Consider the following 121,896-nt stretch of genomic DNA (forward strand, 5'->3'; position numbering starts at 1 on the left):
GGTCTTAGTCTTCTCATTTATGAAATGAGGATAATAACATGAAAATCAAAGGTTTAAATAAGAAATAATATATACAATCAACAGGTATCCACATAGAGCTCACACATAAGACCAGTGGCCAAGATTGAACTGATCCTGTGACTAAGACCACACTTTCTAGGCTTTCTACTCCCACCATCAAAAAGAAAGCTCCTCCTCTTCACCAACAAACATGCTCCTTCACCACCATTATCTGTCTTGATAATTGCCTCATGTTTTTATGTATCCATATTTATGTCAGACACCACAAAACCCCCTGACTTTCTCTTTCCTCACACACTCTGTCCCCTTAAAGCTCTATACATACTCTGTTCTGTCAGCTCCACCCTCCTGCCACTGGTTCTGAAGCCTACCCATTGGGCCTTCTGAAATCCATAACCATTATTTGCAAAGCCCCCTTGTATCATCAATAGATTTGCTGCATAGAAATTTACTCCAAAGATTAGTGACCTAAAACAAAACCAATCATGTATTATATAACATAGTTTTCACAATTGAAAATTAGGTAAAGCTTCTCTAGACAATTTGGGCATGGAGTCCCTCACAAAACAGCAGTCAGATGTCTGAAGGGGCTGGAGTCATCTGAGGGCCTGACTGGGAATGAAGGATCCACATCCAACATAGTTCACTCCCATGCTGGCAATTGGTGCTGATTGCTTTGGGGGAGTCATCTCTCCCTCTCCACTGGGACCTCTCTACAGGGCTGAGGGAGTGTCTTCATGACCTGCTAGCTGGATTCCCCAAGAGCCTGTGATCTAAGAGAGTAAGATGGAACCTATAGAGTTTATTACGACCTTGTCTCAGAAATCACATGCTATCACTTCTGTAGTATTCTATTGGTCACACAGGTCAGCTCTGATTCCATAAGGAAGGGAAATAAAAAAGGCTTAAATACCAGGAGATGAGGGTCATTGGGTATCATCTCGGCGACTGGCTATCACACCTCTATTTTCATGCTCTGAACATTCCCTTCACCTTTTTGCTCTCATCAAAACTTGACTTTTCCCTGAGAACACATTATCAGCCTCCCAAACTGGAGAGTGCCTTTTCTTTTGTAGCCCTCAGATCTTTGAGCCTGAAGATAGTTAGGTGTCATTCTTGCTTCTCATTGCTTCCCTTCCTTCTCCCTTATCCCCCAAAATACCAGCTTTGAATCTCACATCATCAGATTATATCATGAACCAGTGATGCCTCTGCCTTTCTCCTCTTTTCTCTAGATCCTGGCTTCTGGTTCAGTCATATTCACCAACACTATTCTGTCTCAATTCCTAGGGCTATGGGCACACAGGTAAACCATCATGCCCAGAGCCAGGCCTCTCAAATCCATGAATTTCTGTTCTCCATTGATCATGTCAACCATTCTACCGCAGCCTCAAATCCCATGGTCATAGCCCCAGCAATAAATGCAAAAATGCATTAGCAATAAGGGCAACATTTACTAATGTTAATTTCATGCATTGTACCCTCTGGCCACCATTTCCAGTCTTTTCTTTCTACTCTCTCTGCTATCCTATCCCCAGTTATCTTTCAAAGCCCCTGGGACCCCCAATCCATTGATCTACCATCATTCCACTGTCCCTCACTTCTTGATGTTATTATTCCCCTACTTATCAAGCTTAACTTCCGTGGTCAGTCTTATGATTAATCCCATACATATACTTTTGCCTCATTTGTCTTCTTTGGATTTATTGTACTTACTTGGAAAACTGAAATTCTAGTTAAAATCCAACTCTGTGCCTATGTCAAACCTCCACTAAACAACTGAATATTACCAGAGAAAAATATGCAATTATGCTTAATGAGCTCACTTCCAATTTATGAACAGATCCTAAAATGTGCTCTTAATGCTACCAGGATATCATACTTAATTTCCCAAGACCATTAACTTTCCACTCTCCTGGACAACTTTTTTACACTTTCAATCTTCTAGAATACCCTAAACTTTTTTCTTGTCTTCATATTCCTACTTTACTGAAAAACTTAAGGCAATCAGAAGAGAACTTCCATAGACTTCCACCATCATATTTATTCACCTACCAGCATCTTCATCCACATACTCTGCCTCCATATTTGTTACTATTCATGATGCTAACCAAAGCCAACTCCTCCTCTTATACATTAAATCACACTAAATCCCTTCCCCTATAGTCTACTCAAGGATGTCACCTATTTCAACATTTTTAACCTCTTTCTCTGGTGCCAATTTTCCCTATTGGATCATTTTCATTCAAATGCAAACAACATGTTGATATTACTCCCATCTGTAAAAACAATGAAAGATAAAAAATAATTTCTACATGTTCCACTTGCCCCACTAGCTAGTGTTTCATTTCTCCCCTCCTGTTTGCACAAAAACTTCTCCAGAAAACTATCTATAGCTGCTTTTTGTGTTTTCTTTTCTGCCATTCCCCACTAAAACCAGTTCAATCAGATTTTTGATTCACTACTCCATTGAAACCACTGTGAACAATATGAATAATATCCACCATGCTGCCAAATCCAATAGCCCAGTCCTTCCCTTGCTTGTCCTATCAGCAGCATTTGGCACAGTTGATGACTTTCTTCTCCTTGATACACTTTCTTCCCTTGGCTTCCACATTATCCTGTTTCTCTCCTATATCACCAGCTGCTCCTTTTTAATCTTCGTTGTTGGTTCTTCCTTTAACTCTTTTATGTTGCAGTGTCCCAGAGCTCAGTCTTTGATCCTGTTCTTTTCTATAACTACAATTACTCTTTTGGTATCATAGCAGTATTGGGGCTTTCAGAACCAGTGATATGCTACTGACCTCTAAATTTACAAATCCAACTAGAAGTTGCTGATTTGTATGTCCTTGGATATAAAATAAGCATCTCAAACACATGCTCAAATCTGAATGCTTAATCTCACTGCCAAAACCTGCTCCACCCTCAGCCTTCTCTGTTTCAGTGGATGGTAACTTCACATTTATCAGATGAAAAACCCTAGAGTCCTCTTTGACTTTGCTCTTTCTTTCACAGCCACACATAATTCAACCACAAACCTTGCTCGCTGTTCTTTCAAATCTATGCAGAATGTGAATGCTTTTCACCACCTCTCTGCTACCATGTGGTCTAAGCCAGCATCTCTCACGTGGCTACTGCAATAGTCTCTGAACAGTTCTCCCATTTCCACCCTTGCCCTTTTACAAATTAGTCTGAACAAAGCATCCAGAATGATCCTTTTAAAACATGTATATCACTCCTCTGCTCAAAATCCCCTACTTTCTCCCCCATTCACACAGAGTAAAAGACAATGGCTTACAAGACCTTACAGGCTGACAAAACCACCTCACTCATCTCTCTGACCTCATCTCCAACTATTGTTTCCCTTAATCACTCAACTCCAACTACACTGGTCCCTTCCTACTCATGGAGCATGGACCAAGTAGGCTCCAGTTTAGCCACTATGCTCTATCTGTTCTCCATTCCTGGATGTTATTTCCAGCTTGGTTAACTCCCTCACCTTCTTTTCATGTCTTTGCTCAAATGTCACCATAGCATGAAGTCTTTCCTTCACCACCTTATTTATTACTTCAGGGACACACTGCAACAACACACCTGTACACACACACACACACAAGCAACACATACACACACATAATGCCAATCTTTACTTACCACATTTCATGACTTTCTATTGTCTATGTCATTTATCTTCTTCTAAGATAATTGTTTATTTATTTATTCCTTTGCTGTCTCCTCACCATCTTTCGCTTCCCTACCTCCCTATCCTATATTGCAATACAAAAGTTCTTTAAGGGCAGGGATCTTTCTAATATTCACTGGCCGATTTCAAACCTATAAATTCATGTAACATGTTCAACAAATCAATAAACAGTGTCTCCCTGCAATTTACAACCCACAGATTTTAGGTACAATTTCAGGCTATGTAGCTAATTAGAAGAGCTTGAACTCAGACATTCTGAATACAAATTCATCAATCTTTCCACGATATTGCTCTAACTTCTGGACAAGAACCTTCCTCAAACCCTTGAAACACCAATACTTTTTGATTTTTTCAAGTTAATAAAATAAAATATGTTATTTTAATTTGATAATTGATTATTAGCACAGATAAAGACTTTTTCATGATTCTTTGTTGAATTAATTGTGAATTGATGGTACATTTTGCACCTCCAACACTGCTGTCCTGTGGCTTAGAATCATTGCTTTCATAGACCTCTTTACTTTCTCTACTACAATTAGCAACACTAGCAGATGATTTTCTTTTATAGCCCATTTTACCCAAAGAAACAAAGTTTTTATCACTTCAGGAGAACTAGTGTGCATGATAATGAGTGTAGAACAACACAGCCAAGTTGAAATTCAGAGACTGTTGCTGAACCCCTCCCTCTTACTTCTGTGAGTCATTCCAGACACATCAGTATTGCAAAGCCTGCAACCGAAATTCATTCCTCAGCAAAATTGCAAATCATTACACATTAAGTTGCTTGAAAATAGTCAAAACTGCAAATGTTTAAGCCTCAAATCCCAATAATCTACTGTAATTGGACTCAATCATTACAACAGACATCCATGAAGTAGAGGGTAGGACACAGATGAAGAAGAAAAATATATGGAAATCCAAATAACTAGGAGCTTAGTGCTTGGAGTTAGGATGTTTTCTGTTTTGGGAAACCCTGTACTCTTCTAGGTGGTAGCAGTAGGAAGGTAGCAAAAACAATGAAAACTGTGAAAGGAAAAAAAAAATTAAATATTGTGACTATGACTCATAAATATAAAGTTTGTCAAAATTTACATAACTTATCAATAAGGGAACCAGTAGGATGATAAAGCTCCAAAGAGTATTTGGAAAACTAAGCAGTTACAGAAACTGAAGGAAGAATGTTGCAACAAGATTGCTAGGGTAGATCTATAATTGGTTGATATTTTACAGAGCAATAAAACCATAACCTTTAGGTTATATTGTTCTACTCAACAGAAATCATTTGCTTCTCTACCAGACAAAACTCTACACATTAACATATAACTTCACAGAACCTGGGCCCTAATCAATAATAAATCATCTGTTAAACAAAGGATAATCTCCCAAAGAATTAAGTAGTCCTGTTAGACAGTGTTGTAGTCTGACACAGAAAGGACAGACAACCATCCCTTTGCCTTATTTCTAATTTGTTGATACTTTTTTTAAAGAATTAAAGTACAGGAGCCTTCTCTTTGAGTTGCCTTTGGAGAAATACACTATTCTGTTACATTAGAAATGTGTCTGGTCTGTTTGGAAAGAAAAATTCCTGCTAGTTCCGAGCTCCAATAAGATCCCTTCATACTATTTTAGTAATAGAGTATTTTGTTTGAAGAGTGTATTTCTCCTGTAAAATAAGAACACAATTAATAATTGAATGAATTCCCTATTTCAGTCTGATTTGTGAATTCTCTGCATTCAAAGAATTCCGCAACTGTATTTTAGAAATGGCAAGCACCTTAATGAGGGATCTTGAAATAAAACAATGTCTGAAAGTTTAAGGAATTTGCCCAAGGTCATATTGTGAGTCTGACGCTAAGCTGATAGAGAAATTTGAAGTTAAAGCAGAAAAGCATAGGGGGCTACAACAGCTGGAGAAACTCCAGCTTCCTGTGGTTGGTCTATGGATACCCTTGATCTCATAACCCTCAAGTAACACTGTTGGGCCAGAATACAGGCTTTATAGCAAGAACTCAGGTTTAAGGATTGTGAGGGACATTTTTGACTACTAGTAATTGAGAGAAAAAGTAACAACCTTTCCTCTCCCATCACAAGGTTCATGGCTGACACTCCTGTAACCAAACACAGATTAACCAGGGAAAAGCATAACAAATTTATTTAATATAGGTTTTACGAGAAATGGAGACCCAAAGACCCAGGAAAACTGTAATTTTGTGCTTATGTTTGATGAGGAAAGGACAGTTATGTAGAAGTAAGAATGGACAAAAGAGGGTATGACCTAGTAGTAATAAACTCAGAGAAATTTAGCAAAGCCTCTTTCAGTTCAGATTCTTCTTGGACTCTCTGTGTCTTTGTTCCTTTCCTCCAGGTACAGGGCAGGACACCTGTCACATGGGGGCCTCTCGTGGAGAAGGGAGGGAGAAGGTCAGAGAGTCACCTTCCTGCCTCTGTGGTTTTTCTCAATTTCCGTCAGCTTAAAATACTCCGTATGTGAAGGGCCCACAATTTGAGGTATTGTGTTCTGAGTCCCTACAGTAATTTTTTCCAAGAAGATGTACCATGAAAAAACTAGGCTAATTCAACTGCAGTAAAGAGAGAGAGAAAGAAGATTGAAGCTTACACACACGCTATTTAAATTGGCAAGTCTGAAATTGTTTTATCTTTTATAACTTCATTTTCTTCTTTTCTAATTTTTTTTTCACAAGTTTATTTTTTTTTCAAAGAGAAATCTGCCTCCTTGAGGAAGAGAGACACTTTCATTTCAGAAAATAAGGCTGTATTGTTAAAATAATCCAGTTTTAGAAAAGATAGAGTATATAGTATGTACTATGAAACAAACAAACAAACAAAAAAAAAGACAATTTGACTACTGAATAACTTTTGACAGCAGATTAGAATGCATGCCATTTCTCGGCTCCTTTTTAATTCCTATTTACAAGTTGAATTTTAAATACAGAATGGGCTAATAGTGTTGACAGAGGCAGTTTTGTTACTTATTTTAAAGTCTTTATGTCAGCCACAGTAATTATGTTTGGGCAATAATATTCTTCCACTACTAATTTGTGAAATTCTGCTTCTTCCTCTATCAAAGTACCTAAAATTATTCACTTAAAGCCTAGAATTTAGGGTTGGAAGGTAAGCCTCCATGAGTGTTTAAAATTGTTTGCTAATTGCCATCTGGATTCTGCAATTCTTAAAGCATGTCTGAACAACAGACTTCACACAATTTTAAATTAATGCAAATCTACATTAATTTAAAATATATCCATGGTTTTATTGATGGAGACAGAGAAAAGCTGTCAGAAAAATAAGATGAACTAAACTAGAATACTGAGATTCTGAAAAGTTTAGCAATAACGGTAATATCAAGAGTACACCCTTTCAGTTACATTTCAAGGTTAAAACCCACGTTTTCCTATAATTAACTTAAATCCAAAGGGCAGGCATAACACTATCCAACCTAAACATTCAAAACCTATTTATTAAAATATTCTAAATATCCCATCCAAAGTACTGAATAAAAAGCTTTTTAAATGACAGCTGGCCATTCCTGTTCTGCTCTCTCAAGGTTGCTAATAAACATTCACCCTTGTTTTTGTTTTTGTTTTTGTTTTTTGAGACAGAGTCTTGCTCTGTCACACAGGCTGGACTGCAATGGTGCAATCTCGGCTCACTGCAATTTCCACCTCCCAGGTGCAAGTGATTCTCCTGCCTCAGCTTCCCAAGTAGCTGGGATTACAGGCGTGTGCCACCACGCCCAGCTAAGTTTTGGATTTTTAGTAGAGACAGGGTTTCACCGTGTTGGTCAGAATGGTCTTGAACTCCTGACCTCAAGTGATCTACCTGCCTTGGCCTCCCAAAGTGCTGGGATTACAGGTGTCAGCCACTGCCCCTGGCCAAACATTCACCTTTTAAAATAAATGAATATATCCTAATACCGAACAGATTTTTCAATAAAACTTGGAAAGTTTAAGCTGTCCAAAGCAGTATTTCCCAATAGTTTTCTTGGCACATTCAAATAATTTTGTATTCTCCTTCACTTTGGCTAAATGTAAACTAAACAAAGAGAAGTATGACTGGTTTGACACAAGTGAGTGACCAGAGTTGGTGTCTTCTTGGAACTGACCTTTCGTTACCATGACAAACCAAAGCCTTCAAAGGTCAGGGATACTTATGATTGAGAAATTACCCCTGAAATAGCCCAACCCATTCTTAAAAACTTTAATCTTCTATGAGTAGTTATGAAAGAAGGAGGTTTAAATTACTATCTGCCATCCCAGGAAGTAGAAATACCTAGTCTCTGGAAAAAATTCTGTTACAAATCAACTTTTAATTATATTTTTTCTCTAAGTTGGGAAAACTCCAGCATCTCCATTGCCCTAGGATTAAAAAGAGTTTCCAATTGTTCTTAAAAATATGACAAATGAAAAATAGTTCTGTTCTGTTTTTTTCAGCATCTGAATTAACTCTGTGTGTAAGGGTATGCCTGGGAAAAGTAGAGAGCTGAAATTCCCCATGATCCCAAAATCCAGAAATCTGTTTTTTTAAATTAAAGTCACAGTTTCAAAAATGTCCTTTGGCCATTGAATCATCTCTGTGTTCCAGCTGACCTTTTTTTTCCCCTTTAGACCTTCTTAAAATTACTAGAAATTTATATCTTGAGAGATATGTATCATTTTTAAAATAAAATCCCTTACTGGAACTCAGATACAAGGTCACTAAGGTTGTGCTTTGACCTACTCTAGTGAATTGATAGATTGGGCTGACTGCACCATGCTGCCCTTCCCTGGTACTCCTTGAATTTCATACACCAAGTGGTTATTTATACAGATTTCAATGTGAAAGCTAGTGGAAGTTAGCTATGATTTTCTGCCCAGGACATGAAAGGCTAGCTAAATGCTACCTTTGAACATTTAAAGGTTTTGTTTTGTCCACCAGCTTCACAAAGAAGATGGAACAGAAATGGCAAAGAAAAATGGTTTTTGTTAAATAAAGAAGAAAGCTCTAAACTAGAAATGTCAAAGATAATCTAAGCCAAGGATATATTCAAAGCCAAGGGTGACATCATCACCTTTCACCTTACTATTATGTCAACAGACCCTAGATATTTTCAAGTGGAATTACATTTAAATATATTTATGTGATTTTAAAATAATAAAATATTATTATTTCAAGAGTTAATACTATTTCCCAAGGTACATAAGTTCTCAGGGATTTTAGATTAGAATATGATATGTGCCTTACGTATCTAAGCAAGGTAAAAAAAATGTTAGCTTAATGAAAAAATTGAGCAAATACGCTGGGAACATGACATGCCCTAAAGTTCACTTATAATGAAAAGAAAAATAATCTGAAACCAAACACTTTGGAGAAATAGGAGAAATACATTCATAATCAAGTGGACAGTCAATGGTGAAGCTAGAAATTAAATTTACAAACATACTCTATGCCCTGTTTGGAATAAGTTCCAGAAGTCCCAGGTTTCCATATTACGTTTAGTATTTTTATTATGGTTTTTTATTGTTGTTTTAATGAATGGAAACATTTTATATATAAAAGAAATGATAAATTAATGAGTATAACCTATTAAAACAATATTGATAGCACATGTTCAAGATAGACCCTAAATCATTTCAAATGTGTTTAAACTCAAATTCTATTGAAAAAATAGACCCACAGCAAGGAAAACACATAATCATACAGGAAGATGTGGAAAGTGGTAAGTAGTTTTAGGTAGCCACGTATACCCCTTGTTCCTCCCCAGCCTCCCAGGCTGAGTAGGTTTGTGCTGTATTATTCTATTATTTCCTGGGGAGGACTGGTGTTCTCGTTTTTGTAGTTCACATGAGCAAAATCAAGCTTGAATTCACTTGACTTTTTTGCTTGTAAGAGGCAAGTCCCCTGTAACCAAGGCAACTGATATTAGCATAATGTACATCCATAATTTTCAGCCATAATGTACATCTTTGATGACTTAAGAGCTCCAACCAATATTGAGAATCTTGAGAAGGCCTTTTCTAAGTGAGAAGGGATTCTTTCTCCTAGTGTCTTGTTTTAATTAAATAAAGTTTTTTATTTTAGAATAACTTTAGACTTGCAGTAAAGTTGGAAAGATAATACAGAGAGTTTCAGTATACCCCTCACTCATCATTAACATCTTACATTACCACAGTATATTTGTCAGAGAAAAAAAAAAAGCACCAACATTGATACATTATTAACAAATCTCCAGATTCATTTGAATTTTACCAGTTTTTCCATTAATATTCTCTTTCTGTGTCAGGATTCAATCCAAGGTATCACATTTCATTTACTCATCATATCATGGCTTGTCTTCCTTGTCTCCTCTGGTCTATGACAGTTTCCTCCTATTTCTTTTTCATGGCCTTGATAGTCTTGAGGAGTACTGGCCAGGTATCCTGTATAATGTCCCCCAATCTTGGTTTGTCTGATATTTTTCAGAACTAGACTGGGATTATAAATTTTTGGAAAGACAGGTGGATAGAAATGCCCTTTCATTTCACCTTATCAGAGGATATGTGCTATCAACATGACTTCTAACTACATAACCTTCATCATTTGGCTAAGGTAGTGTTTGCCAGGTTTCTCCATTATACAATTACATTTCCCCCTTTCCATAGTCTGTTAATTTGGAACTACTCACTAAGCCTAGCCTACACTCAAGGAAGAAAGAGTTCTAATTCCTGGAGGGGAGAGTATGTAACATATACTAAATGGAAGGCTTTTGTAAGTAAGATTTGTGTCTATTTATTTATTTATTCATGACTATTTATTTCTATCAGTATATATCACATATGATATGTTTATTTTATACTTTGGGTTTTTGATATTATGATTATACACACACATACACACACACACACACAGATTTTCATCCACAGTTTCTAGTTCATAACTCCCATAACCTTTGTTACAGTCCTTTGTTTTAATGTTGGAGACAAAATCTTTCTCTCTGACCTTCTTCTGCCCTACTTTCACCTGCCCAAGGCAGAACTCTAATCTGACTGTGGATCATAAAACCCTCATTCCAGAGAAGGTCCCTGCTTCTTACTTTCAAGGAAGGAAAGCCTCACAGAGAGACCAAGAGGAATCCAAACAGACAAGCCTCATTGTGTGTAGATAATGCACTTTTTGGCCAGCCACGTTTCAACAAGGTTGTCCATCAAAAGACAGAGTTCAGGGAGCTTCCAGAGAGCTGAACACATAGAGGCTGAGAGGAAGGTGAAGAATAACTCGTCCATGAGCTGGGAGGGTGGTGCACCCCAACCCCACAGGGACAGAAACTCCTGCACTTGGGACCCCTTTGACCTTACCCTATGTATCTCTTCACCTGACTATATTCATATCCTTTAAAATACCCTTCTTAATAAAGCAGTAAAGATAAGTAAGTGTTTCCCTGAGTTCTCTGAGCCACTCCAGCAAATTAATCAAACCCAAACAGGGGTCATGGGAATCCCAACTTGAAACCAGCTGGTCAGAAGTTCCAGAGGCCTGGACTTGTAACTGGTGTTTGCGGTGGAGGGTGAGGAACAATCTTAGGGACTGAGCCTTCAACCTGTGGGATCGGATACTATCTGATCCGATCAGATGGAGATAGTGTCAAAACTGAATTGGAGGACGCCCAGCTGCCATCTGCTGCTTGGCGGGTGGGAAAATTCCCCCCCTACATTTGGTCATAGAAGACTTCTGTGTTGATTGCTGTGGTGTTATGCCAGCAGAGGAAAAAACACGGTTTGAGAGAGTTTTATCCTGTACAGGGTTAAAATCCAATACTATGTTATCTATTTTGTTACTCAAATTGTTCCAGATCTTTCAGGTTGGCACCTGTGTTGCTTTGATGTGATCCCATTCTACTACTCAACTTATTTGATTTCGTTGATTGAATCTTTTGTGTAGCAAACCATCAAATATGCTGTATATTCTGCTCATTTGTCTTTTTACTGTCTAGGTTTCCCCTTGAGAATGTAAGCTGCTAAAAGCAAAATTTTTCCTCTTGTGTTCATTTCTGTATCCTCAATTCCTAGAACAATGCCTGCCCTTTGTAGAAACTCAAAAATGCATGTTGAATAAGTTTCTTTCCCCTTGGTCATTTCAGGATCTCAATTCAGTCATTTCAAGTTTCTGGGCCTTCCTCCCTTTCCCTGGGGGCTGCATTTTTGTTCTACTTGGGCATATATAGAGTTATGGCAACAGGGGAAAGGGTACCTGGCCCATAGTTGTCAGACATGATAGTCATAAGGCAAGAGGAAGTAAATAACAAGAAATACCTGTGTACTCATTATGATTTCCAGTTGAATAGTCCATGCACTTTGCAGCCTCCTCATTCCTGTTGTGTTGTCCTTTTGGATTTTCTCACTCTCTGCCCCAGCTGCCAGTACTGTCTCAGAGACCGGGAATGCTCTGCTGCCTAAACACAGGAAGCTGCCTGCAAGCCCATTTGCTTGCAAAGGCCTCACTGCCCAGCCACCACACCAGCCCCTAGCCAGCCAGTGGATTCACAGAGAAGCTGACAGTCTCCTTGGGCTACACTTGAAAAGGAGTCACAGGCAAATTTTTTTCTGTGGGATCTTCTATAGGATCTTTATGTAGGATTGTGATCACCCTTGCTGTCTTGAACCATGGAGAGTTGGCACATAATCAACTCCAGAAGTTTCTTTTCCTCATCTTCCATGCAGAAAGGGATTTTATATCTCTGCCTGGGGGAGGTAGGGGTGGGTGGTTGTATTATCTCACATTTGTGATTAATGGATCAACTTTACCAAAGATTTCCTTTGATGCTTGATGCTTAAAGTGAAGATTATGGAATTCAAAATATATATATTTTTTTTTTTTTTCTCTCAAAAAGCTCTTGCAAACCAAAAGCACCCAGGCTTTCAAGATGTAGTTCTACCATAGATTTTTCAATGTATTTAGAAAAGTAAATAACTGTTTCTTCTTTCCTTACCCTTCTGTGTGTGGCCATGCCAAGGGCAAATGAATATCTTGAAGGGCTTTGGCTGGGTGAGGGAGTAGAGGGGGAGGGAGAAGAGTGTAGGAAGGTGGAGCAAACCCAGGTCAACAAATCCACCCTGATAGCTCCAGAATGTGTTCTGCCACCCAGAATATGCTGCTGGAAGTTTTATAAAAACTCGGAAATGCAGGTCTAGCAGATCTAACTTGTCTCTAAACAAAGCAGCAAGATACAGCTTCTTGTACCGCACTTGGAGTCAGGAGATGAAGCAAACCTGGCCATGGCTTACTTGCTGAAGGGCATGAGAGCCAGTAAATGGCTTCACTGGTTTATCTCAGGAAGAGCTGTAGCAGCAAAAATGTGACCTTTCAGGAACTAAGTGCCCCAGAGTAGTGGTCTCCAAAGAGGGGGCACACGGTACAGGAGTTTTAAAAATAATACGATAAAAACTATATTGTGGTTATTTCTAATTCTATTATTTATTTATTTATTTATTTATTTTTCAAGACAAGAGTCTCGCTCAGCTGCCCAGTCTGGAATGCAGTGGCACGATCTCAGCTGGTCTCAAACTCCTGACCTCGTGATCCACCCACCCCGGCCACCCAAAGTGCTGAGATTGCAGGCGTGAGCCACAGCGTCCGGCCACATTATTATTTCTAATTCTATTCTATCTAAAGAAAGACAATAAAGTAGTTAAGCTTCACTATTATTTCGTGTACCAATTCACCCCAGCACTCTGCCTTGTTCTGTCTATCCAGTAGCCATGAGCACATTAAATTCCAGGTATCTTGAGGGAAGGTGGGAGAATCATGAGGTCGGCAGTGGTGCCCGAGTTGTTCATTTGCTTCTGGCATATTATAATAGATCATCATTAATCTGTGCCTGATAGAGCAGCCAGGTTGGTCTGAAATTTGCTGACATGGCTATTCAGTAAGGAAATCGGCCCCTGGAAATTAATGCAGCATCATGTATGAACTATCACAGAAAGCGAGCTCAAGTCTCAAACAAATGGATAAATCCTAAGGTTTTACCTGACTAGCACTCCAGCCACATTCCACTGTATTATGTTATTTTGTTTTAGCTAAATGAACCCTCAGATGTTAGGCAAGTAAGTTAAAGGAATTGCCACAAAGAAAACCCGGATCAAAGATGATGCTAATAAGGCAAGCAGGAATAAATTAGAAAATGGCAGTGGTGACAGGAGAGAGCTCTGACTCAGCCACATGCAGACAAAAACAAGCAGAGTCTTATCCAGAGGCTCCCAGACTTTCACAGTTTATAACATTCTTGATGTCTCGGTAGTTTTTTCACAGCACCCCAAGACAAAAAGTTTCAAAATACTCAAGAGTTTCATTTATTAAGAAGTTCAAATAACTTGTTAAATATCCACTTCCTAACAACTGAGTAGCCATTTAAAAAAATAATACATATAAATTGGAAAAAAACTTATTTTCTTCTTTAACAATGACACTTACTTAACAATAGGATATATGCACCTGTTGGGGACTGCACAGCTTCTCAAACCTTAGAGTCCTATTGGACACACCACTTTCATTTTCTGTTCTACAGTGATTTCCAGAGGCACTTGGCTTTTATCCTGGTAATCACAAACACCTAATGCTGCAAATACATGCCATCACTAAAAATATTAAAGTGCCACCTAATGTTGAAACAGGAACTACCTTGTGCCAGTAGGTCATTGCCTGTCGACAGATATTGAGTATTGCTGTGTTACACTCAAATATTTAAATATCTCACTGAACCCCTCTGAGTTTGCAGGAGCATCCTTGAAGAATATCTGAGTCCATGTCTAGGGCAGAAATACATAAGATAAGCCTAGAAAATTTTCTCATACCAAATTTGTGTGGGGGTGGGGGGATAATCTATTAAAGACTGCTGGAGTCATATCAAAGTATGGCATGGAGAGGGCCTTTCTAAGATATTAAACCCAAAATCGTAATAGAAAATACTGAAATTTGACCACATACAAATTTTAAACTTCTGTAAATAAAGAAATACCACAAAAAAAGTTAAAAGATAAACAACAAATTGGAGAAAGATATTTGTAACACACACATCAGAAAATGAGGTAATTTCTTTAACATTTAAAGAACTCATGAATCAGTATTTAAAAACCACTGCAATAAAAAATGTATAAAGATATGAAGCATCAGTTTCCAGAAAAACAATTACAAGATCTATTGCAGCTTTCTTCATAATAAACAAAGTCTGAAAATACATGTTTATTGATTATCAAAAAAAGACGGGAACATATAGATTAAAATAAAATTAAAATAGATATCAATCAATTGCATTGTGTGGACATTACTTGAATCATGATTCAAATTTAATATTTTCAAAGAAAAACATTTATGAAACATTGGACATTTGAACATTGAATGATGATGATAAAAAATTTGTTTTAATTTTTTTGGCCTTATATCATCGATGTTTTTAAAAGCACTTATCTTTTTGAGAGTCATGCTGAAGTACTTACTTATAGATAAAATTAAATAATGTCTGAGATTTCCTTCAAAATAAATAAGGAGAGAAAAGCATAGAAGAGATATTAATGGCTAAGTATTGATAGTGGAGCTGGGTGTTGAGTACATGTTGATTCATAAAATTACTCTGTCTACTTGTTATTGTATATTCAAAATTCTCCCAAAAAAATGGAGCTTTCTGCCTTGTAAATAAAAGCCATAGAGGAGACAGTATAGTCTAATATAATTTTAGGAGTGAAAGCTTCAGAGTCAACTGCCTAAATTTAAGCTTCATGGAACAATTACCTGAGCAGACATTTTCTCAGTTTTCTGATCTCCTAATTGGAGAAAATAATGCTCACTTCATTAGATTGTCATAAATATGGCTTTGAGATATGATCCAAAAATTGGCCAACATAATGCCAGTGAGTTTGATTTCAGAAAATCATGACATACAAGTAATTCCTTTCATTACCTACATTATTAGTTCTAATTTTTTCCCACATCATACCTATCCGTACAAGGAAGCAGTCTATCAGAATCTCAAAATAGGAGGTGATATTTGAACAATTCCACATGGAGATTCTGGTACATTTGCCATAGAGAATCATGCTCCTGCATGAGACCATTACTCAAGCTGTTTTATGGAAAGGCCCATATAGCAAGAAGCCACATGCCAGCTATGTAAGTGAGCCACTCTGCAAGTGAATCATCCAGCCCCAGTTAAACCTTCAGATGGCTGCTGCCCCAGTGAACAACTGACTCAACCTCAGGAGAAACACTGTGCCAGAACCACCCAGCCAGGCAACATTCCTGATCCACAAAAATAATAAATGCCATGTCAGATCAAATAACTAAGTGCTTATTGTTATTTACAGACACAAAAATGTTGGGGCAATTGATTACACAATAATAGATAACTAATACACCTATAAAGATAATGTGAAAATTAAAATTCAGCTATAAAATGCTACCCTAGTTTGCAAAATTCTCAAAAAAATATTCTGAAATGAACTTCAGAGAAGTTTCTTGACAAAATCAATACTCTTCATGGTAAATATATGGACCAAATAATACAGCACAGTACGTGTTGGCCCCAAAAATCTTTCCTTTTTGGGATATAGAATTCACTTGCTTGAAAACGTAGTATGTTCTTGAAAAAATGAACATTTGGTTAGAAATGACCCAATGTAAAGCATAAGATGTAAAATGGATTGTCATCAACAAACTGCTCCCCATGGCATGTGTATTTTTGGTTTGTGGTTAATACTTTTTTCTCAAGCAATCCTAGTAGTTTTATTGGAACCATTTGGCAATATTACTTTCAAACATGCATTGGAAGTCCTAGTGTGGAACTTTGCATGGTACTATGCAAATAAAGTCAGGGGTGGTTGGAGCTATAAACTATAATTGATGAACACTTTAGTTGAACAGAAGGTCTTCTATTAGCCAAGCACTGTGCTACATGTTTGAAACAAAAAACTTATTCATGTGTGGATTTTTAAAAAACTCAAAGACTCTGAGAATTCTTTTCCAGTAACTAAATGTTTGCTATAAGGGGTTGATCAATTCAAGAAAGATGGGAAGACCAGAATGAAAATCATGGGCTACGGAGAACCAAAATGATCAAAGAAAAAGAATAAGGCCAACTAAGAGTTATAAGACTTGCCCACTGAAAAGATACTGGAAGTTCAGTTAATTACATCGCAATGTGTGCTACTTTTAGATTTTCTGTAATGTAATTATATTAATTGTTCAGTAAACTCAACTCTCAATTAACTCTGATTCTGTGGGGTGAGTTCTATCATTCCCAGCACTTTTAATAACTATGTAAACTGTACTGGGAAAATATTTACACAGAAATATACATAATAAGTCACACTATATTTAAGTTTTTAAACCTTTAAAATTAAAAAAGAACTATTTAGTAAATGAACATATCCTTAACCTACTAATTCCCGTTCTAAGGAGATAACTCAGAGAAAAAGCTTGCACACATGAACATGAATACATGTAAAGAATGCTCTATTGTTTATAACAGGTAATATTAGAAACACTGAGACAATAAAGCATGGTTTGTTTCATTACTCTTTATTGCAGCATTTACCTATTTCTTCTTCTTTTGTTTATTTTCCAAATTACCTTTAGATTCCATTTGTCCAGGGGAAAAATTCAGTGGCAGTTTGGCAGGGTAGTGGGGGAAAGCCTTAAATTTGTATATTAACTTGAGAATTGACATTTCTGTGAGGTTAAGCCATTGTATCCAAGAACACAGAATGTCCTTCCACTTGTTTACATTTTCTCTCCTTTTTTGTGTGTTTATTTTGTTTGTGCTTTTGTTTTTTTTTTTTCCCGTGGAGTTCATAGAACCATCCCTCTCTCACTGTCAAACCAGTGGTGTGAGTGGGGTTGAGACTAATCTGATTGAGGGGAAAGAGAAGGTATACGACCCAGGTTCTGTTAATCAGAGTAACAGTGCTGGGTTCAGGAACGGATATACATTCCAATCTGGACCAATGAGCATCAGCTTAAGAACTGTTTCTGGACGTAGTAGAAAAGAAAGATACTTCAGCTAGTGTTGCTAAGATGGTAGATTATAAGTGTTCAGCTGCTCAGAAAGACCCTAAAAACAAAGCCAACACCAAGAAAAAAACAAGTCAAGTTAATGGAGTGAGTCAGGTTCTTGATAGCGATCTCTGTATAGAAGGATCCAGCTTTGCCTGATCATACATCCTGGAGTCAATACTTTATTTTCTTTGTTTAAGATAGTGCAAGCTGAATTTTTACTACTTACCACTGAACGAGGAAACAAGACTAATGTAATATTTTGTATTATTGTCAGAATCATTTCTGTCTCCTACCAGAGTCACTCTCATGTCACTTCATCTGGATTAAAGTCTTGAAGTGGGGGAAGGATATAATAGGAAATATCCAAGCCCCTTCCTTTCAGAGACAGAGCTCATACAAGCACACATCACTTTCTCTGGAAACTCTTTTGCCTATAGCTGGATGAGAGGGTCTCTGCTTAGGGTCATGCAATTACTCTTATAGTAAGTATTTCCGTTCAAGGAGAAATAGCCTTTCCGGATCTGTCTCGTTCTACCTACTACACACCGTTCCATATGCATAAGATTCCTGGTAACAGTGTTTCTGACATGTCCCTTATTTTCTGAACATAAAGATCAGCCTCCTCGTTATTGCTTTACAAAGCAGACATAGGCTTTCTAACTGATTAAACACGTATAAAGGACAGAAAGTATGAACCTGGAGCTACTGTTTCTAAGCAGTTTAAATATGTGCAACCAAAGCTACAAGGTATCTTTAATATACCTGTCTTCATTTCGCATATTCTGCTGCTTATTGCCTGAACCACAAAATGCAAAGAGCCTAGAGATACAACAAACCCAGCAAATGTGCAGTACACCATTTCACAGCAGGGACCTCAGCATCTCACAGCATGTGGTTCTGCCTCTCAATCATGTGAAAAGCCTGTCGCAGATTCACTTTCCAGCTGATGCTGCAGCCCCCTTACACTCTGGATAAGCAATTTCTATACTGTGATTCTCTCACATGGATTCCAGAAATGGTTAATATGAATTTGGCTCAACCTTGCCATCTGAAATTTCAGAAGAAATGACATTTCTAGCCCTGGAAATATAAAGTAATTTGTAAATGTATTTGAGGATTTTGCTTTAAATATTTTGTTACATATTCAAGCTACATTTTGTCTCTTGGCAATGAATAGCCTTGTTTCTCTTCAATCATTCTAAAATGGATGTTATGTTTACATAATATATACTCTCTTAAAAAGTATTAGAATCTCTGGAAAACTGTAAATCATTACTTACTATCATCCATTCCTCCTCTTTCATTATTAAGCATTTATTATGTACTACTAGACATTTTGAATTGTGCACTAGTAATTCTTTCTTTATTCTGTTCCTCCTCCTTATTTCCCTCCCTCTTTTCATTACCTCCCTCTTGCCCTTCCTTTTATTATGCAAGGTTCTTTTCTAGGCCCTGGATTAATTTTCTGTATGTATGTATGTATATATATATTTAATAGAATTAAATTAATCTGTTACAGGTGCATTGACTTGACCCTGGGGTGTGTTTACTGAGGGGTTTAGGATATCTCCATATATGTAAAGGAATGGTGGAACAGGCAAGCCAAAATTCTATTTGCAGCAGGAAAAATAATTACTTTCCAGAGGAGAAAAAAAAAAACCCTCATCCTAAGGGAAAAAAGAGTCAATATGTACATTTTGGTAGTAGGATTAGGGGGCAGTGAGTCCTAGACAAAGCGGCTACAGTAAGAATGAGAAATGCTAGAACAGCCAGAAGTTTGGAGGAGCAGAGTGGTTAGCACTGAAGACATCAGCTTCAGCAGCATCAGAAGATGGCGCCCTCAGTGTGCATTATGCATGCTCTCATAGCCCTGGCTGCCCTCAGCCCAGAATTAAGGACAGACCCAGCTGCCCACTAACACCCTCTGGCAGCCAGGGACATAGGTCCGTGGAATTACCAACAAGAGAACCAACCAACACTGACAGACATCAGTGGGTACCCCCAGAGGCGTTGCCATTTGGGGCTCCGGCAGCAACAGGAACTATCACAATATGCAGGGATTAGAGGGAAATCTCTCTCAGTATTCATTCTTAGAAGCTGTGAAGAACAGGATTGTGTCTATCTTAAATTAGTATCCAGCATCTAACATAGTACCTGACACATAGTAGGAATGTTTATAGAATGAATGAATGAACTAGAAAATATCCACATCAGTGGATATACCTTTTCGACTATGGGAATACACACCAAAGGTGGCCTTTAAAGATGTATAAAAGGAATGTTTGTGAACACTTAAAATTCCAGTCAAGGTTACTGAGAGAAATCTCAGGGAGACAGAATGGGCATTTGCTCGTAAGCGGAATCCTAATCAAGCACATCAGACTTGAATTTGGAAGGAAAACCACATGAATAGAAGATGATCAGTCACAGAAGCAGGGGGAAAACAACAGGGTCCCAGAGGAAGAAAATGTTGACAAATAATTATGCAACTGTTGCCTAGAGGAAAAAAAAAATTTTGCTTAAGCATGAACATTTTGAATTTCTAGGCAACACCATCCCTAGAGTACTTCAGTCTGTTTTAGCAAGGAGACACTTCTTGAATCAAATCAGTCCTAATGTTTGGATTCCTTGCTCACCAAATCTCTGCCAGTCCAGGCCTTCTCATCTCTTGTCGGTTATATTGCTCTCTAAAATTTAACAAATGGGTCCATAGGAGACAAGCCTCTGAGAGCTAAGTTAATCCAGGCCCCACCAAAGGAATAGCCCTGTCTCGGTATGCTGATGAAAGCAGACTTCTGAACTCCAGAGCTGGGGACTAGCTACATCCTAATGGGGGTGTCACACTTCCAGGATGAATGCCACAAGCTACGGACAGTGGCTGTTGCCTGGCTAGCCTCCCAGGAGTCACCTCTCTGCTTTTCCCTGTGCCTTTGTAAGCATTACCTGTCCCCACAGAGAGCCAGCTGAGGAGAGGAGGAAAATGGCAGATGCCACTTGGAATCAGTGGTTTGTCATGAACACAAAAAGCTCTGGAGTGCCCCAGAAAAGTGTGAAGAATTTTTAATCCTCTGGATTTATATACAGAGCAAATAGAAGCAGGACCAGAAAAAAAAAAATCCATTTTGTGTCTGTCATTGTGACTATATTTTGTTGGGCCAGTGTCTCTAGGAAACTTTGTTTATACCATATTTATTATAAACCTAATAACATTCAAAGTCACTTACTCTTGGTTTTTATGCATTCCATGCAGTCACCAATTGCCTCCAAATTACCAAGCATGTCTTGTGCATTGATTATCTTGGTTCTCTAAAGGATTTGACATTGTAGTTCACCAGTTCTCTTCTCATTAGGCACAATAATGTGGCAATATTAGAGCTCACTTCCTATCTACTCCAGAGCCTCCTTCACTAGGTCCCACTTCTCCTCCTGATCCTAAGTGGCTTTTCAGTCTTCAGATCTCTAGTCTCTATCTTATCTTTTCTCCCAGCAAGTCCCAACCCATTCTGATTACTCAAAACACACTCAATTAATATTTACATATTGAGCAGTGCCTGTGTGGTATGCTACCATCTCCCTCCACGTTACTCAAGCCCATCCTCAATTGGTGTCCTGACCTTTAGATGCATGTCCATAACAGAATTGCTGGACATGGACCTGCTGATGGCCTACCATCACCTCCATCAAAGCACAGTACAACATTTGTGCCTTCTCGCAAGTCAAAACAGCCTAAACACAGGTGACAATTACTGACTCAAGCCCAAATATAGAGTGGATTTCAGGATTCTGGCTTCTTTTCTATCTCCCTCAGCTCTGCTGGCTTCCATGGGTTGCTTTAATTCTCAGGCAGGCTTTTTCATGGTAAGATAATCATTGCTGTAGTTCCAAGACTCAAATGTGCATCTCAGATGACAGAAGAGAGCCTCTCTTCCACAGCCACTGAACAGAAGCTAAGGGTTTTATTCTGACTGATAAATTGGGGCCAGTACCTACCCCAATTCACAGATGTATGATCACCTGTGATCAGAGAAATGCTATGAGCTATTGGTTTATGGCATGGCTATAGGCTCATTCCTGAACTAGTTACTCTGGCAGGGGGATGTGATTATCATGAGTAGCTTAGGCCAAGCAGAGCCTATGCCTGGAGCCAGAGGTGTGGTCAGTCCCACCAAGAGCATGGCTTCTAAATAGTGGAAGAACGGTGGAATGGATACTGGGAAGAAACCAGTAGTTTTAACTATATCTTATTTATTTGGAACCCAGTGAAAAGGAATAATTCTCTATAGCCAGGTTTTCTAGACAGCTAAGGGTTCACTTCTTATGTTTTTTAACCAGTTTGAACAATATAGTTGAAAAGTGCATTTTTTATATTTCTGACTTTTAAAAGATATATACCAAATTTAATTTAACCATTTAATGACAATTTGAGGTCATCAAGATATAAATGTATTCTTACACCAATTATAATGCAGTGACTGACCTCAGGTTTACTGAGCTGTGTGTGACTGTGCCCATTAAATGACCCCAGAGCACTCTTCACTTTAAAAAATTATATCTACTTTTTATGACTTTTCTTTTTCTTCTCTTTCTCTAAATTGCTACTTCTAATCTATAGTGGTATTGAGAACCAGATAATAAAGCTTTTAAAATTTCATATAAATTTAAGGTAGAAATGAAATTGCCTAGGAAGAAATATGCAAAAGGGCAAACTGTGCAGGCAAAGTGCATATTGCCTCTGCATAGGGACATTAACAGTTTTCGTTTGTTTGTTTGCTTTCTCATTATTTCTTTCTTATAGCAATTAAGAATAACTTTATGATTACACACACATGCACACACACACAAATGAGTGAATGAAGTAAATAGGATTTGTGTGGTGCCTTCAAGTTCCCTAAGTGGAAAAATGTTCTAGCTGTTAATCCTCACAATCTGTGACAACTCTCCTAGCAAATTAGAGGCCTCGTTGAATTCGTGGTTGCCTGGTATGTTTGGAGTTAGAGAGCAGAAGTGGTCATGGAAAAGCCAGAACATATCAGGAGGAAGGTCAGCTGCCTATCTACCATGAGGGCTTAGCAGGGAGCCTTGACTAGTAGGTCACCCCCAGGCAGAGACTGGACTGCAGTCTTATAAAGAGAGAAATTCAGTCTTGCTTGCACCCCAGAGTTGGACAGATGGTGAGGGTGATGACTCAACATTGTGGAAACTCAGAAGTGACAATTTAATAACAGACAATGTAAAGGGATCTGCTACTCACAAGGAATTTTTCTTCTGCCCTAGAAACTATATGAGGAACCAAAGTATAATTAGAAGGTATATTTGGTTAGGATAAAATTAGAACAAACGATGAAGTGGCATAAGGTTAAAATAGACTGGTGCATCCATCCATCAACACACTGGGCCACATCTGGCAATCACACCAGACCTAAGCCTCATGCCACTAAATGGTGCTCTTGTGGAACTGCCAAATTTTGTCTCCATGACTCACCATTTTCTTTATTTCACTACCAAATAATTTTGTAAGGAGCCATTTTTTTTTTCTTTACCTATGTTAAGATAATCCCAGGCTATGGATAAAGGTCCTTGTTCTTAAAGTTACTTTTCATACTTCTCTATATAACTATAGCAGTTTCTGAGTTCCAGGGCAACCTCATGGTTACATCCCACTCTACATACTACATTCAGCTTCTAAGAGAGCTGACAGCCAAACAGAAAAGGGCTCAAATATGTATAAAACTAAACTCATTATCTTCTCCGCAGCTCCTCCACTGAAGAAAAGCAGTTTCCCAAACTCACTTTTTAAAACCCCACTGTATGCTCATCTTTCACTTTTCTGTCTTCGTTGGTGCCCCATATTCTTGTGGAGGCCAAGTCTTATTTATTCCTCCTTCTCTATGTCTCTCCCGTCCATCATTTCCTTTCACTGCCATTGCCCTACTTCTTTATCTCATTCTGAAACATGGCAATGGCCCAATAACAGGCATCTGTCTCTTCCCTTTTACTCTCGTCTGCATATTATTGCCCTATTAATCCTCTAGAAGCTTTCTTATTCAAAGCTTTTGGCCAGGCGCGGTGGCTCAAGCCTGTAATCCCAGCACTTTGGGAGGCCGAGACGGGTGGATCACGAGATCAGAAGATCGAGACCATCCTGGCTAACATGGTGAAACCCCATCGCTACTAAAAAATACAAAAAACTAGCCGGGTGAGGTGGCGGGCGCCTGTAATCCCAGCTACTCGGGAGGCTGAGGCAGGAGAATGGCGCGAACCCGGGAGGCGGAGCTTGCAGTGAGCTGAGATCCGGCTACTGCACTCCAGCCCGGGCGACAGAGCGAGACTCCGTCTCAAAAAAAGAAAACAAACAAACAAAAAAAACTTTTAACGACTCTCCATTTTGCAGAGAATCACATGCAAATGCCTTGCACCGGTGCTCAAAGCCCTGCCATACTTGGTCTTCATGTTATGTTTTGGCTTTACCTTCCGTGACCCCTCCACATGGGTGCTCTGTATCAGCCTTTGTATAATCACTATGGACAAATGAAAACATCAAATATAAGTAATGTTTATGTTTTGCGATGCAAACCTACAGGAAAGAAGTCTTCGAAATTAATACCAATAGATACAGTATGCAGATTTTCATTTTAACAGCCCATTAAGATCTTTCTTTCCCTCCCTCCCTCCCTCCTCCCTCTCTCTCTCTCTCTCTCTTTTCCTTCCTTCCTTCCTTCCTTCCTTCCTTCCTTCCTTCCTTCCTTTCTTCCTTCCTCAGAGTCTCACTCTGTCACCCAGACTGGAGTGCAGTGGCCCGATTTCGGCTCACTGCAAGCTCTACCTCCCAGGTTCACACCATTCTCCTGCCTCAGTCTCCCGAGTAGCTGGGACTACAGGCGCCCGCCACCACACCCAGCTAATGTTTTTGTATTTTTTTTAGTAGAGACGGGGTTTTACCATGTTAGCCAGGATGGTTTCGATCTCCTGACCTCGTGATCTGCCCGCCTCTGCCTCCCGAAGTGCTGGGATTACAGGCTTGAGCAACAGCGACCGGCCCGGACTTTTTTTTTTAATTTTCTGCATTGACTTTTATAGACACGTCTATATATATATTTATACAACCATGGTTTGTTATCAGGTAATCTACAGGCATCTATGGCTTCAGTCATGGTTTAGAAAGAAATCTGAAACCATCCAGTGTAGGTCTTCATCCAATGACATCAGACAGATATCACATAACTCACATTAACTTGAGTCTACCATCATTCAGAAATATCATGGAAGGTAAATCACTCTGACAGTTGACTTGGTGGAAACCCTGCTTATTCCTCACACAGGGTGTGGCCTTGAGGAGCATAATATGATTGGGCAGATTTGGCCACCTTTCAAAAAGGACCCAACACAAAAAGTGATTTGAACAATAAAGCAAATATATTGACTCATTTAACTCAGAAGTCCAGGCATAGCTGTTTCCAAGTGTTCAAACACGGTCTTTGGGAAGTTTCTCTGTATCTTAGCTCTTAATTTCTCCATGCTTTATTCCCCAGAAGAATTTTTCTATACAGGAGCAAAGATGGTCAACAAAATTAGCAACTCCTAAGGATACTAAGGATGTAAAAGGATGATGTCACTTTCCTGATCAATCAGTAAACATCCTGCAGTGGGTTCTTATTGGCCCAGTTCAAGTCACATGCCTATTACTGAGCCAATCACTGTGTCAAGAGGTGGAGTCAGATATGATATTTTTATTACCCAGAACCTTCTCATACACTTTTGCTCCCTTCTGAAGCCAGAGGATGGGATCAACTCCATTGAACTACATGGACTGAGAATGGGAGCAAGGTGTTTCTCCAAAGGAAAACCAAGGTGCTGTTATCAGAAGAAGAGAGAAGAGAGAAAACAAACAAGTGAATAGTAGGGGAAGCTTCTTGCATTTGTGGACATGCCTATTACCTCTTACTATAATATGCTCATTAATGAGACCCACAACTTTATATTTCAAATTTAAAATAAACTTTGGCAATACGCATCAATATTTTCACATACACTTAAGCCAGCAATCCTATTTCTAGAAATAATAATCATAGCTATGCTAATTAAGCGCTTCATTATGTGGCCAACACTGGCGTAAGCAATTTGCATAGGTTATTTCATTTAATACAGAACAACCCTAAGACGCAAGTGAAATTGTCTCCGTTTTTAAGCTCAAGAAATCGAGCTTAGAGAGGTTAAGTGATTTACCCAAGGTTGCACAGTTAATAAGAGGCAAAGCCAAAATTCAGCCTCCAAAGTCTAAATCACCATTAGCTACTTTTCTCAGAAGTCTCAGGGGCAATACAGTCTCATTGATATTTATTCTAAGAAAAAATACTATAGGTGAGAAAAGATGTACAACCCAGGATGTTATTTTTAAGTATTTGTTAACAAAACTCAAATGTGAAATAAAATATCAATAAATTATGTCAACCTACATATGTCCCCTCATTATCAGTAAATACATACTAAGTTCCTACTTTATAAAATGATAAAAAGATTAATGACTTTGTTTGTAAGGCTGTGAAATTGCAAGTTTGTTCAAACCAGCTGCCTAAGCTACAAAAACATCCACAGTCAAGGTTAATCAAACACAATACGGCCTTGTGCATTGTTTCAAATCTAACACAATATTAGCTTATTATTTAGGAAAAAATTGAATACTTAATCTGTACAATCACTCAAAATGAATCTGTATATGTATTACTGTCTTCTATCAGGCCAAAGGGAGCTTTAGGCTAAAGTAGTTAACCTTGATGATGCTCAGCACTGGAATATTCCGTCAAATGGGAACATGATTGGCTTGAGAGACCAGAGAGCTGATGATTTTAACCACTGCACCTAACATGAGAAGTTTCGATTAACAGTTGGAAACCTACACTCTGCCGTGGTCCCCAACTCAGGGCAAAAGACAGACGAAGCAGGACAGCAGCAGCCCTGAAGCTAATAAGGAGCTTAGACCACTAGGAAGGACAGCTGGAAAAATAGTCATACTGCTCTATACTTCTGACACTGCCTAGGCTGGGTGTAGGGAAAGGGAAGCTCAAAGCGTGTATGTCACTAATTCCTTACTGCCACTTTTTTAAAAAGATAGATATTAATGTAAACAAGGTGAAGTTCTTACTGGACTTCAGATTTCTTTTCTTTTTTTTTCCTTTTAACCTTTAGTAATACTTAGAAAGATCAATTAGTTTAGAATCAGGCTCTTTCCATCATGCCTCCATTTCTCATTACCTTCAGGAATGTATCCTCAGCAATATAGCCCTAAAACACTCCTGAAAAGCGCATGAAGGAGAAGCTCATTTGCACAAGAGTAATGATTTAGTCCTGTTCACTTATAATTTGCATAATCCCTTTTCCTTTCTCCCTTCATAACTGTCTTTGATATTTTTTCTCCAAATGACACGGGCTGGGAGAAAAAATTAAGCAAGCATCAAAGTTCTGGTGCCTGTGTTCTCAGCTATTACATTAATCTTTAAGATTTTCTTTCCTGTTTATTAAAATCAGTGACTCATCCAACTTTACACATAAATCCATATCAAAGTTAATTAGAATCTCGGAAGTGTAATGTTTGTCTCTGCCTTTATTAATTCCCAGAAGCTTGAAGTCAAGGCTCTGTGTGTGATTGTGGAAGAAAGGAAAAAAAGAAGCCAGTAGACATGACCTGCCAGGATTAACCAGCAGTGTTTGCATGGCAGGTTTCAGAATTTTGCCCAACTCCTCTTGGTGCAAGGATGAACAAGACCTCTAAGCAGCCCAGCTGTCAGGTCAGCCTCCTCTGAAATTGGGATTAGCCTTGTCCCCAACTTGAAACAGGGAAGATGGAGGTAAGAAGTAAACAATGAAGAAGAGATCCCTGCTTACTGACTTATTTTTCTCTTCCTCCTCCATAATCAGAAAAGCAGCCAATTCTTATAAATTAACTTTCTCTCCTTTCATCATGAAAAGGTTAAAAAAGGTATCTCACACAAATTTGCAAAACTTCTACTGGAGCGGGAAAAACAAAGTGCAGGAAGTAATGTGGGTACAAGGTGGAAATTATCACGTAGCAAGATATTTTTACATTTGGTTTTCTCAAATTATACCTGGACACAAATGTAGGTGAAGGTGCATGAGTAGGACAGGGGATTAGGTCTAATACGCTTATTAGTGAGAAACTGACAGCAACAGCTCCAGCACTCAGAATTTTATCGCATATTGATTTTGCTTTAGGAGGTCTGTGTGGAAATCACATAAAACAAACTTAGAAAACTAATTTTCTTCTCTGAAACTGCTCTTGAAAATGTTGGAGAATCTTCCAATGAATTTTTTCTTATTTTAAAACATTAGTTTCATTAATAACATTCCAAAATCGAAAGTAAATGCTACAAGAAAGCCAAGAAACCCACACTTATACCACACAGGAGGCTTAAATCACCCATAGATTAGACAAGTTAGAGTTTTAAAGCATAATAAATTTATTTTGCATGGACACATTTGAGACTACTTTTTATGAAGTTGTTTAATTCCATGGATGTGTAAGGAGATAATTTCAAGCCCCCAAAAAATGTAAAACCAAAAAGTTAATACTGACTTTAACTCACCATGGAGGGCTCCTTCAGGCACTCCAGCTCCCTGCAAAATACTCACCCAACCCAAGAGTTCCAGGAGCCCTTCACGATCCAGGGGGCCCCCACTTCTCTGCATGTGCACCCCTGCCTGCTCCCAGCTCGGGAGCAGCCCTGCTGCTCTCACCGGTCCAGCAGTAAACATACAAGTTGGCAACCTCCTGAACCCTTAGCTGAGTCTACCAGGATAAGTAGATGAATAATGACTCCTTTGGCTCCAGGTGTTAGAACTTGTGCGAGAGGAATCTCAGAGCAACCTTGAGCTCTACTATTTACATAAGTTACTGAGTCAGCCCTTCCCCTTTATCTCCAAAGCTCTCTCCTTCCCCAGAACCCAACCAGGATGCAGGGCTAAGGATGGACTCTGAGAACAGTCACTGCATTGTACTCGATGCCTCCTCTTGCCCTGTTAAGGCTTTGTTCTGGTCAAGTTCCACATGCCCAGATCTTTTTTTCCTAGGATGTTTCTCACCCTTTCCCACCACCTCCTTCTCCCACTCAAATCACATCTATTGGGCAATCTCACCAGCAGGTCCAGATGCTTCTAAACCCCAGCAATGGGCCTAGTTTGACTTCTCTTCCCAGGAAGCTCTTCTGCCTCCAATCGACAATAAAAACAGACAAGCCTGAAACCCTAGATATGTTGATAATCCCAAGGAAGGATTCAGAAGAAGAACAGGGAAGGTAACAGGCAGCACCAAGAGCACTTTCACTCCTACTGAGCAGCGGCTACCAGGTTATTTTGGACCAATGGGTGCTTCATGCCATTTCACAGCACGGCTAAAACGTAGGGGTGGGGGTTTGCACAGACGGCTCAAATGTGACAAACAATTTGTCACGTAAGAGCAGGTGAAACCAGACCTATGCTTCAGAATTTACATAGCCAAGTTCATGTTCTCTGACAGCGCTGTCACGTTTCTACCCCTACCCATTACTGCTTATTCTCTTTGGGACATTACCAAGAGTTATTTTCTCACATCCTTTGGCCCTTCCTTCCCCAGATGCTGCATTTAAGCTTCATCTTCACTCTTCAGTGCTCTCCCAACACTATTCTTAAGGACTTACTTTTGTTTTGTATGAAACAAAATAATAAACACCGAATTTTGACACATCCTTTGTGCCACACTGATTCACCACATTCAAATGAGGCATTTGTTTTGATTCAATGTTTATAATATAAATCATAAAGAGGACTCATGCTTTTTGCAGGGATAGGGTCTAAAGTCAGCATATAAAATAAAACTATGCATTGTCTAAATTTTTTTAAATTTCTTTAAATTAACTTAGGATGCACAGTTTTATGTATACAGCCCTATACAACAAAATAAATCACTTACAAATGATTCCATTTACTATAACAGAGACATGAAAAATCTACTTTTCAAAATTTTATTTTTATAGAGTGAGAGAAGTGGGTATTCTTCACTGAGTTCTGGGTAAGGCAGTTGCTTTACATTATTTTAAAAGCAGAAAGACAGATGTGTTTTCAAGGGCTAGAGTCCCACAGAGCAGCAAGATGCTGCCCTCTAAGTACCATGTCAGAACCCAGACAAACCAGGGGGGTGCCAGTTGTTGGTGTCATGGTGGATGTACCATTAAAATGAATATTTTTGTCTTTCTTTCCCACTTCTGTCTTGTTTTTATTGGGTTTTGTTGGCTTTCTTGTTTGCTAAGCCAAGTACCCTTAGTGAATTCTCATAAATTAAATGTGTATGAAATGTGACTTCACTGTAGAGGGAAAAATATTCATCAGGTTGATTATTCAGCAATGTTCGCTTACTCAAATATCTAATCTAAATACGAAGTTAGGCTCCTTTTTACCAGGGGATTGAGTCCTCCTGGTATCACTGGTGCCGCACAACCATATGGCCATACAAACACATCCACATCTGCATGCTCATGGTACATACACACTCACAATCAAGCAGCCACACAACCACCACCAAGAAGGCAGTGAATGAAACACCATCCTCCAAAAGCTCCAATCAATGATGAATCAACGTATTCCCCCACTAGTTAGTAAACTCTTTGGTGTCTGTGACCCCACATTGACTCCCTCCTATGTGGCAAGTCATTACTCCTACTCCCCTGTGTTCCTTTGGTGCCCTACTGGCACTGAGCTCCTTGGCTCCGTCTGCACTGTCTCACTGGGTCCCTGCTGTGCACTCTGCTGCCCTCCTTGCTGCCAGCATTTTGCAGCCGCCACCTTTCTGCCTCCAGCGCTGCTGGCAGCTTCTATTATTGCTGCATTTGCTGAGAAAGCCAGTCCTACAACTGTCTCCCTTCTCTAGAAACAAAAAAATGAAGGGGAAAACAAGGCACTCTCAGGGACTAGTCAGTTTTCTGTCCTTCAAAAGTCCAAGGTCTGAATTTCTGGTTTGTATAGAGTCTCAATAATATCACCTCACAAATGTAGGAGGAGGTCTTCCCAGCAATAGTGCTTACTTCAGGGTGGCTGATGATGGGGAAATCATTAACATGAAATAACAACAACAAACATTTACATAGCACTTAGAATATTCTAGGAACTGTTTAAAGTGCTTGGCACACATTAATTTATTTAATGCAATTATTATACCAGTCCCTTTCAATGTTAAAAGCATGCTTATACCTAAATTGGCCTCCTAGCCCCAGATCTAAACTTTCCAATAGAAGGAAAATCCTTTGCTCTCCCATCACCATCCAGAGTGATAGTTACGTCTTCCCACTCAGGATATAATAAGATTGGACAAGGTTATACCTGGCCTGTCCCAAATTCTGAGCATTCCTAGATTGTTATATCATAGTATAAAGGTTTAGCTTTCTCAGGGCAGATAATGTGTCCATTCAAATTTTTAAACATTTTAAAAAATGAAAATAAATAGAAGATAGAAAAATATAATAAACCCTTTTATACTAGTCCCCAATCCTTAATAATTATCATCTTATGAACAATCCTACTTCATCTATACTCCCACCCACAGTACTATTTTGAGGCAAATAACTAACATCCTATCATTTCATCTAGTGTGACCAGGTGCCTTGTCAATGGGCAGGAATATTTTGAAAAGAATCCTTTTTTCTGAGTAGTAGTTCTCAACAGTAGGCTTAAAATATTCAGTAAACCATGCTATAAACAGATGTGCTGTCATCCAGGCTTTGTTTTCCCATTTATAGAGCACAGGCAGAGCAGAGTTAGCATAATTCTTAAGGGCCCTAAGATTTTTGGAATGAGCATTGTAAATGAGCAAGTAAATGAGCATTGGCTTCAACTTAAAATCACCAACTGCATATCCCCTAACAAGAGAGTCAACCTTTTCTTTGAAGCTTTGAATCCAGGCATTGACTTCTTCTCTCTAGCTATAAAAGTCCTAGATGGCATCTTCTGTCAATAGAAAACTCTTTTGTCTAATCATCCTTCAGTATTGCCTCCAGGACCTTCTACATATACCCAAATACACACATGCTCAAGTCCCACAGTCAGCTCTGTGGAACCTGCATATATGAAAAGATGGCTCTCTATATATGTGGGTTTCACATCCCATGAATACTGTATTTTCAATCTGCATTTGATTGAAAACAATTAATGTAAAAGTGAACCTGTACAGGCACAAACCATGTTGCTCAAGGGTCAACTGTGCATTGAAAATCTGTTGTTTAAAGTAGCCACCTGTCTTCCTCTGTTTGTGTTGCTATCAAGGAATACTTGACACTGGGTAATTTACAAAGAAAAGAGGTTTATTTGGCTCATGGTTCTGCAGGCTGTAGAAGAAGTACGTTGACAACAACTGCTTCTAATGAAGAGCTCAGGAAGCTTCCCCTCCTGGCAGAAAACAAAGGGGAGCTGTTGTGTAGAGATCATATGTCAAGAGGGAAAGCAGGAGAGAGGGGAGGTGCCAGATGCTCACAGAAAGCAATAGAACAAGAACTCACGCATTTCCACAAGGATGGCACCAAGTCCTTCTTAAAGGATCTGCCCCCATGACTCAAACACTTCCTATTAGTTCCCACCTCCAACACTGGGAAACAAATTTCAACATAAGGTTTAGGGGCACAAACATTCAAACTACAGTACCAACTTCTTCTATTAACGATCTTAGCTAGATCTTCTGGAGAACTTGCTGCAGCTTCTACATCAGCACTTGTTGCTTTACCTTACACTTTTATGTTATGGACTTCGCTTCTTTCCTGAAATTTTATAAACTGACCTCTGCTAGCTTCCAACTCTTTTTCTGCAGCTTCCTCACCTCTATCAGGCTACACAGAATTGAAGAGAGTTAGAACTTATTCTGCATTAGGTTTTGGCTTAAGGGAATGTTATAGCTTGATTGATCTTCTATATAGACCACTAAAACTTTCTGCATATCAGCAATAGACGGTTTCACTTTTTTATCATTAATGTATTCAGAACAGAATTCTCTGGTTTATTTCAAAATGGCTACTTTTCCCATCTCTCTGCCAGAAGCAGAAGAGGATTTTTCTTTGATATTCACTATGAGAACCTGCTAGAGCTCCAGGAGATAAAACTCATGAAAGTGTGGGAGCCCCTCAGTGATTGGGTTTTCCTGGTGTTTTTAATCTCTTAGAATTGTCACTCTGAGCCTCCAGCAAATCATTCACTACAGTTCAAGTTTTCCTACCCTGCACTGATTCCTGTGGAGATTTCTGCTCCTGGGTTTTTGCTCTGGTAAGTTGTGATTCTTTGTATTTGCCTGACTCTACAAATCTGTGGGGCAGTTGTTTGCTCTATGACCTCACTGTTATTACAGATCGAAGAAGAGTTGTTGACTTTTCAGTGTGTTCAGTTTTCTTACTTGTTGTTAGGGTAGAGTAGTGATGTCCAGGCTCCTTAAATGTGGAACTGGAAACTAGAACAGGACACAACAGGTATCTCCAAAATATTAGGACTCTTCAACATAGCCAACGAGCCATGTCACACTAGGAAAAAAGTGACCCATTTCTTAATATTATCAATATCTAATCACAGTTCAGATTTTCCCATCGAATACTTTTCCATCGAATACTTTTATCCAGTGGATTTTTTCACAACAAAATTCAAATAAGATTCACGAATTGCATTTAATTTATGTTTCCCTTGAGAGGACTTTCCACAATCATCACCCCTTTAATTTCCTTGCAATTTATTTGTTGAAGAAACATAGCTGTTGGTCTTGTAGGGTTTCAAACTTTGTTTCGGGATTATTTAACTTGTTCTCTGTACTCTAATTTCTATAAACTTGTAGATATAGAGACCCGAATACAGTCAGGCTCAATTTTTTTTGAAAGAATGCTAGTGTTAGTTATTATTGCTTCATATCAGGAGGTGCATAATGTCTGGTTGTCTAGTGTTTTGTGATTGATCAAGGTGGTTCCGAATTGTCAACTAGATCCATTTATTAGAAAGTATTCATCAATTTTCCAAAATGATTTAGAAAACATTGGTGATCATTTCATAGATTGATTATTTCATTAGAAGTAGCAAAATGGTGATATTATAATGCTGTCATTCCTTCTTATTAGCTGGAATTTCTTATAAAGAAGAACTTTTCCATATCAACTATTAGATTACCCTGAGGCATGGTTTCTATAGGAAAGACAATATAGATATTCTATTATTCTTTTTATTTATCTTTTTGCAGAACAATGTTTTCTGTGTGTATTTTGAGTATATATAACATATATACATATATACACACATATAATATATATAATATATATGTATGTAATATATGTAATATATATGTATTGTATGTGTGTGTATATATGTATTATATGTATATATGCATTATATGTAAAAACATATATATGTATATATAATATATATACACATAATTTTTTTTTTCTTGGAGGCAAGGTCTTGCTCTCTTGTCCAGGCTGGAACGTGGTGGCATGAACATGGCTCACTGAAGCCTCCATCTCCTGGGCTCACAGGACCCTCCCACCTCAGCCCCCTCAGTAGCTGGAACCATAGGCATGCACCACCATACCCAGCTTATTTTTTTAATTTTGTGTAGAGATGGGGTCTCGCCATGTTGTCCAAGCTGGTCTCAAACTCCTGGGATCAAGCAGTCTTCCCGATCTGCCTCACAAAGTGTTAGGATTACAGCCATGAGCCACCATATCTGGCCAAGTGTAATTTTAAACTCAAAGATTTTAATATGAATTTCGATTTATCGCAATTGTTTTGGTATACACAATTTCCCATATTTGGCAAGAAATAATCCCTTCAAATTGGCTCCTAAGTCCTTTAAAATGTAGTATTTTTAAAGGGTTTCCTTTCCTTCATGTTCAACAAGATGTTTTCAGCTTGTCTCATACATTTGTCATTTCTCCAAGGAATTCTTATTCCTTTTAGCAGAAAATTGCATTTAGAGACTATAATCTGGGTTCTGAGGGTGCTCATTACTGATTTTCAAATAACACGGCTAGAAAATGTGCTTCTGTAAAGGAAATACATTATGATTTTATAATGATATTTCCAATTCAAATTTGTAATTATAAATACAATTTATAATTTTACTTAGCAGCTTTGATTTTATATATATAGTTTCTTGAGTCCTAAAATTGCATGTTATTTATCCTGCAAAATATATATATAACAGATTCAGAGTAACAATATTAACATATATTATTATTTAATATTAATACTATTAATTTTATTTTTAATTCATTTTTATTTATTTTTAATTTATTTTCATGCCTTAAGGCATATCCACTAAAATGCATAGACAAATGACTGTGTTTTAAAAATACTTGAAGTAAAAATAAATAAATAAATAAAAATAAAAATAAAAATACTTGAAGTAATTCTCCTCTGTGTGCTTAGGGCACCAACACAATTAGTTTCATTTATTTCATTTTGCTTTTGCTTTGGATATGTAGTTATGCACCTCATAACATTGTTTCAGTCAACAATGGACCACAGTGAACCACGTAAGCACTGGTGGTTCCATAAGGCTATAATGAAGCTGGACAATTTCTATCACCTAGTGACATTGTAACTGCAGTGACATCATAGCTGTCTTAATGGTATAGCACAATGCATTACATATGCAAATCTATGATTAAAAAAGAAGCAAATTGAGTAAACCACCATGGACATATTTCTGAAAAAAAGTGACACCTCCTCAAAAAGAGCCTCAGGCAGGTCCTTCAGGAAGCATTCCAGAAGGTATTGTTATCATAGGAGATGACAGCCCCATACATGTTATTGCCCCTCAAGACCTTTCAGTGGGACAAGATGTGGAGATGGAAGACACTGATATTAATGATCCTGACCCTGTGTAGATCTAGGCTAATGTGTGTGTGTGTCTTAGGTGGTTGTTTTTAAGCTTTAAAAGAAAAAATAAATAAATACATTTGAAAAAATTTTGAAAAGCTTATAGAATAAGGACATAAAGAAAATATTTTTGTACAGCTGTACAATGTGTGTTTTAAGCTAAGTGTTATTACAAGAGTTAAAAACTTAAACATTTAAAAAGTTTATAAAGTAAAAAAGTTACAGTGAGCTAATTCATTATTGAAGAAGAAAATGTTTTTTATAAATTTAGTGTAGCCTGTTTATAAATTATATAGTAGTGTAGAATAATGTCCTAGGCCTCCACATTCACTCACCACTCACCCACTGACTCATCTTGAGCAACTTCCAACCTCTGAGCTCCATTCCTGGTAGGTGCCCTATGCAAGTGTACCATTTTTTGACTTTTATAGTGTGTTTTTACTGTACTTTTTCTATGTTTAGATAAACAAATGTTTACCATTGTGTTACAACTGCCTACCGTATTCACTTCAGTAACATGCTATACAGGTTTGTAACTTAGGAGCAATAGACTACATCATATAGCCTAGGTGTGTAGTAGGTATATTCTATGATGTTGGCACAGGGACAAAATTGCCTAATGGCACCATGTCTCAATATATCCCTGTCATTAAGTGACACATCACTGTATAAGTATTTTTTTATCTTGATTGTAAGTGTGCACGTGCGTAAAACATTTACATGGTTCTAAAGTTCTAGCTACAAAACAAAGTAAATTTAGAGATATCTAACTTCCATCTGTGTCTCCTCTTACTTCTAAAAAATCATTATTAGTGTTTTTTAATTCTTTCATTTTTTTAAATAAAAGCAAAATACATATTTATATTCTCCCTTTATTAAATAAGAGGTAGCATACTCTATTAACTATTCTGCACCTTTTTTCACTTAACAATATATCCTAAAGATAATTTTATGAAAGTACACAAATTTCCTACCCCTGTTGGAGCTGCTTAGTATTCCATGGGGTGAACGCACTGTAGTATGTTCAACCATTCCTGAGTTGGTGGACATCTGAGTTGTTTCCAGTCTTTAACAATTATAGGCAATGCTTCGGTGAACATGTCTTTTCATATCTGTGCCATTGTATCTTTAATTTTGTATCAGTTAGCTTTTGCTATGTATAGCACACTACCTCAGAACTTAATGGCATAAAGCAACAATCATTCATTAGCTCAAGATTCTGTAGGTCAGCAATTTTGGCAGAGCTCAGTGCTGTCCTTCTGTTGTTCTCACTCATGTGACTGAAGTCAGCTGGCAACTCAGCTGGAGCTGGATAGTCTAAGACAGACTCATCCATGTGTCTGGTATTAGCAGGCTGTGAGCCAAGGTTTCTCAAGTGACCTCTCATCCTCCAGCAGGCTAGCTAGTGATCATTTATATGGTCTCATCTCAGTCTCAGGGCTCCAAGCACTTCCAGAGAGAGCATGCTCAACGCCCAAGCACTTTTCAATCTTCTGCAGCCATCAAGTTTGCCAAGCCCACTGTCAGTAGAAAAGAAGAGGACTAACCAAAGACATGCAAACATACTTCCCTGCTTCCATGGGAGGGGTATACCACCATCTATTTGCAAATCATCTGCTGTGGAGAGACATTACTAAACATGGGTGATACAGTTTGGGTATTTGTCTCCTCCAAATCTCATGTTGAAATATGATCCCCGCTGTTGGAGATGGGGCCTAGGGGGAAGTGTTTGGGTCAAGGTAGTGGATCTCTCGTGAATGGTTTGACACTTTCTCAGTAGCAACGAGTTCATGTGAAAGCTGGTTGCTTAAAAGAGCCTAGTATCTCTCTTGCTCCCTCTCGTCAACTAATATGCTGGCTCCTCTTCTCTTCCACCATGACCAAAAGCTTCCTGGGCCTCATCAGAATCTGAGCAGATGCTAACAGCCATGCTTGCACAGCTTGAAGAACCATGAAAAAAATATACCTCTTTTCTTTATAAATTTTCAGCCTCAGATATTTCTTTGTAGCAATACAAAAAGGACTAATACAGCAGGATTGCTGGGTCACAAGGCAAATTCAAATGTAAAATTGCCAAATTCCCCTCTATAAAGATTATACAGTTTTGCATTTCCTCCATGAGTGAATGTTCCTATTTCAATAGTGTTACCAAGAGAATATTTTTTTTGTTTTTGTTTTGTTTTGTTTTGTTTTTTTGAGATGGAGTTTCACTCTCGTCGCCCAGGCTGGAGTGCAGTGGTGCAATCTCGGCTCACTGCAACCTCCACCTCCCAGGTTCAAGCAACTCTCCTGCCTCAGCCTCCTGAGAAGCTGGGATCACAGGTGCGCACCACCATGCCCAGCAAATTTTTGTATTTTTAGTAGAGACAGGGTTTCACCATGTTGGCCAGGCTGGTCTCGAACTCCTGACCTCAGGTGATCCACCCGCCTTGGCCTTCCAAAGTGCTAGGATTACAGGCATGGGCCACCGCACCCGGCCAAGAGTGTGTGTTTTCAGACTTTCATATTTTTTCCAATCTAGAAGTTACAAACGGTATCTCAGTGGTATTTTACTTTACATCTTTCATTATGAGTGAAGTTGTTTCTTTTTATATACTTAAGGGCCATTTGAACTTTTTTTCTGTGAACTGTCCATATCTTTTGCCCATTTATCCATAGTGTGTTTTGTCTCCTCTATTTATACAAGTTCTTTTTATGTTAGGGATATTAGCCCTTTGTGATATTACACATATTTTTCCCAGTTGTCATTTTTTTAACATGTAATTATAGTCAAATTGATCAATCTTTCATTTAATGCTTCTGAACTTTGAGCCATTTTTAGAAAATTTTCTCCATTCTTAACAGAATTCACCCATGGTTTTTTACTGTTTGTGTGGGGGTTAGGGAGAGTATCCAGTTTTCCCAATATCCAAGACTCCGTATTTTCCCTGTTGATCCGATACCACTTCTGTAGACTTAAATTTGACTAATTGGGTCTGTAATACGTTGACATTTAAAGTATGACTAATCTCAGTTAAAAATGTAAATTAGTAAAATTCCATATTTTGTTTTCCATTTCCCCTCTGCATACACTTCCTTTCAAAACTAACTCCAATTCTTTCTCCTCTATGAAGCACCATCCAGGGTCAGCAGCAGCCACAAAGTTTCACTATTGTTCAGTTGTAACAGTATAGGCTTTGGTGTGTTGAACTCAAGTCACCGTCTAGTTGTGTGATCTCATGCAAACTACTCAATCCTTCTCATGGGGATAACAAAACCTCCCTCTCAGGGTCATTCGTAGGTAACTCACTAGCATAGTACTTGGCATATAGTTAGTGTTCAACAAAGTATAGGCAGCCCATTAAAGAAGTGGAAGGAGAGGATCCTTAAACAATTGATGAGAAGGAAAAGCAAAGACCTGATATGCATGTGACTCAGAAATGTGAAGTTCAATGCAGACACCTGTTTGCAGTGATAATGTGTCATGTGTTTGTGTACATACACGCATGTGCACATGGACTGGGAAAGAACACATGACTATAGTTTTTTAGTCTGTTTCCCTCAGGAATGCTTCCCTGTAGACTCAGGTTATAAGACTTGGAGAACTCTAGAGATGACTTTGGCACATATGAAATTTTCCTTTCAAATAAGAATGTTTTTTAAAGTATCGAAAGAGTGATGCCTGCTGGGGCCATGGAAAAACAGATTGACTGGGGAAGGCACATTGGAGAGGCTTCTAGAATGACAGCAATGTTCTGTATCTTGATAGAGGTTGTGATATAAGCCTAGTTAGGTATTTGTTAAAACTCACTAATGCACAACTTAGATTTCCACATTTCTTTGTAGATTTTACAAAAAAAAAAAAAAAAAAAAACCCTGAAAAATACTGAATTCTAATGAACAGGGATGTTGCAATGTTTAGGGAAAATTGTACGGTGTCTGTAATTGACTAAAAATGTATTAAAAATGCATTAATGGCTGGCCGGGCATGGTGACTCATGCCTGTAATCCTAGCACTTTAGGAGGCTGAGGCCGGAGGATCACTTGAGCCCAGGAGTTCAAGGCCAGCCTGGAGCAACATGATGAAACTCCTTCTTTACCAAAAATACAAAAATTAACCAGGCATGGTGGCTCCCCCCTGTAGTCCCAGCTACTCAGGAGCCTGAGGTGGGACAATCACCTCAACCTGGGAGGCAGAGGTTGCAGTGAGCCGAGATTGCACCATTTGCAATCCAGTCTGGGTGAGAGAGAAACTCTGTCTCAAAAAACATAATTAAAAATGTATTAATAGGATGCAGAGATATCTGATAGTGGCAAAATCTAGGTGGTGAGTATATAGATGTGTATGCTAAAATTCTTTCAACATGGCTATATGTTTAAAATTTTTAATAAAATGTTGGGAAGTCATCCAATACTATAGTTATCAGAAGCCAATAAATCACTCCGCACCTCTGGGTGCACAGCAATCCCAAGGACTGTCACCAGGAACACAGAATTCCTTCCAATGTGTCCTCTGCCTAGCCCTAAGCAAGCCACTGACCTCCTTTCTGACACAAACCTGGACCCACAAGTTCTCTGTACTTTCATCATCTTGTCCCTGCTGGGCAGAGGTGAATGGAAAAACACCAATGTACTCAGCTAGTGGGCAGGTCTTTGTAATGAAGACCCAACTCTACATGCTGTCACGGTAAATCGTCAGCATAAGCGCTTTCCTGTGCCAAGACAGGAAAAACTGGTTTGACTGTTTTAAAAAGAACATAATTGTAATAATTCATATAAATGGCTTAATATTTCAGATTTTAAATTACAGATTGTTTTCTAATAATGGCATGGAGAAACGAACAGTATTTATCTTATTTCCAATGCTGATGGAGAAACAACAAATGTTAAGCCTTAGATATGGAGCAGATGTTTTGCATACGTTAGCTCACATAGTCCTCCGAAGACTACAAGTACATAGCTCCAATATCATTTTATAACGAGGTTCATGGTCCTCGAGCCAGTAAATAGATCCAGGACTCAAACCAAGATCTCCTCAGCCCAAAACCATGTTCTTTTTCATGGAAGCACACTCTGGCATTTAAAATAGGTTATGTTCTGCAAAGCTCACATAACTACAACAGCAGCAGTCATTTGACCAGGATTTTACCAAATATCATCGGGTAAAGGAATGAAATTTCTAACGGAAGTGTCGTGTTCCACTCCAATTGTTTTTACCAAACCACCACTCACCAAAAGGCATTTTTAAGTTTACACTTCTCACCAACAATATAGACAGATGTAACGAGAATACAAAACTTGGCAACCTTTTCCATATTTTCTATAGCTTTAGGGGCATTTCAGGGTTTAATCTACCTAACTGAAATTTAATGTCGGTGTTTATTGTTCATAAACTAAACAAATGGCCCAAGTGCCCCTTAATGATTTTCCATATCATGCTTACACCACCGTCAGGCAAAAATTGCTATTCAGTGGAACAGAACCATTTCCCCCACGTGTTAAACTAAGCCAGATTTCTTAACAGACAGAAACTAAGCATTAATGACCCAGTAGATGGCACTAGCTGTGCTGACTACCTTTTTATTCAAGTAGTCCAGCAACTTAGGTCCGAAGTTTGTTTCCTACCAGGGCTATAAACATTTGATACTGAAGATTAGAAAAACATAGCAATCTAATGATGATTTCCATGTTACTTGCAGAAAATATTTATTGTAGTTGCCTCTCTGTATACAACAGGAGATCTTTACGTGGAAGATGAAGGGTGGTTTCTGTATTTTCAAAAGTATTTATCAAGTCTCCAACTCAACTACTTTTCAATTTGGCCAGCCTTCTTTCATATAGTAAAGTAGGGAATTGAGGGACAGGAGGAAGGCAGAGGATACCGATAACATGAATTTGCTGAGATGAGCAACAATAAACTCTAAATTTTCAAAAACTTAGGGCAAAAAAAGCATTTTACTTTTATCTAGATAGGCTCAAGTCATGTAACCTCCCTATTAATATCTGCTCCTCGCATTGATATATAATTTAGATAATTTTATTTGAACCTTATTCAAAATTTGCAATGCCCACATCCAGAGGCAATACTGAACCTCTTATTCTGCTCAGGGCTATATGCTTTACCCAACAATTCTGCCCTCTGGAGGAACATTCTTTTAAGTACAATTTTTTGTTTTATATTTCAAAACTTCAGCATATATTAGCCTCACAAAGGTAAAAGAAACTGAGAAAATATATATATATAATTTCAATACAAAGGGAGATCTCAAGGGCAGGAGGCAGGCAATCGCAGGGTTTCAAGTGCAGATCTCCCAAATAACTAGATGTTATTCTAGTAATGCAGACCTGTACTTTTAACAACCTGTACTTTTAACAAGTTCCTGGGAAGCCTCATGTAGATGGTTTCTAAACCATTAAGAATTTTACTCAATATCTACTTAATATACAAACCAAGAACCTATGCTGAGAAGCATAAATTTTGACGGAGTAGAAGACATAAAACTTACTTGAATTTCTGACTGCAAGTAACATGTTTTTAAAAATATCAATAGCCCTTCAACAGAGGTTGAGACATATTGTGGGGGTGTAATCAGTAGTATGTCAATAAACTCTCAAGAGACCTGTGCTCTTTCATAGGTCAGCAGTGATCATCCAAGCCCACACGTTTTCAAAGCCTGGGGAGCCACAATAAAATTGTGGGTTGTCGACCAAGACCCTCCAAAAAACTTAAAAGAAATGTCTACTAGTCAAACTTCTTAACATGTTCGTTGTCTTCACATCATGCTGGTTATCTCACAGTAGTAAAAACCTCTTAGTAACATCTTTGGGTCTAATGTTAACATGGAAAGACGTTTGTCATAAACCAGACTTGATTTCCTCTTTTCCTATCTGTGATCTATACTTTGAGAAACATCAATAGATCATTTTAGCTCAGCAACATGGAGTAATTTGGTTACAGTATTTGAATTCCAAACTCAGGCAGTCCCCAGTAAAGCAAACTGTGAGACATTTGGATATAATTTAAATATACCTGAAAAGTAAAATGTTTTTCTAGCTTTTCCCTCAGGGCGTAACACCACACCATTCGTAACAGTGCTATTTTCCAAAGGTCGCAATTAGATTTCCTCAGAAGCATACCTGAACCGTTATTCATTACAACTCCTTTGTGAAATATGGGACTGGTTAATTACCCAATGTAATCACTGGCTGAAACTTCAGCACACTGGCTATCACCCTAGTGGAGGCAGGTTTTCACCTCTACCCCGACCTGTACCCCTCCCTTAATGCCCATACTAGAGAACTATGATCTTTCTCCACTAGAAATGTTCAGACTTTCATCAGGTAAGGGATAAAACAAAGACAAGAGACAGATCTAAAAAAAAAAAAAAAAAAAAAAAGTAGTAATAGGGCAAGTAAACTCAGGTTAGAGGAATTTGGGGGCATTCCATATTGTAACTATTTCATATCATGTTCAGTTTGCTGTTTCTAGAACCCTTTGAAATTCATTAGAAGAACTTGAGTCATTCTCAGCCTAAAATGGCTTGGAGCAAACAGCCAGTATGTTAATGACACCAGAAAAAGTCATTTCAGTAACTAAACTGTTAAGAGCTATATGTCCGCAGACTGATGTAAAACTTGTACCTTCTGAGAAAACTTTTTAGGGCCATTTACCTACTTTCCTATACTTTAGAAGTTCTCCTATCATAAATTGTAACTTCAATCTTTTACTAACCTCACATCTATTTGTTTTTAGCATCATTCCCTTGGCATTACTCAACCCAGCAAATTAAACATTCATTTAAAATGTTAAATGATAAAAATACAAATGACAAACACTACTACACATATTCAGGTTATCCTCAAGTTAAACTGTCATCAAAGTTAAAATTACAAAGGCTATAGGGACAAAGTATAAAGCATTAGTACACTAGGAAAAACTGAGTGTTTAAATGCCTATGGGAAAGCACACTGTAGCCTTCCCCACTAAATATCATTATCTGGCTTTACGGATTTTTTCTTTCAGTTTCTGTATTAGAGCAACTTCTCCTAGAACCTGCCCAAACAAGAAGGGGCAAGCTGATCTGATGAGACTTTGATCCACTCCAGAACCGTTTTGTAGAAATCACATGGGGGACCCAATTCTGGTGGGGGATATTTTTATACTAAGTGGTTTTTGTTTTCAGTAGGTGTTGTTTAAACTTATTTCAAAGTTGATAGCTGAGAGCACCAGGAAGAAGGAAGGTAGAAAACTTTCTTCCTCTTAACTTCTTCGTAAGTGTGTTCCAGTAGGCTGGTAAGGCAAATATTCATTATGGATTGTAACTCTGCTTTACTTTTGGAGGCTTCCCTTAAGAAAAAAGAAATCTGTTAATAAATGATAAAAACACAGAACAAGGTTACGTTATTGAAGCAAGTGTCAATCACAGAAGTAAAAGCTTAGGTCTTTCTCCATTTAATCTCAACTTGTTAAACAGGGGTCCCCAACCACTAGATCAGTATCAACTCTGGCCTGCTAGGAACAGGAACACCCAGCAGGAGCTGAGTGGCAGGCGAGGGAGCGTAACCGAGCTCCGCCTCCTGTCAGAGTAGTGGTGGCATTAGATTCTCATAGGAGCATGAACCCTGTTGTGAACTGTGTGTGCAAGGGATTCAGGTTGCACGCTCCTTATGCGAATCTAACTAATGACTGATAACCTGAAGTGAAACAGTTTCATCCCAAAACCATGCCCCCCATCCCATGGAAAAACTGTCTTCCAGGAAACTGGTCTCTGGTGCCAAAAAGGTTGGGGACCACTGTGTTAAAGGGTAACAATACTTTCACACTGAATTCTGCATTTTTTTCCTACTGTTGGGGTATAAGATGACATTAGTATGTGTCTCAAGTCATTATAATTACTTACATGGAAATCTTAAACAAGTCTAGAAAGGATACTCATACTTACTTGTTTTCATAGTTGTGGAACCTAAGGCTCAGAGACATTTCAAGTGTAATAAAACTCACCCAACATCACAGGTGAGGAGACAATGAGGCCAGGATTGGAAGCCCAGCATTCCATACCTGACAGTATTTAAATTTTCTAAAACTCCAAAATCTTTTCTTTTAAAATCACCTTTAATGCCACATCCTCCTACAAATAATTTAAAGTGTTGCTCCTATCTTACTTACATAAAACAATCATATACTAATTTGTTTTTTAAAAATTCTAAACATCTACAATTTTAAGAAACATACTATCCCAATCCTTAGACAACTTCTTCTGAGGTATTCTGCAATGTGAAAATCTTAAGAAAACATTAATCACAAGCAAAGCCAAATTATAATCATGAATATGCATATGAATAAAGGAACAAAATTTCTATAATTTTTGTAACCCCAGTTACAAAAGTACTATAGAACACAAATAAACTTGTGGAGAGTATTTGGTATTTTGTTTAACCCTTAACACTTTCCACACAGTGCCTAATACATACTGTGTACTGAAATATTTGTTAAACACGCTGAAGTAGGACAAGCTGGCACAATTTTTTGTATTCAAATGCTATGGAGTTTTCAGAAAACAAAATCTACTTATTTTGTGATTTGAAGTGGAAAAAAAACAAAGCAACAAATGCAGAGCTAAGTAACCATAAGGTTGATGCCATCACTACAACAGTAGTAGTAAAGATGTACTGGCTCTCCACTGCAAGTCATTGAAAGAGCAAAAATTAGGTAGGTTTGTTAACATTAACACACGCTTTATTCAGGAGATAATATTCAAAGAGTTAAATCCTAAGAGTTATCCACCCTACAGTAAAAAGGGGAAGTGGGTACCACTTACGACATGTACATAAATTCCACCTTTACATTTCTGAATAAAGCTGTAATTGCTTCTTTGATAGAGCCATTTCTTAAAACTTTTGCTAATAAGGCTACATGAACTGTGTTCAGAAACTGTGACAACATGCACACTCACCCCTCTCAAAGTTAGTACCCAGGATTTTCACTCCAGGCTGAGTACCTGTTAAGTAACGAGGACTTAAGACTGCATGTTACTATATAATTCAATTGGACTCACCTCCAGTATGTTTACAATTTTTTTAAAATAATCAGATCAATGTTTATTATAACGTTATAACTCCCTCAAATTATACTTCAGTATTTAACATGGTAGTTGCAAAAAATAAACATTCAAGGCCCCACTTTTAAATTTTCCTCCAATGTAATCCACAAAGTTGATAATACATGTTAGGAGCACTACTCTAAAATAAATGTAGCTTTCTTTTAAAATTACTTGTTGAAATATAGATTACACTCTATTCCAAATTCTGATAAGGAATCTGTTTTTCTGGTAATACAACAAAAATTTGGGATGAGTCAGTCCTTGAAAAATCTTAATGGTAGTCACTCAACAAAGTCAATCATTCTGAGAGCCACAAATACTCAAAAATTACTGCTAGCATTGACAAGTTCTTGTGTTTTTTGATAGTTATTGCTTTAGTTGGCAATATCTGAATATAAGACAAAAGAACATCTCTCATTAAGCCTTATGTTAAATATTACAAAACTTATACAGAAGATAGACTCATAGAGGCTATAAAGCTGATGTAACTCACCCATGAAATGGGTGCAGGTTTTTTAGAGGCTATCCAATCATCTTTTTGCTCTAAAAATAAATGCCCCTACTTTTCAGTGTTCCCATTCTTCAACAGAAGACTTGAGCAGCTTAACAGTTTTGCTATAAAAACAAACCATTCTTCTTAACAAACCAAGAATATAAAAGGAAACCCAATAAAGGACATACTTTTCACAGTTAACAATAAATAAAAGTGCAATAAGTGTTCAAGTAGGGCATGTAGTATAAAAACTACACGTGAGTATTTAGCATAGGTCATCTTTTAAAGGCTCTCCGAGGGTCCCTGCCATTACTGATTGTGGTCATCACTGTTTGATTACTAGCGGTTCCTTGTAGTTGTGGATTTATAGGTCCCCGGCCATTGCTTCTGCCAGCATGTGAAAACTGGTGTCCCCTTGATTCAGTGCCAGTGTGAACACCATTTCCTAAAAAAGAATACAAAAATTCATCACTATTTTCAGAGGTAGTCTATAGAAGTAGAACTGTCTTAAGTGCCAACACGTTATTAATGCTTAAAAATATTAGGTAACGCACACACTTCTATTTGCATACTGAAAAAAAAAACACTCAAGGTGGGCTCTAAGTTTTTCCAAATGTATTGCTATAAATACGTTAACTTGATGCTGTATTAATAGAGAGAAAAAAGCCAACTTGAGCATCAAAATTAGAAATTAATAGAGTAAAAAAATGCATTGCCTACACTATAAAAGGCAAAATAGTGAATATTGGAATTTGGCTCAAATATGATTAATATCTCAAAACAGACAATGTTATTCTAACTTTTTAAAGACAAAGATGGAGTTTCCCACAATGTGATCAGCTATGCCAAGACATGTAGCCTTCAAGTTAAAACATGAGCTGGCCAGGCCCAGTGGCTCACACCTGTAATCCCAGCACTTTGGGAGGCTGAGGCAGGTTGATCATTTGAGGTCAGGAGTTCAAGACTAGCCTGGCCCATATGGTGAATTCCCATCTCTACTAAAAATACAAAAATTAGCTGGGTGGTAGTGGCGCACATCTGCAATCCCAGCTACTTGGGAGGCTGAGGCAGGAGAATCATTTCAGCCTGGGAGGTGGAGGTTGCGGTGAGCCAAGATCACACCACCACACTGCAGTCTGGGCAACAGAGTGAGACCCTGTCTCAAAAACAAAACAAAACCAAAACTTAAGTCATCCTAATGAACTCCAATCACAAAAGACTGACCTTTCCTCATATATTTAAGAAAAAAGACTTCAGAAGACCTTTAACAGGACTACAAGGATCATAAACATGATGTCTGGGGGTCACGTTAAATGACATTTGAGGGTCATTAGCCTTTATACGGCTCAGCTCATCTTTTAAAGCAGCAGCTCCTTATACATGAAAAATTAAGGTGAACTATGACTCTAAAGATAAAATGCTTTCAGTGCACCAAAATAACCAGTAATTCTGCATCTACTATAAGTAATCACTAGATTACAGAAATTTTATAGGAATCAATTTTTAAAAAAGCATGGTATCTCTTCACAGATACCACCAAAACCTAGAATTCTCAATAAATGGCTTAAGTTTATCGACTTTCTAGAGAATCAGCCCTTTGGGGATTCCCTGTTTACTGGCAGTTCACCTTTATCACTAATTTATGCCTAAAGACGCTGCTTTTCATCTAAATCTTTATAACTCTCTTAATTCTTACACCTGATCACAAATGAAACACACAAACAAAATCTTACCCACTGGTCCAAATGTACCTGTACCCATATTATTATTCGTGGAATTATTCTTCTGTTCACTCTGTGCCTAAAAAAAAGTTTTTAATTTAACCAAATGAGAATAAAAACACAATTATATTATTACAACATTACTATATCCTTTCTTTTTCAAAGGTTTGGGTTTTTTTTTAATTAAAATTTTAAAAGATTTTGCCTAGGTCATTCAAGGTTAAAATGTTAAGAAATGTTTCCCAAACCTTTCAGAGTTCTGTTATATCCTGTTTCCTGATAATTACTTACCACACCACGAAGTGCAAAATGGCACATATATCTAGTAGATGACACCTCAGATATACATCCTCACAAAACACACAATAAAAATTAAGTATTCTTTTAAAAATTCTCATTATACTGAGTATCAACAGGGCTAATCTAGTCATAGAATTGCAACACAGTCAAAATTAGCCTAATCATAAAAGTATACTACACAATTACCCCTTTGTTCTGCTGTCCTCGATAATCTGGGTTGGGTTCACTGAAATTTGGCACTTCTGAATAAACCATACAAAATCTGAAAGAAAATAAAGAACAAATTAAATGACTTCTGAAATAAAGTCATCAACCCTTCTTTTTTTCTTTTTTTTTTTTTTTTTTTTTGAGACGGAGTCTTGCTCTGCCACCCAGGCTGGAGTGCAGTGGCCGGATCTCAGCTCACTGCAAGCTCCGCCTCCTGGGTTTATGCCATTCTCCTGCCTCAGCCTCCCAAGTAGCTGGGACTACAGGCGCCCGCCTCGTCGCCCGGCTAGTTTTTTGTATTTTTAAGTAGAGACAGGGTTTCACCGTATTAGCCAGGATGGTCTCGATCTCCTGACCTCGTGATCCGCCCGTCTCGGCCTCCCAAAGTGCTGGGATTACAGGCTTGAGCCACCGCGCCCGGCCATCAACCCTTCTTTATATAACATCTCTAACTTTTAGGAATGAGCTTATGTGTCAAAATAATAGCAACAAACTATCTCTTCATTTACAACAAAAACTTCCCAAACGATTATGTCTCATAAAACATCAAATATTTGACTGTCTACAAGATATATAACATTCTATTTTGTATTTAAATTCTTCTTTAGTGCTGAAAAAAATAAATCACGTCAAAAATCAAGGACACAAAAACAATTTTGTCCTGTTTCTCCACAAAAGCTGATCAAAGGAAAAATAACATGAGAGTGAACCATGTTTAGGGTTCCAGGGTGGTTTCTCCAGCAGTGGTAATGGATTTGCACCGATCCATTCACCCACTCCCATTCAGTCCCTCTTTTGATCGATCACTGTGGATCTGCAAAGATAATCATTTAGGATTAAGAGTGGTTTCTGGCAATAAATAAAAACAGGCTACATAGCCACCAGTTTATCCAAGTGCTTCCTATAAGTTGACCATATAATGTGTACTAACATTACACAGAAGCATTTTATTAGCTCCTCACCATACCAAAGACAAATCAGAACCAGTTTTGGTAAATCCTAGACTGACCCTGACAAAGAGCAGTCATTAAGAAATGAGTGATCTCTAATGGTTTTTCACATAACTGACCCCCATTATTATCAACACCTCTGTATGAATACATGAAGGTCAGGACAGAATCCTGAACCTTTCAGTAACAGACACTAAGACCTTTCATAACATATAACTCTATGAATACTACCCTAAGTGAATTCTAACTTTCCTTCTAACAAAGGCAAAGTGTTAAACATTTCTGATCTTTAAAAGCTAGCATGATCATTTCTTTTCCTTCATTATTAACCACAGGTTCTCCAAATAAGTATCTTATTCCCTCAGTGGAGAACAGTTTTCCTTTTTTTATTTGGTGCCATTTGTGGCTTCTCTCTTTAAATATCTTCCAATTTGACAGGCATTAAGTAGATGTCTGAGCATTAACCAAACATGTTAATGTTTGTCTAGGCTTACATGGAGGCTGAATTACCTTACACCCCTAGAGAGGATGGCTCCTCCAGGTCAGGGTGGAGATCATTACCAGGGTAGTAGTGTATGGAATCTCGCATTGCGGCTGCCTGCACCGCACCTAGACTGTGGATAAATAGAGGACTTCAGTTTTCATTGCTGCAAGTCCTTTTAACACGAGTACATATTCACCCATAACCATAGAAAAAGAAAATTTAAACGTATGGCCTGAAACTTGGTGAATCACTAGCTTCGTATTTGGTGAATCACTCTAAGAGAGAATTTACTTCAAATGGCACTTGTGACACCTAAAAAATGAACATTTCTAAAACCTACAGAAATGCTCCCACTAGGGCTGGTCTCAACTGCAGCTTCTTCTACCGCTCTTTGCCAGGAAAAACTGACACTTTCAACCACACAAAACAGTACTGACAAGTGTTAAATTTGTACACACGAAGTTATTTTTTCAATTAAGCTACCAAAGACGCTCAGTTTACTAGTCAAAAAAGCCAAAGGTTTACAGTTCATACCTACCAATTATTCCGTAGATATTATTTATAATGTATGCAATTATACAAAATGTATTTTAATACTTACTCCCCAATTTTTTGAAGTTCACCACCCCTTCCAGTATAAAGTGTCAGACATCCTTTCCACATGGATGCATACCTAGAGAGAAAAGAAATATTACTTCTTTAAAAATATATTTATTTTCTTCTCTTTAAATCAAGTAAATCGTCACACTATATATTTTTTGTATTAAGGTACAAGTGAGGATCAAGCCCTCTCTATCCACCATAGTAAATCAAATACAATAAATCTAACTTTGATAACTTGCTATTTACAAAAGAATACAAAAATTCTGTTGAATTTTGACATAATTATCTAAATCATAACAAACCCTGGAAAATAAGTCTTTTTGCAAAGCAAGCATTATTATACCTGATGATCACATCTTTAGTCAATTAACAAAGAAAAGCTTTTAATTGCAGACATTTAAACAGAAACTATTTTTCAGCCACAGGATATGTAAAATCACCCTAATGTTTCCTTTACAGTCTAGCCAAATAATGGTATGTTTTTCCTTCTGCCTCCATAAAAGACATAGGATTCCTAAGCTACCGAAGATCTGGTATAATTTTAAAGTGCTAAAAAAAAAACACTAAGGTCACAAATCTTTCACCTATCTGCCTTTCCAAACATGCAATTTTTAATACCACACTGGGTTTGTAGTAAACGAGCTGGCAATTATTTACTCCGAACAACTTTGAAAGCAGATAGCATCGTTAAATAAAATAATCCTAGATAGATAAACGGTAAATTAATATCATAGAATCAATCCAAGGTTTGGTTCTCAATGGTTCTTTGTACAACTACTATGGTAACTTCTTGACTTTAACTTACGATACAGTTCTCTTAATTTTAATAAGGGTTATTTATTAAAGACACCATTCACCACTCTTAAGTTACACAACGTGTGGCTTAGGAGACAGTGCATTAACATTTCACCTTACTAAAATAAAAATTAATGCATATTTTGAGAAAAAATTTGGTTACAATTAAAATATTTAACATTCACTTTAAGAAATGAGAACACTGAGGTAAGTTTTCAGGATATTCTGATAAACATGTTGATATTTGAACCAACCATTATTTAGATGTTAGGTATGTTTTTCTTCAAAAGCCATTTTTCTTAGATTCAACCAGAATTTAAGGGCCTTAGAATGGGCCAAACTCCAAGCTGAGTGTGTTATTTTGGTAAATAAGGTATAATTATTCCCATTTCACAGAAGAGGAAGCTGAAGTATGAGGGGTAGTAACTTCTCAGGGTCATACTGAAGTAGTAAAGAGTTTCTTTAGTTTTTAATTTTCGTTTAAATTGTACTCCCAGGTAACTGTTCCCCTTAAAATTCTATAGATACCTAATAATAAGTTTAATTTTCCAATAATTTTTCTGATGGAAACACCTATGACTGTCACTACAGAACATGAAATACTTGAAATAAGATGCTGTTTTTGGCATAAAAAATACTTTTAATCATTGGATGAAAAATATTTGGGGAGCCAAAAACTCCAATTATAATAATCAATCCTCACCATATTTCCCTAAGTAGGAATTCTCTTTTGTTTTTTAAAGATGTGGAAGTTTAAAAAACATAGTTACTGTCATGAGTCAGTGTTATGAGAAGAAAATGTCTAAGTCCTGACTCTCACTTCCTGCTCTGATGACACTTTACCTCACTTCCTGAAGATGTTGTAAGCCTGTAAGGTAATTTCAAGGAGCTCTAAACTCCTCCTCAGTGCTTTCCAATACTTCTAAGATTCTACTTATTAGGCCAGCATCAATCTCCACCACTTTCCCTGCAGTTATGATAAATTATTACAATTTTATTGATCTCAAAAGCTTCCAAATTCTGTTTCCAAGATCCTTTTCTGACCTTTTATCTTTCTACGATAAAAATTCAGTAAATTTCTACACGCAATCTACTTTTTTAAAAAAAAGCTGTACTATTTTTTAAAGCCACCAATCTGCCAACTGACTCTTTGGGATGAAGGTATTGCGGATGTCTTTCTGCCAAACATTTTCTGTGTATCCCTTTGGTTTTTGAACAACATCCACCTTACAACAGAAGACACAAGAAATCATTTTGGAGAATGAGCCTTCCAGATACTGTAAAGTTTCCTTCTTTTTCCAAGTACAAATTTGACATATTACAGAAAATGCTAAATCCTTTACCTATAATTTTATGTCCACATTGTCTAAATCACATAAGTAAAATGTTGGCCAGGATTTCAAGTCATTAAAAATGGAGGAGGGGTGGGAAACAACTGAGTGGCAACTATACTAAAGAAAACAACTTATAAAAAAGAAAAAATATGGACTATATCAGTCTCCTAAAAAGACTCACTGACTCTGAATAGAATTAAAACTCTATGCTGGGCGTGGTGGCTCACGCCTGTAATCCCAGCACTTTGGAAGGTGGGGGCAGGCGGATCACCTGAGGTCAGGAGTTGGAGACCAGCCTGGGCAACACGCTGAAACCCCGTCTCTACTAAAAATACAAAACTTAGCTGGGCGTGGTGGCACACGCCTGTAGTCCCAACTACTTGGGAGGCTGAGGCACGAGAATCTCTTGAACCCGGGAGACAGAGGCTGCAGTGAGGAGAGATCGCGCCACTGCACTCCAGCCTGGCGAAAGAGCGAGACTCCATCTCAAGAAAAAAAAAAAAATTAAAAATCTACTTAACCTGTAAACCGGGGTGTAGGCGCGTATTTCCCAGCTGAAACCGACTGCCTTTTACCGCAAAGGTGTGTTACATCCTAGCGCTGCCCACCAACCAAAGTTAACACCAAAGGGGCTCAAAACTCCTCAGAGTGGCCCCACTTTCAGGCAGGGGACTTCAGGGCTTGCCAAGATCCCGGGAGCCGGCCAATCCCGATTCTGCAGACTGTTACGTCCCCGACTTTTTTGCACACCTACCCTCTGGTCAACCGAATAATATCCCCTGGCTGTATAAGACCTCCGATCTCATCCCACACGGAAATAGTGATGCTGCCCGTTTTATCTGCTACTTTGCACGATCTCACTTCATGGCCGTCTTTGGTTTTGGTCACGCGTCCTGTGAGGATTTAAAAATCAAAGGGAGGGAGTGTTAGATAATGAGGACACCCAGAAAGGCTAAGTCCTCCTCCGGTATTTTAATACATCTGGAAGGTGGAAAGTGACCAAGCCCAGGGCTCCCGCCTCAGGTAGGATCCGATCTCCGGCGGAGGCCACTGGAGCCACGTGGGTGGGGGAGGGGAAGGAGGGGGAGGGGAGCCCCGGGCGCGCAGCTGCGGCGCCCCTGTCTCCCGCCCCGGGACGCACAGCGGACGGTGGAGTGGGCTGCAAACCCCACTTACCTATCTCCAGGACAATAAAGACGACATTTAAGTTTTTCAGTCCGGGCTTAATATCTCTTATAAAAATAAGTGGGTCGTTGACCCTATTCATATTGGGGCAGGTGCGGCTACGGCTGCGGAGACGCGAGTAGGCAGGGCGGGGTCAAAGCTTCCCACCCTCCCGGGACAGGGGCGAGCGCAGAGGGGCGACCTTGGGCAGGGGTGGCGACAGAAGGGGCAGAAAGCGGTTAGTCAGGGACCGGGGAAACCAGCCCGGACAGCACTGAGCCTAAAAAAAGAAAAAGGGAAGAAAAAAAAGGGCTCACAAGTTCTAAAGAAAAAAAGGCGAACCACTCCGCACACCAACCCCGCTCCCAACCGGGCGACAGGACTGCAAGCGTGCTAACTGCCCCGTTCTTTGGATAAAAGGAAAAAAAAACCGCAGTGAGGGGACACTTCTGCCCTGAGTCCCGCTCACTCACACGGGCGCGCGCCCAGCCTGTCCCGGGCTCCGGGAAGGAACGAGTGGTGACAGCGAAACGGGAGCGGAGACAGAACACCGCACGCCCAGCGTCCCAAACAGCGACTGATGAACACGCCCCCGCGCCGGCAGGACCCTCGGCCCGCCCCGCCCCTTTGTGACGTCACTCTGCGTCGGCACGCCTGCCGCCACGCCCACCTGGTGCGGGGGAGGGGGAGTGAAGGAGCGGGACCCAGCCGCCGCTGCCCGCAGAGCTTCGCTCGCTCCTCTCCGGGGGCTGTCAGTGCGGGCTCCGCCCCCTCGTCCTTCCAATCGCTCTCGGCCCCGCCTCCCCCGCCCGCCCGCTCTCCGCCCACTTCAGCTGTCGCGGCGCAGTGGCAGTTCTGTGCCGCCTCGCTTGCGTGCTGCGGTCTTCTGCCGCTGACTGTCCGACTTTCGGGTTTTCTTGCCTTTTTTCTCTCAGAGTTGAGCCCCTACCCGGGCCGTTTAGTCCCTGGGTCACGAGGAACGGTGGAGTTTAGAACCTGTGAGTACGTTAGATAGTTCGCAGTAGAGTAAGAACAGGGTTCGGGCAAGGGCGGCTGGTCCGGGACCAAGGGAAAACAGGCTGGGATGGTGATAAGGTCAGTGGCTACAAGGCTGGAAGTTTAGCACCAGAAGGGAATTTGGAGATCAATTCAACCGCCTCATTTCAGGCATACTTAAATTGAAACTCAGAAAGGTGAGGTAATTTGCAGAAGGTCACCCAGCAACCCCTGAGCAGGCAGGACTGCAACACAAATGTCGGACGTGGCCTTCCACTGTGTAATACTAAGCAAATAGACACGTAAATTCCTTTGTAGACGTCTCATCTTTCCTTACCCCCTGCCTCTCATATTACACACCTTCCCCATTTTGCTTTTCTTCTTTTACTTTGCACTTGTTTTTGTACATCTAAAAGGAATTAATTATTCAACAGCAGTGGGAACCCTTGAAACATAATCTGGGGGAAAAAATCAATAAAGTTTTCTTTATGTCGCGTAGTGAAAAGAGCATGTGCTTTAGAGACAAACCTGGGCTCCAGTTATTTACTTGTGAGACCTTTAGGTCAATTGGCTTTTATTGCAGCTTTTTAACCATAATAAAATGGGGATCCCTGCCTCGCAGAAGGTTGATTAAATGGATCATAAATTGTCCAACTAGTGCCTAGCAAATAGTACATACTCAGTATTTTCCCCTTTTTAATCCCCGTTTTACAGGCGATGGAACTCACCAGAGACCAGATAGCTAGAGAATGGCTGAACTGGGTTTTAAATCTAGTCAATCTTGACCCCAGAGCTCTCCAGCCTAAAGGTAATGTATAGACTTAACTTGCAGTGGTGTCATTATAAGAGTCAAAAACAGACTGAAGAAATAAAATATCAGGATAAAGTAGTGGGGCATTAAAGAATCATCTAGTTAACTCTTGGTGGTGGTAACAGAAATGTTGGGAAAAGTGTCAGAAGCCTTAATTTTTTCCCTATTTTTATGAGTATTTTTAGATCAACCACCACTTCCCAAATATTTGCAAGCAAGCAGCATAGATATTATAGCCCTAGAAAGAGTTGCAAAAATTGTCACAACATTAGCAATAGAGTCAAGGCATTTTTAAGGAAACAGAAGCTTCCATTTCATGAACTAATAAAGCCCAAGGTGCCAAAGACACTGATGTCATACTGGAAAGTGGTGTACAATAAAATTATGACCATGATTTCAACATCAAATAAAACAAATGATGAAACATGCCAGTTTATGGCAGAACCAGTGTCCAACCTCAATCCCAATCCAGATCAGAAGCTCTGATTCTACCATGATTATCTGGCAGGACTTGACACTTCAATTGGATTGTACTCAAAGCTGTTTTTTCTTACACAGGCAAAATATTCTCACAGAAGCAATATTTAAGGCAGAGCTCTTTTTTTTTTTTTTTTTTTTAAGGTTTGACAAGATCTTCAAGAGATTAAGAATAGACAGGAAACCAATTAAGAATGTTAAGAGTTATGGCCAAGAGTTTGGATAAAAAAAGTTTGCCACTCAACTCTCAATCATTTGCCCCCAGAAAAGGGATTAGGTTGGGCTGTTCAGACTAATTGTATGGACATTTTATAAAAAGGAATCAGAAGCAGAAAATCAAGCCCCACAGAAGCAGAAGCTAGTGCTCCAAGCTGTGACTCCGCCCTTCCCTTCCTCCACGGAGAGAACTCAGCTGAACATCTACTTCCTTCCCTACCAACTCAGCAGTTCTCAGAAAGGAAATGGCAACCATATGCTTTCTCGTTAACCAAAACGAAAGGCAGCCTTGAGAAACAAGATGGTCTGGACAATACAGAAACCCTTCAGCCCAGGCTAGTTGGTTTCATCTACCGTTAAATCACTCCCAAAGGTGTGGTTAATAAAAAGAAAAAGGAGAGGTCAAGAAGAACAATTATTGCTATGCAGGTATCTTATATTACCATTCAGTGAAATAGATCTACCACTCAGTCTACTCATTTAGGTCATAATGATTATATTACTCATTCTTTAATACATACACAAGGTTACTTCACGGTCTTCTTTTCTCTAAGGCTGTTGTTCTTCAAGCCTCCATTTTTCACAGCCTAAACATAAGCTTACTCTGAGATAATGGACTCTTCCACTTTATGCCCATAACCTCAACACCACGTTTTAGTGTAAAGATGCTTGCTGAGATCCACTATAATACAGAAAGGCATCCATTAGGATCCTGCACACGGAAGGTTCTGTTATCTGGGTCCTCACTGATAAAGGTTTTGTTGTAAATTTTACCCAGCGCACAGTACTCATGCTCACTCACAGGTTTTGGTTTCTGGAATTACTAAAATTATTTTCACTTTGTTTGCACTATCCATCTATTTAAAACTATTACAACATCAATGAAACAGTTGTTTGTACCAAGTACTGTTTGATTATAAATATCTTGTATAGTGAAACTTAACAGTTTTTAAAATTGACAAGAACCACAGTGTGCTCACTCACCATACAGATATAATCTACTTTGTAACATAATTAGCAACTCAAAAAAAAAAAAAACACACACACACACACAAATGGTCTTTTCTTAATTTTCCTAAAACAATTTAACCAAAAGACTCTGAAGTAATGTTTAGTAATGATTGTAGCAATAGCCACATAAATCATTCATATGGTGATAAATGCTAATACACTGAGCATTTGCTATGGGCCAGGCATTTTACACTTATAAGCACTTTACAGTTTTTTGGGTTTTGTTTTTGTTTTAGAGACAAGGTCTCACTCTGTCACCCACCCAGACTGGAGGCAGTGGCTGCACATAGCTCACTGTAATCTGGAACTCCTCTGCTAAAGTGATCCTCCAGGTTCAGCCTCCCAAGTAGCTGGAACTACAGGTGTGCACCACCACGCCTTAGCTAATTGTTTTATTTTGTGTAGAGATGGAATCACACTGTGTTGCCCAGGCTGGTCTCAAACTCCTGGACTCATGAAGTCCTCCCATCTCAGTCTCCCAAAGTGCTGGGATTACAGGCATGAGCCACCAGGCATGATCTGATGCACACTTTTTGATGCGTTACTTATGTGAAGTAATTGATCTCATTTTATAATAAGTTATGGAGCTTGCATTTCAAAATAACTGCCTGTTACATGTAATAACTTTCTCTACAAAACAGGTTATTTGCCCTAAAAAGTACATAACTTTGTTTATCTAAATGGGTAACTGGATTTTTCAAAGGCTTTCTAATTCACAGTGATAAGTGCAGTGAACATGTTATCTGATCCCTCAAATCTGATTGTGTGGGGATTGTGAAGTCTACTTGTGAGGAATAAATCTGTAGTTTCCCTTGGGAAGAAATGCATCCCTAAATGGGTTAATTCAACTCAGCTACATTATCTTTATTATTATTATTATTATTATTATTATTATTATTATTTGAGACAGGGTCTTGTTGTCACCCAGGCTGGAATGCAGAGGTGCAATCACAATTCACTATAGCCTCAACTTCCCAGGCTCAAGCAGTCCTGCCTCAGCCTCCCGTATAGCTGAGACTGCAGGCACATGCCACCACACCCAGCTGATTATTTTTATTTTTTATTTTTTAGTAGAGACCAGGTCTCACCGTGTTGCCCAGGCTGGTCTCAAACTCCTGGGCTCAAGCAATCCTCCTGCCTTGGACTCCCAAAGTTCTGGTATTACAGGCATGAACCACTGTGCCCAGCATCTTTTTAATGACATTTAATGATAGAGTGAACAACTTTGGCTTCTGTGTTCTAAAAGGCTTTTCAAATGTATCATACCTCAAATAGCTACCTGGATTTATTGTTTATTCAGGTTAAGAAACAATATTATTAGCAAATAAACTAACTGAAGACTGATGGGACAACATACAGTGCCAAGATGCTTCAAAAAGAGTTGCTTGCTACTGTTTTTTGATGTTTGCCCATGTGCTATGAATAAAATGAATAAATAAATAACAGTTTTTAAAAACCCAGCTGGCCCAGTTGCAGAGCCCTGTTCCTTAACAGGCCCTACAAGGAGTTTGTGACAGTATGTGTAGGAGATTAATATCATGCCTGACATGTTGGAGTAGAAGGCTTGGTGTCTCTTTTTAGAATTCTGACTTACTATTGTGGTTTCTTTATAATAAAGATGGATATCTTATTTTGGAGCATTATCAAGCTTATATACATGCACACAAACATGTGCCAGTAAATCACCAGGAAGAAACAGTAAATGCTTTCAAACAAACCGCTAATTAAGAGTATTACCCATAGGAGCATAGCATATCCCAGTTCGAAGAATGCTTACAGGTAATGTACGCTAACCCTTTCACATTGTGTACAAAAAAATACAAGCCCAGAGATGTTAACAAGGTTACCACCTAGAGCCCCTAATGAACTAATGGATCTCAGTAACCTCACCAAAGGCTACTAATAATCACAAAAAGAGAGACAACCAGTCCAAAACAAATCAATATCTCCCAAGGTGGGACTCGGTCATCAACATATTTTAAAACTCCTTAAGTAATGACAATGTGCAACCAAGTCTGAAAACCGTAGGAGGCTAAGAGATTTTTTTTTAAGTAATTTTCTTTGTTTTCCAAATACCTATTAATATGCTGGAGCAATGTTTCCTTTATATTAGTTAGGGAAATCCTGCATTGATAAATTTCTAGGAGTGAAATTATTAAGTATATATTTAAGACTTCTGTTATGTATTATCAAATTACATTTTAGGAATTTCAAAAGAGATTTGTACTCCATTTGCCCTTTGTATGTATGCATTAAACATAATTCATTAATTTATTCAACAAAATTTTATTGAACTGCTACTACATGCCAGCACTGGGACTACGTCAGTAAAAAATAATACAAAAATCCCAGACTTCATGGAGTTTACATTGTAAAGAGATAGACAATACAATAAATAAGTAAAATTATATAGTGTATACTAGTGAAAAATAAAGCAGGGGAAGAGATGGGGATTTAGCAGGTAGGAGTGTAGAAAGTGGTGAGGGAAGGTGATATTTGAGTAAAGAAACAAAGAAGGGGAGGGAGGGAGTCAGGTGGGTATCTAGGATAAGGCACTCCAGACATAGGGAGAGCCATTGAAAAGACCCAAGTATCTCTGGCTTTTTCCAGGAATAGCAAGAAAGCTGCTGTAACGGAAGCAGTGAGTAAGAAGAAAGTTTAGAAGATGCAGGGACCAGGGGAGAGGGCAGGGATATCATATATGAAGATTTTATGCTGATTTTGGCTACTTAATTTGAGACAGGAATCTATTAGAATGTTTTAAGCAAAGACTTGATATGCTAACCTCACTTAACAGGGTCACTCTGACTGTTGGGTGGAGAGCAAAAGGAGCAACGGTGGAAGCAGGAAAATCAGGAGGTATCATATTAATCCACTTGTGATGAGTGGTGGCTTGAAATAGGGTGGTAGCAGTGACAATGGTATAATGTGATCAGCACCTGAATCTGTGTGGAAGATAGAGCCAACAGGTCCACTGTCTGGCTGCAGTGGAGCATGAGAGAATGAGATGAGTCAAATACGAACTCAAGATTTTGATTCTGAGCAACTGGTAGGAAGGAATTTTCATTAACAGAAATGGGAAGGAATACAAGTGGAGCAGTTTGGGGGATGTGGAAAGATCAAGAGGATCGTTTTAGACATAAGAAGTGAGATGGGAAGAACACAACAAGGTGAGTGGTGTGTTGGATGCCAGGTGAATGAAATGTTTCTGGGAAAAGGGGGTGATAGTTGTATCAAATGCTGCTGATCAGGTGAGACGAGACAGGATTGATCACAGGGTTTAGCAAAAATGAATATCATTGGTGACTTTGACAATGAAGTTGGTGAAGGATGAAAGCCTGAGTTCAAGAGAGAACAGAAGTTCATAAATTGGAAATATGAAAGTAAGCACATATAGCTCCTCCTAGGAGGTTTTTTGCAAAGGACAGCAGAGAAATTGGCTAATCACTTGAGGGGAAAGTGGGACAAAAGAGGTTTTTTTTTTTAATGTGAAAGAAAAATAGTAACATGACTGTAGGCTGAATGGCATTATTCAATAGAGAGAGGGAAAATTCAAATTGCTGAAAACAAATCCTTGTCCTTGAGTAGGTGAGAGATGATGGGAGCTAGGGCTGCTGTGGAGAGGTGAATAGGCGCGTAGAGGGATTTTCTGGAACAGGAAGCTGAGTTGCTATGATGGTAGGAGTGTGTGGAAGGTCTTTTCTGATAGCTACTATTCCCAATGAGATAAGCAAGATCATCAGTTTAGAGTGAGAGTGGGGAGGAGATGCTGGAAGTTTGAAGTGTAAGAAGAGGTTAGAAAGAGTCACTGGGGATGTGGGGGACTGAATGAAATGGGGAAATCTATTACAGTTTTGGAAGCCAACTAAAGACTCATGTGAAGGAAATGAACCGCTAATTTAAAGTTGACCAATGCACATGGTTTTGTATTTTTCTTTAGACACATTCATCTGTGAGAGTTTAGGCACAGACCAGGCTGAGAGTTGGATTTTACCAGTATCAGAGTTTTGACAAATGATAGTAATCCTGGTTTTTGCAACATTTGTTGTACACATCTTTCCCATTTGTGATTTGCCTTTTCCTTTTATCTGTATTTTTAGTGCAGAAACTTTATATTTTTATATCTTCAAATTTATTATCTTTTCCTATGATGTCTTCCATTGCTTTTTTGCTTGAGGAAATCCTTCATCATGATGAGATGATATAAACTCTTTTCTGTACCTTTTTCAATTTTTATGATTAAATATTTACCTCTTATGTATGCTGTGATGTAAAGCTCTAATAAAATATTCATCAAAAAGTTACTTTATTTTTCCAATGTTATTTATTAAAGAAACAATTTCTTAGATTTATTTTTTTAAATATTGTCTATTTTTTCTATTTTATAAACTCAAGTTCCAGTTTATCACTTTTATCTGATTTATCTGTCTGTTCTCAGTATTTAACATGCTCTAACTGTTGTACGTTTATGATTCTTCAGCATCTGATAAGACAAATACCAACCTCCAGACCCCTTTTTTTAAACATTCTTTAATCATTCTTGCTTACCTTATTTTCCTAGACTATGTTGTCATGATTTAAAAGCAGACTTTTCTCAGGGTTTGTTTGGAATTGAAAGAAACCTAACCACTAATTTGGGACATACCAATTTCTTTATAACATTCAAGTTCCCCATTCAAGAACCAGGCTATGATCCTCAATTCTTGTCTTTTAAATTGTACTGGATTGATTACTCATTCACATTTTTAATATATTTTAAATCCCCTTGAAATCAGAGTTTTACTTTGATTTTCATTTTGCTAGAGTGGTGATTCCTCAAGTAAGTTCCCCAGAAAGAAAAGAGGAAGAAGATACCTTCTGATACTTTACATATGCAAAAATGTCTAATTTGTTTCTCACATATTTGGGGCAGATATAGAATTTCCACTTGTAGTTTTTTTTTTCTTAATATTTATCATTAAATCCAATGGATAGAATGTTCCTTGAAACACCGATTTTAGAAGGGAAAAAAATGAAAGAGGCAGGGCATGGTGACTCACACCTGTAATCCCAGCACTTTGGGAGGCCAAGGCAGATGGATCACAAAGTCAGGAGTTTGAGACAAGCATGGCCAATATGGTGAAACCCCGTCTCTACTAAAAATACAAAAATTAGCCGGGCGTGATGACACACGCCTGTAGTCCCAGCTACTCAGAACGCTGAGGCAGAAGAATCGTGTGAACCCAGGATGTGGAGGTTGCAGTGAGCCAAGATCGTGCCACTGCACTCCAGCCTGGGTGACAGAGCAAGACTCCATCTCAAAAAAAAAAAAGAAAGAAAGAAACCTAAGTGTTATAAAAGGAAGATTAAGTTAGTGTACTATTACTAGGGAAGTATATGTAATTTTATAAATGAGGTCAATATACTGATAAGGAAACAAGTACATGCAAAAAAAGAAGCTACATAATAATATGTATACTAACTTATAAAATAAAAACATATCAATAGGTTTTTATTATAGATATATATCTATAGTAAATACAGATATTTACTATCTATAATAAGTACAGATATATGTTACTATATATGTATAGGATCATTTTCATACTATATATAGATATATAGATGTATTTTCATACTATATATATCAATATATTATATCTATTTTCATACTATATATCTGGAAGAACATACACCAAGTAATAACAAATCACTATGGGTATTAAGATGTGGGAGAGAAAGAACTTTCACTTTTAATTTTATATACTCTGAAATTATTTGAAGTTTTAAAATGATGTTTTATTCATAGGTGTACAGGTTTTTATAGCTAATGTACACATTTATTTCACCTTTTTTATGCTTTTATTTCACTTGACATGGTTGACCACATCCCTTTTGTACAACACTGGGTCAGGCACTTCTCCTATGTATTCCCGTAACACATTGTACGTACCCAATTACAGGAATTTTAACTTAAATTTATAATTTCCTCTTTATTTATGTATTCCAAGGAGACCAAAAAGTCAGGTACTTTCCCTGTTCCTAATTTTATGTTTTACCTTACAAAGTACATGTTCAATAACTATTGTTTGAAAGTGCCTGTGTGATTTGAAAGGGAATGTGTATTATCTAGCATCTGGAAAATAAAAGAGGCAATGCTCAGAAGGCAGAAAAAGGAAGTGAGCTAGGCAAGGTGGAAAGTCCTGAGGGTGAGCTATGCCCATTGGTTGAGCAGCCAAACCACCAAGGGAGTGTTTCTTTAACTGCAGCCTAAGTAAGGCAAAAGGAACAAGTGGAGAACAGTGAAAGAAACTGTGCAAGAGCAGTAAGAAGATAACTGGCCTTCTCCATTTAGGGGAATTCCACACCTAAGTGGAAATGTAAATGTCCTTCTCTGGTGACCTCGTAGCTCAGCTATCCCAAGTGGGTGGGATAGATAGGAGTAACGTGGAACCTCTGAAGGGGAAGTTGGTAGGCAAATACCACTGCGAAAGCAAGAGAGAGCTGAGTTCTTGATTATTAAGGTAAAGCTTTAGCTATTCTAAAAAGGAAACACCAAGAAGTGTACATCTATATGCAGAGGCTTAAATAAGATGGAAGTTCATTTCTTCCTTGTGTTATAGTCCCAAGAAGAGCAATGCAGATTTGCAGGAAGACTATGAAGTCACTCAAGGACTCAAATTCCTTCCATTTTCCACCCACTATTCCCTTAGGTGATATCATCAGTGGGTTGTGGTCACACTCACTGGTTCCCATCTGTGGAAAAGAAAAAGAGAGGAATGCCAAAGCAAACAACATACTTTTTTTTTTTTTTTTTTTGAGACGGAATCTTGCTCTGTCGCAAGAGATCGAGAGCAAACAACTTACTTTTAAAGGTAGAAATGACCCAGAAATTGCACATACCTTCAGCTTACATGTTACTTCAACTCACATCCTATTAGCCAAAACTTAATCACGTGGTCACATTTAGCCGTGAAAGAGACTAAAGATGTAGTCTCTAGGTGAGTAATCATGTACCTAGTGTAGCCTTTATTTCTATGGGAAAAGGGAAGTATGGATTTTAGAGGGAAACTGTAAGTCTTTGCCATATGAAGAAACCAAATGTTGTGTTGTTAACCTAACTGGTAAAACTTGAAAGGCTAATGGCCACCAAATGCTGGTCTAAGACTACTATACATGTACAGTACAAAAACCAAGGACAGTGGAGGAAAGCATGCAATTTAAAGGTTTGTCCTTTAGTATGAGATAATATTCTTCCTATTTTTATGTTATATTTAATGAGATGGTGATGATGGTAGATAGCATTTCAAATGTCCTTTCTTAAAAAAAAAAAAAAACAGAGTATTGGCAACACTACATCAGTATATCCATTCCCTAATGTGTGTGTCTGTGTGTGTCTGTGTGTGTCTGTGTGTGTGTGTGTATTGTTGAGATTTTACTGTTTCTTGAAATCTTTATCTGGGAACTAATGCTGCATGTGACAACCAAGCACAGAGGGTCAGCAGAGAAGGCAGTATTATCCCTACTCCTCCTTTAACATCGAAGATGGTTTCTCACCTCAAGGATAAGTTTTGTAAACTCTCCTCACTGGACCCACCATCATCTCCTTCTCTATATCCAGTTAGGTCCTCCCACCTCTGGACTCCCATAGTATTGTTTTCATGGTTGCACCATAGCTGCAAGGTCTCTAAAGGCCTAGACTCTGGAACTAGCATAATGTCACTTTTGTCACATTCTGATGGTCAAAGCCAGTCATCAGCTCAAACCAGATTTGAGAAGATGGACAGGTAACCTCTGCCTTTTGATGGGAGGAGTAGCAGCAGCATATTGCAAAGAAGCATGTAGACACAGAGAAGTGTGATTCATTTGGGTTGTGGGGGAAGGAGTCATTACTGTAATGCTTTTCCACAGCTGACATTTCCCACATGATAACATTCTATCTTCCAGCCTTCCTGTCATGCCCACAACTTCCTTTAAAACAAAGTGCAGTTCATAGGGTACCTTGCTTCATACTATATAATTCTGCCTCCTTGCTTCAAGAAATCAGACTAGAGATAAATACTTCTATTAGTTAGGATTAGGACTAACTTCAAGTGAGAGAAAACACCAATTGGCTGGGCGTAAATAAAACAGAAGTTTATTTCTGGCTCTTGTTAAAGTACAGCGGTAGATTCTAGAGGTTTGGTATTGGCCTCCACATTATCAAGCCTATTCTATCTTGTAGCTCCATTGACTGTACTTTCCATTTCCAAGGTTGCCTCATTATTCAAAACAGCTGCCAAGGCTCCAAGCATCATACATCCCATTTCACTTAATAGAAGGGAAAAAGGCAAGGGAAAATAGAGCCCACTCTAATTTGGGAGGTTTCCTAAAAGTTGCACACCCAACTTCCTCTTATATCCTATTGGCTTGCATTTACTCATATAGACACACCTGTCATCAAGGGGAATCAGGAAGGTGGCTTTCTGGTGGCTGTGTCCCCAGCCAAAAATCAGTGGTTCTATTACTATGGAAAAAAGAGTAGATAAGAATGAAGATATGAAGGAAGTGAGGGAAAAAACCACGTAGATATCTGTGGAAAAAAAGCACAGGCAGAGGGAAATGCAAACACAAAGTTTCAAAGCAGGAGCATTCTTGGAAAGTTTGAGGAACAACAAGGAATCCAGCATAATTAGAATGAGAGGAGGGGTATCAGATGAGAATGAAGAGATAGCCAGGGGTCAAGCATAGTAAAGACCAGGTAATGTGCTGTGAATAAGATATTCTAAGAATCCCAAAGCAAAGCTGTGTAGGGGTCCTCAAGACCACCTACCAGGTTCAATGATTTGCTAGGAGGACTCATAGGACTCAACATATAGTCCTACTTATAGCCATGACAGTGACAGGATACAGAGCAAATTCAGCGAAGGGAAACGCATATAAGGCAAAGTCTGAGGAAACCAGTTGCAAGCAAGCCTCCAAGAGTCTTCTCCTAGTGGAGTCACACAAGAGGCACTTTATTCCTCTACAACAAGTTGTGGCAACAGGTATGAAATACTGCCTACCAGGGAAGCTCAAGGTTTTGATTGTGGGCTTGTCACAGAGGCACCCTTTTCCTGGCATATACCAAAGCCCTGACTGCCAGAAGGAAAGCAGGTGGTTAGCATAATAAACTATGCTGGTTATACTAACAATTTAGACAGAGTGGGCCACTTTTATCATTTAGGGACTGGCCAGAACCCTACTGGAACCTAAATTTCCAGATACCCATCAGTAGCCAACCTTGCAAGGAGATTTCTAGGAATAGCAGTCTTGGGCCTATTGCTAATTCTTTCCTGAACAAAAGTACACAGGGAGGGATGCACAGAGCAAAGTGGAGTAGGAACCAGGAAACCAAGCAGAGACTAAGCAGGCTCATAAGTTAGTAGAAGCAATGAGTAAATAGAAACCATGAACCAGATAAACTGAGACTTAGAGAGTACAATAGTAACAGAAGTAGGAAGAAGCAAAGAGAGAAGTCCATGGGATGACAACCTCTATTACTGCTCTTAGGATATCAGAGTTGCCATTAATATGTGATTCTGAGACCAATGAACAATGCTCCAGCTTCACATAAGGCCTGATTATTCCATTAAAATTTTTCCTATACTTGCTTCCTAATGTATTCATATCCTTATAATGAATTGAAATCACCAAAAGTTAGAGGCATATTTGTGCTCCTTGAAACCTAAAAACACTTCACTAATACATCTAGGGTTTTGGCCATTGAAAACTAGACATTATAGAGAAAAACTAGAATGGTAGCCAAAGGATCACTGGCCAACCAGATAAAGGACCAAGATTTATACTGTGGCATAAAACCTCCACCCACTCCCCACCATAAAGCCCCTGCTCCAGCTACATCAAACTACTCACAAGCACATTCAAAGTACATTTATATACTTCTTTGATTTTGATCATGTAGTTTACCCTGTTTAGAATTCTTGGTCTTATCATCCTCAAAAACCCTGAAGAGCTTCTTTACCCAGCTCAAGAGTCATTTGCATTCTCTATGAAGCCTCTCTGACCATTTCTTCCCCATACACTCTTGTCTAGCCCCTTCAGAATGAATCTTTATTTCTGTTCTACTCTCTCAGCTCTTGGTACATATTTCTATAGTAGCACATATAAAACATATTATAATTGATAATTTATGTGTCTGTCTCTGAATAAATTATGGTTCCTAGCACTTAGCATAGTTCTTCACAAGTGGTAATTCTTTACTAAATATGTATCAAGGAAATGAACGGATGAACGAACCAAGAAACAAATGCAATGAATCACGTGTTGAAGAGTTATGACACCAGGAATCAAGGACAAGGCTCCATGACCAAGACACCCAATTTTCAATTCTCATGCTTGAAACAATAATATCTCTCATCTGTTGGGTTACTTTTTATTTCTCCAAATTATGTTGCTTTTGTACTACCCTAGTTCTTTGAAGATACTATTACTTTACTCATGTTAAATAGCTGTGTTAGCATTGATTATAACAATTTCTCTAGTGAACAAGCAAATTATTTTCTTAAAAATTATGGCAGAACTTAAATATCCTTCAACTAAAGAAGTCTGATGCTAAATATACTTAACTCTAGAGTGTCTAAGTGTGTTTATACAAGTAAGTAAACACACACAATTATTCTGCTGTGAAAGTACTTTCTACCTCTAGTGGCTTATATGTGTATGCATATTTTTAAGTTAAACTTTTCAAAGGGGAAAAATTTCAAGTAATATTGATTTCACAACCCACTACTATGACACTAAAAGTGAATTCCCCAAGCAATTTTATAATAAAACCAATTCTAAAAGCTTAGACATGGTCATAGCAAACATCAAATAAAATCTAAATTTGTTACTATTTCCATGTGATTTCTTTTGAGTAGTGACCCTTTAAAATCTGATAGTATATAGGTTTCCTTTATCTCCCTGAGAGTTATCGAGGCCTTTGGTTAAATGCTTTCATCACATGTTTTGGTTGTGGTGGCTATTGTTTTCAACATGCAAGAGGTTGCAAGAACTGAACTACACAAAATGGATTCCCCAAAACTGAAAAGAGATTTTTAAAAATAGCACTGTCTGAAATTAAAGCTCATTTGAATTAATTTTGAATTTCCTAGGTCAGCCATCTGAGAGAGGGCTTGCAAATGTGTATTGATAAAGTTGAAGTGTTGCCCAGTTCTCACATGTGTGTAGAGAGGAGAATGTTGTTAAAGAGTTAGAGAAGGAAACCAATATTTTTTGAACATTTTCTTTGTGCCAGGCTCTTAACATATGCTCTCATTTAATCATCACAGCACCCTTCTATCATAGAGGTCATCATCCACATTCCACAGATGAGAAAAGGAAGTTTGGGGAAGGAGGCTCCAGGCTGCACACCTATTGCTGAGGAGAGCTGAAATTCCAACCATGTTTCTCCAGCTCCAGAGTCTGTGCCTCTACCACTTGATATAAAAGACCATGTGATCACATCACAAGCTACAAATAACTCTAACTAAATGTAAGCTTTCCTGGAATTCATCCCTAAAATGGAGTGATCTGCTTGGAGATTAAAATTAAAACAAACAAAAATAATAATAATTAAACAGGGATCAGCAAATTATAGCCCCAAACTTACTTGCCAAATAACCAAAGGCGGCTTCCAGTCTACAAGGGCAGAGTTGAGTAGTTGTGACAGAAACCAAATGATCCACAGAATTCAAAATTTTACTTTTTGACCCTTTGCAGAAAAAGCATGCTGATCTGAACTCTGGAAGAGAACCTTTGTCAGTCAATATCTAGCGTTGTCCCAGGAAGAGAGATTCAATGTGTAGCAGACACTGGAAAGCCTACCTTATATAAGTGCAAGGGGATCTGCTGACCCTGCCCCATTTATTCAAGTGAGTAAATTCCCCTCGCCATAACCTATTATCCATCAAGAAATCTCATCACAAATACCATTTTCTAAATACCATAATAACTGAGAACAACTATGAAGAAAAACAGGTAACAGATAATAGTTGCTGTGAAAATATGGCCAAATTGTAAATTAACTATTTAATATGCTGGATTTAAAATCACCACACAATGAATTTATAATTGGTATGAAACTCTTAAGTAGATCTGATCATATCTAAAAAAATTAGTTTCTGAACTTTGCCAGAATCAAAGATTAGGATTCTTATTGACCCAAAAAGACAGATAAATGAAGAATATCCAAGTTAAGAAAGTTAAACAGGCTGGGCGCGGTGGCTCAAGCCTGTAATCCCAGCACTTTGGGAGGCCGAGACGGGTGGATCACGAGGTCAGGAGATCGAGACCATCCTGGCTAACACGGTGAAACCCCGTCTCTACTAAAAATACAAAAAGAAAAAAAAAAAAAAAAAAACTAGCCGGGCGAGATGGCAGGCGCCTGTAGTCCCAGCTACTTGGGAGGCTGAGGCAGGAGAATGGCGTAAACCTGGGAGGCGGAGCTTGCAGTGAGCTGAGATCTGGCCACTGCACTCCAGTCGGGCGACAGAGCAAGACTCCGCCTCAAAAAAAATAAAAAAATAAAAAAATAAAATAAAAAAAAATAAAAAAAAATAAAAAAAAAAAAAAGAAAGTTAAACAGCCTCTCAATCTACATCATTTTATCTGTATGTTTCGTGCATTAAATTTGTTCAAAGAATAAATAAAATTAATTGATGAAAAAAGTTTATATGCTTTTCAGCAATTATATTCACACTGTGTTTCTTATTTGTTTTTATACCATGATAGAATAATAGGATGGAAAACATGAGACTGCACTAAAATTTTGAATAATTCACAAAAAATTTTGGAATAGAATATAGATAGTTTAAGTTAATTAGATTGGCCCTATGAACCAATAATCCAATTTTCAAAGTAACATGGAAGAAGTAATTTTGGGTGACTAGCAAAAAAATTAAAGAAAAAGCTGGAAATAGTTTAATTATAAAGAGGGAAAAAATTTTTAAACTGAATAATCTTTAAAAAGTAAATAATTTCTTAATTTGAAAATATAGAGAAATTGGTGACAGTGTACACTTCTGGTTTTAGTCTCTTTTTATATAAATGTTTATTTAGGACAGCTTTAAATTTACAGGAAAAAAATGCAAAGAACATACAGAGTTCTTAATATACTCCTCATTCAGTTGCCCCCCCCATTAGTATCCTACATTAGTATGAAACATTTGTTATAACGAATGAACCAATATATTATTAACTAAAGGATTCCCTCAGTTTTTGTTTAATGTCCTTTCTAGATTGGTTTAGTTTACCCATCCCTGAACCAAGTAGACATTGGCATGGAAAATGGAATTGCTGTGATTGATTTAATCAGGCCGACCATTGGCAGCCCAACTATATGCCAGCTAACCTTAAGGGTGAAGTTGAATGGATGTTGACAGGTCAATTACTATATTCACTACAATGATTTTCTGATGAGGGATCTACTAAGATATACTAGGGGGAAAAGAATCCTAATTAATCAATCAGCTTTTCCTTATTATTCTCCAATAGGACACTCACTAATATAACTAATTATGAATAGCCAGAGATGTTCATGACACAATAATTGTTTGACATTTCTAGAGGGTATTTCTAGAAACTTTAAAAATTTCCAACATTCAGAAAAACAGAAAAAATTTATATGATTTCTTGGTTTTCTTTCCATTCTATAGATAGACATGTTGCTTCCTATGCACTAATTTAAACCCTGTAGATTACTGTCTTTTCTTTAAAAAAAAAAATCTATTTTTTAGAGAATAAAATGCATTCACAAGATTAAAAATTCAGAAGACTCAAGTATATATAGTGAGATTTCCCTCTACTACCTGTGTTCCCTAGTGATTTCCATTCCTCCCTACCACCAGAGTTACCATTTTCTTGTGCATTATTCCAGAGATAATTTGTGCAAATGTGTATTTATGCATATATTCTTTCCTCCACTTCTTTTTACAATGCTCTCTTCACCTTGCTTTTTGTCTTTATATCTTATTGCTCTTTCCATAGTGATATTGAGAGAGCTTGCTTATTCTGTTTTATGTCTTCATATTATTCCATTGATGAATTTACTGTGATTTATTCAATTAATCTCTCATTAATTCCCAGTTGAGTTATTTCCAATTTTTTGATATTACAAACTCTAAAAAGTGCTGCAATGTAGAAGCTGAGATATATATCATTTTACCCACATTCCCAGGAGGATATCTACAGAACAAACTATTGCCTTTCCATCTTTCACCAAAATTTTATTTTCACTCCAAGAACAAGTTTTGCACTGGGTGAGAATACTCACAAAATAACTTTCACTAATCTTTGTTTAATATAAAAGACTCATTCAAGTCACAGACCAAAACCAACTTCATATTATATATTTCACACACTAATTTACACTAAAACTCTATTGTCTCACTAACAACAATCACTTTCTTAGAGCTTTACTTGGAGTACCAGAACTAGCAATTGGAGGACACATAACAAAATAATACCATTGACTGAATGTGAAACAAGTTGATAACAATATCAGGAAGATGAGACGTGCCAGGAAGTTGCCTGGCCTTGCTTGGTCGCATGGTAACTTACTCACTGGTCTTGGGATACTTTCAATTCAACTTGACATCTCAGCAAAGTTTCTAAGTTTGTGACCCTCTCCAGAGAAACTTCTATACATCCAAAGTTCTGTAAAAATTTTCTGTCAGAGTTCTTAAAATTATAATACTCAGGATATTTCAGCTGGCTCCCTTAGCAAAGGTCAGGAAAGCTAAATGCATTCTTTTCTAGTTACCAGTCCAGGACAGAAGCCAGTGTGCTCTGAACAAGATCTGAATGTGGATTATACCATCACCTGGGACTTATCAATGAATGCTCCGTTCAGTCAGTACCCTCAGGAGCTCAGTAGTGGGAGCCATAATGATAACATTATAATTAAAATACTCACATTTATCGAGCATTCACTATGTGCTCTGCTACCAGCTTTAAAAGCATTTTTTTCATGATTCTTTTTCACGATTCTAGACTTGATTCATTTGCAGATTTAATCTAGAAAGCTTTTTCATGACTCTAAATTTCAGTCATTTGCAGATGTAGTACAAGGGTCTACAGGAAGCTCATCCCTTCCTCTTCCACTCTGTAACCCAAAGTTAACCTTGATGTCAGACTCTCTCATTTGTCCTGAGAGTGACTAAAATGAAAATATCCCTTCAAGAGGGAACACAGTAAACAGAACCAGTCTTTTACACATCATTTTGACAAATTTTATCATATTCTTTCCAGGATAAAATCTTCATGAGGAGAGGACAGAAAGAGCTCTGTTGATATGTTAGAAGGTGGGGACAGAGTACTGCTAAAAAGGGGGCACTTAAAGGCAGGTTGATACACAGTAAAAGTTTAGTTGGCCTCAGAGTAGTATCTGAAATGTAATCACCATTATTACCCATCTTCCAGTTATACATCTCTGTTATGAGCGTGTGGGAAAACAAAGGCCAGAATGGTTTTGTTTGATTCTCCAAAGTATTGATAATAATAAACTTTAAGTAATGATTCATTAAGTAGTGGCATGCTCAAGGATCAGAAACTTCTAATCAAAGCATTAGATAGCCTTCAGAAATTGTTTTTAGGTATTTATGAAGGGTGTTAGAAATTACCCCTTTTAAAATATAACCAACTCAAAGACCAGTTTTGTAGACATTTGCTTTTCAAAATTATTTTTTGGAGATTTTGATCCTGGGTCTTTAAGCATTAGATCTGAGTTATTACTTATCAAGACCTGAAACCACTCAGACTGAAGAAGATCTCTGCCCAGTTGCTGCAAGTGGTTGGCAAGTGGCATGGAATGCCTGAAGAAGTGGGTCACACAGTTAATTACACACAATTTAGCCAAGAGGTAGGCAAAAGGCAATCTCACTCTGTCTCTTATCTGTGTCCAGTTTGAAACTTTATCATTGGCAGCAATTTGGTTTTTGTACCTTCTTACCTTCCAAGGGGCATTAGGCTGGGCTATATCATTTATGGCCTCTCCTAGATGACTGAGTATACCTTGCTGAGTGAATGTCCAGGGCTGAGGGAGAAAAAAAAGGCTGTGTGGTGTCCCACTATAGTCCCTGAATATAGGCTCTAACCAGAAGCACACAACTGGGCTGTGATTACTATGGCCTCACCTTTATTTCCAGAGAATTACCCAGCAACATTACTGGAAATGAGCTGTCTTGTCCAGTCAGCTCCCTTTCTCTCAGCAGAAAGGTTAGAGCCCCATGAATTTCACAATCTTGCAGCTTCTTGGGAAATGCATTATGAATTTCCAAATCTCTTATTCAGCCTTGATAAAATTCCCAAATGATTGCAAAAGTGAAAATAAAACCCAAAGCCATTTTGAACCTTAGTATTTACAAATAAGACAGGGAATAAAAATTACATGCAAGTAAACTGGACATCATAATCATATCGACTTTTTGGCACTTAGTAGAATTCAGTTTCTGTGTGGAAGGAATAAATATTGATAGTAATACAAGTTTAATCTTGTCCTCTATCTCAGTAATTTGTGGGGTGTTAGGACTGATAGGAATTTAAATAACATCTACTCCATACCGTCACATCACAGATTTGAGACCAGAGAGACTGTCAACACACTTATGGGCACTTAGCTTACATGGTAGAAAGAACACTCAGCTTACAATGAGAAAACTTGAACTTGAGTCCAAACCCTGACACTTTCTGGTTGTGACTTTCAGACAAGCCAGCAGGCCTCAATTTCTATATTGGCAAATTGGGGTAATTTATGCACCAGGAAGGCTTACTGTGAATGTTGCTTTGTTGAGGGAAGAACAGTGAAGTGCCACCAAAAACTTGGAAATACATTGACTCTTAAAAGTAGTAAAATTCACATAATAGATGAGAAAGCCACCTTCAGAAATTAATAATAAAATTGTCAATTTATGATGGAAGTGTTGTTTTTAAAACAAGCCTTTTTCCTGATCAAATATTACTAAATTTTCATCTTTTAAAAATCTAGACAATAAAAAACAAAGTGAGGATTGGCTTACTTATAACGTACTGAGTAGATCTCCAAATGTATTCTGGAGGAATTGACCATCTACATACAGATAGGAACCTATCATATCTGCTTTTGACACTCAGCAAGATATTGGTATAATCTTTCAACATATTTGAAAGCACACAGAAATCTAAGGAAAGTGAATTGGGTGAAACATTTTGGGAAGCTGATTTGATCTGAAATGTGATGTTAATTTGATAACCTGAGTAACAAAATAAGACAGATTGGCAAGGACTAAAACAAAAAGGAAGCCCCAAAAGGCCAAAATGTAGAGCAGAAATGGTCCAAGGCTTTACCGGCTTTATTTATTTTTTATTTTTTTTTATTTTTTGAGGCGGAGTCTCACTCTGTCCCCAAGCTGGAGTGCAGTGGTGCGATCTCGGCTCACTGCAAGCTCCGCCTCCCGGGTTCACGCCATTCTCCTGCCTCAGCCTCCCGAGTAGCTGGGACTACAGGCGCCCGCCACCGCGCCACGCTAATGTTGTTGTATTTTTAATAGAGACTTGTATTTTTGTATTTTGTATTTTGTATTTTTAATAGGAGTTTCACTGTGTTAGCCAGGATGGTCTTGATCTCCTGACCTCGTGATCCGCCCACCTCGGCCTCCCAAAGTGCTAGGATTACAGGCGTGAGCCACTGCGCCCGGCCTACAGGCTTTATTTTATTTAATCCTCTCAATCACCCTACACAATAGGTAATATTATTATTCCCATTTTTCATAGGAGGAAACTGATGCTTAAAGAAGTTAATTATACAATATCATAAAACTAGTAAGTGTTAGGAATTGTATCTGTACACCAGCTGTACACTTCTGGAGCCTGATTTTTTAAAATTATATTTTATTTTTGCTAAAGTTATGCATACATATAATGTAAAGAATCAAATAGTTCCATAAGGTTTGTTTTGAAAACAACCATCCCTAGCTCCTGCCTTCCATTTTTCACCCCCTAGAGGCAACTACTTTGACTCCCCACCCCACCCAGATAATTCTTAAGGTGTTTTCCTCAATTTTGCTAGATAATATGCTTGAATTGTTACTTTGTGGATTTCCCATTGTAGACATTCTCTATTGTTATCTCACTCTAGAAAGTGAGGATTTAGCAGTGTTTCTCCCTCATTCCCCACTCCCACCATGAGCACTTACCTCTCTGCCCATTCTCTCAATATATTCATACTACAGTTTTTATTATATCTAATAGTGTTGTTCGCATTATTATGAAAAGGCAAATGCTATTCATAGCTAATACCTGTAGATTACAGTCATCTTTTCTTTCCTACACAACCTCCTTTTTTCTTTCCTACAATCTACTTTTTTTTTTTTTGACAGAGTCTCACTCTGTTGCCCAGGCTGGAGTGCAGTGGTACGATCTTGGCTCACTGCAACCTCCACTTCCCAGTTTTAAGTGATTCTCCTGCCTCAGCCTCCTGAGTAGCTGGGATTACAGGCACCCGCCACCACGCCCAGCTAATTTTTTGTATTTTTAGTAGAGATGGGGTTTCACTATGTTGGCAAGGCTGTTCCACCAGCTCCAGCCTCCCAAAGTGCTGGGATTACAGGCATGAGCCAGCACGCCCAGCCAGGGGGATCTATTTTTGTCTTACTTTTTGGAAGTATTGTCTTAGTCATCTTATTGCTTTTCATTTAGTTTTCTTTGTAGTTATTACTAATTCAAACTCTACCTCAATTGTAGAAATCTCCTTTCAATATATTCAAATGCATTAGGACTCTAACAATTTCATCTTCTCAAGGAAATCTGACTTGCTTCCATCTGGATAAGATGCTCTTCAGCATTAAAAATCAAATATTTCTACAAGATTTGCTTGGAAAACAACCATCCCTAGCTCCCATCTTCCATTTTTCATGCCCTAGAGGCAACTACTTGCTCCCCCACACCACCCAGCTGATGGAGGCTGCCTTTCTCATACTCCTGGGGACTCTCCTGGTCATTTCTAGTCTTGGATCTTGTTTCCTGATTCCTATGTCTTCCTCTTTCTCAGCTTGTTTCCTAGTGAAGAACATAATTAAGTAGCTTCTTGAAAAATAATGCAAAGGAAGTAAATGTTTTGAGGCTTTGTGCTATGATTTCACTATGTCCCTCAAACTCACGTGTTGGAAACCTAATCTTCAAATTTATATGCTGATGGCATTTGGAGGTGGGGCCTTTGGGTGGTAATTAGGGTTAGATAAGGTCATCAGGATGGAGCCCCCATGATGGGAGTGGTGGCTTTATAAAAAAGAGGAAGAGAGACCTGAGCTGACGTGATGTCCTTGTCGTGCTGTGATGCAACAAGAAGGCCCTCACCAGATACCAGTGCTGTGCTTTTGTATTTCCTAGCCTCCAGAATCATGAGCTAAATAAAACTTTATTTTTTATAAATTACTCAGTCTGTAATATTTACTCATAAGAATAGAAAATGGACTAAGACACCTTATAAATTTGAAAATATCTTCAGTCTACACAATACTCTTTCAAGGCATAAAAGTCTCTTTTCCTGTGAAAATTGAAAACACTGCTCTTTTAGATTTAGGTGTTGCTATTGATAAGACAGATGACACTCTGGTTCTTCATTTTTTATATTAAACCTGTTTTGTTCTAGAAGTTTGTAGTCTCATCTTTTTGTCCCTCTTGTGCTGAATGTTTAAATCCTTCAATACAAATTTACAGAGTGACTACTACGTGCCAGGCACTATTCTAGGTATTGAGGATATATCAATGACAGTTTTATAATGATACTCTCAGGTGAACATGAATTTCTCCCCATCATTCTGGTAGTTGGTGGGCCCTTCAACCTGAAAACTGAGATTGTAAGATTTCAATGTTACACATTTTTGATAATTTCCTACCCTCTGTTCTCTTCTTTTAGTAATACTATTATTACATGTTGGATCACCAGGACTGATCCTCTAATTTTAACATATCCTTTCTCCTCAATTATGCTTATTAGTCTTTCTGTTCTACTTCCTAGGAGATTTCTTTATCTTTTATCTCTTACATTAAATTTCTTATTTTTAATGTCATCTTTTTAACATCTAGGTTTCTTTTGAGCTTACTGAATATTCCTTTTTATAGATAATCCTGTTATTTTATATATTTTCTTATTTTATTGTTCTGTTAGCAGAGCTTGTTTCCTTCAAGTTGTTTTCTTCTGTTTGTTTGGTTTGGTTTGGTCTCTATCTTTCATTAATAGGCTTTCCTCAAATACCTAGTGATTCCTAGCTGTCTAGTTTTATTTTAAGAATGAAGCATTGAAAAAAGGATGTTTTGTATGCATGAGGGGACTCTCCATTGGTTTTGCTACAGGATGATGTGACATAGGCCAACATACTGGGCCAATGTCAGTATCTTTTCTTTCAGGCTGATAAGATTGCCCAGATAATATTTCCAGCCTTCTGCTAAGAAAACATAAGCCTGGCTAACAGTGTTCTGGGAGCTAAGTGAAGGAAGAAGATTGAGGAAGTCTCAGTACACAATTTATGTACTTAATCCCCAGCCTGCAATATTGTAGCCTACATCCTTTCCTGGTAACCCCAATCCAGAGTCCTTGTATTTGTTCTTGGCACCAAAATAAGAGGCAGCCTCCCACCTGATAAGAATAGGAATGGGTCTTTTTAGCAGCATGATTTATAATCCTTTGGATATACACCCAGTAATGGGATGGCTGGGTCAGATGGTATTTCTACTTCTAGATCCTTGAGGAATCGCCACACTGTCTTCCACAACGGTTGAACTAGTTTATAGTCCCACCAACAGTGTAAAAGTGTTCCTATTTCTCCACATCCTCTCCAGCACCTGTTGTTTGCTGACTTTTTAATGATCGCCATTCTAACTGGTGTGAGATGGTATCTCATTGTGGTTTTGATTTGCATTTCTCTGATGGCTAGTGATGATGAGCGTTTTTTCATGTGTTTGTTGGCTGCATAAATGTCTTCTTTTGAGAAGTGTCTGTTCATATCCTTCACCCACTTTTTGATGGGGTTGTTTGTTTTTTTATTGTAAATTTGTTTGAGTTCTTTGTAGGTTCTGGATATTAGCCCTTTGTCAGATGAGTAGATTGCAAAAATTTTCTCCCATTCTGTAGGTTGCCTGTTCACTCTGACGGTAGTTTCTTTTGCTGTGCAGAAGCTCTTTAGTTTAATTAGATCCCCTTTGTCAATTTTGGCTTTTATTGCCGTTGCTTTTGGTGTTTTAGACATGAAGTCCTTGCCCATGCCTATGTCCTGAATGGTATTGCCTCGGTTTTCTTCTAGGGCTTTTATGGTTTTAGGTCTAACATTTAAGTCTCTAATATATCTTGAATTAATTTTTGTATAAGGTGTAAGGACACATGCACACATATGTTTATAGTGGCACTATTCACAATAGCAAAGTCTTGGAATCAACCCAGTTGTCCATCAGTGACAGACGGGATTAAGAAAATGTGGCACATATACACCATGGAATACTATGCAGCCATAAAAAAGGATGGATTCACGTCCTTTGTAGGCACATGCATGCAGCTGGAAACCATCATTCTCAGCAAACTATTGCAAGAACAGAAAACCAAACACTGCATGTTCTCACTCATAGGTGGGAATTAAACAATGAGAACACTTGGACACAGGAAGGGGAACATCACACACCTGGGCCTGTCGTGGGGTGGGGGGAGGGGGGAGGGATAGCATTAGGAGATATACCTAATGTAAATGACGAGTTAATGGGTGCAGCACACCAACATGGCACATGTATACATATGTAACAAACCTGCACATTGTGCACATGTACCCTAGAACTTAAAGTATAATAAAAAATAAATTAATTAATTTTAAAAAAAAGAATAGGAATGGGGAATTCGGTATCCATTAGCTTCTTACAAAGAGGTCTCACCAAATCCCATGTTTAAGCACCACCCTCGTTCCTAGTTCCTAAGATATCTGTGCTTCTTTTTAAAAAAAAAACAAAAACAAAAACAAAGCATCTCTATATTGCCCAGGCTGAAGTGCAGTGGCTCTACATAGGTGTGATCAAAAAGCACTGCAGCCTTGAACTCCTAGACTCAAGTGATCCTTCCACCTCAGCCGCCTGAGAAGTTGGGACTACAAGCATGCAACACCACACCCAGCTATGTGCTCCAATTCTGGGGGGCTCTGTAATGTATTTTGGGTTGGTTATCATCAAGCTAAAGATTCAGCTTTCTTGGTTATCTTTATTCAGTTGCTACTTGTCTATCTGCTTCCCAGTTTCTTTTTTTTTTTGAGACGGAATCTCGCTCTGTTGCCCGGGCTGGAGTGCAGTGGCCGGATCTCAGCTCACTGCAAGCTCCGCCTCCCGGGTTCATGCCATTCTCCTGCCTCAGCCTCCCAAGTAGCTGGGACTATAGGCGGCCGCCACCTCGCCCGGCTAGTTTTTTGTATTTTTTAGTAGAGACGGGGTTTCACCGTGTTAGCCAGGATGGTCTTGATCTCCTGACCTCGTGATCCGCCCGTCTTGGCCTCCCAAAGTGCTGGGATTACAGGCTTGAGCCACCGCGCCCGGCCTTGCTTCCCAGTTTCTAAAGTTTTATTGCTGTTGTCTCCTATCTCATTCCCTTTGTCCTTGTGCATTTATGTTTTGTTAACAATTATTTCATTGTTCTCTCAACTGGATTCAGAAGGAAAGAGATTCGAATGTATGTGTTCAGTCTAACATCTTCAACTGGACTGTCCCAGATTCTGTGCTATTATTACTCTCTATGTTATAAGGAAGTTGGCAATGTTTGTCCTAACTGTTCTAGAAAGACAGGTACTAAAACAAACAAACACAAATGCAGTCACTAAAGAAATATATCGGCCACAGTTTGGATGAAACATCCATCAAGACCTCCATCATTTTTTTGTTTTGTTTTGATTCTATGCTTAACAGAAATCTTCTAATTATATGAAACTCAGAACGTCCAAAGTAAAATTGTTAATCTTGCATTCAAACTCTGGATGCTACAGTGTTCTCTTATTACCATGTAGTAAGATGGTCACTATCCTTCTAATTACTCATGTCAGAAACATAGGAGTCATTCTAACATCTTCTTCAGCCTCTTTACCCATCACTAAGTTCTGTCATGAATATTTATGACATGTTTACTTCTTTTCACTACTATGAAGGTCCTAGTCCAAGTTACTAGCACGTCTCTCCTAGACTTTTACAATTGCCTCTTAACTGATCTCTTTCAGCAACTCACTGGCCATTCCCCAAACTGCAGTCATAGACACCTTTGCAAAATAAAAGCCAGATCATATTCTACACAACCTGCCTAAAATCTCAGAGTTTCCTATGGATAAGAGTGACAGTCATTAGCAAGGCCTGTAAAAGCCTGCAGGGGTTGGCCTTGTTCCTTCTCTGGTTTTATCTAGTGGTACTCCTCCCCTGGTATCAGCCTCCTAGTCAGGCTGGCTTTCTTTCTGATCCTCTTTTTGTCTGAAGCTCTTTCCCCCTAAAAACCCCTACAGGCAGAACAGCTCTCTTCTACAGCTGGTCCCCATGCCTAACTGCCCTGTTCATTGGCCCTGGTTATTGCTTACTCAATCCTTAGGTTTCTGTTCAGTGTCACTTCTTCAGGGAAGCCTAGTGAGGTCATTCTTCTTTTGAATTTATACATATAGAAACATGCTTCATTTCTTTATAGCATTTTCTCACTTATTAATTAGGCCCTCTTTTTATGTCTATTTGATTAATATCTGCCTCTCCCACCACACTATAAGTAATATGAAAGCAAGGAATACGTGTATTATTTCTCACTACTGTATTCTCAGGACTTGAGTAATTGCTGATTTTCCCTTTTAGAGTTGGTTTAAGAAAAAAATATCTTGGATGGAGTCTTCTTTAAATTCAGAAAAATTTGAATATACTATCATGCAGACTTTCTTTTAATGATTCAAGGTCATTGTTATTTTTAAAATACTGTAATACAGCCAATTTCTTAGTCTTTTGAGTGTATAGGGATATCCACTACTATGTTAAATAACCTCAGACCAATTGTCCAGGAATAATATGAGATAACTCTAAAGTTTTCAAAGGAGAATTTTAGTTCTTTAATGCTCAGCGGAAGACAACTGACTGGTTCAATTACTACCTTCAAAAATAGGAAGTATTTAATAACAAAATATATATATATACATGGTAAAATATATATCTATAATATATAGTAAAATATTTTGGCATACAAAGTAAGATTGGAGAATAAAGAACATTCAAAAAAACCAACAATTATTATTGTTATTGTTACCATTATGGAGTACTTATCACCTATCAGTAGTAAGCAAGAGCTTTAAATGCATTACCCCATTTAATCCTCACTGCAACCCCCTGAGGTAGCTAACTGGTAGTATAATATTTCCATTTTACCAATGAGGAAATTCAGGCAGTTTAAGAAAGTGGTTAAGAAGCCATAGGCCCAAGTGATTGAGTTGGCATTCTTCCCCCAGGCAGTCTGGCTCCAGAACCTGCTGGCTTAATCCCTTTCATGAAAATGCAGGAATTGCTTTTTTAAGCATTGAAATTTCAAGAATTGCTTCACCAAAAGTAGATAGTTTCACCAAAAAAAAATACTTTTAAATTTGAGAGAACCTTCATCTAGACACAAGAAAAAACAATTTAGAAGAATTGAACATTGGAGTAAACTACTTTTAAAAATAAGTTATATGTCTGTTTTAATTAACTATGAAAAATAGAATGGACCAGGCATAGAGGCCAGAAGAGTCAGTCAATCATATCTTTAAAGATGAGGTAGGGACCCAATGATCTTTTGACATCACCTCCAGGTCTCCAACCCTGAGACTGAGTTATCCTTTGTTTCTAACCTTTTCCCTGGGTGAAAGTTTGCCTAATGTAGTCAACTTTGTTTTATCCCAGGGTAGTTTATCCAGGACAAATCTGGCTTTATTGAGTTTGGTAGTCACTTTGCTTAATGACTTGCTGCGTTAACAACTTGGCATTCTCTTCACCCGCGATCAGCACCTACCCAGCTTAATTACTTGCTTTGTTGACATTATGCTGTCTTCAGGGAAACACTTTAAAATCCAAAAGTTAATGTCTTAGTCCTTGTGTGCTGCTATAACAGAATACCCGAGACTGGGTAATTTATAATAAGCAGAAATTAAATGACTCACAGTTCTGGAAGATGGGAAATCGGAGTTTAAGGGACCAGCATCTGGCCAGGACCTTTTATTATATCATCCCATGGTGGAAGGGTAAAGGGAGGGTAAGAAAGAGACAGAAGGAGGCCAAATTTGTCCTTTTATAAGAAACCCATTCCTCTGATAATAAACCCACTCCTGTGATAATGGCATTAACACACTCATGAGGACAGAGCCCTCATGGCCTTATCACCTCTCATTAGGCCTCACCACCCAACACTGTTGTATTGGGGATCAAGTTTTCTTTTTTTTTTTTTTTTTTGAGACGGAGTCTCACTCTGTCCCCCAGGCTGGAGTGCAGTGGCCGGATCTCAGCTCACTGCAAGCTCCGCCTCCCGGGTTTACGCCATTCTCCTGCCTCAGCCTCCCGAATAGCTGGGATTACAGGCGCCCGCCACCTCGCCCGGCTAGTTTTTTGTATTTTTTGGTAGAGATGGGGTTTCACCGGGTTAGCCAGGATGGTCTCGATCTCCTGACCTTGTGATCCGCCCGTCTTGGCCTCCCAAAGTCCTGGGATTACAGGCTTGAGCCACCGCGCCTGGCCCAAGTTTTCAACTCGTGAACTTTAGGGGCACATTCAAATCATAGCACTTACCACCTCCACTTTTTTTTTTTTTTTTTTTTTTGAGACAGAGTTTTGCTCTTGTTGCCCAGGCTGGAGTGCAATGGCACGATCTCAGCTCACCACAACCTCCGCCTCCCAGGTTCAAGCGACTCTCCTGCCTCAGCCTCCTGAGTAGCTGGGATTACAGGCATGTGCCACCATGCCCGGCTAATTTTGTATGTTCAGTAGAGATGGGGTTTCTCTGTGTTGGTCAGGCTGGTCTTGAACTCCTGACCTCAGGTGATCCACCCACCTTGGACTCCCAAAGTGCTAGGATTACAGACATGAGCCACTGCGCCTGGCCAACCACCTCTGCTCTTAATACCATTCCATCCCTTCCTGACCCAGGTATAAGATCATAAATGATACTAAGGAGAAAGATACAAGAAAAAAAATTAAAGAAGTTAACATGATTGTCATGAGGATTTTGATGAACTAAAAAAATATGAAAAAGATGAAAGAAGACACTATGGCTCAATAAATCAGAAAGGCAAGAGCCTATAAGAATAGTGTTAGTAAGACTAAATTATTGTTTAGAATTACCATGAGGCTTACTTAAAATACGATAAAGATGCTTTAAAGAAATGGATTATATTTTTAAACACAACAATAATCCAACTTTGGCCAAGCACAGTAGCTCACACCTGTAATCCCAGCACTTTGGGAGGCCGAGGCAGGTGGATCACTTGAGCTCAGGAGTTCAAAACCAGCCTGGGCAACACGGTGAAACCCCATCTCTGCAAAAAGTCCAAAAATTAGTTGGGCATGCTGGCTTGTGCCTGTAGTCCTGGCTACTTGGGAGGCCGAAGCAGGAGGGTCACTTGAGCCTGGGAAGCAGAGGTTGCAGTGAGCAGGGATCACGCCACTGCACTCCAGCCTGGGCAACAGAAGGAGACCCTGTCTCAAAAAAAGAAAAAAGAATCCAACTTTATGGGCTAATGGTGTGTGTGTGTGTGTGTGTTGGTAATAGTGTGTGTAGAGGAAAGTATGCTAGAATTGGGATCCCTCCATTTCTTCCCTGGACTTGCCAAGGAGCTACTGCTGACTCCGGCCCTGCTCCAGGGAGGCCTTTACTCTCTAATCTCCATGCAGGGGACATTGTCCTCACCATGTAGTGGGATGCAGGCCTTAGATGACTCATACTTGCTTTTGGAGAATACTTGTTCAAAGGCCTTAAAACGTTAAAATCTGCGTGCTCAACCTCACCAAATGCCATCATGTCTCCCTGTCTTATCTTTAAAAAACTTCCCCTGTTCCTCCCTCCACTGGATTATTAGAAGAAGATGGGGAATAGAGGAGGAATTGTATATCTATGTAGACTCTAGACAAGTTATCTGCAGGAATGCCTTTGGTTTAGATAACTATAAAAAAAACTCCTACAGTAAGAAGTTTAATCTGTTTTGTGGAATTTGAGACCAAAATGTCAGAAACACTTCCATACATCAGCCTACCCATGGCCTTCTGTAATGTTTTCATAAAAGAGAGCACTTGATACATATAACCAGTTAGCAATTTTGATAGGACAATGCCAGTGGCCCAAAATGACCAGTGATTCTCCCATATGTTAAGATGCATGTGAATATGATTGACATTATCATTCTCAAAATACACTAAACCCCCAGTTTTATAAGGCTTAATCACCTTTGGAATTATTAGTTCAATGTCTGTTTTATCCCCAAGTTCACTGCAGGCTTTATCCATTCAACAAGATGAATAGTGTCCTGAGAACAACAGCATGCAATACCCTGCTCCTCCCACTTTACACCTGTAATCCTTTCTCAGACTATAATCTTGTTTGAGGTCAAGGGGGTTTTGACTCTCTTTTCACTATTGCATTTCCAGTATTTCACAGAATCCTTGTCACAAAGTAAATGCTCGATAAATAGGTGGATAAATAAAATAATACATTAATGACTTAGGAAGGAGTGTTGTCTTATCTTTCTCAGGATCCTAAGAATATCATTTAAGCCTTTTGCTCCCAAATCTGTCTGTACTTCAGGATCACCTAGGGAGCTTTTTAAAAAACAGAACTTAGAGCCAGGCATAGTGGCTCACACCTGTAGCCCCAGCTACTTGGGAGGCTGAGGCAGGAGGATAGCTTGAGCAGAGGGAGTTTGAGGCTGTAGTGCACCATGATTTCACCTGTAAATATCCAATGCACTCCAGCCCAGGCAACATAATGAGACCTGATCTCTAAAAATAGTTCAAAAACTAAAACAAAACCCAGGTTTAGTCCTCACCTTCAAACACTGCAAGTAGTAGTTTACAAAGCTCTTTCAAGTAGTGTGATGTGCTGCTAAATTTGAGGGGCAACAATTTAATCTATCTGGCCTCAGTTTTCTCATCTGGAAAACAGTTGACCTACCCTCTCACAGAATGTCATTAAAATCAAATGCAATAAAATGCAAAGTATTCTGGCAAAGAAGAGACCGTGTATGACTGTGCAAGGTAGGACAAGAATGGACAGCGACCAAATAAATAGCCTGCCAGAGAGAAAAAACACACAATTTCACAACCCAAGTGCTTCTCTGTGGCACATACATAACTCAACAAATTCTAAGATTTGAATAGGATCTGAATGTTTTCTGAACAAATCAGCTCCTCACCTCTTTGTCTATGAATCTCCCATATGTATCTTCTGTTTAACTTGGAAACAAAGCACCTATTTTTTTAAGAAAGAAAAAGTATGGGGAAGTTATTGGAAAGACTGGCTTGTTTTGAGAAAGACCATTCATTCATTCATTTTATTTCTTTGCTGCTCAACATTCATAACTAGTCATTTCAACCTCATGCTTAATCTCCAAACTTGCATCAACATAAGTGCTGGAGACACTATCCGTGCTCTTACTGGATTCCCTGGATCCCCTTTATTGTTTCTGTGTGCTTATCTCCGAATCTCCCAGCTTCCACACACTCAACTCTTAACCTAATTCACCAGACCCCTTCTTCAGAGATCTACCCTCGGGCTACAGGACATCATTAGACAGGATGCACTAAGGGCCAGAAGTGGGGTGGGGTGGAGTTGATGTCCCACCCCTCACCCCAGGGCAGCAAGTAGTCAACCCCAGAATTATAGAGGAGTAGGAACACCCAGATTATTTGCCTTGATGCAGAATAAACCATACAGTGTCAGTTACACTCCAGAACTCCCGTGAAATTAGACTGAGAATGAAACTTCACCTGCAGTTGGACCCTTGCTTGGCTTCTTCCTCTTCCTGTTCTACTTCCCCAACTCCCTTACTGGTTTCTCACTTAAGAACTTCCTTAACAGTTATTTGCCCACAAATCTTCATCTCAAGATCTTCCCCATAACTTCTTCATCCTGCTCAACCCCAGATATCATATATTTTTTAAAACTTCATTTACAGTTGTATGATTAGTGAGATGGAGTGTGTACCTATGTGTCCATAATAGTTAAGTCAGTTGATTTCTTCTTTTGTGATCACACATCCTTGGCTCATCTTGTTAATTCAGATTAGGTATTTTTATGTGTAATTTACATACAGGAAAGTAAACCTATTTTAATTATATAGCTCAACACATTTTTACACATGTACACACCCATGTAACCAACACCCAGATCAAGATATAGAACATTTCCAGCACACTAAGGCTCCCCAATCTTCTTCCCAGTTAGCAGTAACCACCCCCAAGTAATTACTATTCTAATTTCTATTGGTATAGATAAATTTAGCCTGTTTTATAGGCTTATAAATGAAAACATCTTGTACATACTCTTTTGTGTCAAGCTTCTCTCATTCAACATATGTTTGGGAAATTCATCCAGGTTGCATGTATAGTTCATTCTTTTTCATTTCTGTGTGGTTTTCCACTGTATGAGTACACTACAATTTATTTACCCATTTTACTGTTGATGGAAATGTGGGTTTTTTGCAATATAGAGCTTTTATAAAGAAGGCAGCTATGAACATTCTTTACAAGTCTTTAGGCAGATGTAAGTAGTCATTTCTGGATGTGTACTTAAAACTGATGTTGCTGGGTCATAGGTTATAGATTGTTTGGTTTGATTGGTGGTACAGCAAACATAGTAACTCTGTCATATTTGTATACATTTCTGCCCAATTGACTGCTTGTCTTTTTAATAATAGAAATCTTCTTTTTCCCCAAGTTTCATTGCAGTATAATTTTCACATATAAAATTCACCCTTTATAAATGTTAAGTTTCCAGAAATACCATATGACCCAGCAATCCCATTACTGGGTATATACCCACAGGATTATAAATCATTCTACTATAAAGACACATGCACATGTATGTTTATTGCAGCAGTATTCACAATCGCAAAGACTTCAACCAACCCAAATGCCCATCAATGATAGACTGGATAAAGAAAATGTGGCACATATACATCATGGAATACTATGCAGCCACAAAAAACGATGAGTTCATATCCTTTGCAGGGACATGGATGAAGCTGGAAACCATCATTCCCAGAAAACTAACCCACGCACAAAAAGCCAAACACTGCATGTTCTGACTCATAAGTGGGAGTTGGACAATGAGAACACATGGACACAGGGAGAGGAACATCACACACCAGGGCCTGTCAAAGGTTGGGGGAGAAGGGGAGGGATAGCATTGGGAGAAATACCTAAGGTAAATGACTGGTTGATGGGTGCAACAAACCACCATGGCACATGTATACCTATGTAACAAACCTGCACGTTCTGCACATGTACCCTAGAACTTAAAGTATAATGAAAAAAAAAATTGACTAGGATTATAGTCATTTAACCACCACCAAATCAAGATAAAGAACATTGCCATCACCGTGGCTGGGAGCGGTCACACCTGTAATCCCAGCGGCTCACACCTGTAATCCCAGCCCCTTGGGAGGCTGAGGCAGGAGGACCACTTAAGGTCAGGAGTTCAAGACCAGCCTGGCCAACATGGTGAAACCTCATCTCTACTAAAAATACAAAAAAATTAGCCTGGCATGGTAGCACATGCCGATAGCCCCAGCTACTCAGGAGGCTGAGGAGAATCACTTGAATCCGGGAGGCAAAGGTTGCAGTGAGCCAAGATCACGCCACTGCACTCCAGCCTCGGCAACAGAGCGAGACTCCATCTCAAAAAAAGTTAAACAAAACAAAACAAAACTTTACCTGTTTATTCTTTAAGATAAACTCTAGAATTATTCCAGAAAGTGTCATAAAAATGACCGTTGCCTTCTCTGAAAACACAGATATGTAATAAATCACAAGTCCTAGCTCTTGAGCCTAGGAATCTCAGTCGCTTACTTGCTGGATAATATTAGACAAGCTGCTATCCTCTCTGATAATCAGTTTCCTCTCCTGTAACATGATTATAATAATGGCGCCTGCGTCATGGGGTTGTTATAAGAAATGGTGAACATAACTAGTATAAACTTGCCATTTGCCCAGCACTATACTAAACACTTTGTAGTGACATATTTAAATCTCACCACAATCCTGTGAAGTATGTATTTTCCCTGTCCTGGTTTTATAGATGCAGAAACTGGAGCACAGGGAAGTTAAGTAAATTGCCTGAGGCCTGAGTCGGGCTCACGAGCAGTGTGCCAGCTACTACAGGGCTTCTCTGCTTCATAGATAAGGAGGTGACACAGGGGAGCATGGAGCATAGAGCCCAGCATGAAGAATGTGGAAAGGCTAACTTTTATTGTCATCGTTCATCTTTTTTATATTCTTAATAAAGCTGTATAATTGTCTTCATTTAGGTCATGCACATTTCTTGTTAAGGCTGGTCATAAATATTTCATGCCCTTTTGTACTATTGTGCATGGAGTGTCTCTTTTTCCTATTATGTTTTCTCATTGGTTTTTTGGGGATGCAGCAAAAGGTATTGACTTGTTTACATTGAGTAGCTAAAAGAAAACCTTAGCAGCACATTAGTACCATTTAAAATTCCCTGCCAAGCAGCAGTTTTAATTATGTATGTTCTTTTAATATCAAATGAAGTTAGTAGATAGATAATGAGAAAAAAATGGAGGTTAGGAATAACATTTTATATTTTTTCACCCTTGGTCAAAGAGGAATAAAGAGAGAAAAGAGTAGAAAAAATGAATACACTCATCTGGGAATAGTACCCAAAAAGCCATAGCATATTACACCTCCCCGCAGAAAAACTTTTTGCTCAGTTTTCTTTTTTATGTGATATCTTAAAATAATACTTACAGTTTAAATCAACTAAATAAAAATTTTAAGGTCTTCTCACCACTGGAAGAATTGTGAGATAAGCAAATATTTCTTCCTGTTTAGATGTTCATGTTTTATTATTATTGTTAATCTAACCAAGAGAAAATAACTATTTCTTGTGAAAACTTGATCTTTCTTAAATAGCCAAATTTTGTACTTATCGAAGGAAAAAACTGACAATATATTCAAAGGTTTTGACCTTTGTATAGTAGATATATTTGAAAGTGAATATGTCAACACTCTTAAGAACATTTTAGTGCCAGCCAAGATATAACTGTGTCAATGTAACATAATGACTGATCTGCTATCAGTCGTGAACTAATGGAAAAAGATGCTTCATTCAAAGCTTAAAAGTAGAATACTTGAGGAGCGTTAATCAAAGTACAGTTTTTAAAAGGTTCGGAAGTATAGAACTACAATGGACGGTGCAGCACAGTAGGACCAGTGTCAATGAAACTGTTGCTATACCAGACCAAAAGGCAGGGGTGGAGGAGCAGTGGAAGGCCTTCAGACAAAGCCATGTTATGAAGATCCCAAAGGACAATCAGATCCAAATCCAACATATGAAGCCTAATGTGCACTTAAAGTAGGCCCACTTACAGCACAAGAAAGGATGGTCTTTCCTTAGAGTCACTCCATCCATGGCTCTTGACATTTAATTTTATTAAACAGAAGAAAACTAGTTAATGTATTAATTAAGACTGTGGGTTTGCAAATGACAAACACCTAAGTAAAACTCGTTTAAAGAAAGGAAGAAAATGTATATGATCACTACTCGGAAATTCAGGAGTGCAGCTGGCTTCATATGTTGCTGGATTCAGAGGCTCAAACACTTTTAAGTGGAGAATACTTATTCCCCATTTTCTTTCTCAGGATGAGCAAGCATGAACAGAACCCTCACACCTTCTCTCACTGTGCTCATTTATTTCTCCCGAAGGTAGGAAGAGTGATCTGGGTCTGCAGGTGTGTTGGGATAGAAGAGACAAGAGGAATCTAAGATCTAGCAGAAACTCACCTCACCAAACTGTAAGCCATGACTGGGCATGGTTCAGCTCTTCCAGTGCCCTTCATTCTCTCTGATTAGTTTGTCTCTCTTGTCGTCTGCCTTCCTTGTGCTAAGCAGTCCGCAGTGGAGGACAAGATCCAAAGATTCCAGCCATGCCAGTGGCCTGTTGCGTTAAGGAGAACGAAGTAGAAGCATGAACTAAGATAAACGAAGGAGGAGAGTGTTAGAGAATTCTTTTGGGCTGCAATCCAAAGCCATGAGCTCAATCAGCTTCTCAATCATAAAACTATTTATTTTCCAATTACCTAGCCTGCATTTATCTCTAAATTTGTTCTGAATTTAGGTAAAGTAAGGTATTATATTTGGACCCCTAAAAATCCCATCAATAGTGTAATCAGAATACTTTTTTTACTCTTTCCACCTGTCAAATGTTTTCCTCTCTAAGCTTCATTCCCAAGCAGATTCTCCTTATTTAGGGGTAAAGATGGCAAAAGGAAGTTGTTTACACTGATCTTGAAACTCACAATTTCTGTAAAAAGAGAATGATGCATAATAACTCTAGCGAATATCATGGGGAAAATTTTGTATTGGTTCAGCTTGGGTGACATGTCTATCCTTGGACAAGCATGAAGTACACTGATTGGCCATGTAAGGATGACTTGGCTACTCTAGTTGCTGGAGAATGAGTCAGCCTCACCTGAGACATAGGAGGTTAGAGTGAGGAAAGGGACCACACTTAATGTGCAGATTGAGCACACAGTAATTGGCTTAGTCTCAGTAGATTGCTAAGGGAGTTGAAATGCTTTAATTTTGTTTTCTTCATATCAGTGATTATCAACACACTGGAATCATGTGAGAACACACTACCCCAGACCAATTAAACCAGGAGAGCTCTTGGGGATCAGCAGTTTTACGGTCCTAAGGTGTTGCTGATGTACATGCAAGGTTGGCAAACATTATCTTAAGTAGCACCATATTAATTAGTCTGGGGCCAGTTAAGGATAACATTGATCATCTTCCATTACTAGCTTTAACCTGTTATTCAAAGAAGGAAGTCTGATGGTAGAGGGAGACTCTGAGAAGATGGAAGTAGCAGTAACATAGCTTTTGAATCTTTCTGTATTTTACATAAAAACATACAGAACAATGAAATAGTAAACCCAAATTCCCATGAACAACATATGCAACCAAACTGGCTATAAGATAACCCCCCAAACCACTAAATAAAAGCAGATAGGGGCAAACCACAGACAGTGTCCATCAGGTGAATGAAGAGGAAAGTAACTAGATGTCTGAAAGATGTGAGACAAAGTGACCCACAAAAGAGCGGACCTGAGAACAGCAACTCCCTTGCAGGATGGGGCCCACCCAGAGGAGTAACTGCAGGAAGTGGAATCAAATTGAGCAGAGAGGGCCAATAAAAAACCAAGGAAAGAGGTCACACAGAAGTGGGGGAGGGAACAGAGCAATGAATTCACAAAATAGTCAACTTAAAAATATGGAATATAAAACACTAAACTTTTAAAAATGATTACCTCTGGCAATAAAATTTCTGAAATATTTCATTTTAACTTTATACACTTCTTGTGATTTAATACTTTTTTCCCAGCAAGCTTGTATTGCTGTAACATTGGGCATGTGTTTGTAACATCTAACATATGCATGTTATATATGTAACATACATATATTACAAAAGACATATATATACACACACACACACACAAAAAAAATAGTAAGACACAGTATTCAAAAACATGGTTATGAGCTACCTTATATATGCAGAAGGCAGTGCAGGTTGGACTCATTTGGAGGTCACCAAAATCAAACCCTATATGTCTTGTGAACCCAAAACAGCTGTTGAAGAAGAAAAATGAAACTTTCAAGAAAGATTGTATGAAAAATAGAAACTGGCCGGGCGCGGTGGCTCAAGCCTGTAATCCCAGCACTTTGGGAGGCCGACGCGGGCGGATCACGAAGTCAGGAGATCGAGACCATCCTGGCTAACATGGTGAAACCCCGTCTCTACTAAAAAAATACAAAAAACTAGCCGGGCAAGGTGGCAGGCGCCTGTAGTCCCAGCTACTCGGGAGGCTGAGGCAGGAGAATGGTGTAAACCCGGGAGGCGGAGCTTGCAGTGAGCTGAGATCTGGCCACTGCACTCCAGCCTGGGCGACAGAGCGAGACTCCGTCTCAAAAAAAAAAAGAAAAATAGAAACTGCTGGTGTCTTAACCCTCACAGTATTGTACAGACATTGTGAAGGCAATAAATAGTAATTATGTGAATGAATGAATGAATGAATATAGAATGTCAAAAAAGTTTAAGTCTGTTTTCAAAAAAATCAACCTGAAAAATCAAGTAAGCATCCGGAGAATTAAAAAAATACATTAATATTTTTTTAGAATTTAGAATGGGAGAACACTATAGTGTTGAAGTAACTCATTATAATAGAGTTGCCTGAATAAGTAATTCTAAAATTGGGTCATGATCTTTTCACTTCTGATGACAAACATGTAAGACACTTCATGAACATACATAATTTCTCACCATCCTCTATGATTCCACTTTTCCCTCTTCCTGAAAACAATATATCAGAATGCAGATGAGAGAATCTTCAGTCTCTTCTATTTAAAAAAATGAAAGAAAATCTGGAAAAAATTCAGTACAACTATGATCAGTAAATATGTAGTTGTGCCATGGGAATGAACTGGTTTACCTGGTGACCCAGCAAGTCCTCCTCTGTGTCCTCAGATAAATTACTCTGCATCTCTAAGCCTCATTTTTTTCCATAGGGTTAATAATTGTACCCACGCTATTGTGGCAATAAAATGAAATAGTGAGTGTGGAGTGTATAGGAGAATGCCGACAAAATGTTGTCTAACAACAACAATAGTAATTTACCAGTAAGATAATCCTAGCATGTATGGCATTATCCTAGCATGAAGAAAACAAAAATGCCATTGAAAACCACTAAATTCAATAGCCTTAAGTTTCATTCTTAGTAAAATTATTTAATTCTCTCTATGTTTCCCTCATGTAGTACTTAGGTTAATAGATCACTTATTCATTTTAAAAAATTATGAGTACCTACCATGTGTAAGACACATATGCATTTGTTGGTAATTAGAAACAGTATTGGGCTTTTCCTTTGATTTAGCTGCTATTTGCATATTAAAGTTTCAGGGTACTTCTCAAATGAAGGGTGATTTTTTTTTTTTATTATTATACTTTAAGTTCTAGGGTACATGTGCATAACGTTTATATCATGTATAACTCCCCAATGCAATCCCTCCCTCCTCCCCCCTCCCCCGATAGGCCCCAGTGTGTGATGTTCCCCTTCCCGAGTCCAAGTGATCTCATTGTTCAGTTCCCACCTATGAGTGAGAACATGCGGTGTTTGGTTTTCTCTTCTTGTGATAGTTTGCTAAGAATGATGGTTTCCAGCTGCATCCATGTGAAGGGTGATTTTAAAACCAAAGTAACACTCTGTTGGGTGGGGCCTGTCCAGATAGCTCATCTTCCACATATAAGCCTTGGAAGATTCTGGCCAGACCTCTGATGAGCTGGGCAGGAGGAGCTATCCTAACCCTTGGGGCAGAGCTGTGTGGGACCACAGATTCACCAGCTGATTGCGGAAAGCCCTTGTTTTTTGAGTTGTCCATGCCCCGTGGACTCGGTAAGCAAGTCACCCTCAGCTTTAGTCCATGGTGTCACCAGAGTACAGCAGCAGCAACCTGGTTCCTGGTGCGTGGTTGCAAATAACCTGGTTTCAGTGATTTCTCATGGAGGTGACTAAATCAATTGGTAGGCTTAGTGTTTGTGTAGACAAAGACTTAGAACCTGTTTTGCGTGGTGCAATTTTAGTTTCTGTGATCTTTCCAGTCATTTTCCTCTACAAGCTGTTGGCCCTGAGAATTATTTACATTTTAATTAGGAGTGCTCAACCCCCTCTATGAGTAGAGTCAAGCAGCTTATTTACTTCCTACTGGCAGGCTTCTGAGGAAACAGCTTAGGCAGGCTTGCTGAGCCGCTGAGCCAAAATAAAGTCACTTGCAGAAGAGCAACACCATGTCCTCACTTCTTAGCTTTGCTTCTCTGCTGGGGCTTCTCATGGGGACCAAAACTGAAATGAGCTGCTCTGTGCAGCAATCAAACTACTGCCTGATTTTTTTTTTTCTTCCCTTTTCTCTGGATGAAGCAAACTTTTTAATAGGTTTCATTTGCATATATAATTAGCACTCATTTTTTTTAGCATAGCCAGGGAGTGAGTTTGTTCTCTGTGTGCCTTTTCAGATAAGCTTATCCTTTTAATCATGTAAGCTTTTCCTTGTTTACAAAGAAATATTTTTAAATACTATTCAGCTTCACCCCCTTCTGAAACAGAGTACTTTAAACAGAAAGCAAACTTCCTTTGATGACAGACACATGACTGTCATTATGGGTTAGTCACTGAACTATGCTCTCATACCCACAAGAGCTACAGAGATGGGAGAAATTGTTTGCCCCAGCATTAAATAACTCCACAATGCTGCCTCTTGAGTTCTTGGTTCTGCCTTTGTTTCTCTCCCTTCTCTGTCCAGCTGCCTGTCTCTAACTTTCTCTATTTCTAACTTGCTATTTCTAATCTGCCAGGAGCTAGGAAATCAGATAAGCCTGCTTCCTCCAACTGAGAAATCAGATAAGCCTGTTTCCTAGAACTAAATGTCTGACATAATGTTCTGTGAGAGAAGTGCATGAACTTCCATGCATACTTGGCTATTGTTTAGGATGCTTTTGGTTGCAAATAATTGAAAATGCTGATTCATCATGGCTTAAATAACAAAGAAATTTATTGCCTCCCAGAACAAGAAGACTCCAAGTAGGATACAGTCCAGGAAGGGTACCACAAGGGCTACATTTTACTCCTGGGGAATTCGGCCAGCTCTGTCTTCTCCACTGTTGGCTTTGTCTTCCAGCTGGTGGCAATATGGCTGCTGTGGTTCCAGGGCCACATCTAGATGCACCAATGTTCCCAAAAAGGAGAGAGAACATCAACTTCTGTGTCTCTTTTAGGAGAAGGAAACCTTTTCCAGAGGCTTGCCAGCTGACTTCTCCCAAAGGTACCAGAATTGCCCTTTCCTAAGTCAATCACTGACTAAAGGGATAGAATTCTTAAAGTTAACCTTGGCTAACTAGTATCCATCCTGGACCAAATTGAAACTCTCCTGGGAAAAAGAAGAGGAAGAGTGGACATTGGGAAGAAACCAACATATGTGCAAGAAATGAGAATTATTTGTCTACTTATGATTTTATAACTGTGTCTACAATGAGTTAAGACTTGGAACAGAGCAACTTTTAAAAAAGTGAAGTATTATTTTAAAATCAAATCAAATGGCAACCAGAGACATTTAGCGAAAAACTAGCTTTGACATGAACCTATAAATGGAGACAAAGTTTGGTGTTGCTTTCATGTGAATATTACAGCCCTTGAATGATTGAACCTAGAGTTCATAGTTCATTACAAGGAAATGTGCAAAGAAAGGGGCTGTTGAGAGGAAAGTGACACAGGTGACTAGGACTTCTTATGAAAGCCAGATACCCTTCAAATGTCTAAAGACAAATATATTAAGTGACAGGAGTGTCCCAAGAACAAATATTTTCTTCTTGGAGCACATTAGAAAGATCTTAAGAGCTAGATCACTCTCTAGGAATAAGCAGCTATGGATATATTAGGCAAATTTGTTTGTACTTTGCTTCTTTCTTATAGCTCTGGAAAAACTTCTCCCTGTATAGAGACCTCAAATTACCATCTCTTCAATTAACATAGGAATATAGATTAAATATTCTTCTGGATCCACCAATAAGCCCTCTCATTTTACAGAGTTTAACTTTGCAGGAAGATATCACTACTCCTTTGATGTGGTCCCCGACTCACCTCCCCAGCTCCAAGCTTGATTTCACATTCCATCTGTATGCTCCCCTAGCACTCAGTGCCTACTTCCAACAACAAACGTACCACACTGGATTGCAATCTTTGATTATTGTTTGTCTTGTCCCTGAAATTCCAAGGATCTTGACAAAGGAACTAGGTTCTATTTATTTTTGTATCCACAGGGTCCTGATACTTAAGGAATACCTTTCAGAAGGATGGATGAATATGAAGAAACTAAGAAGCAAAGGAATCAAAGATTTCTTCCAGTCTACCCGGGAAGTTAGCTGCATAGTTAGAAATAGAACTCTAAACTCCTGGCCTGTTTTCCAAACCACAGATATGATTGGTTTATGCAGGTAAGATTTTAGTTTGGGGTGTTGTTTTTAAACAAATGCTCTAAAACTATGCTAGGGGCAGGCAAAGTTTGCAGGTATTAGAGACCAAATGACCCTGAAACCATAGCATCAGTATGTGCAGTGTTTTAGGAATGTCAATGTGGCTCAAAAAGAATTTCTGTGAAAAATATGGACTCTCAAGTCTCTTCTCCAAGGCATCTTTAGTTACTAACCAGTTAGGAGACTGAGTCCCAAGACTGTCAATATACACGAAAGGCTAGATGCTATGAATATGGTGATAACATCTGCCAGAAACCTCCATCATTCATTTTATCCTTGTGACTTCTCTGGTAACTCAGCATCTTAAAGGATGAAATTTTCTTTTTATTGCGAAGTTTCAGAGTCACTTCAGACTTCAGTGAGATCATAGCATGCTTTTCTCATGGACTAGGACCAGGCAGACAGTCTCACTGAGTCACAGTCAGAGCAGGGACTCCCTCCATCCCCAGACCAGCCTTATCATGTACAAATGTGCTACCTTGTCACCTAAAGTATAAATAAAGTAAAGGTTTATTCTTGTTCCAGTTTCAATTTGACCAGGCTTCCACCAGTTACTGCATTTGTTTAGTTTGCTATATAACTTTCTGCAGAATATAACCCTTGCCCATTCCTCAGATTGTACGATGGACATATTCCAGAACGTAGACTGGCCCCAGGATTAATGAAAGCCTTCTTTTTGCTTCACATCTCAGGACTTTTGTGAATTATCAGCACATTAAGTCCTGACTGGAAATGTCAAAATGTTTCAAATTTCACAAACTACAGCAGATAATTTGGCTGAAAACAATTTGGCTAAATGAAAAAGATAATTTGACCGAATAAAAAGTACTTAGAGTTTACTTTAAATTTTATTGTAAAAACTTTTATTTTAAAAGTAACTTTGTCAACAGAACAGTTGGTACAAATAATACTTAATTGAAAATGGGTGAATACAATCACTGGTTTTTCAGTGTTGGTAATTTTAGTGTGTATGTATCACAAGGTAGTGAGGCAGTTCTCTGTGCGTCATCAGCATTTTCGTCTGATTGTCACAATTGGTTCCTTTTTTGCCAATTATTTATGTTATTTGCTTCTTACAATACCGAAAAGTTGGAAAAGAGAATTGTTCAACAACAATATATATTTGAAACAACCTAAATAACCAATAAAATTGAACTTGCTAAAACAACCTAAAGAGCAAGTAATAGGGAAATCTATTAAAACTGGGAATTATATATTTTGTTCCATGCTTTATTTTATTATTTCAGTTCTTTGTTAATTTTCCCCTGGTATAAAAGCAATGTTACTCAATTAAAAAAATAGAAAATACAGATATGCAAAAAAAAAGGACATTATAAATCACCTACCTGGTTGAAACTTTGAGTGATTTCCTCTCAGGTAGTTTTTATCATGCCTACACACATACACATACATACACATTTATAAACACACACACACACACACACACATACACCCCTGACCCCCTGCAAAATAGGATCATACCATAACAATGCTTCATAACTTTCAATATAAACCACATATAAGCAAGCTTTAAACTGTTGGACTTTTTGATGATTTCGACTAATATTCCATTGGCCAGAAGCAAATTAAGGGTTATTATAATTATAAATAGAAAAATCTGATATGTGGACAAAATGCTTAAAGCCACATAAAGGGTTGTGACTCAATCCCATGATTAATACTAATTACTAATATATTTTAAATCCAGTTTCCATAAATTAAGACTTTTAACCATATTGTCCTACTGGCTCCTTTTCTTTGGAACACATTGGTTGGTTCTTATTTGCTTGTGATCAAATCACTTTTGAGCAAATTATTGGGACATGAAGGGTCAGTTCAGTGTTAAGCTAGGTCATCCTTCCAATATCACCCTACCTGAGATAACCTTATTGGTCATTTCCATCCCATTTGTTTTGATGCACACAACATCTGAGTGTTCAAAATAGTGTTCACTATGAGCCTTGTTTCAAAAAGAATTTTAGGTGACTTTCACAAGCATATTCAACAGAACAATATTAAAAATAAAAAAAAAAAACGGGTGAAGGGTACACAGGAACTCTCCGTTCTATGTTTGCACTTTTGGATAAGTCAAAAATTAATTCAAAATCAAAAGCTTTTTTTAAAAAAATAGCCTGAAGGCTGGATGCAGTGGCTCACACCTGTAATCCCAGCACTTTGGGAGGCCAAGGTGGGCAGATCACCTGAGGTCAGGAGTTCAAGACCAGCCTGGCCAACATGATGAAAGTCTGTCTCTACTAAAAATACAAAAATTAGCCGGGCATGGTGGCGGGCACCTATAATGCCAGCTACTTGGAAGACTGAGGCAGGAGAATCGCTTGAACATAGGAGGCAGAGGTTGCAGTGAGCCGAGATCGTGCCACTGCACTCTAGCCCAGGCAACAGAGCGAGACTCCATCTCAGAAAAAAGAAAAAAAGAATAGCCTGAAATATACACAGATTAGAGAGACACCATTTTCCAAAACTAAGAGAAATCAAACCATACACACACACAGTTAGATAATGATAAGATGAGGCCAATATGAGAATTATTCCATAGCAGGGCACACTCTAGGGTTTCACACAATTACTACCATAATAGAGTTGGGCCGATGTAAAAAAGAAACATGAAATGGTGTTCAATAGATCAGTAGGGTGAGTATAGTTAACATTAATCAATTGCACATTTCAAAAAAGCTAGAAGAGAATAATTTGAATATTCCCAGCATAAAGAAAAAATAAATATTTAAGGTGATGGATATCCCAATTACCCTGATTTGATTATATGAATGTATCAAATTATCACATAAACCTGAAAATATGTATATCAAATATGTATCAATTTAAAATATAAAAAGAAACATGGTTGTGATAAAAATCACATTATCACGTGTAAAAATGTACTGTTTTAAAGAAAAGCAAAAGGTTTCCCACACTCAGATCTAAGAGAAACTTTTCTGTGGGTTTTCCCAAAGTGAAAAGTAGGTAATATAGGGGTTGCCATTCTCAACAACACCCTAACTCTAAATATAATCATGTCCTGGAGAAGCAAGAATAGGATCCTGGATTTAGCAGAAAGGGCAGAGCACTTAGATTTTAATAGTCACGAGCTATTAGAAATATATTTTAAACAATTTTCTTTTTAAAAGAAAAAAAGGTCTAACTGTGGGAGGAGTGGTGTAAAGAATGTATCAGGAAACATCAGCCTACCTGCCTTGTCAGGAGAGCTTTCAAAAAACTAAATACTAGACAAGACAAGCAGAGGCAATATGCACGTCCATATTTCCCAGCTATCAGCCAAGACTGAAAAGCAAGACTCAAGGCATTAAGAAGAAATGGAGAAGCATAGTGTTCCCTTAAAATACCTGACGTACCTCATGCTGGGAAACACTGCCTGCACTGTTTATGTGTTGGGTTTTTTATTTAGACCTGTTAAAAAAATGGAAGGAAGGTCCAGTCTACCCCAAGCAAAATCATACAGGAACTGAAGCTGTGGCACCTATTTGCCTCCCCTTGTAACTTTCTCCCCTCCCCAACTTAAAAGGATATTGCCGCCAGGCTGAAAAGAAAGAGATGGATGCAATCCAAAGAAGAATGAGGGCCAGGGGAAGTGTGAAGTCCAGCCATGGAGGTAAACCCCCAAGGAAACAAAATCCACTGGGGCCCAGGTGGGCTTGCGTGAGCTCCAACTGGGGGGAAAAAAGGAAAGATCCTATGGGTCTCTTTTCCTGGGCCAGTTCTATTCTCAGACTCTTCCTCTGGTGAGGGAGGATGAAGAGGGGCTTCTTACCACTTTAGACTCACAACACTGTCCTGTTCTTTCCTCCAAGAGATCTAATCCTTACTTGGTATTATTTACACTTAGCCTCTAATGTGATGGAGCTTTTAAGCCAGGATTGGCTGTCAGCAAGTCTGCTAGGTTATTCTAGAGTTTGTGGGGATTGGAAAGGAGTGGGTATTGTGTAAGAATCCAAGCTTCCTACTGACAGCCCTAGGACTTGGAGCCCAGCCAACCTGAGCACAGGTCCCCTGCCCAGCTACCCTGCCCAGCTACTTTTCTCTGCTCTCACCCCATTTCTTTCTCTTCCCCTCCACTCCAAGATGCTGGGCATGCAGGATCCATTCTTACTGCAATTTCTTCTCCAGTCTTTGCCCTGGGTGCTTAGGTCTTTTCACCTGCCCTTTCCCTGCCCCCATCCCAAGAATGATAAGAAAGCCTTCCCATCCTGGACTGGGCATTGCTCAGCCTCCAGAAACTTGGTTCTGGCTCTTTTGAGAGTGGTTGGGATGCTGCTGCATAGAAGGAAACAAGAAAGTGAAGTGAACCCAACAGCCTCAGCCATGGGCATTGGTAAGTAAGACGGAGGCTGGAAATCCTACAAGCTGCAGATCATAGATCCTGATGCTCACTTGCCTCATAATACAGATTCAGATAAGGAAGTTAAGGTCCTGAGAGACTTGTTCAGGATCACTCATTTATTTATTGCCAAAGTCAAGACTAGAATCCACTTCACACAAATATCACCCAATTGATGTTGCTTCTTTTATTGTGCTAGATACAAGCAGAAAACTGTGGTCCTTCCAGAAATACTCATGCCAACAGGAGTATGGGAAAGATATCAGAAAAGCTTTCCAGGGCCTATGTAGTGGCTCGTATCTATAATCCCAGCACTTTGGGAGGCCGAGGTGGGTGGATCTCTTGAATCCAGGAGTTTGAGACCAGGCTGACCAACATGGTGAAACTCCATCTCTACAAAAAATGCAAAAAATTAGCCAGATGTGGTGGCACAGGCCTGTAGTACCAGCTACTTAGGAGGCGAACCCTGGAGAAGTCTAGGCTGCCATGAGGTCCCTGCACTCCAGTCTGAATGACAGAGCTAGACCCTGCCTTAAACAAAACAAAACAAAACAAAGATTTCCACTGAAACTGTTTATAGATAATATGAAACTAACAAAATATTATTTACTAGATTGTATATTTTCATAGCAGCACTTTTAAAAAGAGGTCGAATTTCACCACTATTTCTTCCTCTCTTCCTGGAATTAGGCATTGTTTTGATAATCTTGGTCAACTGAAAATATTCTCTCTATAACTATCAAGTTAGTGTGAAAGTTTTTTAGGAAAAAATGCTTTTCTATTTTAAACTGAATCACAACACATGTGTATAGACATCAGTTTCTGGAAGAAGAGCTATTTTTAAATAGTGCATTAAATGGCATTTAAAATAAGCCATTTCATCAGAGTTGCCTCCCTTGCCTAACAAACTATTCTGAAACTAATCAAATGATTCGATTATTCAGTCCAAGTAAACAAATGTTAGTACCTAAGTGTTAGTTTCTGCACGGGACACAAAGAGATGCTGCTCCCACAGAGATCCCCATCTGCGGAAAGGGTTAGGTAAGGGCAGAGCAGCTGTCATAGGAGATGGGGGATGAGGAGGGTGAGTGAGCAAAAGGAGTGCAAAAACCTACGGAGAGGCAAAGCCGGGAGGGAAACAACAAATATTTGTTGAAAAAAAATTATCCTAGAATAAATCAGACATTTAGTAAAGGTAGTTGTGTAGGCAGAGGTTTGGAGGATGAGAGGGATTGAATAAAAAAATTCCTGGCTTTTTGCCTCCAGAGCACAAGCATTTAGCAAGTCCAAATATTGAAGATACTGTAATGATTTTTAAAAGAATATGCAAAATATTTTAATTTCACTCCTTCTAAAAACACTTATCTCTTTCCACCATGGTGAACTTATCCAAATCCCTGGGTCCTAGCCATTTTTGTCAGCCTTTTAATATTAAACCAGAAGGATAGAAATCCCACCAGCCCGGAGACCTTTTGCTTTTGTGTCACAGTCACCCTGTCCCCAATAGCTCATATTGTATCTTCATTTGTGCTTGTACTGAGGATGGAGTTTCTTATGGCTTAACCCACTCATTCAACAAATATTTAGTGAGCATCTGCTGTGTTCTAGGCATTGCCAGGCACCAGTATTAGAAGGGTGAATATATATCTTCAGGGAAATGCACATCAGAGCCACAATCAGGTATCACCTCACAACAGTTAAGGTGGACATTATATTTTGAAAAAATCAAGACAAGTGTGAGCAGGCATGTGGAGAAATTAGAATCCTTGTACACTGCTGGGGGGAATGTGTAATGGCGTGGCTGCTGTGGAAAACAGGATGGAGGTTTCTCAAAAAATTAAAAATAGAACTACCATTTAATCCAGCAATCTCACTTCTGGGTATATACCCAAAAGAATTAAAATAAAGATCTCAAAGAAATATCTGTACTCCCACATTCATTATTTATGGCCAAGATAAGGAAACAACCTACATGTCCCTTGATGGATGAATGGAAAAAGAAAACGTGGTATATACACACAATGGAATATTATTCAGCCTTTATGAAAAGGAAAGCCTGCCATATGCGACAACATGGATGTACCTAGAGGACATTATACTAAGTGAAATAAACCAGTCACAGAAGCCCAAATACTGCATGATTCCACTTACAGTAGATATCTAAAATAGACTTAGAAATGGAAAGTAGAATGGTGGTTGCCAAGGGCTGGGGGAAGGGAGAAACGGGAAGTTATTGTTCAACAAAGTTTCAGTTATTCAAGATTAGTAAGTTCTAGAGAACTACTGTACAACATAATGCCTTGTAATTAACAACACAGTTTTGTGCACTTAAAAATTTATCAGGAGGGTGTATCTCACAGTAAGTGTTCTTACCACAATAAAAAAAAAAAAAAAATCAAGCTGAACAAAATAGAAGGGTGAATACACCCTTAAATAAATCAGGTGTAAACAAGGGAGTCAAAGACGTGAAAACAGAAAGGTAGCTGGAGCCACAGGGCAGAACTAAACCACCAGGGCGAAACATTTTGTAGAGGTATTGTGGGAAACAAATTAAGCCACCCAAATTAGGGACTCAAGCCCATTATTTCCTAAGTACTCCAAATTAGAACAGTATGTACATCCTAAGTTTTGCCAGTTTGCCAATTTGATAAGCAAAAAAAAGAAAAAAAAATAGTTTATTGTTTTCCCCTGGGACTGGAACAATATCACAGGCTTCTGGCCAAAGTTTCTATCCCCCCAACTCCTGGTTGATCCCGTATGAAAAGTGTCATCTTCTAGTTCTAGTTCTGGAGCAAGCTCCAGGGTATGTTTCAAAGGCAGCATCAGAAGACCAAGGTGAAAATCAGAAGGTTCCCTATGGGCTTCCTGTTCTTTTTTGGTCTGATGTAAGGGCATATCATTTAGTAAGGTAGAGATCTGTGGTCAAAGAAATGATCCTATCCTTTAAGGTAAGACTAGCTCCACTTTAACAAAGAGTGCCTTTGTCTCCTGGGATCGAGACAGTACAATACCCTACATACAACACAATCCCCCAGCATGCATAGGACAACAGGAGCACACACTGGTCATTCGCCCGCAGAGCCACCTACATGAAAGGAAGGCTGGTAGGTGCAGGGCATAACTCAGTGAATGAGCCATGTCCTCCCCTACAGATAAGGTGACTAGTGTGCCTGCAGCTAAAGAAAATTCTGGCAATGCATTGGCTTTGTTGGGCCAAACCTCTCCCTGTTCCAGCAACATATTTATCCAGTTTCCTCACCTACTTGTAAAAAGAAAAAATGCAGCTGGGTGACATGTAGCCCGTTCGGGATTTCTAATCAGACAAGGAAGAGCAAGAGCTAAACAGAAGTAATAAAGGTCTTCATTTATTGTGTTGTTTGTAAAAAGCTTTGTTAAGGCATAATTTACATACCATAAAACTCATCTATTTGAAAACACAATTTAAGGAATTTTAATAAATCGGCAGTTGTGTGAAATTTGCCAACTCTCCATCACCCCCAAAAGATCTTTTGTGTCCACTTATAGCCAATTCTAGCCCCAAAACAGCCATGATTCTGCTTCTGTTTTTTATAGATTTGCCTTTTCTGGAAATTTCACATAAATGGAATTGTACAACATACAGGTTTTTGCGTTTGGCTTCTCTCAGTTAGTATCGTGTTATTGAGCTCCTTCAACACCATAGCATGTATCAGTACTTCTTTACTTGTCATTGCTGCAGAAAATTTCATTGTATGGATAGATCACATTTTGTTTTTTCATTCACCAGTGGATAGATGTTTGGATGGTTTCCAGTTTGGGCTACTATGAATAAAACTGCTATGAACATTCCCATGCATGTCTTCATATGAACATATGTTTTCATTTCTCTTGGGTAGCTAGACAGGAGTAGAATTAGCAGGTTATATGGCAAGTTTATGTTTAACTTTTTAGAAACTGCCAAACTATTTTCCAAAGTGGCTCCATCATTTCCCATTCACACCAGCAATATATGTGGGGTCCAGTTTCTCCACATCTTCCCTAACACTGATCTTTTTCACTATAATCTGTTTAGTTGGTTTACATATTTTGAAGACTCAGATTTTTCCCACCCTCCAGGCCCAGAAACCAGCATGGCTAAGCATAAGATTTAGGTCCTAGATGGCTAAAGCTCTTGAGGTGGTGGTACTTTGGGAAGAGTGTGGTTGTGGAGATGGACAACCACATCCCTGTTACTGTAACAAGGAAGGGGTAGAGCAAGGCCAGATACCTTCTGTTGTCCAATCTCTATTGTTCAAGACAGGAAAACCAGTTCTTTTTTTTTTTTTCTTTTTTTTTTTTTTTTTGAGACGGAGTCTCGCTCTGTCGCCCAGGCTGGAGTGCAGTGGCAGGATCTCAGCTCACTGCAAGCTCCGCCTCCCGGGTTTACGCCATTCTCTCGCCTCAGCCTCCCGAGTAGCTGGGACTACAGGCTCCCGCCACCTCGCCCGGCTAGTTTTTTGTATTTTTTTAGTAGAGACGGGGTTTCACCATGTTAGCCAGGATGGTCTCGATCTCCTGACTTCGTGATCCGCCCGTCTCGGCCTCCCAAAGTGCTGGGATTACAGGCTTGAGCCACCGCGCCTGGCCGAAAACCAGTTATTCTAAGGACAAAGAGTTTCCTTCAGATTAGAAATTATCTCAACTTGTTCACGCAAGGATTTATGAACATTTATGAGCACCTTTAGAGAGATGAAAAAAGGGATTTCTCATATACTATAAGAAATCAGCTAATTCAACTTCAATATATTTTTTATATCTGTTGCAAGCAAAACATTATGCTGGGAGGGAGATAGAGCAAAACAAAGTATCTAATTAATCAAGTTTAGAATCTGCTCACTCCAGCAGATGGAAGTAGGGAAAAGAGGTAGGATGGGAAGGGGGTGGTACCATTGCCTCTGACAAAAATTGTTGAGTCACAGCACCTTAGCATGTGTCTAAGTCATCAGTGTATGGAGGTGTAAAGCGGGAGGAAGTTCAGCAAATGCTTTAAAAATTAATTTGGGGGTTTTAATAATTATAACCTCAAAGTAGGCATCTGTGCAGTAACAATTCTGAGAGTTTTAGCTGCCTTCCAATTAGTGACCCTAACTTCTGAGTAGATCCATTTATGACTCATTGCTTATGACTTTAAAGCTATTCCAGGGTTTGTCAGCATCTTGTGAAATTAGATGGGGAGGGCTAAGAGGAGGCAAACCTGGAAAATGACACAGTTTTGTGAAGATTAATTACAGGCTTGCCTTCTGTGGGTAGAGAAGGGATTCAATTGGCTTCTCCATTTCTTACAAAATAGCTTTTCTCATTATCCCTGAGCTGTGAACCAATGGTATGCTAGAAGCTTATGAAGTATGTTTAGGGAGCAAAAGCCAATTGGGTATATTTTTCCCAATTCTACATTCAGCGTCATCTATAACCAGCAAACACTAGGAATCAGAACCAGTTGTTGAACATTTGCCAGCACATCACTGCAGAGAATTGTACAAATTCTCCAGCAAGGCATTCTGGATAATCTTCCTCTGTGCCTAAAGAAGAATTCTGAGGCTGACCTTGGAAAGCAGCTACAACAAGAGCTACAAAAGTCTCAAATGGATTAACAAATACAAAAAAAATAGGTATAGCTAAGCTTTTTCTTGTAGAGGAATGATAGCAATAGAGTGCCCCTGGATTCAACACAGAAGCTAACATTAACAGTTGGGGGTAGCCATTGGGAATTAAAAGCACAATCTTGTAAGATGGATCAAACAGCTTCATAAATAACTATGATATGAGGCAGAAGGTGGGCAGAGGCACAATATACAAATGAGAGGAGATTATTCAGAGGAGGCAAAGGCTGAGCCTACCACATGGCCAGGTGTAGGGCCTCTCGCAGGTGAGAAATGCCCAGGCTGCACCCATTTCTAAGCCTCCTGTTGTACTAACACAGGAGGAAACGCCACAACAGGATCACAAACATTGTCATATGTCTTTACTAAATATATTACTACTTTGAATACACCTATACACAAAATATAATGCTATACAATTGCAATCTTCATAACATTTTAGAAGTTATTGAAATATTAATTCACTGTGTACTACAAGGGGTATGGTTTCAATGGAAAGATGTTTGATAAACATCTTTTTTGAAAACTGTTAGTGAATCTCAGTGACTCCTTGTTGAACCTCTGTGGGAGGTCAGTCTAAACCTTAGGGCCATCTTGACAGGAAAGCCCCCACCCCCAGAACCAGGATTATAGCAAAGTTTATGACCTCCAAGCAGGACTTTGTCATATATACAGAAAGAAGCATTTATCCAGCAGAAATTGGAAATTTTCATTTTTACATAGGTAAATTACCCCAATAACAAGTGTATTGCCCTCAAATACACAATTTATCTATACAGTATTTAATGAGAAAACTTCCACAGCCTTCTGTTATAGGTTTTTAAAAATAACGTCACCTACGGTTGACAAATTCAGAAGTATTGTTACTCTCAGCTGTCGTTATGTGACATGGTAACTGACAATACAGTTTTGCCCTTTTAAGGTTTTGTCTGCTGCCCACTTAGTGCTGAAGTCACTTCCTGCTGCTGTTGGCACATCTGCCCCCTGCAGCTGAGCTTTTTCTGGTTGGTGATTACTCTGTACACTGGTTTGCTTCTATTTGGAGAATCAGATAAGCCGCTTGTTTACATTTGTTATGATTTGTTATGAAGAGTCTGTAATGTAAGAGAGGGAGCTGCAACCTCTGACCCTGATGGGACTGTATAACCCACCTTCTGCACAGACTTCATAGGCTAGAGCTGTGCTTGGGAGCTTGGTTGGTGCTGGAAATATGGCATCTAGATGAGGAGTTTTAAATATACTGTTGTGGGCTGAATTGTGTCCCCCTCAAACTTCACATGTTGAAGCCCCATCCCCAGTATCTCAGAATAAGATTGTATTTGGAGATAGGGTCTTTAAAGAGGTATTTAAGTTAAAATGAGTCATTAGTGTGGGACCTAATCTGATAGGACTGGTGTACTTATAAAAAGAGATTCGGACGGACACAGACTGGCACAGAGGGAAGAACCTGTGAAGACACAGAAAGAAGATGGCGGTCTACAAGCCAAGGAGAAAGGCCACCAAAGAAACCAACCCTGCTAACACTTTGATTTTGGACTTCTAGCCCCCAGGATTGTGAGAAAATAATTTTTTGTTGCTTAACACACTTAGTCTGTGGTACTTTGTTATGGTATCCCAAACTGACTAATACACTAACCAGGCAGCTTTCACCCGTGGTGTAGTGTCCTGAGATTATGCCTGGAGTGGAGAACAGTAAGACCTATCCCATAGGCTCCCCTCACGAAGCCCATGTCTCAGGACAACTCTTTTATTTAACCTGTTTGTATTATTGCAAACTTTAAGGTTTTCTAGGTACGGAGCCGCCAACTCACTGACGAGAAAGGAAGAGATGACTGGACCCTGCAAGGAGACAGAGAAATGAGCTTTGATGTACACAAGAATAATGAGGAATTTAAGAAAAAAAAAAAAAATTCTCCTATGGGAAGATGGCTTCTGAGCTATTAGTTAAAAGTTAAGAGAAACACCAGGAATTGTTGTTAATTCTTTCCTAAATCTATCAGTTCAATTAGCTGCTGAGACCAAAAATGTCATACATTGTGAATTTTTATACACAAAACAGTTTTTATAAAGCATAAAAGTAAATCATCAGGGTATCCTTGAACAAAAACACAGTGAAAGATGAATGACTATGTAAAAACCCGATTTGAATAATTTTGAAAAGACATCAGATAAAAAGAAAAGGCCTAGAGAGAGAATGAAAATTTGAAGGGAAAGAAGGAACTTAGATATGAGGACAAAAGAGACCAGGAAAAAGAGTAAGAAGGAACAGAACTGCAGTTTTGGAGATTATGAGATGAAGTCTGGGTAGACAGCTGCTGTTTCTCTCAAACCTCAGAGTGCCAGACCTGATGAAAACTTGTGAAGTTTAAAAGTCTTGCTTTAGGATACATGAAAGACAATCAACCCTTGCCTAATAAGTAATAGACAATATTCTATTCTTCTCCCAATTGTTGGCTGGACCAAAAAAATGTATATAGATTTGAAGTAGATTTGTGTCAACATACCGATGAATGGATAATATTGAAGGAAACTTAATGTTTGGGAAATTCCTAAGGAGCAGAGGCTGAATCCAGGATGAACAAACTCACTCACCCACCGTTGATCCCAGAGCCCCTGCCTGAGATAGAACTCACATGTATCCTCATGGGGCACAAACCAAAGACACCCGAGAAGCCTAGGCGGGGTGGGAAACACAGGACAGAGAAGCGCTAGCTTTTTACATATCTTCAAGGGGATTTCATTTCTTATCTCCTTACTAACCTTAAAATTTTCCCATCTTCTTAGAAGTGGTAACCATTTCTGAGAAAACACAAATAACAAAAAGTATGTTTTTCCACTGTTCCTAAATGTTAAAGTAGAAAAAACTTAAATCAACTTGGAGTCCTTTGAAGTCAATTATTGCCTACTGAAAAGCAGTGTCCTTGTTTCCACATAATGCCTGGCAGGTGAGCTCAGACACAATCTACTGACTTCAGGACTGTTATCCCTGGGCTCAGAGATGTCCCTTGCAGATTGACTCCAAAGAAAGCCAGCAGGTCCAGACTTGGCATGGCTGAACCCCAGGCTCGTGAGCTGATATGATTAACACATTAGCTTCAGACGTGAGCACCTGCAAGCAAGGGGATGGGGCCTGGCAGAGCTGCTAACAAGTCAGATTCCAAAGAACCTGACAGACTGGAAAAGCAAACACAGATGAGCATGGCCAGGCGTCCGTAAATTGACCATTTAACCTCACCTGAGTTTACTTCTCTGGTGACCACACTAGCAAGAACTTTAGCCATGTAACTTACCAACCTGTGAGCTCTAATTAAAGTTTGCTAAGAGCTTTATAATCGCCGAGACAACTGCTCTGGGAATGCAGAAGTGCTCATACATACACAGTGCTGCTCTTAATCTTTTGTTGTTATTAGGATTCTTCCTGTTTTATAATGATTCAGCACATAATTGGCTGCAAAGATTCTATTTTTGTTAGGTAGGAAGTCCTTATTTGAAATACTCTTTTCCTTCTGACAGTGGTGCCATGTAAGCACCATAATGCACGTACACAGCAGGGAGGATGGATGGCACTAAAACATCCATCCCCTCTCCTCAAGCCTCTTCTGGACAGAGGAATCAGGTGTGAGGTGAATAGTCAGGAGTGGGGTGGAGATGCTGTCTCTGGGCTGTCACTGAGGTGTTCTCCGTGAGCACACATTGGTTGGCATGTGATTCAAACCCAGCCTTTGATTCATAAGACATTTTAGCTCTCATTCTATGACTTGAGATGTGAGTGCTAGAACAAAATGGTTGACTAGAGGTGGAAGCCGGGCATTTAACTTTAGGATTCATTTACTTCAGAGTCTAAAGTATATACTCCCCTATCCCCAACACCCACACCACACCCACATAGTCCCAAACACCACATCTTTTTTTTTTTGAGATGGAGTTTTGCTCTTGTTGCCCAGGTTGGAGTGCAATGGCATGATCTTGGCTCACTGCAACCTCCACCTCCTGGATTCAAGCGATTCTCCTGCCTCAGCCTCCCAAGTAGCTGGTGTTACAGGCATGTGCCATCATGCCCAGGTAATTTTGTATTTTTAGTAGAGATGGAGTTTTACCATGTTGGTCAGGCTGGTCTCAAACTCCTGACCTCAAGTGATTCACCCGCCTCAGCCTCCCAAAGTGCTGGGATTACAGATGTGAGCCACCGCATCCAGCCATCATTGTTTGGCCATCAGATAATTCATCCTACAAACCAGCTGAGTAGGGGCAGGGGGCCAAAACTGCAAGGAGGCTAACTTTGACCTATTCCATTCTCAAACGTAAGCCAAATAAACACAAAATGTTTGAATCTGGAGGAAACTTACAGGTCTATGAAGTCCAAATTTCTATACAATATGAAATCTCTTGATTACCTCACCAATGTATGGTCACGTACCCTTTGTCCGAATCTGTAAAGATAGTAGGTAGATTTTTTACCCTGAACCTAATGAAATGTTCCATTTTGTGCCTCTCACTGCCAAGGTCTTCTTCCAGGCCCTGTACTAAATGTTGTATGTATAGTTTTGTTTTGTTTTTTTTTTAAAAAAAGCGCCTTCTGGGGGCCCTGTATAAGCTTCTGGGCCCACAAAACCTGAGGTAGGGACAATAATACCTTTCCAAAGAACAATGCAAAATGCTTTCTTACATTGGAATGAAATCTGCTTCTACAAATACACCGAAAATATCAGAAACATGTTCTCAGTGATAGAGCAATGCAAAATGCTTTCTTACATTGGAATGAAATCTGCTTCTACAAATACACCGAAAATATCAGAAACATGTTCTCAGTGATAGAGTGATATTTCTGAGATTGAGTGTATTCATTGAGTGAGTATTTAACAGGATTATCTGAAAGTCCTACATTTAGATTTAAAAATAGTTGCTCTCTTTCACCCCAGTACCTTCACTCAGGCTGACCTCTCTTCCTAAAAATGTCTCATCTTTATTTTGTCTGATTATCTCCCACTTTGCTTTCAGATCTCAAATCATTAGCTCCTCAAGAATGTCCTCCCTAACTTCCCTGACTAAGACAAATCTTCCTATACCTAGTGTTATCACACCATGCTTCTTCAGGGCACATACCATGTTGTAACTTTTACACATATTTGCATGCTTAGATTTCTCTCTAAATAACCCACCAAGCTGAAAGATGCAAGAGGCCCAATCATTACCTCCTTTTTCTCACCTCTGCCAGCCCAAACTCAGCACAGAGCCTGGCACAGAGAAGACACTCAAGACATATTCACAGACTGAATCAATGATGCACAACAAGGGTTAATAGCAATTGGTAAGAAAAGGTCCTCTAGATATAGGTTGAACGTAAATTTGATAAGAACTGAAAAGTCCATGTGATAAGGAATTATATTTTAGCTCATTATGAGGTACATTTTCTGATAATTATTGCTGTCCAATGGTGAAATGGGCTACCTTAAAAAGTAGAGTATGACCCTGAAATGTACATGTTCACAACTAGGAAGGCTTAGAATTGGACTAAGATCAGATAGATCATTTAAGATTTGTTTCAACTAGAAATCTTGTGGCCATTGAGATATAGCTTTTGTTAATGGCACGATGATGATCTGCATATGTGTTAATATGGTACTGTGTTTAACAAGGAAGATATTAAGTAGAACGAAACAGTTTCTGTTAGAAATTTATGTTCGCTATACATAGGAACCAACACAGAGGAGTAACTATATGTAAGAAAATAACATCACTGGAAGGGGGAACCCAGAAAGAATCTGCAGTTTCACTGAGTACAGAAAGATCAGAGTTCAGAGCGCTTAAGGTGTCTAGGATTTGTAACCCTGAGTACCATCAAGGAGGGAGCTCCAGGGTCTGGGAAATCTACAGAGAGGTTCATTCAGGTATTTGACTGCATGCTATTCTGGACAAGCATGACAGGAAACCACCCAAGGCTGGGGAAAGAACCATGAGAATGAGTAGGCAGAAAAATGTTTGGAACTTACACAAGGCTTGGACTAGTTAATGGTCCTTTCAGCCAAAATAGAGAGACCTCTTAATGCAAAGGCCATCAGGTGTTGGCAAACTACTGCTCACAGGCCACATCCAACCCACAGACTTTTTCAACAGCTCACAAGCTAAGAATGATGTGTGTATTCTTGAAGGATTGAAAAAACAAAGAAATATATGCAACAGACTGTGTGTGGCCTACAAAGTCTAAAATATTTACTATGTGGCCACTACCAAAAAAGTTTACCAATCCTCCAAATAGTCTATAGACAGCTATCAGTATTATTATTATTATTATTATTATTATTTTCGAGAAACAGCCTCACTCTGTCACCCAGGCTGGAGTGCAGTGGCACGATCTCAGCTCACTGAAACCTCCACCTCCTAGGTTCAAGTGATTCTTATGCCTCAGCCTCCCAAGTAGCTGGGATTACAGACACACACCTCCACATCTGGCTAATTTTTGTATTTTTAGTAGAGACAGGGTTTTGCCAGGCTGGTCTCAAACTCCTGACCCCAAGTGATCCACCCAACTTGGCCTCCCAAAGTGCTGGGATTATAGGGTGAGCCACTGCGCCTGGCCTGTTATCAGGTTAGTAGTAGATATAAGTTAGCCCTAAGATAAAGACTGTCCTGGACCCACCCTAACAAACTTGAGAGCAATCCTCAAGAGGATTCTACTTGTAACTTAGCTAGCAATGAAACAGAAGCCTAGTACTATTTAATGAAATACAACAAAATCCAGTTTCCTAAAATATAAAATTCATATTGGTCATTCAATAAAAAATTGCCACACTTGCAAAGAATAGGAAAATACTACCCTGTATATTTATCTATTGCTGTATAACAAACTACCCCAAGAGTTGGCGGCTTCAAACAATAAACATTTCTTATTTCATGTAGTTTGTGTGAGTCAAGAATCCTGGCAGAACACAGTGGGGAATGCTTGTTTCTTCTTTAAAGTGCTTGGGGGCTAAGCTGGAAGATTTGAAGTCTGGGGGCTGGAATTATCTAAAGTCTCATTTTTCTATATATTTTGCAGTTAGTGCTGACTGTTGGCCACCTTTTGTGAGGAAAGAGTTAACAGAGCAGATGTGGTCCTATATTCCTTGCATGGCTCCAACAGAACCTAGAACCATGATTGACCCTTTGCCGGTCACTGGGAACATGGCTCATGGATGTCAGGGACTGATGATTTTGTTGTGTACACCTGAAGCAATGGACTGTGCTATACTAGCTTTTCAGGTTGCTTCGTACAAGTATCAAGATTAATGATGTGCACCTGGCTTCATTCTTGGAGTCCTGCATTTCAGTTGCCGTGGTTGGTCACATAGCAAGATATGCTTATGTGACCAGCATACCAAAAATTCTTTGGATCCTGGGTAGACATATTTCACACATGTTCCTGTAAGTTACTGCTAGGGAGAAAGTACATCCTGTGTGGCCTCTAATGAAGAAGGACTCTGAAGCCTATACTGGTTCTCTTTGGACTCCGCCCAGTAAAAATATTTATCCTGCTATTTTCTCTGTATCCTTTGTCATAATAAACCATAGCTGTGAATATAGCCTTCTTTTGAGTCTTATGAGTCCTGACCAACCACCAAATGTTGGGTGGTCAACATACATTTATTACCTCATTGTTTCTGTAGGTCAAGAATCTGGAGTGGCTTGGCTAGGTATTGATTCGAGGTCTCTCATTGTCTAGGAGTTAGGCTTGGCCAAGTCTCAAGGATCTGCACCCAAGCCCAGTTACGTGGTGCTTGGCACCGCCTTGGCAGGAGGCATCAGCTCCTTGCTACCTAGATTCTCCACAGAGCTGTTTATGACATGCCTTCCCTGAGAGGAAGTGATCTGAGGTAATCCAAGAAAAAGATAGAGAGAGAGAGGCAAGGGCAGGAGCTGTGACAGAAGCCATAGTCTTTTATAATCTAATCTCAGAAGTGAAATAACATCACTTTTGCCATATTTTATTGGTCACACAGACCAACTGTGGTACAATGTGAGAGAAGACTACACAAAGGTCTATATACTGTGAAGCAGGGATGATTGGGGACTATCCTGAAGGCTGACTACTAGAATAGCTGTATTAACATGAGATGAAGTAGACTCCAGGAGAAGGAATACTATTAGTGACAAAGAGGGACATTTCATAACACTAGAGGGGTCAATTTCTCAAGGAAACTAAAAATCTTAAGTGTGAATGCAGAGCTTCATGCCAAATTCTATCCCAAATAGAGATTTTCTCCATATGTGTTTACAAAAGGAAACTTTTTGTGGTGGATTTTAGCATATTTCTAAGTCCACAACAGCATCTTCATTGCAGTTGTCTTCATCAACACTAAGGGAGTCTAAAAGCCAACTTTTTTTCTAATTTTAGAAAATAATTATGAAGATGCTGTAACAAAAATAAAATTTTATTTGTAAATAGTTCTGCGTTAAGTAAAAGTACATTGGGGAAAAAAAGTTACCTAGGAGTTAAGAAAGGGCATGGGGATTTCAAGAAATCATAGTTCAGCAAGGCAAACAGGAAATCATAACCACAAACCAGGAACAAGGCCGAAGCAGCAAAAGGTGACGTCTAGGTGATGCTTATTTTTAATGGTTGATAGGCAGGCAAAGTTTGATGCAGATGATGTCTGGGAAGTGAGGAGAAGGTGCTGGAAAGTCTGTCAACCAGGCTATGAGCACTGGGAGCTAAGAATGTGTCCTGCTCACCATAGATACCCTGGCGCCTAGCATAATACTGGGCACATGAAATAACACATGAGCAAATTAATTTTTAAAATATTAACTTTTTAGTGAAAGAAACAGCCAATGGAAGAGGCTGCCAAAATGTACCAATAGTTTTAAAGACATCATTTGAATAAGAACTCTAGAATATAGACTTTTTTTTTTTTTTTTGAGATGGGGTCTTGCTCTGTCACCCAGGCTGGAGTGCAATGGCACGGTCTCAGCTCACTACAACCTCTGCCTCCCAGGTTCAAGGGGATTCTCCTCCCTTAGCCTCTTGAGTATCCGTGATTACAGGTGCACACCACCACACATGGCTAATTTTTGTATTTTTAGTAGAGACAGGGTTTCACCATGTTGGCCAGGCTGGTCTCGAACTCCTGACCTCAAGAGATCCACCTGCCTTAGCCTCCCAAAGTGCTGGGATTACAGGTGTGAGCCACCATGCCCGGCCGACTGATTCTTTAAGATTAGGTTATCTGGTCTCATCCTAATTTCTAACAGCTTTTAATGAAAAAAGAAATATCTGGGAAAAAATAAAAACAGAAAATATCAGATTTACCCTGGCATTCAAGATTCTCCATTATCAGCTCTACTTACTGTTCCAGATTTAGCACTGGTTCTACCTTCTGGAAATCTGCCACTCCAATCAAATTGACCAAATGCTATATTTTCTTGATTTAACTTGAACATTTCCCACCCTCCCACTTTTTAATATCTCTGAAATCAAGATGTTTTACAATCAGTACATTTGGATTTGACAAAATGAGGTGACCTTCCTTCAAACATGTCCTGTTTTTTCTTCCCTTGAAGAATTGGCTTGAAGATTTTTTTTTAACCTCTTTTACATTTGTTGAAATCCAATCAATCTTTCCAATCTCAGTACAAATCCAAAATCTCCTAAAAAGCCTTCCTGGTCAGCTTTTTAAAAGTTAATTTACTTTCTTCTGACTTATACTACTTAATATCATTGTTATATATTTTTGTGTCTTATTTATTTTTCCAGATTATAATAAGAATCCAATAGGCAAAAACTATATATCTTACAACTTTGTATTTTCCACAGCAACTAGCACATATTTTCCTCATTTTGATGATCAACAGATATTACTTAAGTAAACAAATGAATAAATTAATGACCACACAATTATGCTTAAAGAACACAACTTACTACAAAAATGGGAAAGTTATATTTGTAACAATATGAGATGTCCATAGTACATTGTTAAAGATGAAAAAAACCAAGCTGCAGAACAGTATGTATAGAATTACTTTATTTTTACTAAGTTATCAACAATAAATTTCTCCCTAACACATAAAATGTGAATGGTTATGGATATACCTAAAAAGTTGTTTGGAAGATCACAGGCCTAATGGTTAATATCAATTATCTTTGGAAAGTGGAATTGAGGTAATGAAACTGTGAAAGTTCATGATAGATTTTTTCCTTTTACTTGTTTACTTCACACATATATGTGTGTGTGCTTTTAAAAAGAAAATTCAACAAAGTGTATGAATTAGTTTTATAGTGAAAATTGAAGAAAAGTGATAAAAGGGAATGGCTCACTGTCTTTCAGGTATGTAGCTTTATGATGAAGGGGAAAGAGAAAGCTCAAAATTCACTACATAGAAGGATGTGAATTATGAGATATGACAACCAAGAAATAAGATTAATTCAGAAAACTGGAGAAGAAAATAGTTTTCTGAACCCAGATGTAACCAAATTCTGGGGGCTTCTACACTGGTTGATATAAAACCCAGTATCACACAAAACAAAGTGGAAAGTTTAGGGCAGTGGGCCAGAATGGGGAAGTTAGTTATCTTAACAACAATGACAAAAAAAAAAAAAAGTTCTTTCTTCTTTTCTAAAAAAATTAAATGTTTATGGGTACATACTAGGTATGCATATTTATGGGGTACGTGAAACGTTTTGATGCTGGCATGCAATGCATAATAATCACACCATGGAGAAGGGGGTATCCACCCTCTCAGGTGTTTATCCTTTGTGTTACAAACCATCCAATTACACTGTTAGGTATTTTTAAATGTACAATTAAGTTATGATTTACTATAGTCACTTTGATGTTATTTTAAGGTATAACCAAAGCAAGATTTCTATTCAAGAGACATCACTCAAATGTATTTTTCTCCTAAGAGTGGCTTCATCAGAGGCATATTGCTGGTAGAGAATATTGCCCATTTCTGTGTAATCCAGTGACATCACTGATGTCAAGTAAACATACTGGATTAATGAGATATTTGTATCTTTACCAACTGTAAAAACTTTTTGCTTTCTTCTTTTTTCCACTGCTAGCCATACACCAAACACTATGCTAAGTGTTTTACAGGTTTTGTTTGTACCTCCAACAACCTGTAACTCTCCCACTTCACAGATGGGGAAGCTGAGGCTTACTTCAGTTTAACTGATGCCAAATCCCTTACTCTTTGCCTCTCCACAGCTGTGTCTGTCACATGATAATACTGTTAAATAAGCACGAGGCATTAGCTTGAAGTTGTGTCCATACTTTGCAATTCCTGTATAACAAACTGCAACCTAACTTAATATGTAAACAAGCTGAAATTTAACTTAGAAGTATAACGGACAGCCGAGTTTCAGCCAATCATAGCCAGCCAGCTCATTGCACCAAGCCCCGATAAGGCAGACACCTAACTGTAGCTAAGCAGATGATTGCTCTACTTTGCTTCTGTGTCCAGACTATAAAAGCTTATTGCTCACTCTTCTGGGTGGACTCTTCCTAGCTCCTCTGGTTCTGAGTGTTGCCTGATTCATGAATTGTTCTTTGCTCAAACTCTGTTAAATTTAATTCCTTTGAAGTATTTCTTTTTTTTGAGAGGGAGTCTTGCTCTGTCGCCCAGGCTGGAGTGCAGTGGCACAATCTTGGCTCACTGCAACCTCCACCTCCCAAGTTCAAGCGATTCTCATGCCTCAGCCTCCCAAGTAGCTGGGATTACAGGAGTCTGCCACCACACCCAGCTAATTTTTGTATTTTTAGTGAGATGGGGTTTCACCATGTTAGCCAGGCTAGTCTCGAACTCCTCACCTCAAGTGGATCACAAAGTGCTGGGATTACAGGTGTGAACCACTGCGCCAGGCCTGAAATCTTTCTTTAAAAAATACCTATTGTTGCTAGACAGCCCATATATGGAACATTATTCCCCATTTCACATTCTCATTCCACTGCTGTGTGAAGTTTTTTCCTAATTGCCCATATTTGTGCCAATAATGCACCATCACACTATATCTCAGGTCAGTTTTTCCATCCATTCAGCTTATCGTTTTTACTAGAACAGTAAAAATATTCTGTTGAAAGGCAGATGTTCCCAAATATTTCTATTTTTCTTTGCTAACTTCTTGTAGCTCCAACACTTCTTAATTCATCTATTTTCTTTTTTGAACAGTGCATATTTTCAGGTGTATTCAATGAGCAGAGGGAAAAGTATGGTAGCCATTGCATAAGGCAGTATAGGTTGACAGTCCCTTTTCTACCTATTTAGAAGTCCAAAGAGATTTGATAAATGAAAGACTTTTCATAACTCATTTGGCATCAAAACCTGACCTGACGTGAACTCATTTGGCAACAAAGCTTGTCCTCAACTGACTTGAGGCTATTTTTAATCTCCATTGATCCCAGTCAGTGTGAATGTTCACACATTTCACTGAAGCAATATCAATTTGTTTCATTACAGGGTTCTGCCCCAGACCTCACTGGGTATCTTATGTATGATTTGGTGTAATTTATCTTATTATCACTCCAAGATTCAAAAAGTCCTAAATTACAAAACACTTCTGGACCCTGAGGGTTTTGTATAAGGGATTTCAGGTATGTATTTTCTTTTCTTATGCTCCTCTTTTTTTAAAGGTTAATACGCTTTCCCAAGTTGAACACTTTGATTTGGTGAATGTCTATGGCCATTTTATACAAAACCTTTGTGACTTTAGAAAATTCAAATATAGAGGAAATGAAACCCTTTTTAGAACTTTATCGTCACACAAAAGTCATTACATAGTATCTCGCGCCTCACCAATTGTTTCATTGTTTATTGATGGGGAGCCACTAAAACATCTACCCCAAAGGATTAATTTTTTTCCCCTCAGTTTCTAAATTGGGATACCTTTTTTCAGGCTTTTGGTTATTTGACTGACTTTTTTGGAATATGTAAAGTAGTTTGTAACTCCATGTGGGATCAGATTAACCATAATGTGATTAAAATTAGGGTGATCCCATCCTAAATAACACAGTGAAACCCCATCTTTACTAAAAATACAAAAAATTAGACTGGCATGGTGGTAGGTGCCAGTAGTCCCAGCTACTCAGGAGGCTGAGGCAGGAGAATGGCATGAACCCGGAGGCGGAGGTTGCAGTGAGTGGAGATCGCGCCACTGCACTCCAGACTGGGTGACAGAGTGACTCCGTCTCAAAACAAAAAAAAACAACTAGGATGATCCAGATGAACTTTAAATTTTACATTTTAAATTTCAGACTGGTCTGGATTCTCTCAATCTGAATTTTCTGTATATATTTATACAGACCCACAGGTTCATTTTCTCATTCATTGTCACATGACTATCTGGTATTCTGGTATGCTTTCAGAACCTTAGGTGCTAAACCATAACATCTGAACATCTATTAAACCTGGCACTTTAGAAATTTTTTAACTGCCACAGAATTGTTATTCATTGAATGAAATTTTTCATGAGAGTTGTCCGAGTCACAAAGTTTAATTCTAAAAGTCAAGGAAAGATTCCCAAATAAAGGGTAAGGAAAAGCACCTCTGACTTAAGACATTTCCCTGCTTTTCTGTGGTAAATCAGTTGCTATGACAGTAGACTCACTCAGAGAACATGCACCTAAGTGCTTAAAATAGCTAAAGAGCACTTTTCCCTTATGAATCAGATTCTTCAAGGAATTGCTAAGTCTTACAGCATTTATGTGAGCATTGTTTCTGCCATTAGTAACTACAGTTACATGGTGGGGTTAAAAATATCCTATTGTTTGGGGTTTTTCAGTTTTAGCAGAGAAAAAAAGAAAGGAAATTCCTTAGTATTTAACATGTATAGATATACATGTCTGTTCATTTTAAGGGTCTTTATTTGGTTCGAGGTGAAATAATTTTAATGTGAGGTCCACATTTTAAAAGCATTAATTAATCTTCACAATAGCATCTGTGTGGCATACATTAATGAAATTATGCCCATTTCACAGGGGACTGATTAAAGTAAAGATGCCAAGTATATTTCTATTTTAAAGTAAATTTTTATTCAGAAATAAAATTGAAGACCTCAGACTCTTAGCTCTCTGAGTAATTGCTGTATACTATGACTGCTTTTCTCCATGTACCAAGCTATTCTGGATTATTCTCAAGTTCTCTCATTTGTCTTTACTGAATGTTTGTTGGGCAAGCAATGTGGATAAGGATTCCAAGAATACATGGGAGGGCAATGGCTCCCTCAGAAAATAGGGAAGGTGGACATGCTAGTCGGGCTCCCTGTGAGTTATCCACAGCTCTTTGAGTTGCCATACTTGTTGAATAGCATCCATGGCACCTGTTCTCTTAGCTGCCCTCTTCCCAACCAGTCCAGGCTGTCCTCACTCCTGAATTCTTCTGCAGAGTTTCCTCCATCCGCCATTCCTGTGCACACACTTCACTCTGCTGCCAAAAGCAATCAATCGCCTGTCAGAGTGGATGTGCATGGGGCTATTACCAAATGGGAACTGAAAGCCTGAGAATTTCATCTCCATGAGGTACCAAGGGGCTACTTCTGCAAGCAGAAGTGCCAGATTTGCCCTTTAATGATGGTCCTTCAGGGTAATTATAGAGTGCAGAGAAAAACTCTTAAGAAAATGGAAGAATAAACTGTAGATTGGGGAATACTGAAAAGAGAAAACATGCCACAGACTTTTTGGCTTCTTGTCTCTTTTTAAACAGCTATATACTTTGTTTATGTGCTAAGCACATATTTCACTAAATGGGAACTTCATTCAAGTTCCTTCAGCCGATAAAATGTATTGTTCTACTTCCCCTTAACCTTTTTTTCAGTAAATATAGCTATAAGAAGAAGTCCATTAGCATGTATTATCCATTGAGCCAGTAAAGGGCTTACTAAGCTTGAGGAGAAGCCACTGAACACTACAGGCTTGGCCCTGCCCTCAGGGAGATTCCATTTTGTTCACCTGAGATAGCCTGAGGACCCTAAAGTCTTGATAAAGAAGTCACTTGTACAACGCTGCTTTGAAAGTTTGGCATTTGTTGAAAATGAATAAGGATATGTTGGTCTACATTACATATTCAGAACCAAGTATCAAAATAAAATTTATAACAGCCTTTGGCATAACTCCAAATTTGAATTATGAAGGATAAATGTTCTTGGCATTATACTGGAAGGTTTTTGGAAGAGAAGTGCTGTAAAAGCAGACTCTAAGGCAGTATCTAAGATAATACTAAAACCATTGGTTGAAAATTTAAACATTTTAAAATTTGTAATAAAAAAGTCATTATTTCTCTGTGTTCTCTGAATGGAATTTAGCCAAAGATATATGTTAAATAATTAGTCATTTCAGTTAAAGTGATTGCACAAGTTGCTCATTTATGCAGCGATCATGGAATTGCATTTTGTCTGTTTTATACGGTC

General features: G+C 38.7%; 1 protein-coding gene and 1 long non-coding RNA gene across 8 annotated transcripts; one reads left to right on the forward strand and one right to left on the reverse strand.

Moving 5' to 3' along the window:
- Window positions 1-45,311: 45,311 nt before the first annotated feature.
- Window positions 45,312-54,401, reverse strand: NABP1 (nucleic acid binding protein 1). 4 transcript variants are annotated; one of them, XR_004441649.1, is made up of 7 exons: window positions 54,227-54,397; window positions 53,344-53,482; window positions 50,459-50,530; window positions 49,884-49,987; window positions 48,403-48,478; window positions 47,929-47,995; window positions 45,313-46,640 (listed from the first exon to the last, which is right to left on the reverse strand). XR_004441649.1 is itself a non-coding variant. In XM_033230803.1 (7 exons), exons 2-7 carry the CDS (start codon window positions 53,854-53,856, stop codon window positions 46,471-46,473), a joined length of 615 nt encoding a protein of 204 aa, XP_033086694.1. In that variant the 5' UTR covers window positions 53,857-54,033; window positions 54,227-54,337; the 3' UTR covers window positions 45,313-46,470. The 4 variants fall into 4 exon arrangements, 3 of the variants coding, with proteins under 3 accessions (XP_033086695.1, XP_033086694.1, XP_033086693.1); XM_033230803.1 differs by lacking the exon at window positions 49,884-49,987 and adding an exon at window positions 53,766-54,033 and having other exon boundaries at window positions 54,227-54,337; XM_033230804.1 differs by lacking the exon at window positions 49,884-49,987 and having other exon boundaries at window positions 45,312-46,640; window positions 54,227-54,401.
- An 88-nt stretch (window positions 54,402-54,489) lies between these two features.
- On the forward strand, window positions 54,490-103,602 carry LOC117094708. Of its 4 annotated transcripts, XR_004441651.1 has the most exons (8): window positions 54,490-54,751; window positions 55,464-55,557; window positions 68,556-68,758; window positions 68,986-69,137; window positions 90,176-90,264; window positions 95,198-95,341; window positions 96,336-96,509; window positions 100,090-103,602. It is a non-coding gene; the product is annotated as an uncharacterized LOC117094708 (long non-coding RNA). The 4 variants fall into 4 exon arrangements; XR_004441650.1 differs by lacking the exon at window positions 100,090-103,602 and having other exon boundaries at window positions 54,491-54,751; window positions 96,336-97,847; XR_004441653.1 differs by lacking the exons at window positions 95,198-95,341; window positions 100,090-103,602 and having other exon boundaries at window positions 54,493-54,751; window positions 96,336-97,847.
- The last annotated feature ends 18,294 nt before the right edge of the window (window positions 103,603-121,896 follow it).

The sequence above is a fragment of the Trachypithecus francoisi genome, unplaced genomic scaffold (genome assembly GCF_009764315.1).
Source record: "Trachypithecus francoisi isolate TF-2019V2 unplaced genomic scaffold, Tfra_2.0 Lachesis_group13, whole genome shotgun sequence".
Taxonomy (NCBI): Eukaryota; Metazoa; Chordata; class Mammalia; order Primates; family Cercopithecidae; genus Trachypithecus; species Trachypithecus francoisi.

What these genes read in the sequence shown, in the direction of transcription:
- NABP1 (XM_033230802.1), bottom strand. Translation starts at nt 53,856, where the DNA reads ATGAATAGGGTCAACGACCCACTTATTTTTATAAGAGATATTAAGCCC. An exon ending in CTTTATTGTCCTGGAGATAG is followed by an intron (nt 53,483 to 53,765) that starts GTAAGTGGGGTT and finishes AAATCCTCACAG; the next exon opens with GACGCGTGACCAAAACCAAA. An exon ending in GAGGACAGCAGAACAAAGGG is followed by an intron (nt 47,996 to 48,402) that starts GTAATTGTGTAG and finishes ACTTTTTTTTAG; the next exon opens with GCACAGAGTGAACAGAAGAA.